Source organism: Cryptomeria japonica, chromosome 11, assembly GCF_030272615.1.
Source record: "Cryptomeria japonica chromosome 11, Sugi_1.0, whole genome shotgun sequence".
NCBI lineage: Eukaryota > Viridiplantae > Streptophyta > Pinopsida > Cupressales > Cupressaceae > Cryptomeria > Cryptomeria japonica.
The window spans coordinates 268,297,097-268,441,275 of NC_081415.1; the positions used below are offsets into that span (position 1 = coordinate 268,297,097).

The 144,179-nt window shown below is 37.5% G+C and overlaps 1 protein-coding gene across 1 annotated transcript; it reads left to right on the plus strand.

Moving 5' to 3' along the window:
* Window positions 1-39,668: 39,668 nt before the first annotated feature.
* Window positions 39,669-100,296, plus strand: LOC131069731 (uncharacterized). Its single transcript, XM_058005264.2, has 8 exons — window positions 39,669-40,073; window positions 44,129-44,221; window positions 44,322-44,466; window positions 44,597-44,707; window positions 44,812-44,894; window positions 45,018-45,075; window positions 95,978-96,059; window positions 100,155-100,296. The coding sequence occupies exons 1-7, from the start codon at window positions 39,915-39,917 to the stop codon at window positions 96,055-96,057; spliced, it is 729 nt and encodes a 242-aa protein (XP_057861247.1). The 5' UTR covers window positions 39,669-39,914; the 3' UTR covers window positions 96,058-96,059; window positions 100,155-100,296.
* The last annotated feature ends 43,883 nt before the right edge of the window (window positions 100,297-144,179 follow it).

Sequence of the window (144,179 nt, forward strand, 5' to 3'; positions counted from 1 at the left end):
TCCAAGTGAACCGGTATGTTGAAATGTGAACTAGTATATGGAATGTCTTGTATCGAGGTTTCATATGGTATGACTACCAGTTGGTAGTCTCAGCTTCAGGTCTTCCGATTGAAGTGTTCCAAGCCTATGTGATTCAACTGATGACATCATGTGATGAGTTAGCATTGTAATGGAGATCAGATCGTGTTGCCATGTTAGCCTTGTGTGCGTGAAGAATCTTGCATGAAGGAGATTGATCCTATCTACCTCAGGAATGTGCGAAGTCTCTGCAAACAGTGGAGAACGTGTGATGGGTTATCGCCTCCAAGAAGTGGTGAAGAACGAACGATGGAGAACATCTTGAGATCTGTTCAAGACCGTTGTATTCAAAGCAAAGTGTTCAATGGTCAGGATTGAACCGACTGAATTGCTCGACCTAAATGTTTAGGGTTTAGGGTTTATGCTACCGACCTATGTGTTTCCTATAAGGTCGATGTTGTGTTTCATGTTGAGGTTGTTGGCAAATGTTGTGTGTATATCTAGCTGTAGAGATATGTGATTCTTGCTAGACCAGATAAGAGAATTGATACATGCAGAGTGTGTGTACAGAAGAAAGGAACTAAAGAAGATCTGTATTGGCATTGAGTGCTATTACCAGATCATTGTAATACTTGTTGATCTCTAACCACTTCAACAGTTGGAAAATCCCTTAATAGGGTAGCTTTAACCAGCTTGTTGTAAATCCTTTAACAGGGTGACTCAAAACCATTGAGCTCATAAAATCCTCTAACAAGGTAACCTTTAACAGGGTTTAACCCTTAACCGGGTATTCTAGCCATCCCTTAACCTGGTGATCCCTAGCAGGATCGGTTCCTAACAGAACCTATTGTAACAGTCTTTAACCAGACTAGGCTCCTAACAGAGCAGACTTCTAAAGAGTTTAAGAACAGCTTATGGGTATTCATCCCCAATGTGGTTTTTCCCAGTTGGGTTTCCACATGAAAAATATGTTTGTCAGGTGTGACGCCTTTTTCATGTGATGCTTTGTTATTTTCTGTTAAGTGGTGAATCATGTTGAACTAGCAATTTATTATACTTCTGATGGTAAAATACATGTTTATGCATAAGGGTAAAGTGGAAATGAGGTATTAGGTTGTGTGGAAAGCAAAGTGTTACCGGTTTATATCTTTCATAGTCTCATTAAGATTAATCGGTAGTAATCTCGTTTAGACCGGTATTAGTGTTTGCCAGTCAAGTGCACTATTCGTAGTCAAACCGATTCAAGAAAAGTTTTATGCCTATACTGATTCACCCCCCCCCCTCTCAATACTGGTTTGGTACTAATTGTTCATCATTGAGTTATCAATTGGTATCAGAGCATCCTCCAGGTCCTCTGTGTTGTAAGCTTAACCGCTTGAGGTAAAGATCCTACTCTAATGATGAAGAGGGAAGGTCCAAAGTTCAACAGAGACAACTTTAAAATATGGAAGGACATAATGAAGATATACATCAGAAGCATGGGTGCTCAACATTGGAGCTATGTTGAGAATGCTTATGTTATCCCTACCAGTACTCTCACCGATGATCAAAAGAGAGAGATTCGGGAGAATGGGCAAGTCATGGAAGCCCTAATTAGCAGTTTATCTGACATTGAGTTTAATGATGTTCACGACAAAGAGAATCCCAAAGAAGTATGGGATGCCCTTGAGAATATATATGGCGGTGATGAGCATGTGAAACAAGCTAAGGAAGAAATCCTTAGGGGAAAGTTCGAAGACATGCAGATGGTTGAAGGAGAGACCATTCAACAATATGGAATAAGAATCAAAACTGTTGTTGGAGATATCAAGAGCGCAGGTGGTAAAATGGAAGATTCCACTGTTGTTAGCAAAGTTTTGAGATCCTTATTATCGGTCTATGCAATAAGGGTTGCTGCTATTCATGAGTTGAGGTCTGTAGACAAGACAAAGGTATCCCTAGACTCCATCATTGCAAAGTTAACAGCTTATGAGCTAAATAATTATGATGGTAGTATTCAGGAGACTGAATCAGCCTTCAGAGCATCTGCTACACCATCTAGAAAAGGAAAAGAAGCAAGCACCAGTGGTAAACCAAGACAGAGCAGAGAAATGGATGATGAGGAGATCCTGATGGAATTTGAAGCTCTTCTTGACAAGAGACTTCCTAAGGGAACCAGTAAATATAGTGGTAAGCTCCCTTTGAAATGCTTTTCTTGTAACCAAATAGGACACATTGCTGTAAATTGTCCCAATGGTGATAACAAGGACAAACCGAAAAGGTTCAAGAAGTTCAAAGGAGGAAACCAAAGAAACTATTTTGTAGCAGTTGATGAAGGTGTCACTGATGAGGAATCAGAAGATGAAGAAAATGAAGATATTGTGTTTTTAGCGGTCAAGAAAGATGTGTTAGACAAGAAGGCTCTTGTCTCTCGCTTTGATAATTCCAATGAGTGCATTATTGACAGTGGTTGTTCTCACCATATGACTGGTGACCGGAGTAAGTTTCTATCTCTGGAAGAGTATGATGGTGGTGTGGTTCATTTTGGTAATGATGCACCATGTATGGTAAAAGACAAAGGGTCCATCTCTCTGAATGGAAGAAGCAATGCTGACAATGTGTATCAGGTAGAAGGTCTCAGGCACAACCTTTTGAGTGTTGCTCAGCTAAATGATAGTGGGGTCACTCTGGAATTCAAAAATAGAGTGTGCAAAATCAAAGGAAAGAATGGTGAACTCATGGCCACCGGTATGCAGACCAAAGGTAACCTATTTCAGTTGAATGCAAATGTCAGTACACGTCTTATGGCCAAGTTTGATGATTGTTGGATATGGCATAGGAGACTCTGCCATGTTAACTTTCATAACATTGTGAAGGCTAGTAAGATCAAGGCAGTTAGAGGATTGCCAGTGCTGAGCAAACCAGAAAATCCTTTGTGCAGAGAGTGTCAACTGGGGAAAATGTCTTCCTCAACCTTCAAAGGTAAATCTTTCACTGCAAACAGTCTACTTGATCTTGTGCATACTGATTTGTGTGGTCCTATGAAAACTAGGAGTGTGTAGGGAGATAGGTATTTTATAATTCTTATAGATGATTGCTCAAGAATGATGTGGGTCACATTCTTGAAGGACAAGTTTGAAGCCTTTGGAAAGTTCAAAGCTTTCAGAGCACTGGTAGAAAAGGAAAGCGGTAGAAGAATCAAATGCCTTAGAGCTGATCAAGGAGGGGAATTCACTTCCGGTGAATTCAATAAATATTGTGAAGAGAATGGCATCAAGAGGCAACTGTCTGCCCCCCGGACTCCACAACAGAATGGCTTAGTAGAGAGGAACAACCAGATTGTGGTTGAAGTGGCTAGAATTATGTTGATCCAAGGAAAGGTTGCTCACACCTTTTGGAGAGAAGTGGCGAGCACTGCAGTCTACACAATGAACCGAGTACTCATCAAGAAAGGTAAGGATAAGACTCCTTATGAGTACTAGACCGATAAGACAATAGTGGTAAGCTACTTCAGAGTGTTTGGTAGTAGATGTTATATCAAGAGGAGTGAACATCAGAGCAAGTTTGATGCTAAATGTGATGAGGGAATATTCCTAGGATATTCCATAAAGAGCAAAGCTCTCAAATGTTTCAATAATAGGACTCAGAGAATTGTTGAAAGCATCAATGTTAGAGTTGATGAAAACTCTGAGAAACCTGAGGAAATCGACAGTGAGCATGTAGGAGATGAACCGGTAGTAACCTTCTGGGAACCGGTTGCAAATCAGCCCAGTACCAGTAATTGTGCTCCTACACCGGTAGATGTTGATGTTGATGAAGATGAGGATGATGAAGAAAAACAAGAGGAATCTGTTAAGAACATACCTAGGTATGTCAAACTCAATCATGATCCAAAGCAGATCATAGGAGACAAGGATGCAGGAATCCTTACAAGAAGAAAGGTCAGAAAAAACTCATGTATGATCTATGAATTTGAGCCTAAATCATTTAAAGAGGCACATAAAGATGAAGACTGGATCAAGGCAATGGAAGAAGAACTTGACCAGATAGAAAAGAATGGTACATGGTCTTTGGTAGCCAGACCAGAGCATAAAAATGTCATTGGAACCAAATGGGTCTTCAAAAATAAACTGAATGAGTATGGTACAGTGGTAAGGAACAAAGCTAGACTAGTGTGCAAAGGATATGCTCAAGAAGAAGGAGAAGACTATGGAGAAACCTTTGCTCCAGTAGCAAGATTGGAAGGAGTTCGTATGCTTCTTGCATATGCAGCTTTTAAAGGATTCAAGGTATACCAAATGGATGTAAAATCTGCATTCCTGAATGGAATACTTGAAGAGGAGGTGTATATAGAGCAACCAGATGGGTTTGCCCTATCAGAAGACAGTGACATGGTGTGTAGGCTACATAAGGCCTTGTATGGACTAAAGCAGGCACCTAGAGCATGGTATGAATGCTTGCACTCCCATCTTGTGAAGATTGGATTTGAGAGAACAAGTGAGGATAGTAATATCTACCTGAAGTCAGAAGGAGATCAGATTCTAATCTGTGAGGTATTTGTTGATGACATAATCTTTGGAGGAGATGACAAGATGAGTCATGATTTTGTAGATGAGATGAAAAAGGAGTTTGAGATGTCACTTATAAGGGAGATTAAGTTCTTCATTGGACTATAGATTCAACAAATGAAAGATGGAATCTTTATCACTCAGTCCAAATATGTCAAAGAGGTGTTGAAGACCTTTGGCATGGAAGACAACAAACTGGTTGGTACACCGATGGTAACTGGCTATAAATTATCCAAAGAGGATGACTTAGGGTTGGTAAATGAGAAGGAATACCAATCAATGATTGGTAAATTTCACTATGTAGTACATAGCAGACCAGACATTACACATGTAGTGGGCATTGTTGCACAGTTCCAAAAAATCCCAAGAGAATCCCACATGGTAGCAGTCAAGCGGATTTTGAGATATCTGAAGGGAACCATTGACTATGGATTATGGTATCCATACAGTAATGATTTCAACCTGAAAGTGTTTACAGATGCTGATTAGGCTGGTAATATGGATGACCGGAAGAGCACAACTGGTGGTGCATTCTTTCTTGGTGGAAGACTAGTCTCATGGATGAGTAAGAAACGGAGTTGTATCTCTCAGTCTACAGTAGAAGCGGAGTATGTTGCAACTTTTATGAACTGCACCCAAACTATCTGGATGAAGCATGTATTGAATGGCTTCAAAGTTCTTGTATCTGAACCGGTAAGCATATTTTGTGACAATACAAGTGCAATTAACATCTCCAAGAATCCGGTTTTACATTCTAGAACCAAGCACTTTGAGCTTAAGTATCATTTCTTAAGGGAAAAGGTTCAAAACAAAGAAGTTGTACTGGAACATGTTTCCAGTAAGGAGTAGCTAGCAGACATATTCACCAAGCCTCTACCGAAGGCTACTTTTACCTATTTGAGAGGTGAATTAGGGGTGCTGCCCCTTCAAGAGGTGAACTAAAGGTGTGTGCTCCACATCAATCAAGACTTACATTGATATATTTTTCTCAGGATTGGTGTGTTGAAGGATGCTACTCCTTTGGGGGAGTAGCATATTAGAACATAGATGTTTATGCCTTCACTTTCGCATTGTTGTCAAAGGGGGAGAAGATGTGAAGCAAAGAAGATATCTGTCGTATTGGGGGAGAAGATGTGAAGCTCAGAGATATATTTGTTTATTGCCATCAATGCCAAAGGGGGAGATTGTTGGCATGTGTGCAGAGTTTGTTGACATGATGATATTGTATGTTGTCATTGATGTCAATATGCTGAAGAGTGAGCTGATATATTGAAGCTAAGCAACTGGCAAAGTGAACCGATATGATGTTGTGAACCGGTATATGTGAAAAAGTGAAGCGGTATGTTTGTCCAAGCGAACCAGTATGTTGAAATGTGAACTGGTATATGGAACGTCTTGTATCAAGGTTTCATATGGTATGACTACCGGTTGGTAGTCTCAGCTTCAGGGTTTCCGGTTGAAGTGTTCCAAGCCTGTGTGATTCAACTGATGACATCATGTGATGAGTTAGCATTGTAATGTAGATCAGATTATGTTGCCACGTCAGCCTTGTGCATGAAGGAGATTGATCCTATCTACCTCGGGAATGTGCGAAGTCTCTGCAACGGTGGAGAATGTGTGATGGGTTATCACCTCCAAGAAGTGGTGAAGAACGAACGATGGAGAACATCTTGAGATTTGTTCAAGATCGTTGTATTCAAAGCAAAGTGTTCAATGGTAAGGATTGAACCGACTGAATTGCTCAACCTAAATGTTTAGGGTTTAGGGTTTATGCTACCGACCTATCTGTTTCCTATAAGGTTGATGTTGTGTTTCATGTTGAGGTTGGTAAATGTTGTGTGCATATCTAAGTGCAAAGATACGTGATTCTTGCCAGACCAGATAAGAGAATTGATACTTGCAGAGTGTGTGTGCAGAAGAAAGGAACTAAAGTGGATCTGCATTGGCATTGAGTGCTATTACCAGATCATTGTAATACTTGTTGAGCTCTAACCACTTCAACAGTTGGAAAATCCCTTAACAAGGTAGCTTTAACCAGCTTGTTGTAAATCCTTTAACAGGGTGACTCAAAACCATTGAGTTTATAAAATCCTCTAACAAGGTAACCTTTAACAGGGTTTAACCCTTAACCGGGTATTCTAGCCATCCCTTAACCGGGTGATCCCTAGCAGGATCGGTTCCTAACAGAACCTGTTGTAACAGTCTTTAACCGGACTAGTCTCCTAATAGAGTGGACTTCTAAAGAGTTCAAGAACAACTTGTGGGTATTCATCCCCACTGTGGTTTTTCCCAGTTGGGTTTCCACATGAAAAATATGTGTGTCATGTGTGATGCCTTTTTCATGTGATGCTTTGTTATTTTCCGTTAAGTGGTGAATCATGTTGAACTAGCAATTTATCATACTTCTGATGGTAAAATACCTGTTTATGCATAAGAGTAAAGTGGAAACGACGTATTAGGTTGTGTGGAAAGCAAAGTGTTACCGATTTATATCTTTCATAGTCTCATTAAGATTAACCGGTAGTAATCTAGTTTAGACCAGTGTTAGTAATCACTAGAAAACATTTGGAGGTCCACTATGATGTATTGATATGACATAAAATTAGGAAAACAATAAGTAATTAGATATGGAAAGGAAATTAGATAATCAAACCTTGAAAGTGCAACCTTAGGGGGGTGTAATATATATTTGATGAACTAATTTAAATAAGAACATAAAACCACACCACATAAATATCTAGGCTAATTAAATATAAATAAATGAACCTATATACATGGTCCTCGTCATAAGCCCTACATATACACATTCATAAATAAGTGATAAAACTGACAAAGAGGATTAAGGCACTTAGTTCTAGGATTTGATGAATATTTTTTTATTGTTCACTCCTCATGTCCGACAATCAAGTCTACATTAGGTGAGTCAACATATTGTGAAATTCACCACTTTTTATTTTGGATTAATAACATTACTATAGATTTAGGCTCACATCTATGGCTTATAATCTTCTCTGTGAGTTTGACCTTTTAGTAAAAAATTAAACTTATTGTATGATAGTTGTAGGAATTATTTGCTTATGATATTTGAACATGATGGTGCTAATAAGCATCATTGATACTTGTTGTCATAAGAGCAGAATATGATTAGCTTCCCACCTTTTGCCTCAATGAAGATCCTAGACCCATTTATTATTTTTTACAAGTTCGCAGACATGCCAAGAATAATGCAAGTGCTTAATCAATGGATATCAATATAAATGTTAATGACATGCTTTTCTAAATACTCTTGTAATTATTACACAATTTTAGATCATGATGCCACTCAGTTGTTTGAAAATGAATTAGTGAACTTGTCCTTTTATACATTACCCTAACAAGTAAATTTGAATATTTTACACTCGAGTTAATAGACAATACTTAGTTGACATTGAATTAACTCAATGATAGGAATAATATTGATTTTAAAAACTGAGGATTAAAACTACACTTATAGTTCTGAATTGGATTATGCACTTATGGTTTCAACTTAGGATAATGAATTCATAATATTAAGATAGAATCCAAATCCTTTATATGTGTATAATTAGATTTAATAAAGATTGGGGATAAATACCAACTTATATAATCAAGCACATCGTATACACACTATACCATTATACTAAAAGCAACTAAGAGAGACGAGTCTATAAAAAAGGTTCAAACATACTAAATACACACTTTTCCCCTTACAATAATAAATAATACCATTAAAAAATAAATAATAGATCATAAAATTAATGTTTTAATAAATTTAAAATCTCACAAATGAAATAAAAAAAACTAAAAGGCAATTAAAAAACTTAGTTCAATTCTTTATAACTAGCAATTGCACTTTGGTGTGCAATGGGTATGCCAAAGTGGTGGGGAAGCCCGATTAGAAAAGGTTTATTATTTGCACAAATTTGCAACAAATTTCTCAATGGAGAAGTGTATACAACCGTGTGTGTGTGTGTGTGTGTGGAGAGAGAGAGAGAGAGAGAGAGAGAGAGAGAGAGAGAGAGAGAGAGAGAGAGAGAGAGAGAGAGAGAGAGAGAGAGAGAGAGAGAGAGTTAGAAATTAAGATAGAGGAGGAGAGGAAGAGATAAAGATAGAGAGATAGGGAGATAGAGAGGGAGAGACATATAGGAAGATATAAAGAGATAAAGAGGAAGGGGGAGATGAAGAGATGGAGAGAAAAATATATGGTGAGATATATTGATTGAGAGATGGAGATATAAGGAAATATATAAAGAGGGGGAGAGGGAGAGGGAGAGGGAGAGGGGGAGAGAGAGAGAGGGGGAGAGAGAGATAAAGAGATAGATAGATAGAGACACAAGCATAGAGACCATAGAGTAGAGATAGTAAAAAAGAGATGAAGAGAGGCGAGATAGAGAGGGATAAATATAGATATATATGAGAAGAGATAGAGATATATTTGAAGAGAAAGGGAGAGAGGCAAAGATAGAGAGATATCTAGAGGGAATAGATAAAAATATATATGTATGTTGTATGGAGAGAGAGAGAGAGAGAGAGAGAGAGAGAGAGAGAGAGAGAGAGAGAGAGACTTTTGATCAACTATTTTGCGATAACAATCAAAAGATGACACATCTACATGGAGATCCCCCTCTCTCTCTCTATGTATATATATATCCCCCTCCCTCAATGTTAATTTCTCTACCAACATTTGCAACCACAATGCCTAACATGTCATTCACTTGATGAGCACTTCTACCAATTCTAAAAGTAAAATATGATCAACTTAGAAAAGAAATATCAGATTATAATATTATATATTATATTATATTTAATATCTATGCATTTATTATTTGATTATGTATATATATATTTTTAAAATTGATGTAGTTATCGATTAGGAGGGACCTCAAAGAGATCAATCCGGATCGGGTAGCAAGACTAAACACAACAGAAACAAGAGGATATGATGGGGGCAATGCAGAATTGAATGAATTAGATCATGGAAATTGACTATAGATAACAAGTAACATGCAAATTGCAAGATTAAGCTCACTAGCCTTCTACATACATGCTCAATTACAAAATTGGTCAACTTCGGACCTCTAAATCTTGTGGTATACCTTCTATGTTCTATCTTGATGCATTATGATGCTAAATTACATTGATTTATATGATCAAGAGGGATTTGATCAGCCCAAGAGGGATCAAATGTCGAAGGACAAGATCAAACGCATAAAAACACCAGGTTGACCTCCACCAAAGAGATTCCTCCGGAAAATTCAAAGGATGAAGTGCAGACCGACAGGAAGGTTGATCACATGCCAAGGAACATTGGAATCGACGAATTGAGGCTCCACAAGCTATGAAAAGGATCCACAAGATTTGTCAATATAAAATAGGTCCAAGCGGTTCCAAATTTCTAAGCCAGAAAACTATCTCGGAATCTAGAAGCGATAACTTGCTAGAAAATGATCCAAATGCTCCGCAGTTTAGGAACAAGGAATATGATCATGTTCATAAGTAAAATCCAACTCCAAAGATCCGGTGAGAAAATGCAGAAAGAAATGTTGAAACTGTAAATCAAAAAACAAATTGAAAAGGAAATGTTTTTGGTTGATGCAAGATTGCCAAGAACCAGAGATGCTCCTTCATAAAAAAATCCATAATATAATAATGAAAGTGTCATTATCATATATATTTAAACTTCATATATATTTAAAGAGAGTATTAAATTAATTGCACATTAAAAGAAAATGTCTCTGCAAGTTGGCAGTGAAAGGCGATTCGGCGCTTGGGCAGATGTTGGATGGGATGATCCGCCACATGTGCCGTAGTGGGTGTTTTCCAAGGGTCGATGGGAAGATAGGGCTCCGTTTCTGGGAAGGCAACGTAGAAGTATTCGTCTAGTATCCAAATATTTTCAGGGCTTTTTCAAAGGGTTCCCGCAACGTCGTTTGGGGAGTTTCAACTGGCAAGGCCTAAATGTTAAAGGGAGAAACACTCACAGAGGTATGAAATCGGCTAATTTTGTCACTGCCAGCCGATCTTTTGCTGACGTGGTAGCCAAGGGAACCCAAGTTGCTCCTGGGGCTTCTGGGTCTGTGGCTGTTGCTGGTTTGGCTGGTCCTAGGGCATTGGGGTCTGTTAAACATGCGGATGTCACTGTTACGGTTGGTAAAGACGCGAGGAGCTCGAGCAGTAATGCTCATTTGGAAAACGGTAACATGGTGCATGTTGTTCCTTCGAAGGAGGTTTGGTTTTCGTGACCTCTTTTTGATTTCTCTAGTTCTTTTGTGGCTGATAGGGCTTCCAAGTTGCATTCTGTGGCTATTTTAGGGGAATTTTGGGGCCCTCCAATTAACTTATCTAAATTACACTCTAAATTACGCAAATGTTGGCTTGCATTGATTTGTTTTCAGCTGTTATCTTCAAATTCCTATGTTTTGGTTTTTGAATCCCCTCGTTGCAAGGATGATGTTCTTGCAAATTCATTTCATTGGTTTGGTAATGTTGTAGTTAGGGTTTCTGCTTGGAAACCTTTTTTTGTCTTGGAATCGGTCAAATCTAAATCTCTTCCGGTTTGGTTTGTGTTGCCACAACTTCCCTTTGAATTCATGGATCCAGAAGTGTTGAAATCCATAGGGGATAACTTTGGTAATTTTTTGACATCTAAATCCGTTTTTGAGGAAGGGAAGGTTCTGGTAAAATTTTGCGTTTTGGTTTCCCCGTCATCAGTATGCCCAATTTTGTGTAATCTTAAATCAAATGATGGCATTTGGAAGCAACCTATTGTCAAGATGAATGATGATTTGTGTCAAAATTTGATTATTGTGGATGCTCCCTTGTTTTTTAATTTTCGTAAAGAAAAAACTGGTAAAAACAGTGAGGTAGTTCAGAATGTGTCTTTCAACCCTGCCCCTGCTAAAGACTCTTCTCAGGTCTTGGTGGGGTCTGTTCATCAATTCAAGGAGGACCTTACTAATGCGGCTCATTTTAATCATAATACTACTGTTAAAGAATCTTCTCAGGGTTTAGTTGGGTCTGTCCGTCAATTTAAGGAGGACCATAACATTTCCGCTCATCTTAATCTTAAATCTGCTACTGTTGTCCTTGAAAGTGAGGCGAACACTTTATCTCAGGTTGTGTTGGAAGTTCCCAGGTCTGTTGGTCATGTTAAAGATGGCATTCCTAATTTAGGTAACCAGTCAGGTCTTCCTCCATTACAAGTTTCCCATGTTAGCCTTGTTCAGAAGGAGGGGCTTGTTGGTAGCTTAGGGGATGAGGTCCTTAATTCTCTAGATCCACCATCTGGTCCTATTACAGACTCCAGGGTAATTGCTCTGGTTGTGCCTACCACCGTTTACCATGATGATGATGCTTTAATTCAACAAGTGAAAGAGTTACTACATAATGAGCCTCTTAGGGAGTGTGATATGCCTGAGTCTCTGCATATTTCTCCAGATGAACACACAACTCAACAAGTTGAGCAGTTGCTTAAATCTAATAAGGATTTTGTGGAAGAGGAGATCTCGGAAAAGGTTTTGTGCTCTATTGGAAATGACCTGGATTTAATTCATAAGAGTTTGTCAAATTCTCCTTCCTTAAAACCATCTGAGGTCCCTATTAATACCTCTCAAGATGACCCAAATTGAGTGGTTCTTCAGGAAGTGGCCCTGTCATCTCCGGTGAAAATGCCCATTAGATCTTCTATTGCCCAGGTTCAGCTGAATTTCCCCAACACTATAGTGTCCCCGGGCAGGGGTAGACCTCCAAAGAATCATAAAACTCAGTTGGAAATTGATGCGGGTGTTCAACAAGTTTTGTCGTCTTCCCCTGGTTTTAAGAAGGCTGCCATATTGTCCTTTGCGAAGGGAAAAGGTAGTGGTTCCTTCAAATCAAAAAAGAATTGTGTTATCAGTCCTCCGATAACTAGATCTGTTGCGGTCAAGCGAAGCTTACATACGAGCTTTGGGGAGAATTGTTCTTCTCCCATTAGTGAAAAGAGGGGAGTGTCAACCTCCCCTCGAGATCAATGAAGATTATCTCTTGGAATGTTAGGGGCTTAAATGCCCCTAACAAGAGACGCTTGATCAAGTCTCAGTTAGACTTGGGTAAGTGGGATCTAGGTTTGCTTCAGGAGACTAAGCTTTCGTTGGAGAACTCTGTTTTTGTATTTTCTTCTTGGAAAAAGTGGAAGCTTTTATCTTGTCCGGCTGTTGGGGCTTCGGGAGGTTTGGCTTTGTTATGAAATGATTTTGTAGTTGATGTGAAATTGGTTGCGTCTGAGCCAAATTGGATGTTGTCATTAGTTTCATTCAGAGCTTCTAGTTTTAAAGTTTGGGTGTTTAATATTTATGCTCCCTCAGGTATCTTGGCTAAATACAATCTTTGGCAAGAGCTCATTAGGGTGTCATCCCCCCTTAGGAATCATTCTTTTGTCATTTTCGTGGGAGATTTTAATGCTATTTTGGATCTTTCTGAAAAATCGGGGGGGATTTATCCAAATAAGAAGTCTATGGATGATTTCAATGCATTCATTTTTGACATGTCTCTTTTTTATTGCAAACCTAATAATGGCCTATTCACATGGATGAACATGAGGAAAAATTTCTCTCAGATTGTGGAAAGATTGGACATATTTTTACTCTCATCTAATTGGTTCGACGCTGACATTGAGTTTTTCTCTTCCATTCTTCCCCTGTCTGGGTCGGATCATTTTCCGGTCTCGCTGACTATTGTAAGGGATAGACCTTCCCACAAACTTCCTTTTAAGTTTGAGCCAATGTGGTTTAGGGATCCCTCTTTTCTTCCCCTGCTGCGAAATTGGTGGGGAGAGGCTCCTTTCTTTAGATGTTCTAGAATGTTCCAGTTGGTCAAGAAGATTAGTTTTAAAAAAAGAGAATATTAGGGAATGGAACTTCCTTCATTTCAAAAATATTTTTGAAGAAAAACAAAGGATTTTAGATATGTTAGAGGTACTGAATAGGCAAGTCTTGCAGCAGGGTTTGGGATCTAAGGTATTGGATGAAATCAAGTCTCTTAGGAGTGAATTAGACAAAATTTTGGCTAGAGAGGAGGTTTATTGGAGACAAAAGTCTTGGGAGTTATGGCTAGCTGAGGGTGATAGAAACACAAAGTTTTTCCATGCTAGTACTAAAATGAAAATGGTCAGGAGTAGGATTTCTTGTATTTAGGATCGTTAGGGAAATATTCTCTCAGAGGATGGGGATATCTCTAAGGAAGCGATTAAGTTTTTTTAAAATCTTCTTTCATTTGAGAATATTGATGATTCTAACAATATCTCATCTTTTATTCCCTCTCTTGTTTCCCCTGAGGATAATAGAATGGTAAGGTCTCCTTTCTCAATAGAGGAGGTTAAGGGGGTTGTTTTTGCTATGAACTCGAATAAGGCTCATGGGCCTGATGGTTTTACTCCTTTGTTTTTTCAGAAATGTTAGGATTTTGTGGGTCAGGATGTCCTTTTGGCTCCAGAGGAAGCTAGGAGAAATAGGTCTATCCTTAAAGAAATGAACACTACCTTAATTGTCATTTTACCTAAGAAGGAGGACCCTAAAACCTTCACAGGATTTCCATCCCATAGCTCTATGTAACACCATTTTTAAGATATTTTCTATAGTAATCGCTTTAAGGTTGGCCATTCTTTTACCAAGAATAATCTCCCTTGAGCAAGGAGGCTTTGTTCCTCAAAGGGAAACTCCTGAAGGGGCTATAGTTGCTCATGAGGTCTTACACTCGATCTCTACCCAGAAATACCCTACCATGATCCTTAAGCTAGAAATGATGAAAGCTTATGATAGGGTTGAATGGAGTGCATTAAAAAATGTCCTGTTTAGGTTGGGTTTCTCCCGGGCTTGGATAAAATGGATTATGGCTTGTATTTCCTCAGTAAGATTTTTGGTTCTTATTAATGGGTCCCCTTGTGGTTTCTTCCACTCTTCAAGGGGTTTAAGGCAAGGGGACCCGCTCTCACCTTTTTTATTTATCTTATTAGTTGAAGCTTTGAGTCGGGCAATTGGCTCAGCTCGGGAGACTGGTGTATGGAAGGGGGTCAAAATTCAAAATTTTGATTAGAGGATTTCCCATTGCCTTTTTGCTGATGACACCCTCTTATTTGGTGGTGCAACCTTGAAGGAGGCTCGTGTTATTGATCAAGTAATCAGGAATTATGCAGCCTTTTCGGGTCAGAAGGTCAACAAGGAAAAATCTAAGATTTTTTTCTTAAACACCCACTCCCTACTCCAGGATAAGCTTCAAAAGTTTTGGGGTTTCCAACTTGGGGATCTTCCTTGCACTTATCTAGGAGTTCCATTTTTTATTAATAAGGTTACGGTTAGCTTTTGGGATAAAGTTGTTTCTGGGGTGTCTAAGAAAATCTTGGCATGGAATCACAAATGGCTTACCATGGTTGGGAAAATTGTGTTGATTAAGTCTGTACTGAATGCGGTGCCAATTTACTTAATGTCAATTCTAAAATCTCCAAAGGCTGTTATTATTAGTTTAAAGGATACTCTGAGAGCTTTCCTTTGGAATAACAATAGGGATAGGAAATGTAGGATCCCTTTGTTAGCTTGGGATAAGGTTTGTCTCCCTAAGGAACTTAGGGGGGTTGGAATTCATGGTTTGGAAAATCAAAATTTGGCTTTGGGGGCCAAGTTAGTATGGAAATTTTATGATAATCCAGTGTCCCTTTGGGCTAGAATCATGTTCACTAAGTATCTTTCTAATGGTTCCAGGGAGTCTGTTTTTAGGGCCTTGACTCTGCCTAAGGGGTCGGCTATTTGGAATTTCATGGGAAAATGTAGAAGTGTCTTACTGCCATATCTTTCTTGGGTTGTGCATAAGGGTACAAAAATTAGATTTTGGGATGATGCTTGGAATGGTTATTGTCCTATGGATTCTATTAGGGATTGGTCTCCCTTGAAATCAATACTTCTGGATAAATGGGGGATCTATTTATCGGACTACTTTAATGTAGTTCATAATGGACATCTGGTGATGGCTCAATGGAAATCAATTGAGTTCCTTCCTATTAGCCCTAGTCTGAAAGCATATTTTTATTTTATTCTTAAAGATAGAATTATCATTTTGTCTAAGAAGGATGATGAGTTGTTGTGGACTAAGAATTCAACTAGAAAATACTCAGTGAAAGATGGATACAACTCTCTTATGTCGATTAAGGACCTCTCTTCTTGGCCTTACAAATTATTCTGGCATCCAGCATGTCTGCCGAAGGTGGGAGCCTTTTCTTGGCTTGTTGTTCAAGACAGGGTTCTTACCGGGATGACGCTGGATAGGATGGGTTTATCAGTTGTTTTCCCTTGTGTTTTGTGTAATTAGAAATTGGAATCGTCATCTCATCTTTTCCTTCATTGTGATTTTGCTCTAGGATGTTGGAATTGGTTTTTTGAGAAACTTGGTTTGTCTTTTGTTACTAGTCAGGATCTTCTCTCTCACTTCAGAGCTTGGCATCTCTTGTTTTCCTCTTCTTTTTATGCCTGCCTTTGGATTATAGCTCCTTCGATTATTGTTTGGAACATATGGCTAGAGAGAAATAATAGGATCTTTAAAAAATCATCCACTTCTCTTTCTAATATCTTAGTCAAGATAGAGGCTTCTATCTCGGAGGTGGTCTTGTCATATATTCATAAGAATTTAGAAAATCTGACATCTTTTTCCCATTGGGATGGCATGATCACAAGGACTTGGAAATCTCTGTCTAGCATACCTTCACATGGGTCAATTGCAAAGGTTATGGCTTTCAAAAATAAGATAATTGCGGCCAGTTGGGCTCCTCCTCCTCTAGGTCATTTCAAACTCCACTTTGATGGTGCTTCTAGGGGGAATCCAAGTATGTCTGGGGTTGGTATGGCCATTTTTTATCACAATGCAGTCCTAATTGCTGCTCAATGTCATGCTCTTGGGCCTCAATCAAACAATTTTGCTGAATGTCAAGCTTTGTCACTTGGGATTGATTTGGCTATTTCCCTTGGGATCAAATACCTTTCCATCCAAGGGGATTCAATGGTTGTTATCCAAAGCGTGGTGAACTGCAAAAGTAATTGTTGGCATTTAAAGTACTTAATTGACCACATTCTGGAGAAATTATCCTTCTTTGATACTTATGTATTGTCTCATTATTTTCGAGAGATAAATAAACTGGTAGATTTTTTGGCCAATTTGGCTATTGACTCGGCAGCTATTCATAAGAATGTAGCAGTTGGCGACATTCCTCATGTTGTCCTCTCCATGTATATGCCACATTCCAAAGTTTAAGTTTATCTATTTTTGAGTTATTATCTTCATTTCTTATGGTAGTATATATATTATCCTCTTCTCAGTTCAGTTTGTATCTGTTCGTCACGTGTTGATAGGAGGCTTTTACTTCTATTTTGGATATGGAGTATTTGTACATTCCTGTTTCTAGGTTAGATGTTAATGTGTGTAGTTCTTGAGGGATGGAGAGGTAATGTTAGGTGCAAAATTTTGAGTTAGTATCTTCATTTCTTACTGAAGTATTCATATTATCCTCTCCTCAATTCAGTTTGTATATGTCCTTTATGTGTTGATAGGAGGTTTTTGTTACTATCTGCATTTGGAGTATTTATACACTACTGCATTCGGGTTAGATGTTAATGTGTGTACTTCTTAAGGATTGGAGTTGAAATTTTCAAGTGGCAGCATATGTAAACAACTTTTTTCATGATTTGGATGCTCACCCACGAATCGGCTTAATTATAAGGGATCGATATTAAAATTGTATAATCGATTTTATTTGCTTGAGATATACATGTCATCCTTCTCTTTACATCACATGTGTAACCCGTCCTATGCTCACATGTGGGGTGCTGGTATTTTTGCTTCGTGCAGAAGGATGGGGTGCATATCCTAGCCGCTATAGTTTAATTGGTTTTTTTGTAGCTTGTGGAAGTTTGCTCTAATGTTTTTCAAATGAATTTCTATTTTCAGGTCAGGGAGAGATTTCCTTAAGTTTTGGTTTTCCGATATTGATTTGAACTTGTGTCTTGTCACTAATACCATCATTTATTATGAGTTTTGGTTGCGGCATGTGTGTTATCTCCAGCCCTTCATTATTTTTTCACATGTTTTCATCTCCTCGATTCATCGGTACGTTTTTCTAAGGTTTTATTTTTTGATGTAAATATCATTGCGTTGGTCGCCTTGTGCTTGTCTGGGACTGTCAGATTTGCCTTACAAATTATTTATTTTTGGATTGATGGTATCCTTACTTGCAGGTAAATCACTTATGGGTTTTAGTGGAAGGCTTTTGCATTCATGCGAATTAATTCAAGCATGCTTGAAATGGTTTCTTTCAACATTTTTATGGGAAATACAGGTCATTTTCTCTTTCAAATACATTTCTCTGTCTTTTTCAAAAATCAGTTCCTTGTTTTATTTCTAGTTTTTCGGTGCTCTTCATTCTGCAAATGCCCTCCTCTCTGCTTGTTGGAGTTTATAGAGTGGTTTTAGAATCTCGTTCTTTGGGGGAAGATGATGCAATTGAGGATAATTCTGTTAAACTTGGAAAAGTTTTCAATATGTTTTCTCCTGCGGTGGACTTTGAGTTTCGCAGGCTTTTGGGATGTCGGTGGTTACAGGTTGGTCGTCAAATTTCTTATGATGAGCTTCTCTCTCATTTTCTTACTATTTGTTATGATGTCCTACTCGATATGGATTTGGTTTGCCTCTTGGTATCTACGTTTGTCTTCTTGTCAGTGTGCAATTGGGAATTGGTCTTTCCTGCATTGGCTAGTTATCAGTTTGATATGGGCTCCTTTTATTATGGGGGTTTTCTTCCTCGCCATGAGCTTTTGGCTAATGGCTAGTTTGGTCATTTGCTTCATCAGTTACGTATGGGATTGATATGCGATTCCTTGGAAAATACTAGAGCCTCTATGGATTTTTTGTTGTACTTGGCTCCTGACCAATATGTGGATAAAGCATGGGTTGTTTTTCAGGCTTTACATTCACTAATCTCTTTGGGAATTTTATGCTCCGCTCTTGCCTGCGTGGTGTTCCCTCTAAGGGTGATTCCACCACCGTTCTCTTCTCATGAGCCACCGGATGAGAGTTCTAGTTCCTGGATTTTGGACAACTAACATTTTTTTCTCTTTTGTATATGGTAACATGGTTTTTTGCAGGAATGAAGGCTGCATGGTTTCTTGTTGGTTCGAAATGGTTAGCTATGGTACAGAGAATTTTTCTCCTATCTATCTGCCTTGTGGTTCTTCTTGTTCATCTCTTATTCGGTTGGAGTAATTATGGTTTGGAGATTGTCCTATGGGACTTTTTGTATATATATATATATATATATATATATATATATATATATATATATATATATATATATATATATATATATATATATATTAGGAGGAGGATGGGGGTTTCATCAATATATATATTGTAAAGGGTACTTATTTGTCTATTAAGTCTTAATTATGGCTACAACCGGAGGTTTTCTTGCGGGTTCTTTCCTACCGGCATGCCATGTCTCAACCTGATGTAAACTCTTTACTTCATTAATATATAGTTCAGTGGATTTTCCACTTTTATTTTTAAAAAAAAGGGTATTAAGTTAATTTTATTATTTTGTTTATTAAAATTAAAATTAAATTTATTCATTATAATTATATTAGATATTTAAAAATAAATTTTTCATAATTTTTTTGTTGTTTGTAAATTAGACATAAGAGAACCATAACTCATATAAAAATTATTAAACAATGAGAGATAAACTATTTATAATTTTATTATCTATTTATCAGAGCAATAAATAAATCAATTCAAAATTAAATTTATTTATTAATTATAATTATTATAAATAATTGCTTGTAAATGGACCTTCATGGGCTAATCCATCTCCAAATTAGATAGAGAAAGTTGAATGACAAAAACCTAAGATGGGGTGGATTAAGATTAATTTTAATGGGGCTTTGAAAGGTAACCCCAAACCCTCGGGAGTAGGATGTGTGGCTAGGGATGAGAAGGCTCAAAAACTACTTTAGGGAACAAAGAATGAAGTAGAGGCCAGTGCGACACTACTAGCAACCAACATGGCCTAAAAAATATTGATCCCACAAGTTCACTTGGAAGGAGACTCACAAATAGTTGCAAATGCCATTGTAAAAGGGGAAAACCAAAATTGGAAACAATAAATTCATTAATATTGGTAGGGAGGAATTAAAATTATTTAAAAATTTAAAATATCTCACATTAAAAAGGAAGGCAATGGAGTGGCGGACTTATTATCGAATTAAGAATGCAAATTAAATGTAGGAAATCATGATTTTTAGTGGTTCAACTTTCAAGACTTGCAAATTGGGGGATTGGATGTACGAGTGGTGATTTAAAATAAGAAGAAGGTACTCAAGATTAAACATGCCAACCAATGCATGTTAGCTGATGCATGTGAGTGGCTTTAAATGTAGGATGATCAATGAATTTTATCATTATGTGCGGTGGTGTTTGCAAAGTTTGGAGGTGGTGTTTACAAAGTTTCGTGGTGAAGATGGAAGCAAATTTTTCATTAAGAACCAATAGCTTGCGTTCATGGGGAAATCACAGAGGATCATTTGAGAAATATTTTCTCATTTGACGATGCCATGTTGTTTCAGACGATTTAGATGGTGTTGGGAGATGAATACATGGTATCTGAATACCACTACCACACCAATGTGGATATTGTTTCACTTTTCATGGTGTGGTATTTGGAATTTGATGACAAAGAGACCACTAGGTGGATCACGTTGGCCTTGGTGAATAGTGAATGACACTAGGGTTTGGAAGGTCTATTGGAAATGGTGGGTCTTGGGGAGGGATTTAATGCCCCATTTGGTGAATGGAGGCATTTCTCAGATTTTGCTCCGCCCAAGAGACCATTTATCATATGGAAGGAGGGAAGTGACAGAGAAGAAAGGAAAGAAGAGGCACACATCAGATGGGAATTTATCAAACAGTACATCAAGTATTAGGAATAGGAATGTGCATTGCAAGTGGAATCTATCTAGGCATTAGTGAGGAAGTGGCTCGGGTTCAAGGAGGAGGACTATTGGGATAGATAGACAAGCAAGAGGGCACAATGGAATTGAAAAGCATCATTTTGTATAAAATTTTATGAATAGTGGCTCGAGTTCAAGGAGGAAGACTATTGGGATAGACAAATAAGCAAGAGGGCACAATGAAATTGAAAAGCCTCATTTTGTATAAAATTTAGTGATTTTTTGTAAAACTTTGTGATTTTTTGTGCATTTTTTGTACGAAGCTGTAAATTTGAACTTTGGATTCTATGTTACAAGTGGAGGTTTTCAACGGGTCTGTTAATATATATGAATGCAAATCCACACTGTATATGTTGTTATTAGCATGACCACTCAGTTTTGGGCTAGATATATTATTAATGGGGTTATTTTGTGTATGAATGCTCGGGTTTGCAAGTCTAGATGGATGGCAAATTGGACATGGATTGTTATAGATTTAGTATGAAATATGATTATCAGAATGTAAGACTATTTTCAATATCAATAAAACTATATCTTTAATTGATAAATAAATAATTATAAATAATTTAAAAATAAATTATTTACAATTTTATTTTTTCATATCAAAATGACAAATTAATCAATTCAAAATTAAATTTGAATTGAACTTATTTTAATCATTATAATTATATTTACGTCGAAGGTGTACCCTATTTGGAGTATTTTAAGTTAGCTTGAAATATCAATGGTGAGGAGTTATGCGGAAACATGCAAGATGATCTAAATAATCTTCATTGTTCGTCGGAATGCATAGCAATCGATTTATAACGACAGCTATAGGTGTGCAAGAGGGGTGAAAACTTGTTGCGTTGAGAGCGCGTTTAAGGGGAGGCGTGGCATGTGAATTGTGGCTAACAGAGAATAGTACCAATGGGTCGAGGACCAACCAAGTGTAGTAGAATAAATGGTTGTTGCCGATGGCACCGTGTCATTTATAAAGGCGTTAAGAAACAATTTACTACTTTTCATTGATGCTATTATAAGTATTTACTACAACATTTATTACCAAACTCCTTAAAATTAGCAAATTTCCAAATGAAGACGATGCAAATAGAATCTAAATAGCTTTGACTACAATCCATAGAGCTTGGGAGTGCGTGTATACTGTGTCGTACAATATTTTATTTATTTATGCTATTTAATTAACATTGTTGTTTTTTTATTTATTATAAATTATAACTAAAGTATATATTACGTTTTATAATTTTTAAAAATTATTCAAAAATATTATATATAAATATTTTATAAACAATTAAAATAATTTTACTTATTTTAAAAAGAAAAGTAATTTAAATTATTTAAAGTGTATATAATATTTGTTATTTAAATTATGTTTTTTTATTACATGAATTTTAGTTTATGTGCATATTTATTTATATGGAATAAAATTTTATAATAAATTTAAACTTTTTTGAAAAATGCCTCTGCGTGTGAAAATGCCTTTGCGAGCGAAAAAGCGATGCAATGCATCGACATCCTTTTTAGAGCATTCTTATCCGCCGCGGGGAAATTACAGAGGCTTTGCAAATTGATTTGTTGTTTTGGCTAAAAACTATGGGATTGAGGATCTTGGTAGGGTCATTTCGCGGACCCGCGATTAGGAGGCCTTCTTTGCAAAAACAAAATAGTCTCTGGTTAATGAGGTTAGGGCTCCCCCTCCTCTTTACAAGGGTTGGGATCAGGACTGGCATTTGGTGAGCCGTAGAAATAAAAGGGCTTTAAGGCAACCAAACGGCCACAAATGGATTTCCAATGATTGTAGGGAGGATGGTTTTGTAAAACCTAACCAGTCAAAGAGATCGCCTGCTTACCATACTATCCCTCCATGAAAATCTCTGGGTAAATTTTCAGAGGATATGGAAACCCCTGGCTGTCACAATTCTAAGGAAGTCGAGCATCCAATAGCGGATCTACCTTCAAATTCCCCAGCTACCCCTAACGGGTTTGTCATTGAAATTCATAATTATACCCAGGCCAGGTATCAAATGCATTGCAGCGACATAATGATCTTTGCTCGGTGGAAAGGTTGGGGGATCCCGTCTGAACAAATTGCCAACTGGGTGTCGTCCTCCTTTAATAACCAAGTAAAAATTGACATCCTTCCTGATAATTTCTTAGCTATTGAATGTGGTAATAAGAGTCTGAGAAATTCATTGCTAAACGGGGATATATTATCATTTAAGGGTCTAGGGTTTGATTGCTGGGATTGGCAACCTCTCTTCCTCCCATCTCAATTCAATTCCTGCATGGTTAATAGAGCAATTTCACTTGATAAATTTCCTGTAGAATTGCGAAATAATGACTTTTTAAGAATAATAGGCAACAAAATAGGTAAATTTGTAGAAGTCAAAAAATCAGCTCTAAGCTTCTTTAACCAGCTCTTAATCGTTAATATGAATATTAACATTAAATCTTTAGAGCCTATAACTCTGAAATGCGATAAATCTTGTTTAACCCTAGAATTGTCCTTTTATAGTGGTCCCTTTGAAGATTCTAAGCCAAGGAAGATCCCCTTTGAGAAACCCTTCCCTAAATCATTGCTTAAGTCTAATGGCGCACCATTTAGATTCGTGGAAGGAGGGGGTTTCACCCTAGAGGGCTATAAGATTGATATTAACCCTAATCGTCTCACCATGGACCGATATCCTCATAGCTCCCCTGTTATGCCCTCTCGTTCCCCTCTTCCTCCACTGCTTACTATAAATTCACCTATAGCTGACTCTCTTCTCAAGGATCGAGATCTGGAAGAAGGTGAAATCAACGAGGTTATCCCTTAGAAAGAGAAGCTCGGTCTGACAAATATGTCATCATCTAGCTCTCTCATCCCTCCAAAAAAGTTGAGTCCCTTGGGGTCTCCCCCTTTAATGAAACTAATTACCTCTAAGCAATCAGTAGTAATGGATAGGATTTCCCCGGATCCACGAATGGTGTCCTTGTAGGATCATCCAATCTCTCTAGCCTCAAGATTGGAGAGCTTTGAGGAGGCAGAGGCTCGCCCTCCACCTTTGAAGGCTATTTCTGATTCAATTGTAGAATCTGAGAGTGATCGAGTGGCTAGGGAAGTTAACACCATTGCCAATTTTGTACGGGAAGAAGTAGTAAACGACCTCATGGATCAACCGGTTACTGCAATTTGTGATGATGAGGAGTTGGAAAGACAAAGGGATCTCTTAATAAAAAATCTAATAGATGTTTCCAGAGTCGACCTAGAAATATAATTATTTATAACATTAGATAACTTAGAAAATGATAACCCAAATACTCTCGGCATTCTCAGCTCTGATAGAAGTAAGGACTCTCTTGACTGTGCTAAACACAGTAAGAGAAGAGGTAGGAGATCCCTTGTTGAACTAAGATCAAAGGATGGAGATGCTAAGGGTCGGTCTAAAATAACTACTCTTTTTAATGCAGGGGAGGGGAAGTTCCTCCCCAACAAGCCATGAAAATTATAACATGGAATGTTAGGGGTCTAAATGCCCCTAACAAACAATGCATCTTAAAGCGCTGCATCTTTGATTCTAAACCAGATATAATGTTAATCCAAGAAACTAGAATGAACTCAGATAGCCCTTTTCAAGAAAAAACTAGGCATTAGACAGCTAAAGCACTCCCCTGCTACAGGGGCCTCTGGGGGCTTAGCCATCATTTGGGACTCTAGATTCATCTCGTTTACACCTTTAGAGATTAAGTTGAATTGGATGGGAGGAGAAGTAGTAAGTTATAAAAATAACCTGAGATTCAAATTGATTAACGTTTACAGTCCTATCCAAAATAGGGATAAGGCTAGGGTGTGGGTGGAATTTGAGTCTTTTCTCATAAGTTTCCCAAATGATGTATGCATCATTGGGGGAGATTTCAATGTTATCACTAAGGTAGCAAACAAAAGAGGAGGTAGCAACAAACTTCCTCCAGCGGCTGCAGATTTCAATCATTGGATCAATAGGAACTCCCTGTTGGAAATCCAAATGGTAGATAATGCCTTCACCTGGAACAACAGAAGGCTTGGTTTCTGTAACATTGCTAAGAAACTAGATAGGTTCTTTATCCATGGAGAGATCTCAGAGCTTAACTTTACCCTGGATGCAGAACCCCTCCCTTTAGCAGGATCTGACCATTTCCCACTCCAACTAATCTTATTATCTGACCACTCCCCTAAAAAATGTCTCTTCAAATTTGAGAGCATGTGGTTCAGAGATGATAACTTTTTAAACTTAATTGAGAACTAGTGGAGAAGCTCTATTTTCTCTGGTTCGAAGATGTTTATTATCACAAGCAAGTTAAAGCTTATCAAAGGAAGCTCTTAGAATGGAACAAGACTAATTTTGGAAACATTTTCAATAAAAAACTCCTAATAGAAAATGATCTTAAGAATGTTAACATTGAGGTTCTTGAGAAGGGGATGGATGAGCATCTCTTCCTCAAAGAAAAGGCTCTACTCTCTGAATATGAAAAGATACTCTCAAATGAAGAGATCTTTTGGAAACAAAAATCGAGGGAGACTTGGTTGAGTGATGGAGACCGAAATACTAAGTTTTTCCACAATAGTACTAAGCAGAGGAGATGGGTCAATCGAATTTCTAAAATTAAGAATTGCCAGGGTTCCATCAAGTCTGAACCGGATGATGTTGCCTCCGAGGCAGCAAGGTTTTTTGATAAAATCTTAAACAATATTGAAGGCTCCAACCTCAGAGGCCAACTCAATATTATCAAGAATCTTCCAAAACTCATTAACAATAACCACAACAAAATCCTATCAAATAAATTCTCTGAGGAGGAGTTTAAATTTGTCCTTATGAAGATGAATCCCGACAAGGCCCCGGGCCCGGATGGCTTCCCGACTAGCTTTTTCCAAAAATGTTGGGGTTTTATGGGGATAGAGATCACAGACGCCTTAGAAGGTATTAGGAACTCTGGTAAGATTCTCAAAGAAATCAACACTACCTTCTTAGCTCTCATCCCAAAAAAACAAAATCCCGAAAGCTTTAATGACTTCATACCAATAGCCCTCTACAACACTCTGTACAAACTCTTAACCAAAACCCTAGCAGCCAGACTCCAAAATCTTCTCCCCGTTATCATTAGTGAAGAACAAACCAGCTTCGTAGTAGATGGATCAATCTATGATGGGGTTATTATAGCCCAAGGCCATTCATTCGGTCCAGCTCAACAGGGCCCCAAGTATGCTAGTCAAATTAGACATAAGCAAAGCTTACAACAAATTTGATTGGCGCTTCCTATGCAAATGCTTGGAGGCCTTTGGATTCTCCAAATCCTGGATCAACCTAATCTTTGAATGTATATCCACCCCCAAATTCTCGGTCTTGGTTAATGGTTCCCCGGAAGGTTTCTTCAGCAGCTCAAGAGGGCTCAGGCAAGGAGATCCTATGTCCCCCTTCCTCTTCATCTCTAAGGCCAAAGAGGAAGGTGGGATCCAAGGAATCCCTATTACCAGCGGCCTCCTTCCCTTTACGCACCAGCAATTTGTCGACGACGTGATGCTTTTTGGGTAGGGAAGTGTAAGGGAAGCAAGCGCCTTCAAAGGCATCCTTAATTCCTATATGCTAGCCTCGGGTCAAGAGGTAAATTTGGCCAAGTTTGCAATTTTTATGTTCAACATAGACCCCTCCTTAGGAAAAGTGATCAGCAGTGTCCTGGAGATTAGTGAAGGAACTCTTCCTTGCAAATACTTAGGCATTCCCCTTAACAAGGGTAGAAGACCCTCAAAATTATGGGACAACTTGGTGGATAAAATCAAGTCCAAGATTAACACTTGGAAAGGAAAATGGCTCTCGTCTGCAGGTAGAGAAACCTTGGTTAGATTGGTCTTGTCAGCTATGCCCGTTTACTAGCTCTCCTGTCAACATTTATCTTCTTCTAAACTTGCAGAGCTCAACAAGCATCTCAGGACTTTCTTTTGGCAAGGTGCTAATGACAATCGTAAAATATCACTCATATCCTAGGACAAGACATGCAAACCTAAAGAAGAAGGAGGATTTGGCATTAAAAACCTTTGTGATTAGGGCAAAGCCTTGGGTGCCAAGCTGGTCTAGAGGATGTTCAGAACCCCCCACTTCAAATGGGCTCACTTGCTGCACCACAAATACCTTAATGGAGGGAATCCTATCAAATCTTCAGAGAAGCCAACCCTCCCAGAGGGTCCTGCCTATGGAATTTTACGTTAGACTGTAGGAGGATTATCTCTGACAGACTTACTTGGAACCTGGGGTCCGAGGATAAAGCTCTTTTCTGGTCGTATTCATGGGGTTGATATAAGGTTATTGATAATACCCATGACTTTGGTGCTACTCGGATCCTTCTTGAATCTCATAGAGGACCCATGTTAAACAACTATATCTCCCCTTCAGAGGATGGGGCTGGTTGGCAGTGGATCGAGAAGGAAGATGAGGATATCTCGGTAAGGGATAAACAAAAACTTATGGCAATTCTTAAATCAAGGAACATTGCCTTAGGTCAAGTTGAGGACAAGCTTTTCTGGGATGGCTCCCTTAGAGGAGAATACAACTCCAAGGATGGGTACTCTCTCATCTCCAAATCATTTATAAGACCCATGACTGAGCTTCCCTTGAAACTTTGCTGGGATGCAGGTATCTTCTTCTAGCTTGCAGTTCAGAACAAGCTCCTAACTGCGGACAAATTTAGAAGAATGGGGTATGAGGGCCCTAGTAGATGTCCTCTTTGTGAGGCTGACGAGGAAGACACCAATCATATCCTCCTTAACTGCCCCTTTGCTCACAAATGTTGGATTTGGTTCACCAACAAACTTGAATGGTCTGCAGCCTTCCCCCACACCATCTTTGGAATGCTTAAGGCATGGCCTCTCCTCAGGCGTGGCTGTCTCTTTGAAGGTTTATGGACAACTCTTCCTTCTTCCATTATGTGGGAACTATGGAAGGAGAGAAATAGACGTCTCTTTAAGAATGAAAAACTAGAGGTTCCCAAAATCATTAACAAGATAGAGTCAACGATCACTGAGCTTATGAACAACCGACTGTCGTCAGGAACATTGAAGAATGCCTCTATCACTTATTGGGATGAAAAGATGATGAAACATTAGGAAGGTTTATCCTTTCCTCCCTTTGTAGGAGATGGTCCTATTGCTAGTCTTCGATCAAGGGAGGCATGCAAATGGCAGCCCCCAGGTGAAGGTTGGATGAAGCTAAACTTTGATGGGGCATCTCGTGGCAACCCAGGGAAAGAAGGGATAGGATGTGTTGTTCATAATTGGGAAGGCAAGGAACTAGCAACCCTTGCCTCTCTGGTTGGCATCAACACCAACAACTGGGCAGAACTTATGGCCCTGGTGGAGGGTCTGCATTTATGCAGGAAACTAGGAGTTATGAACTTGGAAATTGAAGGAGATTCAGCTATAATTGTCAATGCTCTGAGGAAAGGTAGTATGCCTAATTGGAGACTAAATACTCTGCTGTCAAAAGCTCTTGACTTATGCAAAGATCTTGATAGGTTCATAGTCAATCATATTTATAGGGAGGGCAATAAAAGAGCGGATGAGTTGGCCAACTTGGGAGCCAATGGCATCAATCTCCTGTCTGTGCCACCTTAAGGCAACCCCCTCTTTGTTTTTGTGTCCTAAGTGGTCGTTAGCATGTTCCTCCTTTCATCCCCTTATGTTTCTCTTGCCTAGACTTTGTTTTAACCTCCTTATTTATTCCTCTTCCTACCCCCTGTATTTTCGTATACATACTCAGACAAACATTCAATTTAAATATTGGCTTCTCAAGATATAACCGTTAACTAACACTTTTGTTTCGAATATCGCTTCGATCAAGTATTTCCTTCATTCATCGATATACTGTTTTCAGTCGCTAGGGTTGTCTCCTCACCGCTTCCTATCTAATATCCATCGGGTTTTTATGTCAGTGAAACCATGGGCTTCGGTGACCTCCTTTATTTTTCCACCGGAATACTTCTTCCATCGCTATCACTATGGCCCGTCGATGAATGATCTATTGTCTCACTGAAGCCTTTCTTTATCCTCTCTTGTCGTCTTCCACCAATAAAGTTGTATCGGCGAAACAACGCATATCAGAGACATGCCTTTTAGCCTCCTCAAAACCTATCTTCTCATCGATATCTTTTATCGATGTATCTGCCTTTTGTCTGATCGACCTTATTCTTTTGATGAGAACGTTTCTTTCGGTGAGTCCCTTTGCACCGATGGTATTATCTCCTCGAAGACCTTTTCCCGTCGATGAAAACCATCTCCATTTTCCTTGATGTCTTTTATCAATGGAATTCTATCTTTGATGAGTCCTTTCTGAAGTTCATCAGCGTTTCCTTTCTTTCAATACCCTTTTTTCGATGAGACATCGTTGGGTCTCATGTCGAAGAAACCTTGGGATTCGGTAACTTCCTTTATCCTTCCATCGATACACTTTTTCTATCGACATCGCTACACTCCTTCGATGAATGGGTCTATTCTTTCATCGAGGCCATCTTTCTTTTGATGATTTGCTTCCACTATCATCTTTCATCGATGAGCTCATTAGTAATCTTCCTCGATAAAGTTGCATCGGTAAAACCACACACATCGGTAACATGCTTTTTAGCCTCCTTGAAACTCATATTCTTATCGATATCTTTTATCGATGTAGCTTCCTTCTATTTGATTAAGATCATTCTTTCGATAAGAACGCTTCTTTCGGTAAGTTTCCTTCATGTTGCGCCGATGGTATTATTTCCTGGGTAGCCTTTTCCCGTCAATGAAAACCGTCTCTGCTTTCTTCGATATCCTCTTTTGGTGGAATCAATGCTTTCGATGAGTCCCTCTTAGGTTCATCGGTGTTCCGTTTCCTTCGATACCCTTTTTATATCGATGAAACTCTCTTATGTTTTATCGACCTTTTATCTTTCGATGAAATTGTCACTGTCGGCCAATAACTTTAGTATCTCTTCGACACCCTTCTTTTCTCGAATAGTCCTATCCATGAAACCTTCCCTAGTTTCTTTGATCTCATCATTTCGGTAGAACTATCTTCTTCGGTGAATTCATTACATGTCCTACCGATACCGTAGTTTCTTCGATAGCCTTGCTTCATCGACGAAACCTCCTTTGGTTTCTTCGATAGACCTTCTATCGATGAAAAATAACGCTTTTGATAAGTCCCTTATGAAGTTCATTGAGGCCCAAGTCTATTCGATAAATCATCTTATCGATGAAACATTGATAGGTTTCTTCGATTCAACAGGTGTACTATTTCGGTAAAACTAGACATTTCGGTGATAGGTTAGTGTGTACTTCTAATGGCTTTGGTTTGGGCAATAACTTTTAGGATTCTGATGTCGGTGGAAGTTTCAAGGGTTCTATCAAAACTCTTAAGGGCATGCTTGATTTACTTAAAGCTTTCCCATGACACTCAATTAGGGCCTTGAAGGCTCTCGAACCATTTTCTTTAGGATGGTAGCTCCTAGCGATCTCTCTGTTGAAATATTTATGGAATCTACCTCGTTAATATTTATTGAGTTTATGCTCTTCGATGGGTAATCTCTCTCGCATTTTATATCTAGAGATTTTTTGAGACTAATATTTTGAGCTGTGTATCCTAAAAGGGTGACCATCCAAGCAGGTATGATAAATTGTATAAGTTGACCTATTCGATTTTCTTTTTCCTAACATTCTGGTGAAAGATTTTCTCAAGATTTTGTGCAACATAAGGAGTAGAGCATGCTTAACCCTGTGTTTCAGGAATAGCAAGAACTGTCGCCCACAAATGGCAGCATCACCCCAAGAGATGGGCAATCTGCTGCTCAACTTTACACAGAGGATTTCTACATACAATCTTCATTATTTTGGACAAGTTCCCTTTGTGATCTTGTACCTCCATTTTGTATTGCATTCTTAATTTTTCTGATCCTTGAGGGATCTAGGCTAGACCAGAGGTTTTCTTCCCTCCATTCTTTCCTACCGGTGCCCATACCGAATGGAGTTGTAAATGTAAATCTATCTACTTTTTAAATTAATAAAATTATTTGGCCCCGACCTTTTATCGATAAAAATAAATAAATAAATAAATAAACTTTTTTAATATATGTGTATATAAATTGATTTCTTACATGCAATATGAAAATATTCTATTCTCACCACGATGCTGCAATTTTGGTTTTTTGTATCTAGTAACATAAGTGAACCGTGGACACTCAATTACAACCATGCTCATTTAGTCTAACAACACTAGCACTTGAATGATTTGTCTTAATTATATATATTAAAATGAAAGGATTGATGAATATAGAAGTTTTTTCGTCTCTATCTCTCTCCCCCCTCTCTCTCACCTACCAATAATTCTACCTCTCCCCCCTCCCTCTATCTCTCAACATCACTTTCTCCCTCCCTCCCTCTCTCCCTCCCTATCCACACATCTATCTCTCGATCTCTCCCTCTACCTCCCCCGATATGTCTCTCTCCCTCTCTCCATATCTATTTTTCTATCTATATTCCTCTTTATTTATCTATTTCTCTTTCTTTGTCCAACTCCCCCACTCTCTATATATCTCCTTATATCTCTATATCTCTATCACTATCTCAACATGTATTATCTTCATATCCCCCTCTCACTCTATACCTCTCTATCTTTTCCTCCCTATCTCCCTATCTTTCAATCTACCCACATTTGTGATCCCTTAGAAGCCCAAATGGTTGAACGTTGACTAGATATAACTGATGTTACAAGACCAAAGCACTTGAGGCTCATTATCAAACATATTAATCATTAAGATGGGATATTACAATTACAATAGTCTAATTCACTCTATTTATCTTGCTTAATATCTCTATCTCTCTATTTTTCTCTCTATCTCCCTCTTTCCCCTTCTTTCTCCATCTCTTTGTATTCAAATCTCTCTACCTCTATCTCCCAATCTCTCTCCCTATTCATCTCCATCTCTCTATATCTCCCTTTTATCTATATCAATCCATCTCTCCCTCTCCCCCTCCCTTTCCTTCCATCTCTCCTACTTTATATCCACATCTCTCTTTCTCCATATATCTATCTTCCTCTCACTCCTCTCCATCTCTCCACCTCTTTCTGTTGGAATCCAAGAACACTGAGAGGGGGGGTGAATCAATGTTCTATCGGTAAACAAATTTATGAACTTATTTCATATGAACCGGTTAATAATAAATAAAATTAAAGTGCATAAACAAAATAACGCATAAAGAAGCAACACCATAACACCAATATTTATATTTGGAAAAACCTGCAAAGGGAAAAAACATGGTGGGGTTGATACGCACAATATCTATATACTTGATCAAGGTATACGAATATTACATTGAGGGGATTGCACATGCAATCATGCCAACCGCCTAGAGTTCATTGCTCAAACATAAGTCTCACTGACTTACACAACAATATACAATGATTAAAAACAAAAATGAACTTATTGATTACATCTAACCATGCTGGATAAGTTATGGTTAATGTTCTGTCAACCCTCTCTGTGAACTGGTTTACTAATACTCTGTTCTGCCCTGTTCTGCTACCAGTTGAGACTACGCATGTGAAACTACGCACTAAAGCTTCCTTTCGCTGACCAAAATGCATATAATCAATTTATGGCTGATTCACAACCAAAATCGCATTCTCATTAACATGAAATCCATTGCTAAAAGATCTCCTTAAATACCCTTCTAGCTTGTTGAATATGTCGACCTCAATGAAGAATTATAACCTGTCGGTTGCCAGATCACAAGGTATATCATGCATAATCTCGATGTCCATGTGGGCCTACACATGCTATCAAAAATTCCATGAAAGAAATTATCGGGGTCACAAGATATCTTAGTCGGGTCTTATACTTAACCAGGTTCCAAATGCACATTACCGGTACGAAGACTAACCGATTGTTAAGCAAAGTGTATATACCGGTTGTGTGTAGTGTATATTGGTTGATCCAATCAAATAAAAATGATAAGACAATGAATCCCGATAAGAGTTATGAGCACTTGAAGATGAGTTGCCATCAATGACAACCCTAAATGCAATTTGTCTTATCAGATGAGTGTCAATTGCCAACAATCTCCCCCTTTGGCATTGATGGCAAAACTCATGTGAAAAACGATGCCATCCCTAAGTTCTCATCCTGACCTATAGATTCATGTTGCTATAAACATCTGATATACCCCCCCTGAGCTATATATACATTTTTCATTGTATTCCTCCCCCTTTGACATTAGTGACAAAGCGGGGTGACCACAAAGAATTCTGTACAGATATGTGCACATGTCAGTTATATACAAGCTTCAAAATGTCAGCATACATAGTCTTAAAAAATGAGAAGTATGTATCCCAACCTTGCTTAAGAGAATCAAGAATGGAGGTGAATCCATTCAAGAGACTGGTGTAGTATTCAATTGCCTCAGATTCTGTGGGATCCTCCTTCTGCATGTTAGCTTTACACTCAGTCTTATGAAATAATAAGTTATCAAACCGAGGACTATGAAATTCCAGAGCTTAGTTGCTCGCTTTATTATGATGTCCCTTTCCTTCTCTAATTTCAAAATTTGATCCATAACTGCCAAAATTGGACCATCCAAAGAACCGGTTAGGTTCACAACTAGGTTATAAGAATTAGAAATTTGAATCAAATTATCTTTACAGTCTGAAATTTGCTTGCCCATGGAGGTTGTAAGCTTTGAAAAATCTAGACAAGTCTTATAAGCTTTTCCTCCTTCCGCCAATGCTGCATCAATGGATTGTAAGCAAATTTGGAGTTTGTCCTTCTCAGATGCAATCATTTACAAAAATGTTTATTTGTGGGCTTCAACAAATTTATCCTTAGCCTCAGTTATTAAAATCTTAAGAAAAGAATCATAATGCTTAGGAATGAAATTAATGATCTATTGTAATTTATTGGATGAGCTTGCGTTCTCCTATGTCTGGAAATCAAGTACTAACCAGTTCAAAACTTCAAAAGTGTTCTGAATCAATTCTCTGTCTTTGGATTCCTCCTAGACCAATTCCTGAGTAGCTTGTGCCTGGAGTGCTGCAGTGGCCAAAATTTTCTCCGTAAAAGACATTATGTGATAAGGCTTGTCAAAACTGATAGAAAATTGTGACATATTTCCTTTGGCTATGGATGATGTGTCAATTGCCAAGCTGAAAGAAAAGTCTGTCACTGTTTATTTGCCTTTGTTTGTCAGAGATTTATTCACTGTATCCTTTATTTCTTGTCCACTGGTGGCTTCACCACTTGGTGCCTTATCTTGTTCTGGTGCTTCCTCAACAACTCTATTATAAGTATCCTTTTCTTTTTCAATATTAACCTCTGTGTCCTGTACATTTTATGTCGGGGTATCCTCTGTTTCAAAATTGGACTCACTAGTTGATTCAGTAATAACTGGTGGAGTGCTAACCGGTTGATCAATATTTACATTTTGTTCATTTGTCTTTGTCGGTTCCTTGTCCCCTGGTAATTGTATATTTTGTGATTGAAAAAAAGGGGGGCTCAACTCATATCCTAGACTCAAAAGAATTCTTATCCAAATGTCAATTGTCTCTTTCCAGATTTCCTCAAATCTTTCTAACAATAAGTTATTTATTCGATGTTTTGGATTGAATTTTGAGGAACCTTTTTTATTGATTAAATTTTCTATCTCTGGTAGGGTTATTGATGGACAAAGATTGACTAATTTTGTCTCTTTTATTTGCCAGTCCAGAGTTTGAGCATGTAATTTTATAACCTCTAATTTATCATATAGTTCCTTAGGCAAAATTTTATCTAACTCAATCAATGCTCTACTGAAAGAATCAAGGTATAAAAGAATAGCTTCCTCTAACTGCTTCTCATCTTTATCATTAAAGTCATTAAAGAATGTAGAAATATTATCCAAATTACCATCATTAATAATTTGATCAATGATGTCTTGAGCATTTAGTTCTTCTTACCGGTTCTCCTTTTTGCTTACAATGGTTATTTTGGGTGTTTTCCGGGGAGGCCCCTTTGTCAGTTCTTTCTTCTGCTCTTCCTTCTTCTCCCTCACAGCCCTTGCAAAACACCTTTCTTCTTTGGAGCTTCCTTGATTTCTTCTTTTGATTCGGTCTCCTCCGAAGAAATAGTCATATACTGCCTAGCCATCTTCTGTTTTCTTTTCACTGATTATGTCGGCTTAAGACTGACTAACTCACCTGATGGTGCTTTTGGTCTTTTTGAAGTCTTTGTAGAAATCGGGACCACATTTGGAGTGGCCTGAGCTGCCTCTCTAGGTTCCCTTTTTTTCCTTTCTCTTCTGGTTCATCTCTTCCTTTCTTTGGTCTTCAAGAATTTTGACCTTTTGCTCAACTTTATCCTCATCGCAACCTTCACTTATTAAAGTTTTTGCTGCAACCTTGGTCATTTTTCTTCTTATTGATGGTGCAACTTGTTCCCGGTGAACTTTTAAGCCCTTCTCTTGGGTTGTGCCAAATTTTTCTTCCTTTTCATCAACTAGTGCTTGTAGTAGATGTTGTGCATATATATCCAGTGTGGCCTCATCCACCTAATATCCCATCAACATAATCCAGACTATTATAGGCTGGACTGCTTCCATCATATACTCATCTTTATTTACCATAAAAAAATAAGTGTCTTTATATTTTTCTACAATTGATTTAGGAATCCTAGCCCTATTTTTCATTTCTTCTTGAAAAGTTTTGAAAAATGCCCATAAGTTGGCCTTTTGTTGTTTATCTCCTTGGCTATCCAAAATTTGGGCTATCTGAGTGGCTACTAGTCTATCAAAAGCCCACTGTATTTTGCCATAACCGATAACTGTATTCAAAAAGTAGAATGTTAAACATATAACAAAAGATCCATATTGGAAAGTATTTTTCTTGTCCTGTTTTATTTTCTGAAGGTTTGTCATTAACTCCTTCAGCATCACACTACACAGTTCATAGCGTGTGTCCTCCTTCAGCATTTGATGAGAAATAAGAATGTTATTATCGAAGATAGAGTTGAGTCGGTTTGACTAGTAAACTTTGTATCTGATTACCATTGCTGCAAATTTGACATCAATATCCTTTATATCATCAACTCTCATCGATCAACCATCGAAGGTGGCGTCGATGAGTTTGTAGAGTTCAGTGTTGGAGAGTTTATAACTAGGGTCGGGTAGACCTCCAACCTTATGTAGGCAGGTGATGTTCTTGATGACTTCCTTAGTGATCTTGTAGGGCCAGTCCAACCAAATGAACTCTCCATGAATGCGGTTGAGTATATATCGGACCCATTCAACTTCGTCAAATGTCAAAAAGTCCATAAATTGGGTAAAACCCTTCCTCTGCAAATGGGTAAATTCCGGCTTCAACTAGTTGTCAGTAATAAGATTCTCAGTGAATACGCAGGACATTTCATAACCTCCAAGCTCCTCTATATCACAATGGATGTATACCTTAATGTCTTCGGTATGAAGAACACCATGGAAAACACTCAAAAATGCTCCCAACGGATCATCCAAAGGAGACTTAAAAGGGTGCTTCTTAAATTTAATACGAGGGCGGTTCTTGATTTCCACCACCAAAGGAGTATTAACACTTGATGAAGAAGCCATGATTACCAAAGAAGTATTGAACTAGGGTTTCTCCAAATTGTAAATACCTCAAGATTCAGTCAGATGATGAAATCGCCTTCGAGTGTAGATTCTTGTACAAATCGCCTTTGAACTCTTGAAATGCTCTGGAAATCGCTCTTCATAATGCTCAATCGCTGTGTGAAGAAATAACTTAACTTTTTCCCTTTTATCGCCATTAACCCTAATTTTCCACTATCATAAATGCTACCGAGAAAACTGATTGGATCACATAATCTGCATATAAGTTCCGGTAAACACCTGAAATTGCCTGAGTATTTATCCGCAATTAGAATTCTCTGACTACAGATCTAATATGGGGTGTTTGCATGATCTTTAATGATTTGCCTACACCCAAGGCAAAGTGCCTTAGTTACTGGTTGTTCTCGCTTTTGGTACAAGACCTAATGGCTCTACCGATTGTTCTGTCCGTTGTGTGTCTGATCTCCTAACCCATCTCTTCTCATGCTATTTTCTGATATCTTCTACCTTTGCCTTTCCCTTCTCATCTGCATTTCCATTAGTTACCGGTGGGTTCTTACTCCTGCAATATCTAGCAATATGTCCAATCTTGTTGCATGCATAACAGACAATATTGTTTTTCTGAATTGCCTTGGTAAACCCTTGATTTCCTTGATTTCCCTTTGATCTGCATTGGTTAGCCATATGTCCAAATCTACTACATGCATGACATTTTACATTTCCAAGACTAGTGACTGATGCATTGTTCTGATTATTCTTATTCCTGCACTGACTTGCTATATGACCATATTTATTGCAAACAAAGCATGTACCATTGAATTCGTGAACATTGGGCTGTCTTACCGATGATTTTTGGTTCTGGTTGTTGGTATGATTATGCTTCTAACCATATGATTGATCTTGTTGTGTAGTACCAGAGCTTTCTCCTTCTTCATAACCAATACCTCTCTTATCATTAGCATTTCTCCGACTCTTTATTAGTTCATCAAGTTTGGCAGAGCTGGCTTTGAATTTGTCCTTGTACTCATTTGCAGTGACTAAATCATCTCTCATGATTATGATCTGGCTCACAAGTTCCTGTTCATTGTTCTGGGACTGGATCAACTCAAGTTTCAACATGTCATTCTCATGTGTCAATCTGTTGCATTCATCAGATTTGTCCTTCAATGCTTGAGTTAGGTTTTTTTCATTCTTCTTTCTGTCTTCAATCTCCTTGCACATTCTCATGGTTAGGGCTTGCATCTCATTCTTCAAGATAGTGTTCTCCTAAGTGAGTTTTTGACATTGATCCTTCATAGCGTCTTCCTCATCACTACTCTGATTTTGTAGTTGATCACAAGGTTCCTTCCTCTTCGCTTGAACAACTGAAAGCTTTCCTTGTAATGAGATTATGTGTTCTCTGGCTTACATTAGTTCATTCTTTAGTTTACTGTTTTCCATCTGCTCATTATCAAAATCCTCAAGAGCAAGTTGAAGTTGTTGCTGCAGACCGGTTTCCATTGATTCCAAGTTTCGAATCTTCCTCAAGTGGTTAAACTTCTTTCGAGGAACTAAGCTCTGATACCAATTATTGGAATCCAAGAACACTGAGAGGGGGGGGGGGTGAATCAGTGTTCCACCAGTAAACAAATTTATGAACTTATTGCATATGAACCAGTTAATAGTAAATAAAATTAAAGTGCATAAACCAAGTAACACATAAAGAAGCAACACCATAACACCAATATTCATATTTGGAAAACCCTGCAAAGGGAAGAACCACGATGGGGCTGATACCCACAATATCTATATACTTGATCAAGGTATACAAATATTACATTGAGGGGATTGCACATGCAATTAGGCCAACTGCCTAGAGCTCACTGCTCAAACAGAGGTCTCATTGACTTACACAACAATATACAATGATTACAAATAAAAATGATTATTGATTGCATCTAATGATGACGGATAAGTTTTAGTTAATGTTCTGTCGACCCTCTTTGTGAACCAATTTATTGATACTCTATTATGCCTTGTTCTGCTATTGGTTGAGACTGCGCACGTGAAATTGTGCATTGAAGCTTCTTTTCGCTGACCGGAATGCATACAATCAATTTCTGATTGATTCGCAACCAAAATCGAATTCTCATTAACATAAAATCCATCGCTAAAATATCTCCTTAAATACTCTTTCAAATTGTTAATATGTTGACCTCAATGAAGAATTATAATGCGTCGGCTGCCAGATCACAAGGTATATCATGCATGATCCCAATGCCCATGTTGGCCTACACACGCTATCAAAAATTCCATGAAAGAAATTATCGGGCTCACAAGATATCTTAGCCGGGTCCTATACTTAACCGGGTTCCAAATGCATGTTACTGGTACCAAGGCTAACCGGTTATTAAGCAAAGTGTATATACCGGTTGTGTGTAGTGTATACCGACTGACCCAATCAAAGCAAAATGATAAGGCAATGAATCCCGATGAGAATTATCAACACCTGAAGATGAGTTGCCATCAATGATAACCCTAAATACAATTTGCCTTACCGAATGAGTGTCAATTGCCAACACTTTCCCTATCTCTTTGTCCATCCCTTTCTATCTCTCTTGATATCTCTCCCTCTCCCTCTCCCTCTCTCCCCCTACCTTTCTCTCCTTCCCTCTCTTTATCTCTCCTTCTATCTCTCTCACTCCCTCCCTGTCTCCCTCCCTATCCCCCTATCTATCTATCTATCTATCTATCTATCTCTAACACTCTCTCCCTTTCTCTTCTCGTATATCTCTTTCCCTCTCCCTTTATCTGTCCTGCCTCTATATCTCTATCTTGTTGTCTCTCTCCTCTAGAGTCTCTACATCTCCTTATATACCTATCTTTCTATCACTCTATCTCAACATTTATATTTCTCTCTAGCTCTCCCCTCCATATTACTCTATATATCTGTATCACTTCCTCTCCACCTCTACCCCTCCCTCTCTATTTCAACATCTCTCTATCTCCCTCTCTCTAGATCTCTGTATCCATTTGTTTCCCTCTTTCTATCTTTCTCTAACTTCATTTCAACCTCCACATCCCTCTCTCCCCCTCTATCTCTACATATGTCTTCCTCTCTCTATCCATCCATCTCTCTCCCTCTCTCCCTCCCTCTGTCTTCCTAGACCTCTATATCTGTATCTCTTTCCCTCTCTATTTGTATCTCCTCAAATTTATTCTTCAATGTCTCCTTCCATCTCTATCTTATTATATGTCCATCTCTTTGCCCTTATATATCTGTCCAATTGACCTCATATACAACACAAATGTATGCAAAAAATAGACCAAAAAATTCCCTACTTGGCATTCCACACCTCTTTGGCATACCCATTGCACACCAAAATGAGATTGCTAATAAATAATTAATAAAAAAAAAACTATTTGTAATTTTATTTTCCACCAATCAAAGCCATAAATAAATCAATTCAAAAATTCTGAAATAAAAGTGTCGAGGACTTCAAACATAGAACAAAGAGAAAAAAAGAACATACTAAACGATATACCTAAACATCACAGGCAAATAATATTCTGTCAATCTCAATATAGCTAGAGCTACTCTTGAAAGTGAAAACCCCTGCGTTTTACAGAATTTTATTCTTCTAGGGTTTAAGACAGTTTACTGAACCCCTGGGATTTACGCTACTCTGTTAAAATTCCGATACAAGGGCACCATATTTTGTAGAAAGAATGGAAGAATCTTTGAAGCGAAAGAGAGAGGACGACGACGAGGAAGATGAAGTACTGGCGGGTTTGGGAGCCGCCTGTCCTCCAGCTAACAACAATAGCGACGGAGGAGTTGTTTTTGTGCTGCTGAAGGCGTCCCTCGAGGTTGGCAAAGTTGGCAAGGTACCGATTTCATCTTTTCTTTTTCTTTTACGTTTTTTTTCCCCCATTTTAAGTCTGCATTGAATTGTTTTCTGTCCGGAGAGCCCATAAATCTCTTCATTGTAGAGACTTCCTCTTCCCTCCAACCATCATGATTTTTGCCAAAGTGGAGAGATTCCTTGCGACTGGGGCCTGGTGAAAGTCAGAACTCTGGCAAAACTTAGCATATTAAACCTGTAAACAATATTGAAAATCACTAAAAAATGTTCTAAGTCTCTGGAATTGAGCTCTCCGTGCTGCAAATCCACTTTTTTTTTTAAGCTCGGGTATTGCAAAACATAAATCTAGATAATTTTTAATTTTTTGTGGTAATTGACCCATATGCATTTTAGTTCATCTCAAAATAACAGACACTATGTTTTCATAGTTCATTGTAAGGAAATTAGAATGCTTTTGGGAAAAAAACTGTGAGAGAATTTGGAATCATGATAGTAATGTTTTAAGTCATCTCAAAATGACTTCCACAAACACAAACATAATATAAAAAATCTTTTTATTTGCACAGCTTATTCCTTCATAAATTGTACACAAACAGTTTTATTGCATGGTTTGCCGCCTCGGTCAAGAAAAATATAAATTATTAAACAGAGCACCTGCATTTCTATAGTAACTGCCACACATATAGGGTTTGCAACTGCAGTGGTCAATGTCTTATAGCACTCCAAAGAATATATCTACAGAAGAGATCAAATTGGTCTTAGGTTTTCATCAACAAGTTGGAGTTTATAAGCAAATTTGTGTTCTGCCTTGTCCACGGTTAGCATCAGTCCTTAGCAGTGATTACAACAAAAGCTTTTCCAGATGAGACAGGATCAATACCACTCTTATGCAATGAACAGGTGCTTACAAATTCTTAGGAACTGTCAGGATGTTCAGATAGCACCTCATGGTTACAATCATAGTATCTTTCCATTTACACGGCATTGACCCAATGCAACAAAAGTCTAAATAGAATTCAACTACCCAGATTTAAAAAAGGAAAACCTTGGCAAAAAATTGGAAAACCTCCCAAAAAATACACTAAACACTAGAAGGCCAAATTTTCAAACACTAAACTAGAAAAACCAATACTAACAAAAATATTAAGCATTTTGCCCGATTTCTGATTGAATAGCTAGTGTGAGGTGGATATAAGCCTCCATCTTTCTAGTGGGCTCATAACCTCTTTTTGACTTCACCTAGATCTTATTTGTCAAATGCAACATTAATAATTCCAAAAGCATGGTCAATTGAAGTGATAGAATCAATGACCTTGCCTTGACAAGTAGAGTGTGAAACATTGCTAATAGTACTATTTGCAAGTTTTGAGGGGCCAGCTTCCTCTGAGAACACATCTTTAGAATGCATTTTCCAAATTACAATAAACCATTTACCAATTTGCAAGTTCAAGGTATCAATTTCCACTGAGAATGCACCATTTACAATCAAAATTTCAAATTACAATTAACGGCCCTTTGCAATACATAATGGAATTTGAAGCTAGATGCTCAAATTTTGGACCTCTTTGCCAACACACCTGAGGGAATTTGAAGCTTAGGTGCTTGAACCCTAGACCTTTTTGACAACACACTTAAGCGAATTAACTACTATGCAATACACCTAGTTATATGAAGGATGCATAAAATAAAGTAAAGATTTGTTTGGCCAAAACAAAAAAAGGTGAAAACTACAACCGCTACAAAAATATTTCAATCCTTCACCATTTCCTGCTAATTCCTTGGCAGATTAAACTCTTAATTTTTCTGTTGAAGAGAAAGGCAACTATAAATAAAAATGATACATATTTTTTTGGAATAGTGAGCAGCAAAATAGATTTTAACTTTTGAAATCTGCCTTCTTAAGTGTGTGTCTTTCTCTTGTATCATCCAAGAGCGCCTTGCTACAATTGATCTTGTCAAACATGCCACAAAATACTTCCGAATAGCACTGACCATATTATGTCATGCAATGAAATATCTATCATGTATAGAAGCTTGTTTTTGAATTCCAAATCGTGTGAAGACCATAATTATATTAACCAAGGGAGAATAGCTCTAAAAAATAGATTCAGTTTGTGGTAAGGTTGGAAATTGCATGTTTACTCTATCAAATGCAACACTCTTGTGTAAGAATATGCTCTTCAGAGACATTGTGGTCCTATCAATGCAGTTCATTATTCTCCTCATTTTCAGGAGAAAGGTTTTCAACATTGTAAGTGCACTAAATTTTTTGTTTTTCTCCTTTGCCCCAAGATCCTTCTTTGACGGTAAGATCCATGTTTGCGTGCGGAGATTATGATGTTAGCTATTTATCCACTTTCTTTGTTCTCTGTTTTTAAATGTAAGCATTTGGGCTTTGTTCACATCAAGGTACTTTGAAAATAAGGTTCTTTATAGATTTTATATGTTAAAATGCAACTCCATAAAACTGATCAGTTTAACCAAGGAATCAATAGCCAGATTGCATTTCTAGTATGCTGATGCTATTAGCTCCCAGGTATTTAAGCTTGAGAATAATCACCACTTATTGATACATTTACCAGCCACACATGACGAAGGAAATAAGACTGTCATAATAATATATAGAAATGCAAGGAATACTCCTTTTATTCACGATGCACTACAAAGAATTTGAAATCTAGTTTTCACAGAGAACCGAATCCTTTTTCACTTAAGAAATGAGTGCTTTTGTTTGTTTCCCCTCTAGTTGCCTATATGTCACATTCACTTTTAACTAGTGTCTGGATCATTATATTATCCTGTTGATTTAATCTTTTCTATTTTCTGCCAAATTCTGAACACAAGAATTATACTTTATTGTGGAATCCTTTCTACCCACTTCACTCTATGGTTCAGGTCCATGAATAGGACATGGTTAATATTCTGGTTTGAAGCAAGCCTCACTCATATTTGACATTCTTGGTTGAGATCATTATAATTATTTGAACCATGAATCTTTCTAGCATGAAGGCATTAAGTGTGTGAAAAGAAAGATCTAAAAGCTTTAAGTCACAACAAAATATACATCACCTTATTATTTTAGCAATAATATGTAAACAGTCCATGGGATCATTTTTGTTGGTTATATTTTCAATATGGGACTGAGCTGCTTACATAGGAAAAATAGACTGTAACGAAGAATATATTCCTAGCAGTCTATGCAGCTAACAAGGGCATCTCAAATAAATTTAATGAACCTGTTAATTGCTTTTGGGCAAGACACTGCACCTACTGTGGTTCATGTTCACATGCATTAGATGCAGGATTCAAAATAGATTATAGAAGAACTCATCTCTGTAACCATCTGATAAAATGATGATTTGTTTTAAAGGATTGATTAGGAGGCTTAAAAAACCTACCTAAGATATGAAATCCCTTTCTCTCACAGCAATGAAAAAAGCGTCACTTGAAACTTCTCTTAGTCTTCATTACACATTGGCTATGAATAGCCAAGAAGATTGTTGGATTAAATTTGTGGAAGATTCATACAGCTATCATTTCTTATTTCCAAGAAATCTGAAAACAGTCTCAGTTGTTTTTGATAACCCTAATTTTGTATTCTTTACATTTGTGGAAAATCCAATAAGAGCATCATTCTATGCTACAACTAATTTTGTATAGAATACAGAAAAAGTGTACAGGTTTTAAAAATGTAGAAGGCAAAACATAATGTCTTTAGATGGTACAAATGAAGAATAATTTTTGTTCTAGAATGTCAGTTTCTTGCTTTACGAATTAGGGTTTTCTTTTTGTGAAAGTTGAATAACCAACACATTAAGTAATTGAATAGATCTGTGACTATGAAAATAAATAATTCAAAATTGAATTTAAAGATTTTGACATTAGATCTGTCTTCAAAGATTGAGATGGACTTGCTGAAACTTAAAACACAATAAGGCTACTAACAGAAAGCTACAATTTTTATGCTGTATGAATGCCATCAATGCCATCAATGCCATCCAGATATTGTGGTGCTAAGTACTGTTTTGTTTATTGTGAAGAATCTTTCTGATTTAGTTTTATATTTTTTATATACAGATATACCAGCTGTTGAACTGTGATGACCATGTTCATTTTTTGAAAAAGAACAAACAGAACCCAGCAGAATATCGACCTGATATTGTTCACCAGGTTATTTTACCTGTCCTTCAACTGGGAGCAGAGGTTTAAATTTGTGTTCTTGACTGTTCTATTTGAAATTGCTCTCTGATAAACGTCTGAATGCCCTCAGGCACTTTTGGCAATTTTGGATAGTCCTCTCAATAAGGCTGGAAGGCTTAGCGCTGTTTATGTGCAAACTAAGAAGAATATCCTTATCAAAGTAAACCCCCATGTTCGTCTTCCAAGAACCTTCAAGCGTTTTTGTGGATTGATGGGTAGGCTTAAGGACTACTTTATGTTTTCTGTCATAAGTTTTTGATTCATTCTATTTTGTTCCCTTAGATGTGAATGATCTGGATGATATATCTAAGAGCAATGCATTTCTGTGTTGGGTTATGAGTGCAGTGCAACTGCTACAGAAACTGAGCATTCGTGCAACTAATGGTCCAGATAGACTCCTCCGTGTGATCAAGAATCCAGTCACAAAGTATCTGCCAAGTGAAGCTCGTCGGGTTGGTGAGTAGTGGGATTGTTTTTCTTTCTTTATAATATGTGAAACTCCTAAGACAAATACAATCCCCATATATTGACTGGATGAAGGTTGCCATGATGGTACACAGGGCTGTCACACAGTGCATCTAAAGTAGTACAACTTCATGACTATGTTGAAGCTGTCCGTGATAATGTTCCCCTTGTGTTTGTGGTAAGATTAGGGAGTTTTATAGACAGCTGTAATACATGCAATATGTTGTAGTTCTTGCTTTTGTAATTAATTTATAAGCACTAGCTAGCAAAAATTCGTCTCTGAAAGAGGTTTGTGATACAGGTTGGGGCTATGTCTCACGGGAAGATTGATGCAGACTATTTAGACGATTTTATCTCAAGTAAGTTGCACCCATAGTTTGTCTTGCTTGCATGCCAATGAACATTGACCGTTGAAGTTGAAAACACAACATCAAGTTGTGAAAGTGAATAGCTCAATCTGATTGTTATATTGCTCAGTTATTGGCAATGCCCTGACAAGTCAGTCCTTGTACCCGACTGGAATGATTCCGGTGCCAGGTGTGTCCTGGGTCCAGTCCAGGTACATCCTGGGCATGCCAAAGGTGTTGGCTGCCTGGGCAGTACCCAGGGTGAACCTGGGTGTGCCCTAGGAAAACAAAACAAAACTAAAAGTATCTCTAAAGAAGCTCTAATAACTGCTGTACAGGACAGTATACTTGTACTTCAAGCTTGCTGCAATGAATCTACACCTTATGTTGTCTGGATGTTGTTTGAAAATAAATATTCAAGTTACCAGGGTTGGGGAATTTTTTTCTTGGAATTTGGTTTTTGTCCATTCAAGTTTATTGTTCAATATTAAAATAATATAATCATAACATCACATCATAAACTATTCAATAAAATAAGTTATAAATAAAACTGAGAACATTGATATTTATAAAATGAAAATAAAAAATCAAATTGTTAAAATAAAATAAAAAATTATGAACATTCAAAAAATATATTTAAAATTATAATTTGAAGTAACTTCAATATAAATTAAGTTTAACAAAGAGCACCCCTCAAGTTTGGTCATGGGTGATGCTAAAAGCCTAAGGATTAATGGTCGAGGGAAAAGATCGGCTATGATCGTTTCTCTTGTTTGGTGGGATTCAGCAATTCGGTTATTTTCATGATAGTGATGTGGGCAAATCAAATGCACCAGCAGCCTAGTACTATATGCTGCAAGGTTATTCCGGGGCTGGTCTGTTCATTGGATGGATGCAGGGATGAGTGCAGAGCTGCATTGGTGTGCATGGCCAGAAAAGAAGGGCACGGTTTTTCTTTCATTCTCTCTTGCTGTTGTCTGCTGACTCCTCTGTCCCTGCAGATCCTTTGTACGATTCAATGATTTTATTGCAAATATGTAGAAACCCCCCAAAAGTATAAAAAATGCTACTGGTTCTGGCTGAGTACTGGTAGCTTAGTTAAAATTTTAAAAATAAATTATCCCTTAATCGGAATCTGTTCAAACCTATATTGGCCTGCTATTAGGGGAACACTTACTAGATGACTAGAGTCCATATCTAGAAACAATTTATTTAATCCTGCATCTCCAGTATATTTATTATTCTAATAGTAGTATTTATCTAAGTTGCTGAATCGGAATCAGAATTGGGTATGTGGGTACGATGCTTTGGTTTTTCAAAAAAATTTGGGGGCTGGGTACTTCTGCATACGTCTGTACAGGAAATGTATTAAAATCAAATTTTTATATTCAAAATTAAATATATTAATTATGAATTTAATAAATATACATATATTAAAAATAAAGTATATTACTAATATATATTAAATTAAATTTATACATTATATATTAAAATTAAATATATTCATATTTAATAATGTTCAATGTTGTATAAGCATACAAGTTTTTAATTTATAATTATAATTTTAAATCTTTTATTATTTCTAATTCATACTTTTATAATATAATTATTAATATGTATTTTAATAGACAATATATTAAAATTAATATAATAATTTAAATTTAAAACAATTTTTAAATATTAATTATAAAAAATATTTTAAATTATATATTAATATTTAATGAATATATTATATAAAGTGAAACTATTATGGTTGCAGGAGGATTATTTTTAAATGCTGAGGGACGTTTCTTTCATTGGATGCGAGGGATGCAATGCTGGATTTCTTGACCATACCACTCCAATTAGCTGTGCACCTACTAGTTGCTTTAGTAGACTTCCCAAACACAAATGGAGGGTTTTCTGGTGTCATATATTATGATTCCAATTTTTGATTCACAATTTCCGTCTAAAAGAAAACTAGGTTATTTTTAGGGTTTTCTCTTTCACAAGGAAAGAATGTTGGTTAGGTGTTTTTGAGGGCAGAAGTTGGCAAATCTATGGACAAAAATTCCAAATCCCCACAGATTCGGCGTTGATTCCATATAGACTCCAATTCTAGGACATTTCATACCTAGAATCGGCCTAATCTTCCAACGATTTGGTAATATATAACCATGCCAAGAGTCTCATGTCCTAACCGGGAAAATGTAAATAAAAACTAAAACTTAAATTAGAGTCATGCAATTTCCACAGTCCATAGTGCTAGATTTGATAAATTTTTGGATTAAACTGTGTTAATTTTTCATTGTCAATGTTTTAGATCATACTTCATGATCTATCATGAGGACGAAATAGTTAGAGAGCAGAAATCTAACTAAATTTTCTTTTTTTTTTTTTGAATAAAAGGGTAAAAACTTTATTGAAAATCAGAAAAAAGCATTACACAGAAAGGCAGAGCCCCGAGGCCCTAAAGAAACCAACCAACCCAACCACAAATCAACCAGCTTCAAAACCATCCATGTCCTCAGTGAGAATCTTCTACAATTCCTGACAGTAGTCCCCAGAGAGATGCTCCCAACCTTCCACTTTCCAATCACTATTATGATCTGAGGCCCACTTGGCCAAACAGTTTGCCACTCCATTCCATTCGCGAGGAATATGGATGAAGGACACCTGCTCCATTAACGAGCTAATTTGGAGAATCTGTTGAACAATCCTTGCCAATTGCCACTAAATCCCACTCACCTTCTGCTCAGACAACAAGTTAACAACAATTTGTGAATCCGATTCACAAATCACCTTCCTACAACCCAACGCCAAAGCCCGCTCCGGTGCATAAAGAATCGCTAAACCCTCCATAAAATTATTAGACTGCCATCCTTTATGCACCTAATAGAAGAAAACAACCTCCCCCCTGCTGTTCCTGCCAACACCCCCTATTCCAGCAGGGCCTGGGTTACCCCTAGATGAGCCATCAGTGTTAATCTTGATAAACTCATCCTGAGGGGGTATCCACCTTCCCACCCTTTACACCTTCTTAATAGCCCGTCTACCTCTCCTAACACAAGCAGAGGTCGGAGATAGCTCCTGCAATCCAAGCCTACTCACAATATCTGCCTCATCTCTACCCAACGGGAAGTTCACCTCACACTTAGCTTCCACTGTCTCCCGAATCATAACAGTGATCCTACTCCAAACTTGTTGAACAAACAATTTGGCCTCACGAAAAATCCTCCTGTTCCTTTCGAGCCAGATTTGCCACAGAATGAAGATGGGCCCAATATACCAGACAGTCTGGATGAAGGAGGACGGAATAGGAGGTTTGCCCAAATTGCTCCAAAATTCCACCAGAGAATCTGCATGGACACAAGGATGCTTCCACACCCCCCACCAATAGTGCCAGATAAGCATAGAGAATGGGCATCTGAAGAACAAATGAGAGGAATCTTCCTCTCCGTTACCACACAAAACACAGATAGAAGGCCCCAAGAATCCCTGCTTGCGGATATTGTCCCAAGTAAGACATCTATTTCAAGCTAAAGTCGAGGCAAAGCAGTTACACTTCGGCCAAGAAGCATCATTCCACACCTGTTTCCACCAGTTCACTTCTCTTCCCTCAAGTCTTCGGCTCATCAATTCCCAGTAACCACTAGCCATAGAAAAGACGCCCTTAGGATTTGGAGACCAAGCAAGCCCATCCCTACCCTTAAGAGAGCTACAGTGTCTATTCGCCAAAATGCCCTGCAGCTCAGCACATTCTTCCTCCATCCCAACCACCGGCCACTCATTAGGATTCTTCCACTGCTCCAAATCCAGTTGACCGCACCTATAGACAACCTTAAAATCACTCACCCTTGACCATCCCGCGTCCAAAAACCTCTGGCCCAGGTTTCCAAGGTTAGGAAACTAATTAAGGATGGGAGGTTAACCATCCCACGAGTCCTTCCAGAAAAGGACCTCTTCCCCCCTTCTGCAAATCTAAAAAAGCCCTGCCTTAATGAGAGAAGCCCCCCTCTTTAGCGTGTTCCAGATCGATGAGCCCTTTCCTTCAAGCGGATATCTAGGGATTTCCTCCATCGGGATCCTTTGCATATATTTGTTGGCCAAAATCCTGGCCCAACCTCCATCCTGCTCAACACTCCACCTCCAGTACAATTTAGCTGCAAGTGCCTCCCCAAAAAGAATAGACTGCCTTAACCCAAGCCCCCCCGACTGCTTCGGGCTACACACCAGGTCCCAATTGACCAGACTCCACTTGGAAGAGGAGAGATTTCCTGCCCATAAGAACTGCCTAGCCAGAGAGTCCAAACCTTTCAAGAACCACTTAGGTGCCAGCTGAAGCATACATCAATAGGTCGGCAGGGCCTGAACCTCCGACTGAATCAATTGAACCCTCCCCGCAAAGGATAACCATCTATGAGTCCAGTGATCAACCTTCGATCGGAATTTATCCAAGATCCCCTGCCACGACTCCCTAGGAGGGTTGCCGGGAGAGATAGGAATTCCTAAATAGGTCAAGGGCAAGGAGCCAATTTGGAATCTCAGAATAAAAGCAATCCTCCTTTGGATGTCTTCAGGAGTGTTGAAAAAGAGGATAGAAGACTTATCCTCATTAATCAACTGGCCAGACGCCGCAAGATAAACATCCAGGACCTTACGCATATCAGAAGCTTCGTTGATCCGAGCTAGCCCCATAAGGGCTGTATCATCCACAAACTGCAAGTGAGACTGCGGCTGCAATTCATTACCCCAACTCCAACCTTGAATATTACCCAGGCCCACATTATGCTTAATCAGCCTCCCTAGACCCTCAGCAAGAAGAATGAATAAATAAGGGGAGAGGGGATTCCCCTGGCGGAGACCCCTTGAAGTCCCAAACAGCTTAGTATGGTCCCCATTGATAAGCACCGAGAAAGAGGTGGACGTAACACAACTCATAACCCACTGGATCCACTCATCAGCAAAACCAAAAGCCCCGAGGGTCTTCTGAAGGAAGGACCACCGAACTCTATTGTATGCCTTAGCCATATCCAACTTGATAAACATAGCCTTTTCCTTGGAGGTTGCCATAGAGTGAACGGTCTCCGTAGCAATGACCACCCCATCTAGAATTTGGCGGCCTTCCACAAACCCACTCTGCTCCTTCGAAATAACACTCCCCAGGCACTTCTTCAATCTGTCTGCTATCAGTTTAGAGATGATCTTATAAATCACATTGCAGAGAGAGATAGGGCGGAACTGGCCTAACCGGTCGACCCCTTCACACTTGGGGATTAGAGCAACGAAGGTCGCATTCAAAGCCCTAAGCATCTGCTTATTTCTCTGGGACTCCTGGACAACATCCAATAAATCTAGCTTAATAATATCCCAGAACTCTTGAAAGAATTCAACCGGGAACCCATCTGGTCCAGGATGCAAGCCAGAACCAGATTCTCCTCCACTGTTTCCCCCTGAGATTCTTCCCTAAATAGGGACTGGAAAAACTGAAGGGACTCCCTAGACATCTCTTGCAAGGATAAGCACTGCTCACCTCTATCGTTAACCAGAACAGGAATGGAATTTCCGTGTCTCCTTGCTTTCACAGAGTTGAAGAAGAAAGCCGTATTCTTGTCCCCCTCCTTCAGCTAATCAATGTGAGCTCTCTGCTTCCAATAAATTTCTTCCCTAATCTCCCATTCCTCAACCACCTTGACAGCCTTGTCTTCCTCTCTAAGCAATTCGTCCGACAATCCATGCTCTCTGATTTCCCCGATGATCTCATTCAACACAATTTGGGCAGCTTTCTTCTCATGAAAGATGTTCCCAAACCCTTGACGGTTCCACTGTTTAAGCTGGCGCTTAACAAATTGCAGCTGCTTGGCAAAAGAGAACATGGCAGTGCCAAAGGCCGGCCTGCCTTTCCTCCACCACTCCGCAACCAGATCTTGTAAAGAGGGGTCCCAAAGCCACATAAGTTGAAATTTGAATGAAGGTGAGCTTGCAACCCGAGCTGAGGACGAAACCAACTTGATGGGCTAATGATCCGACGCACTCCAGTCAAGAATCTCAGAAGTTGTGGACCACCCCCCGCCAATCCAAAAGCAAGAAACTAGAAAGTGATCCAACCGTTCAGAAATCCAATTCTCACCCACCCTCTTGTTGTTCCAAGTGAACAAGCCATTGCTAGGCTTGATGTCAACCAGTTGCAGCAGGGAGATACTATCCTGGAAAAGGACTAAAGAAGGTTCCAACTGCATTACACCCCCCTTCTTCTCACTCAACTCCAGAATGGCATTGAAGTCTCCTGCCATAATCCAAGGATGAAAAGGGGCCAACCTTCGCATACCAGCAACATGAGACCACAAGTTTTGCTTACCTTGAAGATCAGTGGGAGCATAGATATTTGAAAACAAGATGACTTCCCCAGTCTCGAGACTAGATAGCAACTCGGATAACGAGGATCTGGAGGCAACTCACCAGACAGGGCGGAGCCTTAAAGGGTTCCAAAGACAGGCCACCCCTCCCGAGGACCCAGCTGCCCCAACACACTGACACTCGCCTCCCCCCCACAACTTTGGCACAAGACCCATCATACTCTCCACTGAAAGTTTAGTTTCTTGCAAGAAAAGGACATCAGGTGAATGATTCCTAATCAAATCCCGAACAAATTTTTGTCTAGGGCTGCTGTTCAAGCCCCTTACATTCCATGAGAGTACAATCATTTGGGAGGGTTGGAAAAGTGAGAATCCAAGGTCTTTACTGACCCTGACTCAATCAAATTCTCTCCCATCATTTTGATTTTATCCACATCCTTCTTTCTGCTAGCCTTTGAGATTTTTTTTGAGGCACTTTTCTTAATAGCTTTCTGATGAAGACCCAGGTGAACAAAAGACTTACTAGTCCTAGCTCCAGCCGGTTCCAATTTTAGGGCTAATAGGGACCCCTCCCCCCCACCCAAATTCACCTCCGAACCAGGAATGAGTCCCAACTCGGCCCCTACAGCCTGCTCCATCTCCATTTGTTGGTTTCTAGTCACTACCAAGGCTTGGGAAAAGTCCTCCCTAACTCTTTCCGGTGCCCCCCTTGAAGCCCCCTGATCCAAAGGGGTTAACCTCGGATTCACTTCTTGATGGCTGAGGTCGTCCAATGCTTCAAATCTGTTAAAGGTATCCTCCTCCTGTCTCTCCTGAAGGGACCTCTTCTGGCCTCGATTTCTGTTCCTTGACTTAACTGGAACAAAACCCTCAGCACCCACAACGTCAGTCACCATAGCACTTTTTCCTTTATCAGCCCTATCTTGACTCTGGGCCGGTTGTTGAGGTTGGTGCACCACTGGTTTATATCTAGGGCATTTACGTTGTAAATGACCATACTCATGACACAGCCGACAACGAAAAGGTAAAGTCTCATAGTCTAGCTGTTGAACCCATGAGTAAGAACCCACACACATATCTATAGCATCTGGTAATGGTTTACTAAGATCAATTTCAACACAAATGCGTGCAAAGGTCATTACCTTTCTCCCTAGGGTTTGCGATGAAGATCCCATTGATTTCCCAAGCAGTGCTGCTAGCATTCGTAACACGTCCTCTCGATAGCATTCCACTGGAAGACGTGGTAACCGAACCCATACAGGAACCCTGTTTGGGAGCTCCTCCGAAGGGTTAAACCCCGCATGCCAAGGTTTGATGAACAACCCCACCTGGTTGTAAAAATACGGGCCTCCTTCAAAAACCCTATTTTGGTCCTCCATACAGTTGAAAGTAACCTTGAAATAGTTGTTCGCTAGTAGCATAATCTCCATTTCCCCATCTGGTGCCCAAGATCTCTGCGCCCGGTTTTCCAAGAACTGCAGGGAGACCCTCATTCCCAGAAATTTGCAGTAGAGCGAGTGTTTTGAAAAGTACTCAACGTCTTCCGCTATCATCTCCGGAGGAATAACCAGCTTCGGCCTTTCACTGCATCTCTCCAGACACCCATTAATCTTCGTAAGGCGAGAAATACCAGTACTTCCAGACCCTGGTTCTGAGGAGAAAAGGTTATTGGAAAATGTCTTCATATTCTGAGGTGGGGGTTTAGAACCCACCGCAGCACGGAAGTCCATGGCTGGAGCCACCTGAGAGGCCTCACCACCAAAACCCGACATCGGAGCTCAAAAAGATTTAAAAGGCGACAAAGGGCAACCAAGGACCCCAACCTGAAGAGCCCCTTGAGAAAGCGCCGCCCCTAAGGCTCCCCCCTACCAAGCTCCTCCAAAAGATGCCCCCAAACGGACCCCCCAAACCCACGGAAGCCCCACCGGAAGCCCACTGCCCGCAGCAGTCCGGAGCCCTTCCTCCCTCGCAGCCAACCCTTACTCCCGCGCAGCCAAACCTCCCCTTGACGGCCGGCGCAACAACCCTATCCCCCCAGCCGCTCCCAGCCCGCCGCTCTCCCTTGACACCCTTCACTCCCCTCCCCCTCTGCACCTGCAACAAAAATCTCCCGCGAGCTAGGGCTTCAAAACCCTAGCTTGGCCGCTCGACGACCTCTGCACGCGCGCCATCCGACCCCCCAATTTTTTTCCACAAGATCCTCAACTCACTAAATTTTCTTATTTTAAATAGTCTTTTTTTTTGTTAAATGTATAAGGAATATGTTTTAGTTAGATTTGATAAATTTCTTGATTAAACTGTGTGTAAATTTCTGCTCCCTAACTATTTCATCTTGATGATGGATCATAAAGTGTGATCTGAAACGTTGATGATGAAAAAATGAAAAAAATTACACAGTTTAAACTTTATTCTAAGAATTTATTAAATCTAACTAAAACATGCTCCTTATACTTTAAAAAAAATTAAAACTATAAAATAATTCTTAAGTAAAAATTAAAAATAAAATAAAAATTGTTCTAGTTTTAAAATAATAATTCTTAATTAATTAAAAATTGTTCTTCAAACAATGTAACTAAAATAAGTTAATTCTTGATAGTTTTAAACTAAAATATATATTTATAAAATAAATAAAAATAGCGCTTGAAATAAAAGTGAACTAAATATTGTAAATAAAATGAATTAACTCTTAAATAATTCTAAACAAGTATAGCTAATATGTCAAAATGATAATAATGATTGCATACTAAAGTATTATAATGTGTTAATAAGAATTCATAATTATCTTTTAAGAGGATTGTGGGTCTAATAAATTCACTAAGAATATTTTTTTATATTTTTTGTTGTGTTTACAATAATAATAATGACTAAAATACCTCAAGATTAATACCTTTAAACATTCTTTTAGATCAATGTATTTAAGATATTGAAAATATTATATATATATATAACATGGGAATTTTTTAGTTTGGCTTGAGCCAAGCGAGGTCACAAGCATGGAACCTCGTCTCCATGAGCTTAATGCTACATGAAAGCACACTGGCCTAGTGAGGGCTTGGAGCATGAAGTCATCTTCATGAATGCTAGTAGCTTCAATGCGAGGGTTCAAACCTGTAGGCACAATGGGTCTATGAGGGCACAATGCACACAATCAGAATGGCCCAACAAAGCTTTGAAGTTTGATGGCTACAAGAATACTGCCATGATTTAATCATCACACTATGCCATGAATGACATTATATTATAATATATTAGTTAGGTATTAAAATAACTAACTATACATACCGAGCAAAAAAAAATAACTAACTATATAATTATATCTATATCGATTGATATATATACATATTTTTTAGACTGCAAGAATCGGGTATAGCACCCTCCTATAAACTGCAGTGCGCCGGGTAAACTTTTTAACGTGACCAGTGACGCTGGCGCTGGCGCGAGCGCTGGCGCGACACGTCCTTTGATACCACGTGGGCTAGGGGGAGACTAGACCTCGTGACCTTGTGCTTCACCACTAGAAGCTCTCGCCAATATTGATATGTTGTTACATTAATATTTATTAATATATATATTTTTTGTGCTTGATAATAGGCTGTAGCCGAGATTTTATTAATATTATAAAATGCTATTACATTCATCTGCTTGAGAACAAAATTGGGCCAAGCCAAACCAGATTCTGACCAGAGAGACCAAAAGAAGGATCAAAACGACTCTTAGATCCATGGCCTTACTACCAGACCAAACCATTCTATCATAGTTAACAACTACAAAAGACGAATAAACAAACAACCACCAAGTCTTGGCTATACATAGACTAAGCCTATACTATCTTCCCTTTGGAAATGAAAAGATTTAGAGATATGAAACAAAATTACTGACAAAACCCAAACATATTCATAAAAAAAAACTGCTTGGTGCTCTGAAGCAAGTGAAATATCCGTAACAGCTACCATTGGCTCCTCATCCTTGCTAGAAGAAACTTCGTCATCATCAACCCGCAGACCCATCTGAATTTTGTAGTCCTAAACCCTTGGAGCTTGGACATCCATTCCATCACCAATCGCTGGCACGAGAGAGCCGTCCTCTAAAAAGCTCATCAAACGCTTTAAGAAATCCAGACTCATTCTGATAGCCGACTTTTTAACCTCCCACAGGGCTTGGTTGGCAATGCATAATATGGGAAGCCGAGGAACCAAAATCTTATCTCTTCGTGGTCTTCCAAAGTTAGACGCATGAGGGATAGTTAAATTATGATCAATTTCTTAAATGACCCTCTCCAGGTCCCCAAGGAAGTCGTGTTTGAACACCCTGATGCATAAAACCTGAGCCGCAACCTTTGTTTTCTCCATGTTGAGCACCGTGGCTAAGAAGAAGGTTGGGATATCTGGATTTACCCAATATCCATGGTTGGGAAAACAAAAACTCGATCCCAAGAATTTTTCGCAGATATGAAGAAACGAGTCATGCAAAAAATTTGTGATTTCTCTCAATCTTTTGTCTGTGATGGCACCCAAAAAGGCCATTTGCCTTTTACTAGCCACAAGCCGAATGTTTGAATCCATTTATGACCAGTCATTTGAAGAAATGTGCTAAGCAGAAGCTAGGAATGAGCCGAAAAGCCAACAACCAATCTATTTATAAACTCCTTCACTCAACTTCCCGGGCAAGTTTCCATTATGAAAAATAAATGCTAAATCAGCTACCATCACTTCAAATCTGCTTCTATCTTAACCATGAGCCCAAAAGCATGTGACCGTGCAAAATCATCCGTTGTTAAGGTGGTGAAGCCAACTCTCTGCTGCTGGTGACTTGGGAAGAGGGAATAACCAAATGAATGCGGTCCAAAAACCAACATGTCATGATGACCCATCACATCAATGCAAATGCGTCATGAAAGGATGACACACGACTTATGTGGCATATGAGCTGTCACTCCACATCAGTCACCTAGTAGTACATCGAGCCCCATATATCCACTTGGGCGTGAATTTGAATTTTCGCTAGTTGCCAAACAATTGGATTCCAAGATATTTTATGTCACATTAAGTTCCAGATTAAATGTTAATTAACATTTTAGCCTGGAAAAACTGACTAGACTTCCTTGAGATAAACATCTAAATTCCAACTCATGCCCAACTATTAAGCTCGAGAATCCTCTATCCATTCTCGGTCTGCACCCTTATTGGCTAGCTCATCCGCCACTCTGTTTCCTTCCCTATAGATATGATTGAGTGTTATTGCTTCAAAGGATTCCAGAATGACCATTGCTCTTCCTAGTAGAGCATTTACTTTCCAATTCGGTGTCGACTCTCTTCCCAAAGCATTGATCACTATAGTAGAATCTCCCTCAATTTCCAACCTTTGGATACCTAAATTCTTACATTTCAACAATCCTATTAGTAATGCTTGAAATTCTGCAACATTATTAGTGCCCTAATCTAGAGGTCTAGCCATCCTAACAGTATTAACTCCATCCCATCGATGAATGACACATCCTGCTCCAAAATTTCTAGGATTTCCTCTAGCCGCTCCATCAAAATTCAATTTATGCCACCCCTCACAGGGGGGTAACCAAATGCAATCCATTCTTGCTTGATTACTCTCTTCCCCCCCTTTACCAAAGAATTGTGGGACTTTGAGCCCATTCCATCTGCCTCTTGTTAAGCCATTTTAATGAGTAAATTTAGAATTGTAAGTAATTTCCTCCGTACAATTAATAGCACAAAAATTCATTATTTGGAAATGATATAAAATTCAAGTACGTTAAAATGATGTCTTATCATTATCCATGTATTCATACAAATCCAAGTACTAGTACCTTTACATTAATTATACATTTTACATTCATGTAATGGAATCAATTTTTCCAGTTATGAGTACAAGTACAATAAGTAAATAGTACATGATAGATATCAATGATATATAATGAAGAGTCTTCGATCGCCATTAACCATTTGGTCTTTAGCTGATTGAGGGACGAGAACGTAGTTGAGGCACTTTTCTGCCCAGCCATGAAGCCTTAGCTTCCTCGGAGTTCTTCCTGACATGAATAATCGCCGACCCCGCTTGATGTGCCTAGCAAACTTGAGATAAGTAGCAAGAGGGAACCTCGGTGCAAGCTTGATTTACATGCAACTCCTAACTCGAATGTGCTATGTGAACAATTAGGATGTGGCAGAGGACTTTATTAATTAAGTTTTGCTAGGCAATGTTCATCTATCCCAATGAACCCCTGACTTTGGCCAAAGTACATTTAATATAAATGTGAACCCAAAAAGAGGTTCACATCCTCTGTAAGTCCACATTCGACACCCTATCCTGAAAGATAAGCTTTCCCAAACACACATGCAAGTATATAATACATCATGCATTTCTATTCTTTATTTTATGTAATAATGTTTCAGATGCATTCATTCCTAATAGTTATTCATGTAATATTTCATGCCATGCATATTTCTTCATGTGACAAACTATTTAATTCCACATGCAAATTTTGCATAGAAGTTTGATTCTTTCCCATTAACATTTTTCAATTCTATGCACATCATTACCTTAACATGATTGTTTATGCACTTTTCATTTCAGCACTTATATTTCTTTTAATTTTCCCTAACCGTGTTCATACATGCTTTATATAATAGTAAGATATAGAAATTTCAGACATAGGAAAGAGGGTTACAATCATTTACAAAGACATTATTGGCTTATATTGTTGATTTTTAAAGTGTTAACAATCTTATTTAGTTCATTGCTTGTTAAACTTGAAAGCATTGTATCAGATTTGTGCCTTTAATAAAGTTCAATTTTTGGTGTGGCTGGGTTTTTCACCCTCAGGCGGAGGGTTTTCCCAGGATAAAAGTTTTGTATATCTGTTCTTGTGAGTTTTTAAGTTTTAGATTTCTGAGTTTTTGTCCTTTTGGTTCTAATTTTAACATGGTATCAGAGCGGGTGTAAAGAAAAGATCCAGAACCAGAACGTTTAGCCTTGAAATATTCGTTGCTTAGCTTGTTTATTTCACAATGATGAATGGCCTCAAAGTTGAAGACATGTTGGATGGTGTATCAAATTTTATCTCATGGAAATTCAGAGTCCCTATTGTGCTTGAAGAGAATGATCTTCTCAACTTTGTGAAGACTAATGTAAATGAACCTTTTGATGACACTAAGAAAGCACGATGGAGAAAGAACAATTTCATGGCAAGAAAGATACTGATTGATTCTGTAAAGGATCATTTAGTACCTGTTATATCCAAGTTGAATTCAGCCAAAGAAATGTTCGAGTGCCTTCAAAGCTTGTATGAATCCAACAACACTAGTAGAGCTCTAGCCTTTTTTTAATTTATTTTTAAAATGCTTGGTAAACTTTTTAATGTGACCAGCGATGCTGGCATGACACGCCCTTCGGCTCCACGTGAAACGCTTTTGACTCGGAGCTATGAATCGGGGGACCTCATCCCCACACTTCACTTGTTCAAACCCGCGAGCACAACGGCCCAACGAAGACACAAGGCCTGCGAGCACAATGGCCCAACAGGAGTTTGAACCTTGGTGGCCGCTTCACCAACGAAGTGTTTTAACCGCGACACTACATATCCGAAGACCATAGAGCTCTAGCCTTGAGACATCAACTCCTTCATATTAAAATGGCTAGAGGTGAATCTGTTGTTTCTTTCTTTGTGAATATTACAGAATTGAAGGATTAGCTCAATGCTATTGAAGATTTTATTGAGGATAAAGACTTGGTTATGTTGGCCATGAATGGCCTTCTTCACTCTTGGGAATCTTTCATTCAAGGTATTTGTGGAAGAAATGAACTACCCAAGTTTGATCGGTTGAGAGCTGATTGTATTCAAGAAGAATGCAGATTGGAGGCAAGAGGAATTGGGAGAAAATCTCACCATGAAGAAGATCATGTTCTTGCCGCCCATACTTCTAAAAGAAAAGGAAGGAAAGAAAATTTCAAGAGGAACAAAGATAGGAATTCTGATTCAGCTCCTGAACCTAAGAAGAGGAAGGATCTCTCAAGGGTTCAGTGTTTCAGATGCGACAAGTTTGGTCACTTTGCTAGATAGTGTCCTTCGAGACCCAAGCATCAAGTTGCCACCACAAATGTTGAAAATGCTTCTCCTCATAGAGAATCAAGTGAAAATTCAGAGGGTTTCATATTTATTTCTGCTCTTTCAAGTAATGTTCCCTTTGATAGTAATACTTGGCTAATTGATAGTGGAGCTTCTCACCACATTACAGGATATCATGAACATCTCTCTAATCTGATTGAAAAAGATTCTCATTTGCATGTTATTATTGGTGATGATGCTTGTTATTCTATGAAAGGAGCTGAAACTACATCCTTTCATCTAGATTCAGGAATTCCTCTTCATCTGAGTGATGTGCTATTTGTTCCTAGAATCAAGAGAAATCTGATTTCCATTTCAGCGTTGGAAGATAAAGGATGCCAAGTTGCATTTGCTGAAGGCAAAGTTCTTGCATGGAAAAAGAACACTAGTATTAAGACAGCTCGTGAAATTGGTGTTCGTCATGAGAGTCTATATAGACTTTTAGCTCGTCTTTTTCAAGCTTTAGCGCATGATTCCATGTCTTCTAGTGAGCTATGGCATAAAAGATTTTCTCATCTAAATTTCAGAACTCTTTCCTCCATCGAGAAGATGATCATTGGTCTTCCTAAGATCAATCAAGAACATGATGGTGTCTGCAAAGGTTGTGCTTTAGGTAAGAACATTAAAAGTTCTTTTCACTCTAGTGAAAGTAGAGCAAAAGAAATTCTAGAGCTGATTCATTTTGACTTGTGTGGTCCTATGTTTGTTGCTTCTTTAAGTGGTTTTTGGGTAATATGTTACTTTCATTGATGACTTCTCTCGTAAGACTTGGATTTATTTTCTGAAATCTAAAGAGTTTGTTGAAGTGCTGTCTAGATTTAAAAAGTTCAAAGCTCAAGTAGAAAATTTGTCTGATAAGAGGATCAAAGTTTTAAGATCTGACAATGGGGGTGAATATACTTCTGGTTTGTTTCAAAATTTATGTATTGAAGCTGGGATTAAGAGGGAGTTTTGTGTCCCTTGTAATCCTCAACAAAATGGAATTGCTGAAAGAAAGAACAAGTCTATCGTTGAGGCCGCAAAAACAATGATCCATGATCAAGGTCTTCAAATCTTTCTTTGGGCAGAAGCTTGCAGGATAGTTGTTTATGTTCTGAATTGTAGTTCGCATCAAATTCTAGACAATATGACTACTGAAGAAGCATTCACAAGTATTAAACCTGAATTAGTCATCTCAGAATTTTTGGGTGTCTAGTTTACATTCATGTACCTAAAGATAAAAGGTCTAAGTTAGAACCTAGATAAGAAGGGAATTTTTGTTGGTTACAGTGAGTCTTCAAAAGCGTACAAAGTCTACATTCTGGGTCAAAAGCAAATTGAAATCAGCAGAGATGTTTCATTTGAAGAAGATGTAGCTTGCAAAAGATCTAAAGGGATTTCTATGGAAATTGATAGAAAAGATCATGAGATTTCTCAAGATTTGGATATTGCTGCCCCTGATTCCCCTTCTGATATTTAGAGGGAGACTTCTGAATTAGAAGATCCTATTGATCCCGTTGATCCTATAGATACCTCTGCTGGACCAAGTAATGTTTCATGTGACAAGAAGAGACCTTTGTGGGCCAGGAATACTATGCAAGAGCTTGAAAAATATTCAGCCCCTTGTGGCACTTTCAGAGAAAGTAAGAGACCTCATAACTTTGCAGGATATGTTGCTTTAATGAGTCATCTTATTGAATTAGAACCTTCAAGTTTTGAGGTGGCTTCAAAACAGCAAGTATGGAGAGATGCAATGTTGGAAGAATATCAATCCATCGTCAAGAATGACGTTTGGGATTGTTAAAATTTGAACCAGAATATAGAAAAATTGAGAACATAAAATAAAGAATGAAACACAAATACACAAGCCCTTATCCTGGGAAAACCCTCCACCTGAGGGTGAAAAACCCAGCCCACTCAAAATGAACTTTATTATATCTCAGAAAAAGAATACAACTGATGATAGTCTCAGATTATTATCAATCACAATAAGTTTGATTCTCTACAAATCGATCATAAGAATGAACTCAGATGATACATCTCACATACAATCTAAAAACCTTCATATGACTGAAAACTCTGAATGTAGAAGGAACACATAATATCTTTGATCTGACAGACACAATCACACTAATTTGATGAATGAGAGAAGTCGATCATGAATCTATCGAAATTGCCGAAGAAGAGAGGACGAGACAACGAAGAATGATAAATATAACATATTGGGATTTCCAGTGAAGAGGCACACGAAGGGAGAGGGAAAGGAACAAACAGTTACATCTGCACTGATAGCCTCATATACACCGACAACCACATGAACTGACAACCACATCACCTTCACCGACAGCCGTAGCAACATGAAGAGTCACTGACAACCACCAATGCAAACAAGGCAAGAAAAGAAGAAAAGCTAATGAATTGATACCAGAAGAAATAAATAAGGAACATTGCATTGATGATCTCTATTGCAACTATATCTTCAACACTCCCTCTTAACAAGAGAGAGATCTTCATTATGTCAACATATGACAAATACACATAACTGCAACTCAGAAGATGCCAACAAAAAACCATCACAGATTTTATTCAATAAAGTTGTTATCTTAGTATAACAATATTCATCATAGCTACTCCTAGATGATGAATAAAACCAAAAAATAAAAATCATAGAGTCATACACATGACTTCCACCATAGCTACTCCTAGAGGGTGGATCAAGGGATTTCACCTCGAACTTCTCTCGTAGAGAAGAACTCATTAATCAAGGGATTTCACCTCGAACTTCTCTCGCAGAGAAGAATTCATTAACCAAGGGATTTCACCTTGAACTTCTCTCACGGAGAAGAAATCATTAAACAAGGGATTTCACCTCGAACTTCTCTTGCAGAGAAGAACTCATTAAACACAGGCAATGTATCACTGAAGCTGAGACACTCTCTCAGCAAGAGCATCATTCTCCATCATACCAAGCTTTTTTCGGAAGTAATGAAACTTCACTCTCAGAAGTGGCTTGGTGAGAATGTCTGCAGTTTGCTCCTCTGTAGAAATGTACTTGAGTTCAACTGCTTTTCGCTGAACCATGTCTCTCGAGTAATGATATTTAATTTCCACATGTTTGCTTCTATCATGAAATACTGGATTAACTGAAAGTTTCACACAACTTTGATTATCACATAATCACAATAGGTTCCAAAGGCTGTCCAAACAAGCCTGCAAGTAATTTCTGAAGCCACACAGCTTCTCTTGCAGCCACACAAGCTGCAACATATTCTGCTTCAGTTGTTCTTTGTGCAACACAAGATTGTTTCCCACTACACTAGGAAATCATAGCTGAACCTAGGCTAAAACAACAACTTGAAGTGCTTTTTCTATCAGATACACAGCCTGCCCAATCTGAATCAGAAAACCCCTGCAAGTTCAGCTCTACACACGAAGAAAATTTTAAGCCAAGTCCAATTGTACCACATACATATCTCAATATATGTTTGGCTGCCACAGGTGAATATGCCTTGGTTCACACATGAACTGACTCAAGGTATTAACTGCATAGCATATATCAGGCCTTGTGTTAACCAAGTACATTAAAGAGCCAATTAATTGTCTATACATAGTAGGCTCAACTAAATCTGAAGTAGCTGCATCATCATGTAATTGCTTCAGATTTACTTCCATAGGAGTCACCATAGACTTACACTCTAACATGTCAATTTTTTTCAAAATATCAATTGCATATTTACCTTGACTCAATATGATTTCATTTGGTCTTTGCCATACCTCAAGTCCAAGGAAATAATGTAACAAACCAAGATCTTTCATTTCAAATTCTGAAGCTAAATCATTCTTACATTTGTCAATCATCATTACCAGTGAGGAATAAATCATCAACATATAGTACTAAAATCTGCACCTTATCATCACATACCTTGATATATAAGTTTGGATCAGTGTCATTCTTTAGAAAACCCAAGCTCAAAAGATAGTGGTCTGTCCTTTCGTACCAAGCATGAGGGGCTTGTTTAAGACCATATAAGGCCTTTTTCAGCCTGCATACATGAGAGTTTCTATTGTGAATAATAAAGCCCTCTGGCTGCTCAATGTAAACCTCCTCTTCAATTTTACCATTCAAGAAGGCGGTTTTCACATCAGCAATGATAGTCTTGATAGAAGTGTAACTTGCTACAGGTGCAAAGGTTTCTTTGAAATCTATGCTTTCCTTTTGGGAAAAACCTCTGGCTACAAATCTGGCCTTGTACTTTTCTATACTCCCATCAACTGCATGTTTGATTTTGAACAGCCACTTAGAAGAAACCACTGATTTGTTTTTAGGGTTTGGAACAATGTCCCATACATCATTTTTCATAATAGATTGATATTCCTTTATCATGGCATCCTTCCACACTTGCTGATTTAAAGCCTCTTCAACATCTGAAGGCTTGGATGCTAAGATATGACTCATCAAAGATACATAGCCAGCAAACTTGTGAGGTCTTTTACTTTCTCTGAAAGTACCACGAGTGGCCGCATATTTTTCAGCATCTTCCATAGGGTGTCTAGACATAAAGGTCTTTTCTTATTAGCTGAACTGTTATTGGGACCTGCTGATGTAACTGTAGGGTCAACCGGATCAGCTGAATCAACAGGATCTTTTAAATCTGTAAACTCCCTCTGAATGTCTGAAGATGGATTCGGATCAGCCGTATCTAAATCTTGAGGATGTTCAAAATCTTCTTTATCAGATTCTATGTTAGATTCTTTGAATTTCATGCAAGCTACATCTTCATCAAAAGAAACATCCTTGCTGATCTCAATTTGTTTTTGTCCTGTAATGTAGATTCTATATGCTTTTGAAGATTCACTATAACCAACAAAGATGCCTTTCTTGCCTGAAGGTTATAATTTAGATCTTTTTTCTTTAGGATCATGAATATAAACAGGGCATCCAAAGATTCTGAAATAACCTACATCGGGTTTGACACCTGTAAAAGCTTCTTCTAGAGTCAAGTTGTTTAGAATCTGATGAGGACTACAATTCTGAATGTGAACCGTTGTCTTGCAAGCCTCGGCCCAAAGAAATGTTTGAAGACTTTGGTCATGAATCATAGCCTTTGCTGCTTCAACAATTGCCCTATTCTTTTTTTCAGCCACACTATTTTGTTGAGGTTTAAAGGGACACAAAATTCCCTCTTAATCCCAGCTTCAACACAAAAGTTATGAAAAATACCAGAAATATATTCTCCTCCATTATCAGATCTAAGAATTTTTATTTTCTTGCTAGATAAATTTTCAACTAGAGCTTTGAACTCTTTAAATCTGGACAGCACTTAATCAAACTCTTTAGACTTAAGAAAGTAAATCCAGCACTTTCGTGAATCATCAATAAAGGTGACATAATACCAAAAACCACTAAGAGAAGCAATCGACATAGGTCCACATAAATCAGAATGAATTAATTCTCGAGCATTCTTTGCCCTACTTTCACTACTATGAAAGGTGCTCTTAATGTTCTTACCTAGAGCACACCCCTTGCAAACACCTTCATGTGTTTTGATTCAGCTTAGGAAGACCAATGACAACCTTCTCCATTGAAGACAAAGTTTTGAAATTTAAATGACCAAATCTTTTATGCCACAGCTCACTTGAACTTGAAGAATAATGAGCTAAGACTTGAATAGGATGAGCTGAAAGCTTGTAAAGACTATCATGACGAACACCAATAACACGAGCTGATTGAATACTAGAGTTCTTCTTCCATGCAAGTACTTTTCCATCAGCAAAAGCAACATGATAACCTTTGTCTTCTAATGCAAAAATAGAAATCAGATTCCTCTTAATACCGGGAACAAATAGGACATCACTTAAATGAAGAGGAATACCAGAGCCCAACTGAAAAGAAGTTTAACCAGCACCCTTCACAGAATAGCAAGCATCATCACCAATGATAACTTGAAGATGAGAGTCTTTTTCTTTCAAGTTTGAAAGGTGCTCACGCAAACCAGTGATATGACGAGATGCTCCACTATCTATCAACCATGTATCACTGTTAGTAGGAACATTACTAGAAAGTGCAGAAATAAATAAGAATCCTTCAGAATTTTCACTTGACTCTCTTTGAGGAGAAGGATTCTCAACATTTGCAGCAGCTGCTTGAGGTTTAGATTTTGATACACAATCTCTGACAAAGTGACCAAATGTCACACCTAAAACACTGAATTCTAGAAAGGTCCTTCCACTTTTTCTTGGCAGCAGGGGCTGAGTCAACATTCTTGTCTCTAAATCTTTTGAAGTTACCTTTCTTTCCTTTCCCCTTTAGATGCATGGGCAGCAAGCACATGATCATCTTCATGATGAAATTTACGACCATAACCTCTTGCTTCTTGTCTGCATTCTTCCTGAATGCAATCTGTCCTCAACCTATCAAATTTAGGAAGATCATCTCTTCCACTAATGCTTTGAATGAAGGATTCTAGGAGATGGGAAGTCCATTCATAGCTAACATAACCAAGTCTTTATTAGCAAAAGTATCTCCAATTGCACTGAGCTGATCTTTTAACTTAGAAATCTTCATGAAATAAGAAGTAACAGATTCTCCTCTAGACATTTTCACATGCACCAGTTGACGCCTCAGGGCTAAAACTCTGTTGGTATTGTTGAATTCATAAAGATCCTTTAGAGTCTGAAACATTTCCTTAGTTGAATCCAACTTAGAGATGATATGCACTATATGGTCCTTAACAGAATCAATCATAATTCTCTTTGCCATGGTCTTATTCTTTCTCCATTGAGCTTTCTCTGCATCACCAGAAGGTTCATCTACATCTTTCAAGACATAGTCAATGAGATCATTCTCTTCTAGAGTGATCAGAATTCTAAATTTCCAAGAAGAGAAATTTGACAAACCATCTGGTCTATCTTCTACTTTCAATCTGTTCACCATAATGAATGACTTAGGCAAACAACTGAAAGAAATAAAGAACTTCAAATTTTTGGTTCTGGATAGATTTTCTAGACCCGCTTTGATACCATGTTAAAATTTGAACCAGAATATAGAAAAACTGAGAACATAAAATAAAGAATGAAACACAAATACAGAAGCCCTTATCCTGCGAAAACCCTCCACCCGAGGGTGAAAAACCCAGCCCACTCAAAATGAACTTTATTATATCTCAAAAAAAGAATACAACTGATGATAGTCTCAGATTACTATCAATCCCAATAAGTTTGATTCTCTACAAATCAATCATAAGAATGAACTCAGATGATACATCTCACATACAATCTAAAAACCTTCATATGACTGAAAACTCTGAATGCAGAAGGAACACGTAATATCTTTGATCTGACAGACACAATCACACTAATTTGATGAATGAGCGAAGCCAATCATGAATCTATCGAAACTGCCGAAGAAGAGAGGACGAGACAAGGAAGAATGATAAATATAACATATCGGGATTTCCAGTGAAGAGGCACACGAAGGGAGAGGGAAAGGCACAGATTGTTACATCTGCACCGACAACCTCATATACACCGACAGCCACATGAACTGACAGCCACATCACCTTCACTGACAGTCGTAGCAACATGAAGAGTCACCGACAACCACCAATGCAAACAAGGCAAGAAAAGAACGGAAGCTAATGAACCGATACCGAAAGAAATAAATAAAAAACTTTGCATTGATGATCAATATCGCAGCTATATCTTCAACGGGGATATTGTTCCTAGGCCTTAAGGTAAATCTGTTGTTTCTTCTAAGTGGCTGTTTAAAATTAAACATGCAACTGATGGAAGTGTTGAAAAATATAAAGCTAGATTCATGGCTAGAGGTTTTTCTCAAAAGGAAGGTATAGACTATGAGGAGACCTTTGCTCCTATAGCTCGATACACTTCAATCAGAACTGTCATTGCTATTGTAGCAGTTAACGGATGGAAACTTCATCAGGTGGATGTAAAGACAACATTCTTGAACGTGTAATTGGAGAAGAGGCATTTATTGAGCAGCCAGATGGTTTTGTGATTCATGAGAAAGAATCACATGTATGCAGATTGAAAAAGGCTCTGTATGGCCTTAAGCAAGCTTCACTAGCATGGTATGAAAGAATTGATTGTTATTTATTGAGCTTGGGTTTCCTCAAAATTGATGCAGATCCAAATATCTACTTCAAGGTAATTGATGATAAATCTTTAATTTTAGTTCTTTATGTTGATGATTTATTTCTTGTTGGAGAGGATGATCTTATCTATAAATGTAAGAAAGAGTTAGCTTCTGAATTCGAGATGAAAGATCTTGGTCTTATGCATTACTTCCTTGGTTTAGAAGTGTGGCAAAGATCAAATGAGGTTATCCCAAGTCAAGGGAAATATGCCATTGATATTTTGAAAAGATTTGGTATGTTAGATTGCAAATCTATGTGTTGTGCGTTGCACACGCTCCTTGTCGCTGACAAGCTCCCCTTTCCTCTTTTGTGGTCTTTTCGCCTTCGCCTCGTTGAGCTCTGCGTGGGGGTGTCTCGCATCCTTTTGAGCGTGCCCGTAATCAGTCCATGAGATGATGAAGTTATGAGCAGAAGCCTGTGAATTTGCAAGGTGAGTTGAGCCTTCGGGCATTGAAATTCCAAGAGATCGTTCAGACTTGTAAAATCGCCTGAGATAGGTGTAGAATGATAGAAACTGGCAGGAATCCCCCAAGAAAAGATAAAATGTCTGAAGGTTGCGTGAGGACCCTAAGTGTCGATTTTCGTTAAGGATATAGGAGAGATAAAAGGATGCAAAAGGTTTAAAGTTTCAAAAAACTCCTCCAAATCCTGAAATTCGCACTAAGGAGGAAATTACATGAGGTTTTTAAAAGTTTGCAAAATGGATGAAAATCCTGATTTTCGCCAGTCAAAGGGGAATTGCGAGAGGGAGTAAAGGTTTTCAAATCATCCCTAAACCCCAAAAATCACTATATGGGGCGAAGTTGTCAGGGGTTTTAAAAAGTTTCCAACATGGTCATTTTCGCCAAAGTTTGAAAAGCACACCAAAATGCCGAAGCTGGCAAAATGCTTCAAAATGCCGAAGTTGGCAAAATGCTTCAAATCGCCAAAGTGTGCATTATGGAGGTAAAAGTGCGTAAAAGTTAAAAAGTTTGAAAAGCACACCCAAAAGCCGAAGTTGGCAAAATGCTTCAAAATGCCGAAGTTGGCAAAATGCTTCAAATCGCTGAAGTTTGCATTATGGAGGTAAAGTGCGTAAAAGTTAATTAGTTTGAAAAGTGAATGAAAATGCCGAAAATCGCATTCCAAGCGATAAGTGAAATAGAATGAAAGTTTGCAAAGCACTCTAAAGTGCCGAAGTTGGCAAAAGGCCTCCAAACGCTGAAGTTGGAAAGGCAACCAAAATTGCCGAAGTTTTTAAAAGCTCTCCAAACGCTGAAAATCGCGATCTAAAGGGTAAGTGCCAAAAGTTTATAAAGTTTTCAAACCCTCTCTAAATACTGAAGTTTGTAAAGCACCTTCAAACGCCGAAGTTCGCAAAGTGCGAAAAGTCCAAAACTCTCCAAATCTCCGAAATTCGCCATCCAAGGTAATTCCGTGATTTTTCTTTTGGCAAGTATTAGATATCTTGAGGTTAAAATGCCCATCTTTGACGCAGCAAGAGGAGATCGTGAGCTTTAAAATATGTAAACCCTTCCCCATTCTCCGAAATTCGCCCAAAACCGCATGAATGTTGTGGTGTGAAGTCTGAAAGCCCTTCAAAACTCAAAATCGCGATTTCTTGACATTGCAACCCCTTTTCAAAATCACATTTAACCTAATCACGCCCAAGCCAAAATCACCCGAGGTAAAATCGCGGAAGTAGGTGATTAAGTAATTTGTTGAAAAATCACGCAAGAAGTAAAATCGTCATTCCAACCTAGGTAATAAATTGCTAAGTCTAAGTGTTTAAGACTACATTTCTTCTCCAATCTTAGGTGCGAAAATTTGGAATAGGGGAGTTAGCTGTTAAAATTCGAAATTGCCGAACTCTCCCATTCCAAATTTGCAAGTTGTGAGTCTGTCTTTTTCAAAACGAAGGGCATAAGAGAGACATTTTTCAGAATCCAAAGGAAATCATTCTTGCAAGACAGGTTGTGCGGATTCACGCCATTCACTTCGCTAGGTAAGTCTGCCTCGCCTCTTTTAAAATCACTTAAAAAATATGCAGTCATATAGAGGTATGTGCGAAATGAATTAAATTGATTAAGTCTTAAAACTGCATCTTTTCCCATTCATAAGACGTTAGGCAGCGCAATTGAAATCAGAGTCTATTCCTAGGAATTAACTAGAAATGCATTTTCAGACTTAGGAAAATCTTAACTTCGTCCATTCTGAAAATTGATCCTGAAATGTCTAGGAGTAAATTTAGCAGTCGAAATCGTCTAAACCGTAGCTGAATAAATAAATTTGCAATCGAAAAAGCTTCATAAATATTCATGTCTAAATCAATCAAGCTTTTTAGCTTAAGTATCATGCTATTCTTTAAAATTTGGTTTTCAAATTAATCCTTGTATGTTGGCGTATCCCTTTATCTAACCCGCTTCGTTTCCTTTATATTGTCTCGTAACCCGCGTCCGACTGTGCAGGATAAATGGCTAAATCGGCGGTAGAATCATCAAAGACACCTGCTGCAGCCGAGACATCACGAGCATCCAAGTCAGATATCCCCCACAGAGTCGAAAAGATGAAGTATCAATATCAAAGAGGAGGATCGAGGGAATCAAAAGTTCAGAGTGTATGGGAAAATGTAGGTGATACTGACTCGGGGCATATTGATATTCAAGATTTCAGGGACCGAGTTTTCTCCCCTAATGCCTATGGTAGGCCTAGGCGGATGATGGAAAGTGGCATCGCCCAAGCAACAGGATTTCCCCCGTTAGTGCAAAGCTATGAATTGGTAGTAGAGGCTGCTCGACATTACCAACCAAACTCCACATTGGTGCTCCTCGAGAATATGGTTCTTGTTGACTTCACTCTTGAGGCCATTGGCGACGCATTTAATATTCCCCTCCCAAACAACCCCATAGCAACAACTATAGATGAAGCGCAGTTGGCATATGATATGAACCCCACCAAATGTAGAACATTGATAAATGAGGAGTGATACAAGGAGAGAAGACTTCCAAGCGTTAGGATTGGGAAAAAGACCCCTAGAAGCGACTTTCACAACAAGCATGGAGACATGGTCACATTGCTCAGCAGGATTATGGGACTCCCCCAACCCAACTACTTTGAAGAGTGGATGTTCTACTTCACAGAACGGGTCTTCGCTGGGAAATCCAAGTTCGACTGGGCCTAGATCATAAGTGACAACATTCATACCCAATTGATCGAACTTGAGGCGAAAAAGTACTTCACTATGACATCCTATTTGGTCTACATGTTCTCCAGGAACCAGCCACTGCCAGGTTTAATCATGAAAGGTGAAATTGGGAATGGACCCAATCAGGTGAAGGTATATGATTGTTATCCACAGCCACACTATCAGGACATAACTCAAAGGGAAAAGAATAGCCCTGCCTATGCAGTTGGTCAGTATGAGCGTGTCAATGACGCCTTCACAATGCCCTTGGTCAGGCTGATGCAAGGAGGACTACACACAAGGCTCTCAAAGCAAGCTACTATTCTAGTACAGAGGTATGGTGCTTGGTTCATCCAGTTCCCAAGGTTCTCTTACATCCAGATAGCTGGCTTTGAGGGTGCTCCTTTCCGACTTCCGCGATACCCAACCGACAAAATAGTTCTTTTGGAAGTCGCAAGGCAGTCACGTTCGACGAACAGTTTACTCAGAGACAGGAAGCAGCCCGGATTCGCCTTCCCTATGGTTATAGGTAACCTTGATGTCCATCTGAAGAACCCAACTCATGCAGAGGAATCCCTTGCGGAACTAGCCTCCTACGGCCTACAAGAACATTTCCCAAGGAAATGCTTTGATGACAACAATCTGGCAAAGAGAGCCTATGGTAGGCGATACAGAGCAAAGGAGTCAGTTGAAGATTATTGGAAGAACTACTCTGATGACTATGAAGTCCAAAGGTGCGAATATTCAAGGCTGAGTGTGCAGCAAATGCCACTCTATGAATACCGTCAGGTCCCAGATCAGTTAACAGTTTCAAGAAATTGCCTACAGGTTTGGAAATTCGAGGCGGTAAGACATCTTTTGCCAGGCATCGATTGGTCGCAGTATCCAATCACTGATTTTGAGGCGGTTATGGCAGCCCCAGGAAGATACATTGACTAGTGGTTGCACCAACAAATTGATCGACTGATTCATGAGGGAGTCCAATTCACCTACCGAATGATGGGTAGCCTTGATTCTCAGTCCTCCGAAGATGAGGGAACATCCAGTGCACCAAAGGAAGAGGTTGAAAAGCCTGAAAAAAAGAAGAAGGCTAAAGCCAGCAGAGGAACTCGGACATCTAAAAGAACAAGAAGGGAAAAGATCCCTATTAGGAGACCAGAGGTCACTTCATCATCAAAAGACCCCAGTTCATCTGATGATGTAGTAGAACTAGATTATATACATGTTCCGCCTTCCCAGAGCGATATTGACGCATTCGGAGCTGATGATCCTCCTGAACAAGACAAGCTAGATATCGAGGTAAGAGCCATTGAACCCACCGAACCTGATAATCAAGTGGAGGAAGGAGAGATTCCATCCATTCAGGGGCTGGAGATGCATGTACCCACCCAGCAGATGCTCCATGAATTGCAGCTGCATAGTACTGCCAAGGATGACTCCACTGTTGAAGGAGAGCAAAGGATAGATGAGACCTGCGAGCCTGTAAGGACGAAAGAGCAACCATCACATGAAAATGCTAGACAGTTGTTCAGTGAAGTGGGAGAGAATTCGGCTGCGAGCAAGGAACTTGACACTTCCTCCACTCCTGTAACAGAGGAGTTGCAAATATGCAATGAGCCGGTTGAAAACTTTAAAGAACAGAATGCAAATTTAACCATAGCATTAGGACAGACCGTACCTCAGGATTGGTTAAATGCTCGAGCTTAGCGCAAGGTAGCCACCAAGCCACCCATCGACTTGGAGGACATCTTCTCACGCATAGACCAAGCCAAGGCCAAGGGGAAGAAAAAGCCTAAGGCGTATTCCCGGATAACCCATGATGAGCAAAGGAACCGTACCCTTCATATCGCCACCCCGCCTGTCGACAAGCCAACAGATCAAATTACATTGGCTGATTATATCATCACAACTGTCCCCATCGGACGAGCCACTAAGGAGCAGGAAAGGGAGGAATTCAAAGACTCCGTGCAAAACATGCTCAGACAACTCGAAGAGATAACAACTGAAAAGGACATGTATCGAGTTTGTGCTGAGCAGGCCGAGGGGTACATTGATCAACTCCTGAGACCATTGCATAATGCTTTTGAATCCCACATTCCCCCTACAACATTGGCACAAAGGACCACCACAGAATTTGAGGGAGTATGAGATACCGCCAAGGCCGTCAAGGAATGGATGCGAAGCATTAAAGAGAGGGGAGAACAAATCATTGGAGAGGTAAAGGAAATGGCCCAATATCGAGAGACCATTTTAGTCAAGTTGCTCGAGGTAAAACGGGAATGCCTCAAAGTCCATGAGGTAGCTGCTACCACTCTTCCTCTTGTAAGAGCCCTTTTTTGGACCCAATCGCAGATTCCTACATTGCCCGCCATCCTGGATCCACTACATCAACATTTTTAAAGAATGGTACTGGACCATCACTATGAAGAGGGAAACCAGAGAGACCATTGACAAAGAACAGACGGAATGCGACCAAATTTTGAAGAAAAGGGAGGAACTCGGCAAGATAATCCTCCGATCAATGGTTTTCGGCTGGAAGACTGATCTATCCGATGACATAGTGCAGCCGGACTGGGAGGAAAGATTGAGAACAGACAAGATCGCCTACTCCACTGAGGACTTGAATTTTGCCGGTAAATTACATTCGGATATTGTGCACTTTGAGGTTAATCGTTCCAGCTGGCAGGATGGTTTGAAGCACGTAGATTGTCATCTGGAGGGCATGCAGTATAAAATACGCCATCCCCCTATGCCTCAGTTCACGGTGCTGTTCCATTTGTGAATCAAATTCCAGGAGTATGTCCGTGAGGAATGCGCAGTGGGTCGGGACATTTGGAGGGAGTACTTGCATGGCGAAGATGAATTTTTAGTAAAGGAAAAAATGCTTTCCTAAAAAAAAAGAGGTGCTTTTTTCTTTCAAATTTGAAAAAGTCACTTTTTGGCCAAAGTTCATATTTGACTGCCAAGTCAACTGTAAACTTTAAAACTTTTCTGCATGCACACTTTTTGAATTGTTATGGATAATTTTAATTACCTCTTTTAGGTAGTTATTGCTCCCTTTTGGGTGGTTGCTGATATTTACCCTCCATTTATGGGTATGGGTACCTTTTGTAAAGATGAATTTGGGCCACTTGTTTAGTTTAGATCTTGGCCATTCATTTGGTTTTGGAAACCTATTTAAAGGGGACTGGTTTTCCCTCATTTTTTAAGAAGTTCATGGATTGTTGCTGAAGCTCTGGCGAAATTTACACACGATTTAATGCAAAGTTAAGACTGTTTCTATTTCATTGTGAGTGCATGGTCTCCTTCTTCACCATTTGAATTATTCTGTTATGTTTCTTTCATTTTTTTGTAGCATTTTCAAGATAAACATTTGATAGAATCCTCGCTGTTCATACCATTAGGGATTGACTGACTGTCATTCCTCTTGCATGGTTAATGTGAACCCTCTCACATGCTTAGTTCGGTTATTGAACACTTAGTGAATGTATATAAAATTTCTGAATCTATGTTTAATAACATGAAAATCTTATTTTCCCTTGAAGATCGCACTGGATTCTTACAAACGTTGTGCTTAAATAGCTGATAGTGTTTAATCTGGTTATTTGGAGGTGTCTGTCTGCTTTTCTTGAATATGCTATCTTAGTTAAATAATTAGATTTCCTGTATCTCTTTTCCCTATCCCTCTTTTTCCCCTTTTTTTTACCAAGAAGAATCCGCAGTCCAGCTGAAATAGTATCTAATTGAAACCAATCGATAATGAGACCGTTAGAATTTTAGGGAACTCATCCAGCAATTGTCTATTTCACCGTAAGTCCCCTTGTGCTCCCAGCAAAACACATCAATCACTGAGTAATCCCGCAGTTAAGACCTGACAATCAAAACCTTGAGGTCGTCCCCTTTGATCAAACGAAAAACATTATTAGGGATTTCCTTATCTCAAGAGAGGATAGGATATTCAGCGAGTACATTCTATTCTGCGTTGGCCAGATGGAGTTTGTAGCGATGCGACTTTAGACACGTCAACACTATGTCAACTCCCATGGAAGCAAATTTGAAAAAGTTACATGAGGTTGCAGCCAATTTAGATCTAGTTGATCCCACTATGTATAGGCAATTGATTGGATCATTGATGTATTTAGTCAATACAAGGCCTGATATATGTTATGCTGTTAACATTCTTAGTCAGTTCATGTGTGAGCCTAGACAGATTCATCTTGTTGCAGCCAAGCATATTTTGAGATATGTGCGTGGTATAGTGGGATATGGTCTGAAATATACTTCTTGTGAAGGTCTAAACTTGCAAGGTTTTTCTGTTTCAGATTGGGTTGAGTGTGTTCTTGACAGGAAGAGCACTTTCGGTTGTTTCAGCTTAGGTTCAGCTATGATTTCCTGGTGCAGCAGGAAGCCATCATGTGTGGCTCAAAGTACAACAGAAGCTGAATATGTTGTAGCTTGTGTAGCAGCACGAGAAGCAGTGTGTCTTTGAAAGCTTTTTGCAGGACTGTTTGGGCATCTTTTAGAACCAACTGTGATTCTTTGTGACAACCAAAGTTGTGTGAAGCTTTTAGTTAATCCCGTTTTTCATGATTGAACCAAGCATAAGGAGATCAAGTATCATTATTTAAGAGATATGGTTCAAAGGAAAGCAGTTGAGCTCAAGTACACTTGCACAGATGAGCAGACAACTGACATTCTCACCGAGCCACTTCCTAGAGTGTAAGTTTTCTTATTTTCGAGATAAGCTTGGCATTGTGGAGAATGATGCTCTTGCTAAGAGAGATTCTCAGCTTCAGTGATTCTCATTTTATCTTGTAATGCATTTTTCTCTGTGATGGAGAAATTTGAGGTGAAAGCCCTTGTAATGCATTTTTCTCCGTGATGGAGAAATTTGAGTGAAAACCTTTGTAATGCATTTTTCTCTGTGACGGAGAAATTTGAGGTGAAAGCCCTTGTTGCTCTTTCCACTCGTGGGAGTAGCCATAGTGGATGTTATGTTGAGAGACTCCATGACAACATCATGTTGAGTGACTCCGTGATGAGAGCTTGTGTTATTTCACTCACTCATGGGAGTAGCCATGGTGAACATCATGTTGAGTGAATCCATGATGCTATCACATTGAGAGAATCCGTGATAAAGTTTTGTTTCCTTCTTACACATATGGGTGTAGCCATTGTGTTTGTTATGTTGTGAAAATTCATCTAATGATATCTTCTTTGCTAAGAGGGAGTGTTAATGTTTTGTAGCAGCAACAGACTTCATTATTCCTGCGCTGGTTGAGAAATCGTCTTGCTGATGTTTTCATTTATCATGTCTCAACTCTTCTCAATTCGTCTATGCTGTTCGACGATATTGGATTGTGCATTTATGAGTTCTTTCATAAGCTGGGAGAGTTTCGGATTCCCTGTTACCTGTCACTGCCCTTCGTATCTTGCTTGCACCTTCATGAGAGTCTCGTCCTTGCTGGCGTGACTTCTTTCTTTATTGTTTTTCATCTGTTAGTGATGCAGTCGTGACATCTTATTCAGCTCCTGTCGGTGGCGGAGTATGGATCGGCATACTATGACACTACTTCTATGCATATTGTGGGTGGACTTTTCATCTACCTCCGTCTTAGAGATATTTTCGAGCCTTGTCTTTTCTATATAGCAGCGTTTGTAGTTTATCTTGTGGGCAGGTGAAATTCTTAAGGAAGACGATTTATATATATGCGCTAGTGATCATCCTAGTAGAGCTTTTTTTTTTTTTAATGATATCTTCTTCAGTGACTTTGCATCTTCATCAGTCGTTCTACATCTTCTCTTTGTATACGATTGGTGTATGATCACTTCATATTGCTGAAAGGTTATGTGCCGGATGGATGGTAGAAGTCTTCATTTCTGCATTTTCTAAGATGTTATTGGCTTATACTGTTGATTGTTAAAGTGTTAACAATCTTATTTAGTTCATTGCTTGTTAAACTTGAAAGCATTGTATCAGATTTGTGCCTTTAATAAAATTCAATTTTTGGTGTGGCTAGGTTTTTCACCCTTAGGTGGAGGGTTGGAGGGTTTTCCCTGGATAACATTTTTGTCCATCTGTTCTTGTGAGTTTTTTTAAGTTTCAGATTTCTGAGTTTTTTGTCTTTCTGGTTCTAATTTTAACACCGCCTAGATGAGTAATATTTTTCCTAAAGTCCGCTTTAGTTGAGGAACACTTATGTCAAAGTCTGCCTTGCAATGAGCAAAGAAACTCTCCAACTCCGCCCATGGAAAGAAAGAAAATCTCAAAGTCCGATCTTGAGAGGGAAAGGCTTTTTTAAAGTCCGACACAGCTAAGATAAAAAAATATTCTGTTAAAAGAGGGAAACAATTCAAAATACTTGTCATGAGGAAAAGATTTTACAAAGTCTGATTTTTGACTAAGATAGAAAGTTTTGAAGTTTGGAAAACAAAGATTTCATCAAGATTGATTTTAGAAAGTTTTCAAAATTTAGAGAAAAGGAAAGATAGAGTTCGATTCATGAACTCAAATTGAAATTGGACACTTTCTCTGAAGGAACTAAGCGTGAACTCAAAATGAAATCAGAACTTTCTCAAATGACTGAGTTCAACTGAAATTCGAAATTAGAAACTTTCTTAAGAGACTCAAATTGATATCATTTACTGAACGTCTAAGTTCGATGTATGGGATGAAAATGGAAACAAGATAGGTTCGATTTGGGAAGGATGAACTGTGTTTCTAATTGCAGAAATCGAACTCTTTATGAGTTTGCACTTATAATGAATCATTCATTCATCTCATTCATTTCAATAGTTCGAGTTTTGGAGAATAAAACACTTGAGGAGAGGAAGATTTCAGGATTTCTAAGGCATTTGCTTCAAGAACAGTTCAAAGGATTTCTAAGGCATTTACAAGAGGAAGAAGTGAAGATTTTCAGATCAAGCATTCTTTCAACCCCTTTCTTATCTAAATTCTGAAGGTGACAGGGGTATCCAATGCAGATTTGTTAAATTTTCAATCTGGTTTTCAAGTTTTGATCAAGTTTTTATGGAAAATGGATTTGGTTTTCACAACTTAGTTTATTTTTCAGTCATTTTCCAATATCCAAATCTGATTTTGACATTCATTTCACGAATTTTGGGACTGAGTTATTCATTCTCAGACCAAATTCAGTCCTAAAAACCTTTGAATCGGATTGAGTTTCTCAGGGTTTTTCTAATTTTTCCAGATTTCTAAGTGTTTGCAGCTTGTTGAAAGCTAAAAGTGTTGAGGAATTGGAAAATCAGAACCTACTTAGTCATCAAAACTACGAAATTCACTCTCAAAATGAGGATTCTAACTTATTTTCTTTGATTTTTGCAGGTTTTGGATGACAACGGAGGTTGGATCATCAAAAAGGATGCAAATGAAATTTCAAGTAGACGAGGATTCTCCACCAGAATCCAAAATGAACTCAAAATGGAAAAAGGTTGGTGATACCAACCTTGGGCATATTAATCTCAGGGAATTCAAAAAGAGGATGCACGGACAAGATAACTACCTACTCCAATTGCATGTAGGATGATGAGAAATGGAACAGTGCAAGCAGCTGGATTTCTTCTAGCAGTTCAATGCAGTGAGCTAGTTGTCGAATGCTCCAAACATTATAACTCCTTGGAAAGAGAAATTATAGCTCCGGATGGAAGGGTGCTCGCAAACTTAGGAGAAGTTGCCATAAGGGAGGCTTTTGGTATCCCTGAATACCATGGAGCTGTTTATAAAACCAAAGAGGAGACAACTAAAATGTATGAAGACAACAACGAGGAGTATGAAGCAAATATCAACCATTCGTGGTTGGAAAAACCAAGGCAGCATGTGGGAAAGATACCTAAGAGGCTCGTCAGGCCATATTTCAAAGAGGATTATGGAGACCTCATTGTGTTATTGAATAGAGTGATGGGCAGCCAGCAAGGTGCACTTTTTGAACCCCGGATATATTATTTCATCCATGAGATCACCGCTGGTGTTAAAATGATTAATTGGGCTAGAATTATCAGCAACAACCTTGATGATCAGCTTAGGAATTTGGAGAAGACAAGGATATTTTACATGAGCTCTTACCTTATTTATTCACTAGCAAGAACCCACAGATACAAGGGCTTGGTGTGTAGAGGAATGGTGGGAAACAAAGAGAACCAATTCAGCGTGTATGATTGCTACCCACAATTACACTTGGAGGAGAAATATCATTTCAAAAGGGTCAATGACGCCTTCCTCATGTACATTACCAGGACCCTGCAGGGAGGCACACACCAAAGATTATTTCAGGAATCCAAGGAGCTGATCCGTAGATTTGGATATTGGTATATCCAATATCCTAGATTTACATATTTATGAATCCAAGGATTTGCTGGTTGTCCCTATAGACTCCCTATGTATCCCACAAATAGGATGGTTTTGCTAGAGGAGTTGAGGCAACTTGATACTTTCATGAGTGTGCAGGGAGTTTAATAGAAGATAGGGGCTTCCTTTCCTCTCAGTGTTGGGAAAATGTTAGAATCTTGCCCATCTACTCAGGCTGCAGCACATGCTGATAAAGAGATTCAGTGGTACCCATTTATCCAATTTCAGTCGAGGGCCTACTTTGATCCTTTCCATCATATGGGATTAGTGAATGGAATAAAATATGAACACATGCATGATCTTGAGGACTATTGGGCCAATGCTGGGGACACTTTTGAAGTATGGAAAAGGGTATGGTCCAGGATTCCACTTAGTTTGATTCGGTCATTTGAAGTTGTCCCGGTAGCTGATCAGATTGAGGAAGATGATGAATACGAGCAGCCACATTATGCAAATTTAAGGGATGAGCCTCTTCCTCCGATTGATTGGTCAAATTCTAAAAGGGCCAACTTAGGTGATTTGATGAGGTCACGGATTGAATATTCAAAGTGGTGGGCTGCCCAAAGAACCAATGAGCTCAACGCAAGGAATGTATCCCTCACATATGATTTGATGGGAGCTGATGAATCTTTTTCTTCAAATCATAGTGAGATGTCCAATAATCCTAAGGGTCCTGAAAGTGTGGGATCGAGAAAAAGAAAAGAAACAACAAGTTCAGTGAAAGCAAGGGGGAAGAAGGTTGTTGAAGAAGAGACTGTAAACAATCGACAAAAGCCAAATCAGACTCAGTCCGCCATTGGTGCTTCATCCACAACTCCAAACAAGCCTTCGATAGATGATTGTGAACCAGAGAATGAGATAGGAATTCTTTCTCGTCTTTGAGGAACAACATTTGGAGCCCACTCGCCTTGAGGTTGTAGAGTTTTTGGATGGCATAATTTCAATGCTCGAAGGACTAGAGGATGACCTTGATGATGATGGTATGGAGCAATCAACCATTCTTGATTGGTTGAAAGACAAAATGAAATCCAAGGCACCCATAGAGGTACACCAAAAAGAATATACAGTAGATTTTTTGGCTAAATTGAACAGGACAAGAAAAGAAACCAGCTAAGAAATTTTCCTTAATTCAGAGAAATAATGCAGGATTCAGGACCATTCAGGTGGTAGTTCCAAAGGTTGACAAGGTATAGGAGGATATCACTCTTGAAGAATATGAAGTAATTACCATTTATTTGGGCCGAACTACTAAAATACAAGAAGTTCAGGAATTTGATGATTTAGTCAAAACCATCAAGGAGAGGCTGAATAAGGAGATTGAGAAGAAGAAAAAGTTGAAAGCTGAAAATGAACAGTGGAGGAGGTACGTCCAGCACTCGATGAATCCCATTGCTCAAGAGGAGGTAGCAGTTGCTCCACCCTTAGCCCTTCCATAGGAGTTTGTAAAAGACTATGAAGATATGAAAATTATTTTCAGAGAAGTTAAGGGATGGATTTTAGACACAACAGAGCAGGCTACCATTCTTATTGAGAACTTGATGTTAGCATATGAATCCACATCTTCTTTTCTATGTGGAATCTAGAACATGTTCGTGGCTTGGGAGGATCTTTAGAATATCCAAAATAGATTAATTCCATGCTTGAAGGTGATGAGGGGGCTTCCCAAGTAGGATTTGGTTGATGGAGGAGTAATTAAAGCTGGTGATGTTTATGACTTCAATACTTGGTATTTCGTCCTGACCACCAGAGTTGAATCCCTAAAGAAGATAGAGGCCAAGTGCATTGAAGTAGGAGGGGTCATCTGAGGAATTCAAGATAAAATCTTCCTCGTAGCAGTTGAGGTGCTTAAGCAAGATGAGGTGCGAGAGAAAGATAAGCATGCAGAGAATCTGAAGGTCAAAATCTAGGAGATTTCCTTCAATTCCATAGGACCGATTCTCAGGCAAAGTTTGGCCAATGTTTCAAACTTCTTTTTTATTGATGATAATTTTCTAACACAAGCTACTGATTGGGAAAGCGCTTTGGCCACATATGTTGATGAGTTGGATATGGAAGACTACAAAATTCGCAACTTGCCACATGTCACCATGGAAGAGGTCCATCCTCTTGCGTCTAGATTCATCGACTTTGCTGCCTTAGAAAAGGAAAGTGGGTGCATCCTCCTTGAAAGTAGCATCCAGTGACACTTGTCTTGTTTCTATTTGCTCAAGCTAGTTAGGTTTTGGAAACCCTAATTAGGGTTTTGATACTTTAATCTGGGCCCTTGATCATTGTTTGATCTTGGTCGTTCATTCATGTTTGGGTGCCTATATAAGACTTCCTCCTCCCATTTGGAGAGTGTGAGGTTTTTGATAAATTGTTGCAAGAGATTGCTTTGATAATAGAGTTTCTCATGTGCTTATAGACTTTGGAACATATATTGTCTAAGTGATTGGCATGGTTTACATTTTCTTCAACAAGTAGAGTAGAATTTGTTTTAAGTTGTTAGATGAAATACAAGATAAACTTGTTTGCTCATACTTTTGATAAGTGGATGATTTCTATTTATCATGCAAAGCTAGTCTAAGCTTGTTTCTGTGGATGCTTAACTTCAATCTGAGTAGATATTATTCAAATTGATGGTATTTACCTTGGACATGAAAATTACAAGCACAAACCTTTGAAGATTGCACCTACTTTGTTGAGTTGTTTAATTTGGCAAACCAAAGTATTGTCTATTTTGTCTTGGTCAACACTGTCTCTCAGATTTCTTAGGAGTAGCATAGAGCTTCTAAACCCTTCTCCTTTTTTAGTTTCTTTAAGGTCCGAAATTGAAAATCCAAAAAAAAAGAGAGCATTTATTGTCAAATTCGTCTAAGTCCCAGCTTGTGAATGATACTAGTTGAGTGCAAGTCCCTCTTGTATTTCAGCAAACATCACCAAGGAAGCTATCCAACAAAAAGACGCTAGTTCGCACATATAAACCTTGGAGTCCGTGTGTGGTATTTCTTTGCAATCTTGGCAGATGTAGTGATTTTGTTCAAGAGCGGGTAGAGTGTCCTTGACATTTTATTCTAATGTTCGGTGAATGGTAAAACGTACACCAACACATCCAAGGGTGGAGAAAGAAAAAGAAGACTCTTGATTTTTCAACATTGATATCTTGCTTTGACGACTTAGTATACTTTTCTAATATGCGTTTGAAGTTTGTGGCCTCCTGCAAAGACCCATCTCCGAGTAGCGTTGTGTCTTCAACAAACTGTTGATGAGAGACTGCAGGGACATTGTTGGTTATACTGATGCCTTTGATGTTTCCATCAATTTGGGCTTTCCTAATGTTTCTACCCAAGGCCTCAGCCATGTCAATGAACAAGAAAGGGGATAATGGGTCTCCTTGTCTTAATCCCCTAGATGCTTCAAAAAATCGTTCTAGAGAGCCATTAATAATGACTGAATATTTTAGAGTAGATTTACAGTAAAAAATCAAATATATCCATTGTTTGTTGAATCCAAAATCTTCTAGACATTTACATAAGAATCTCTAGTCTACTTTGTCATAAGTTTTTTTAATGTCTAGTATGATCAACATATTTGGTTGCCTATTACTTTGAATAGAATGAATGGCCTCCTAAGCTATTATAACTCGATCTAGAATAGATCTACCCAACTCAAATCTTGATTGCTCTTATGTGGCAATACTATTTTAAGACGGTTTTCCAATGCTTTCACCAAAACCTTGTATATTGTATTGCACAAGGAAATCGGTTTGTAATCCTCTAGTCCACTTGTGATCTCTTTTTTGGGGATCAATACTAAAAATGTATTATTAATTTCCTTTAGAAATCTCCTCCCATTTCTAGCCGCCTCAAGAGCTTCCACCATTTCCTGCCCTAAGATATGCCAACATTTTTGGAAGAAACCATTAGGGAATCCATTCGACCCAGGGGTTTTGTTTGGATGTAATTGAAATAAGGCTGTGTGAATCTCTGACACTGCAAACTTATCTATTAGCTTACGATTCTGAGCCGTTGAGATCTTATTAGGGCTACTATTTGGCAATTCTATCAGATCCACCAAGTTGGAGCCCTTCCAATTATTAAAGATTTCTTTGAAGTAAAAAACCCCTTCTTTAGCTAACTCCTTTGGCTTATCTACAACTGAATCATCCTCTTTTCTGATACTAAGGATTCTATTTATTCCCCCCCTCACTTTGGTGCTGGCATGGAAATTTTTTGAGTTTCTGTCTCCCTCTTCTAGCCAGGTTTCTTTGGATTTCTGTTTCCAAAGGATTTCCTCTTTGGCCGACAGATCTTGATATTTAGAAAGCAACATCCTTTCTTTCTCGTAATGGTCTAAATCCGTTCCTACCTTGATAACTTATTCATTTATTGCTGTCAATTCATCCTCAATCTCTTTTTTCTTTGCAAAAATATTTTTGAAATGTTCTCTATTCCACTTCAATAGTTTTTGTTTCAGAGTCTTAATTTTGGAGACAAAACAAAAGAGTTTCGACCCTTCAAAGCTTTCTTCCTTCCACCATTTTTCAATTAGGTCAAAAAACTCGCTATCCTTCATCCACATATTCTCAAATTTGAAGGGGCTGTTAGTGGGTCTTTGTTCTTCAGCAATGGCCAATAGAACTGGATAATGGTCAAAACTTGCTTGTGCCACTACTGAGGAGTTTGTTTCTCCCTGAAAGGATGCTTGATCTCCTCTAAAGAAGAACCTATCCAACTTCTCTGAAATATAACTAGAACCTTTTCGGCGGTTGTTCCATGTATAAATGCCATTCTCACACCTAACTTCCAATAGGCTGTTCCTATTCACCCAGTCTCTAAAAGCAATTTGGGGCCGCAACTATCTCTGAACTCCACCCTTCTTCTCAGAAGGATGCAAAATGTCATTAAAGTCTCCTCCTATAATCGTATGTAGGAAATCATTATTGTTGGCATACTCATCAATTTCACTCCATAGTTCCCTCTTTTTATTTGTCGGAGTAGGTCCATAGACATTAATCAATCTTAATCTAACACCACTGTTGATGCTCTTTATATATCCTGCCATCCAATTACTCCTGTCTAGCAGCATTTCAAAATCCACTTTCCTTGGATTCCAAAGAATAGCAATTCTCCCTGAAGCTCCCTCTGCTTGAACTGCCTTTACCTCTCGAAGCCCTAAACCCTTCCTAAAACCATCCATCTCCTCCTTGTTTAGTTTCCTATAATAAAACTACCTCTACTTGGATCCTTTTAACACCGCACTTTATTAAGCGCCTCTTGTTAGGGGCATTAAGGCCCCTAACATTCCACATCAGCAGCTTCATGATTCCTTGGGAAGGTTCTTCCCCTTCCCTGCATTCAACATTGTAGTTATCTTAGTTTGGTCAACAACAAACCCATCCTTCAACCTGATTTCAGCTAGGGTTTTCCTTCCTCTTCGTTTCCCTGATATTTTTCCACAGTCCAGTTTGCCCCTCTGAGGGCAGCAAGGACATAACCCCGAACACTCTTCCTCACCATCTTCTTTCTCCATTATAACAGGGTTCTCTACACCTAGAGGGATGTCACGTTCCATTTCTTCAATCCCTTCATTTTCCAATGCACTTTGGATCATTTTGAAATTTGCTTCTCTCAACTCCCCCGAATCCATGTTTGCTGAAGGAGATAAGCCTAAAAATTCACATACCGCTTCTAACTCTGTAGGTTTGTTTTCAAATCCCGATTCCTCTATAATTTTCCCAAATTCTCGCTCTTTGTCTACATTCTTTGTTTGGAGATATCCTAATGTCTCTCTAGACTTATGTCTCCCACCCAACTCATTTCGTGGATCCTTTAAAGACACCAGATTCCCATGATTTATAAATCCCGCCCTCTCTAGAATTTAGAATGCTGACTTTGATGCTAATTGGTACAATGACCACATGTGGGTCAAATGAACAACTGCCGAATTGGGCACAAATCACACAAGATAAATTAGGCAGGATAAAAGAGATTGAACAAAAAAGAGATTTAATTGTAGAGAAAATGAATAATTACAATGGGTCACATGGGGTATGCTATTCAACCCCTTAGAGAAATATGTAGAGACTCTCTACACTTCCAACTAGTCTCAACTATAAATGTATGTCAATTTGCAATTCAAGGTGCAAGTTATATTCAAGGTTATTTTTCCTTCAAGTATATGTTATTTCTCAATATAATGAATCTGATTTTGTTTATTGCAGGTGGAGAGAACATTTTTTTTTTCTATCTATGTTTTCTCCACAACATATCATTGGGTATGTATATCATGGAGGGAACCGATCAAGTGGTACCTTGATTGATCATGTCCCTTGGACATGACCGACCAAGATACCCCTTGGTCGTGTCCCTGCTTAACCGATTGCTTAATCGATGTTTATCACATATACACAAGCACCGAAGTCACTTCGGTTCTTCATATATTTAATCCGATGATAATCGGTGGCAATATCAACCGGTGGCAATATCAATCCGTAGTAATATCAGTCAGTGGCAATATCAATCGGTGGCAATATCAATCCGTAGTAATATCAGTCAGTGGCAATATCAATCGGTGGTAATATCAGTCGGTGGCAATATCAATCGGTGTCAATATTAATCAGTGGTTACTATTAATTGGTTTAAACCCGATAACATAAGTTAGTCAGTTTATCAATTTATCCCAATAACATTAGTTATTCGGTGAAATGCATTAAGCCCAATGGTTATAAAGTTGGTGGCTATTAAGGTGATAACCCGATAATGAATTGGGAGGGTTACAATAAGACCCGATCATTATCGGTTTATCAGTCTTAATAGTTTGCAATCGATTAGTTTGCATGAGTAACGTAATTGATTGCAATAGAATAAGGAGAGCAATTATAGATAAAGGAATAATCATTTGAGATTTGGATTTATCTATCGATGAGATAGATGATTGAATGGGAGACTTCATTTATATCCCATTCAATCATTTATCTTACCGAAGCTATTAAGTATCAACACTCCCTCTTAGCTTGGGAAGATGAATAACAGACAAAGTGTCTAGCATCACATTTCTCTTGATGACGAATATTCCTTATATAGTTTATAATCTCATTCTCCAAGGATTCATATCATTTGAATACATGACATGAAGTATCATCAGAACATATGATACAAGTAACTATATCACCTAAACACGTGACATGGAGTATCACCTAAACACGTGATACAAGAAATTCATCACCTTGTGATGATATGATATCACCTGAGCACGTGATATCAGTATTGGAAAACAAGCAATACTAAGGATTAACATATGAGAATAATTTAAATTCTCAACTGATCCACATTGTGGTATGTGCACTAACATCTTTCCAAATGTTTTACCACAATCATAATCATGGCACATCCATGACATGTCAGAAATCACACATGATAACTAGTTTGATCATTATAAGATCGTCACCTTATAATGTCTATATACAAGTGTTCGTTATCTGAGAGACTGTCACCTCTTAGAAATGAACACTGGGGGTTGAACCCATAAAAGTTCTAACATGACAAAGAAGTTTACACATTAAACATCTTATTGATATGTAAGTACAGATTACACAACAAATTACCTTTCTATCATACCCAAGCCTTTTTTGAAATGTTCAACCTTTACTCTGGAAAGTGGTTTGGTAAGAATATCTGCTGTTTGATCTCTTGTACAAATATATTCCAATTGAATCACATTCCTGCCTACCATATCTCGCACATAATGGTATGGAATCTCAATATGCTTGGATCTGTCATGGAACACCAGATTTACTGAAAGTTTTATGCAGCTCTGGTTGTCACAATGGATAACAGTAGGTTTCATTGGTTCACTGAATAATCCTACAAGCGACTTCCTGAGCCATACCGCTTCTTGGGCAGCCATGGAAGCTGCAATGTATTCGGCCTCAGTGGAACTCTATGCTACTGAAGACTGCTTTCTGCTGATCTAAGATATCATGGCTGAACCTAAACTAAAACAACATCCTGAGGTGCTTTTCTTGTCAGTCACACTTCCAGCCCAATTTGAATATGTGAATCCATGTAGATCTAGATCAACTCTCTCATATTTGAGACCAAGATTTAGAGTACCTTGTAGATATCTCATAATGGGTTTTACTGCTATTAGGTGTATCTCCTTTGGCTCACACATAAACTGACTCAAAGCATTAACTGCATAGCAGATACCTGGTCTTGTATTTACCAGATACATCAGAGACCCAATTATTTGCTTGTAGTAAGTAGGATCAATGGGTTGCGACTCTGCTGAAGCTTCCTTAAGTTTATGAAGATTTGTTTCCATTGGAGAGGTCATGGGCCTGCAGTTTATTATTCCAAATCTTTTCAATATGTCCAAGGTATACTTTCCTTGGTTTAGTATAATGCTATCAGAATTTTGCCATACTTCCAAGCCTAGGAAGTAATGAAGGAGTCCCAAGTCCTTCATGTCAAATTCTTTAGAAATATTTTTCTTGCATTGATCTATAAGGTGATCTTCTCCTGTGATTAATAAATCATCAACATATAAAATCAATATTAGCATATCACCTTTGTTTTGCTTATAGTAGAGATTAGGATCTGCATCATTCTTAGAGAAGCCTAGTTTAGAGAGATAAGTATCAATTCTTTCATACCAGGCCCTGGGAGCCTTTTTAAGCCCATAGAGGGCTTTCTTGAGTCTACACACATAAGACTCTGCATCATGAATCTCAAACCTTTCAGGTTGTTCTAGGTATACTTCTTCGGAGATCTCACCATTAAGGAATGCTGTCTTAACATCCATTTGATGAACTCTCCATCCCTTTGCTGCTACAATGGCTAAGACGGCTCTTACTGAGGTGTATCTAGCTACAGGTGCAAATGTTTCTTCATAATCAATTCCTTCCTTTTGAGAGAACCCTCTGGTTACAAATTTGGCCTTGTGTTTTTCAATGCTGCCATCTGCAGCATGTTTTTATCTTAAAAAGCCATTTGGAAGAAACAACAGATTTTCTAGTTGGCCTAGAAACAATTTCCCAAACATCATTCTTCATTATAGATTGATATTCCTCAGACATGGCATCCTTCCATATTTGATGTTTAAGTGCATCTGATACACTGTTAGGTTCAGCTTTTGAAAGATCATTCATAAGGGCAACATATCTAATGAATTTGTTAGGCCTTTTTCTTTCTCTGAAGGTTCTTGAAGGAGCAACATATTTTTGAGCTTCTTCTACAGTTTTGGTGGCCCATAGTGGTCTTTTCTTGAAATTTTCTCTAGGTGGGTTTTGAGTTTCACCTTCATTTTCCTCAAGACTCTCCCTCTGAAGCTCAGGAGCAGAGTCTTCATCTATGCTAGGGGTAGGGATATAGGCTTCAGGTTCTATTGAGCTTTGGGCTCTTTTGAAGGCTAAGTCTTCTTCAAAGATTACATCCCTACTTAGTTTAATATTCTTCTGACTAGGTATATAGATTCTGTAGGCCTTGGAGGTTTCACTATATCCTACAAGCATTCCCCTTTTTCCAGAAGGCTCTAATTTTAATCTTTTCTCCTTAGGTACATGAATATAGACATGGCATCCAAATATCCTAAGGTGGCTGATATCTGGCCTTGTTTTAGTAAAGACTTCCTCAGGGGTTTTATCTTCAAGATGGGAGTGAAAACATCTCTTTTGTATATATACAGCAGTGCTGGTTGTTTCTGCCCAAAGATTGATATTTTGATTCTGATCAAGAATCATGGCTTTGGCAGCTTCTACAATTGTCCTATTTTTCCTCTCAACTACCCCATTTTGTTGAGGATTACAAGGTATAGTAAGCTCCCTTTTAATCCCAACATTTTTACAAAAATCTTTAAACAAGTTTGAGGTGTATTCCCCCCCATTGTCAGTTCTTAAGGTTTTAATTTTATTTCCCGAGTAGTTTTCTGTTAGTGATTTAAATTCCTTAAACCTATTAAGGATCTCTTCTGATTCTTTACATTTCATAAAGTAGATCCAAGTTTTCCTAAAGTAGTCATCAACAAATATAGGACATAGGTCCACATACATCAGAATGAACTAACTCTAGAACTTTGTTTGTTTTCCTAGTACTATTTTGAAAAACACCCTTAGTATTTTTACCTAGGGCACATCCCTTGCATGCCCCTGAATGATATTGCTTTAACTTAGGTAGACATGTGACAAGGTTTCCCATTTATGATAAAACTAAAAAATTCAGGTGACCTAGTCTTCTATGCCAAACTTCATTAGCATTTGTAGCTTCATGGATTAAGGCTAGGTTGGGCTCTATGCATAGCTCATATAAGTAGCCTTGTCTTTGACCAATGGTTTTAGCTTTCTTGATGGATGAATTTCTTGGCCAAGCCAACACTTTGTTGTCCATGAAGGTCACTCTGTAGCCATTATCCTCTAGTGCTGATATAGAGACTAGATTTCTCTTGATGCCTGGGACATATAGTACTCCTTTAAGTTGCAATGATATGCCTGACTTTAGTTTGATGGTGCAGGTTCCAACTTCTCTGACTGGATGTGTGGAGTCATCTTTGATAGTCACTTCCTCATCATTCTCCTCTATCATGGAGTCTAGTACTTCTCTAAACCCTGTAATGTGTCTGGATGAGCCACTGTCAATCACCCAGGAGTTAACCTTGTTTGATGCTTGGTTTGTAAGTGCTGAGTAGAGTACATACTTCTCGGAGTCGTCTTTCTTTTTAGATTTTCCTGCTTTGGCAAATGTGGCTCGTTGTTAGGTTCTTTCTAGACATTTTGCAACATAGTGTCCGAATTTGTCACACCTGTAGCATTGAATATATGAAAGATCCTTTTTGAAGGTGTTCTTGCCATGACGTCCTTTCCTCTTCCTAAATTGTTTCTGCTTGCTTTTCTTATTGGAGTTTGTATTTAGAACTTGAAGATCTTCATCTATGTTCTTTTGTTTGATTCCTTTCGTATTTAACCTTGATTCTTCTTGGAGACAGTCTGCCTTTAGCCTTTCAAACTTTGGAAATTTAGCCCTTGCACTGATGCCTTGGACGAATGTTTCCCATATACTAGGCAACCCATCTAGAGCAATGAGTGTTAATTCTTTGCTTTGGATCTCATATCCAAGGGTTGCTAGCTCATCCCTTAGCGCTGATATCCGCATGAAGTAGGCATTGACTGACTCCCCTTTGATCATTGCTATATGATTTATTTCTCTTTTTAAAGCCAAGGTTCTACTTGCATTGGATATCTCAAATGCATCTTCAAGTGCTTTGAACTTGTTTTAGGCTGTTTCATGTTTCCTTATGATGGGCATAATATTATTCCTCACCCCATCAACTATGATTTTGATGACCTTTTCATTTCCCTCTATCCAAGTTGCTTTGTCAGGTTCAGTCTCAGGTTCTGTAGTTTCAGTTTTTACAAATGATTCAACTTTATTTTCTCTTAAAATCATCTTAATTTTGAACTTCCATGCTGAGAAGTCATCGCCTCCTCCGAGTCTATCTTCGAATCTGATAGTGCTAGCCATTTGGAGAAATGTGATGTTGAATATATGCTTGTCTTGAATTTGACGCAAAATTGAATAGCCTCAGGTTCGATTTTAACGTGGCTTTGATACCATGTAAATGTATGTCAATTTGCAATTCAAGGTGCAAGTTATATTCAAGGTTATTTTTCCTTCAAGTATATGTTATTTCTCAATATAATGAATCTGATTTTGTTTATTACAGGTGGAGAGAGAACATTTTTTTTGCTATCTATGTTGTCTCCACAACATATCATTGGGTATGTATATCATGGAGGGAACCGATCAAGTGGTACCTTGATCGATCATGTCCCTTGGACATGACCGACCAAGATACCCCTTGGTTGTGTCCCTCCTTAACCGATTGCTTAATCGATGTTTATCACATATACACAAGCACCAAAGTCACTTCGGTTATTCATATATTTAATCCGATGATAGTCGATGGCAATATCAACCGGTGGCAATATCAATCGGTGGTAATATCAGTCGGTTGCAATATCAATCGGTGTCAATATTAATCAGTGGTTACTATTAATCGGTTTAAACCCGATAACATAAGTTAGTCGGTTTATCAATTTATCCCAATAACATTAGTTATTTGGTGAAATGCATTAAGCCCGATGGTTATAAACTCGGCGGCTATTAAGGTGATAACCCGATAATGAATTGGGAGGGTTAGAATAAGACCCGATCATTATCGGTTTATCAGTCTTAATAGTTTGCACTCGATCAGTTTGCATGAGTAACGTTATTGACTGTAATAGAATAAGGAGAGCAATTATAGATAAAGGAATAATCATTTGAGATCTGGATTTATCTATCGATGAGATAGATGATTGAATGGGAGACTTCATTTATCTCCCATTCAATCATTTATCTTACCGAGGCTATTAAGTATCAACATCAACTCTACCCAAAACCTTGAGATATTCCAATCTTGGCCAAATCTGAGCAAAATCAAAATCTGCAAACAAGCAAGGCACCTTAATAAACATAGTGCCAACAATTTGCACTGCCATGTAGGATCAATGTAATTGTCATAAATATACGCTCAATAGGAAATCCTATCAGCAAGGCATCGTTTGTAACAAGAACAATCAATCATTCCTCGGTAAATTTGAATATGACATTTTTTTGACCTTCCAAAACTGACAAGCCATTAGAAAATCTAATTGTTGTGGTTTGACAGAAGTCAACTAATCTCTCCGAAGGGCATGCTAAGAACAAGTTGCACGGGTGACACACATAACGTACGGGGCTTCACTTGGGTAGAGATGTATAGATGAAAGGCTGTTGTACCAAAGAGCACAGAGTGCATGGGACACCAGAATCGCCCAATACACCACCAACATGGGTGCACAAGTTAAACCTATGTGCAAACAAACTATCATAGCATGAGGTTGGACACAAGATGAGCTTTCATCTGGGGAACTACAAACACATATTTGTCTCATACAAGATTGCTCTTACCCAGCAATGCTCTTGCATCACTTTGCTATGCAACTAGAGGAAACTACTTTTGTTCTCCCTTACAGAGTGCATGGGACACCAGAATCGCCCAATACACCACCAACATGGGTGCACAAGTTAAACCTATGTGCAAACAAACTATCATAGCATGAGGTTGCACACAAGATGAGCTTTCATCTGGGGAACTACAAACACATATTTGTCTCATACAAGATTGCTCTTACCCAGCAATGCTCTTGCATCACTTTGCTATGCAACTAGAGGGAACTACTTTTGTTCTCCCTTACTGTGCTTGGAAAAAAGGCACACAATCTTTTACAGTTACTGGAAAATCTTTAAAGGTGCCTGTAGAATATAGAACCAATAAATCAGTATTACTTGAAGGACCGATGGCATATGAGTTAGACATCTTGCATCAGTAAGCTGTTTATCTTTCCTCTGTCAATCAAGTTTTTTCACATTTTCTCTCTTAGCCACATGTTACTTACCCTTTGTCCTTGAGCAAAGATATCCCAAGGTGAGAAAGAACACAGCTTTCTCAAGTCCCAATATTTTTGCAAACTATAGCCTTTCATTGACTTTGAAAGTCAAGAAAAAGGTTTTGCATTTCCTCCTATTATCATCTATGAAACCTAATTGTACTTTTGTAGAACCTCTTTGATAAAATTTCACTCGTTCAATGTTAGTTTTACTGAAAGCTTTATGTCATTTACGATTTAATGTGAGTGATTGCATCTCCATGTGCTGATGTCTTAAGATATTCTTTTATTGTCATTCAAAGTGTTAAATTTTAGGATCAGACATATAACAGTATACAGAAAATTAAACAATGAACACTCTGATCCTAAAATTTAACACTTTGAATGAACAGCCCATAGAACAGACTTATATGATTGATTCTCAATCTGATGTAGACAAAATGCTTGATCTGAAGGTGATACACAGCATATAGAGCAAGTTTGCTGCCCTAGGAGCAGTTCACTGGCCTTGAGGATGAATTCGCCAGCCCTAGAGAGGTTCGCTGATCTTAGTCTTGAAGTCACTGCCCTAAATGAAGCCCTGAACAAATTCGCTGCTGTTTGAAGTGCAGATTTGCAGAGATGACTTTGCTGATCATAAGCAGATGATTCACTAATTGTGTGTTGAATGATTACAAATGACTTGGTTTATATATGTGGCAAGCTTTGCTAATAACCCTTGGGTCGGCCCTTCCAACTTGGCGCCAAAAATAGGATCAACCCTATTTAATTTACAAGTTACATGTAGAGGGCCAGACCTAATACATGAACAAGTTACGATTGAATTTACAAGTTACATTAGGGCCCAAATGAAGCCGCCTACTTACGGCCAGATTGAATGATTAATACATTAAATTTTGCCAATCTTGTGGCTAAGGCCAACAGGCCACTTAGCCATCAAGCGTGCTAGGTTGGCCCTAGAAGGATCCGACCTAGCTACACATCAACACAAAGTCCTCCAGTGTGTTTTTGCGAAGATGATGTAGGGATGTGGAGTAGTCAATACCTTTGTGTAAACTTGTGGAACATTGAAAACTCCATGGGGCAGTAATCGACAAGAACTTAGAGTGTAGAAGTTGCATAGTATTCCTTCACTTAATTTTTGCAGTCCTCTAGAGAAATTGAACTGCTCAAGTCTTACCTAAAACGTTGTAGCTAACCATATGATATGCCTTAGAGATGCCCACTTTTGACAACATTTCCTACCTGCCATTGCTATTGAAGATAATCACATGAACAATAGTTATATCATTCAAGATCAGCCTCCCCTTCACAAAAGGCCTCTGTTGATCAGAGATGATGAAGGCTAGAAAAGGCCTTAACTTGTTAGCCTAACTTTCAATCTAATTTTGAATATTTTGTTAGAGATATGCCTGAGGATATTTGTTTTTCTTGTATCCATTTTTTTCAATAAGGGTGATCAATGTTGTGTTCAAGGCTTAAGTATCTTCCGTGACTTTCTAGGTTTGCCTACAGCAGCTTTTGCACCTTCTTAATTGGATACGACAAATGATAAAAGGAAAGAGCCAGAAGCCCTCTGATCATTGGGCTCTATTCGTAATTTTGGTTCTGATTATGAGAGATGAGATTAGGTGATATGTTTACGAATAGTCTGGCCTCCTTGCCCTCTGATAGAAAATCTTCATAATACCAATCACATACAGCTATCTTGTTTCTCCACCACCACAATGGTAGTAGTCTTTAATCCGAGGATTTTATTCCAGCTAGTAAATATTGTTTAGGAAGAAAGGATAAACATCTTCGTAATTCCAGAGGAGTTCAAGCACTATCTTCTTGTTTTGTCACCGCCGCAATGGCAGTAGTCTTCAATCTAAGGATTTTATTCCAATTAGTAAATATTGTTTAGGGAGAAAAGCTGTGTTTTTTGACCTTTTTATCTGCTGATAGCAAATCTTTTAATACCAGAGAAGACTTCCAGCTCTATCTTCTTGTTTCTCCTCCACCATAATGCTAGCAGTCTTGGATCTAAGGATTTTATTCCAATTAATAAATGCTGTTTAAGAAGAAAGGCTCTGTTTTGAACTTTTCTGTTTGTCCTCCCTGTCCTCTGATAGCAAATCTTCATATTATGAGACAACTTCCAGCACTATCTTCTTGTTTCTACACCATTACAATGGTAACAATCTTTAATCAAAAGATTTTATTCCAATCGGTAAGCTCTGTTTATAACCTTTTTGTCTGGTCTCCTTGTCCTTTGATAGCATTTCTTCATACCAGATGACTTCAGCACTATCTTCTTATTTCTCCACCACCACAACAGTAGCAGTCTTTAATTTAAGTATTTTATTCCATGTTTGTTCCATGAATTGATTGATGGATAAATATTGTATTCAAGTACCCTTCTTGCTGTGAATGGATCCTTGATCTTGTTTGCAAAAGGTCCCCTTTTGATTGGTGTCATCCAAATGCTTCATGGCCTTTTCCTTCTGCTCAATTTACTGAACCCATGAAAGTCTGTGTATCACTGAGTATCTTGAACCCTGTTTTCTAGGTTGGTTGTAAGAACAAAAATATTCTTGAAAACATCCTTATTCCAGACCTTAAGATTAGTCTTGTAAAGCTTTAGATTTTCTTCAAGCATAGATATTTTAGATCTGTGCCTGATGGGGATTGCCACCACTCTTGAACAAGTTCAACGGCCAGGAGTCTCTAGCCATATTTTCTCAAAACATGAATGAACTTTATTATTTTAGTAATGACTGAAGTTGCAACTCCTTATTTTAGTAATGATTGAAGTTGGAACTCCTATGCATTGAAATATATTGAGGCATAAACAATTCATTTTCTATTTAATATCTTTCCTTTTTGCCCTAAGCAAATTTGCATCTATAGGTTTTGGGCATGAGTATACCAATAAGTATAGATAATAAATTTTTTGTCATAATTTTCCATCAATCATCTTGCACTGTAAGTTGTATTCAGTAGCTTGTTCTATTTGCATAAAAAACTAGACTAGCTCTATGTTGACATTTTACTAAATAAATATTGTGTAGGTGCGAATGATCCAAGATCTTATATTTCATTTTTCCGACTCTCTTTTTTCCCAATTTCCTTCATTTTTCTGCCATCAGTCTTTCTATTTTTTATCTGTAAAACAATGAACATTAAATCTACTGTATTGAGAATATACTATTTACATTAAAATGGATCTTTTTTCTAGTATTTATAACCTGTCTTGGAGCTGAGATTTAAGCTCAAGTTCATTCCATAATAATATAGTATAGGTTGTTTATAAACAATACCGGTTATCCTCATTAAATACAATAACTTTTTTTCTTTCATCCTCGGCTTTGCAGTTTCACAATATCCACTCAGTGCTGCATGTTGCATAGGCCGCATTTGCAATGCAATTGAACGGAAGTGGAAAATACTGTGAGGGTGAGCAAGTCACTTATACAATCATCAATGGCAAATTCATCTGTAGACATTTTACATTCTTTCTGGTGATCAGTTATGTTGATTAACAGGTCATCATGTTTTCTATGCTCAAAATGGGCCATATACATATATTCCATTGTTACTTGCATTTCCATAAATGTAATTCTCTCGGTGAAAATGATTGTTTAAATATTCTCCTCTACCTGAAGTGTGTCTTTTTGTTTTTTAATCTCGATTCAACGATAAGTTTTGTTTCCCTAAGTTATTTTTAAGGTCCACACATACATGGGACATGCAAAGCCATAGTTTAGCTTATTAGTAGTTCCAGAAGTACTCCAATTTGGTTTCTGCAATTTGTTTATAATATAATATAATGTAATATATATTCTAGCAGAATTTTATTTCTTTGACCTCACTTTTTTTCATCCATGTTTGCAAACCTGGAGTTGGTGGAAACAAAATTTTATTTCTCTTTCCTCTCTCTAAATGTAAGCATATTCTATTTTTCTTTGCACTTTTATTAATATCTGCACATTATCAATGTGCCCTTATTGCTTGAAATAATTGTAGTAACAACTTGTAACACCCTCTAGGCCAGATTGGCATGCAGGACCGAACAAAGTGTGTACGCAATTAGAGGTTCGCGTCTCTGATTGTGTGGTACGACTTGAGCTGGTCTAATCGTAAAGGCATGCATGTATATTCTAAACGGGAGTTCATTTGTTTGAAATGGGGTTGTAATATAGTGGGACACAAGTGCATAGTTCTCTTTTGGCACACATTGATAACTCTGCACTTTTGCCATGACTCTTTAACACTCTCTAGGGTAGATTTCACCAAGAATTTTAATAGGATCGTCATTGAGAGGCGAGAAATTGAATTTTACTTTCATTATTTGATAGTGAGCTGTTATCTAACCACAAAGGTATTGCTACCTCCGAATATTGTCCACACTCCTTATCTATCATGTTATTATGCTGGCTTTCTTGTTTAGTTAGTATTGTTTGATGGTGATTAACTATGGATGAATTATAGTGAGTTGGACAAGACTTGTTATACGATGAAAATTCTTGATAGGAGGTAAGATGCATTTAAAAAATAAAATGGTAATAATAATCCATGAAGGGATTTTGAATAAAATATTTTTATTTTATTGGGATTAATAAAATATTCAATGAATTAGTTATCCTTTAATATTTGAAATAAAGACTTGTTTTTTATTATAAAAGCAACAAAACAAGGGTGCTGACCTTGTACAAAGACAGGCCAAAGATGCCCCTCACAACTAGTCAAGAATAGACCATTGACAACAAAGGCCAAACAAATCACTTACATCACTCTAGTAGAACAACTAGTAAACCACATCAAGGGGGTAGGGAGAAGTTTCACATACAACTTGGGGAAGAGTTTGGCAGGAGGAAGAACGTTTTGTCCTTTTATGAATAACAGTTTAGACAATACTATTAGTTGGAAGACCATCACAAGGGGGATCAAGAGGGGAAATCTTCTTAGTGAGATTGTTAGGGCACAAGGAGCAAATTGTTGGCTAGGCAATACATCAATCACCAAAGGTTGGAGTAGAATAGGAGCAATAGGTGGAGAATGGTCCTCGGGGCCAGAGGGGGCCACCCCAGTAGCAAGAGGCAGAGAAAGATCCATAGGGCTTGAGGAGGCCAAACCAACATGAGGCAAAACATCATCCTAGAAGAAATCATCATCAGCATGTGAAGAGTTATCAGAGGAAGAATCAAAAGCTAGGACAGTCAGGTGATCACCATTAGCATCCTTATAATACCAAGTGGTAGCACCTTTACGATGTGAGAGAACAATTTGTCGCCTAGTGACCAGTAGAGAAATAACGACGACATTGAAAGGGGAGGCCCTCATAATCCAATGAGTGAGTGCATAGCCTATTCCCAACCATGAGAACCTCATTTCTAGGAAGGGGTATGGAGGTGTCAATATCGATCAAAATGTGTGCAAATGTAGAAAGACCCATGAAGGCAGTGGTATCATTGTATCCAAGCAAGTTGCTTCTCTTGAATATCCTTCATGATTGGAAAGGTTCATGTCACTAGGCCCACGTCTTGGAGTATTTGGTCCCAACTGGATCGGGCGGGAAACATCAAATGTAGGCTGTTCTACCATCGAGATTGGCCATCCATATATTGCATCTGTACTGAATTAGTGAGGTTGTGGAACTCCGATTGCATATGCCCTATATATAGATAGTAGTGGGCACAACCTTCAAGAAGTGGCCAATGGCCTCAAAGCAATAATTTTTCCGAAAATGAAGGGGAAGATTGGGAAGACGAACCCACACTAGACACACATTGAGTGGTTCAGTAAGAGGGTTAAAGGAGGCTGTCTAGGGTTTGACTAAGAGAGAGAGAGAGTGAGCACCCCCAAACTTGTTAAGAGGTAAGCTCACATAATAATTTTCTTTTAGTAGATTGGTCTAAATATTTTCGGTGAAGGAAAGTTCAGAATAAGAATAAATATTAAATGAACATGGTTTTGCATAAATGGTTGTTTGGAGGTAAGTTTAAGTGGTTTAAGCTCACCTAGTATTTTCCTTTTAATAGATTGGTATAAATGTTCATTTTAATAAAGGATACTTGGAATAAAAACTAATATTAAACAAACTTGGTTTTGCTTGAGAAGTTTCTAGAAGATAGGTTTAAGTAGTATAAATGACTTATATATAGCTTGTTTAGTGTAAACATATGTTTTTTGAGATTTACTCAATTCCCTTTTGGAATTAAGAGAAGTTATAAACACAATGAATTTGGTAGAACTCTTACCCATGTGCAGGTTTTGAGAGGAAAGAAAAGGAATTAGAGATGTCAAGAAAGGGATTTTTACTTTAAGAACTAAGCTACCTTGACAATTAATGAAAGTCCGTTGAGTGTCAATTAATAGTGTAGTGGTAGTTGCCATTTAGTTACTAAATAAGAACTTGGTTCAATTGTTGAAACATGTATATATATATATATATATATATATATATATATATATATATATATATATATATATATATATATATATATATATATATATATATATATATTTTAAATTATGAAAACGAATAGTATGAGTTTTCCAATAGTTTTGTGAGAGTATAGGATGATAGTGTTGGTGCCACGTGTCATCAATTTGAATATTGTATTTGATCCAAAATCATTGCACACATATAGTAAAGATAGTGTCATTTTACTCTGAGTGTGTAGCTAAATATCAAATGAAGACAAACAATTACATATTAAGTATTCTAATCAATTAGAAAACTCCATATGAAAAAAACAACTTAGTATTAGTATTAAAGTAGAATCATTATTCTAATCACCTAGAAAACTCCATATAAAAAAACTTAGTATTAATTTTAAAGTATAGGGATTTTGTATATTCTTACATCATGTAAACTTTACATAGGAAAAAATGGTTAATTAATATTATAGAAAAGTTAGGTCAAAATTAATGTCCAATATGTTTACATGACTTTTATGATTATGTTTGTGGTATTATTGTTCGTTTCACATGGAGAGTGGAGGTCTATTAACATTTTTCAGGTGAGATTGTAGACTTGGATGCCAATATTGTAATAACCCTGACCAATTGTTTTTCACAAACTTGCATATACTTTAGTTCAAATTCATAGACATAATGTCAAGCAGTTTGGAAATCTTAAAATCAAGCATAAGAAATTTGGTTAATCAACCCTTTTTTGCCTCATACATTGTTAAGTGAATTGCTTTGGTTTGAGTGATTGACTGGGGGTATTTCAGGTTTGATATATGCAAGGATGTCTAAACCTTGATTGATCTATCTTTATAAAGGGTCAACACCCTTGTTTTTTGTTGCTTTTTTTACTGAAAAACGTACGATTTTCTTTATATCTAATTGTGTCGACTTGAATTTCATCATCAAAATACTACCTGCAACATGTAAGTTTCACAAAGTACAAAGGAAATGCTACAGGAAATCCAAATTCAACCAATGAAACTACATGAAAATGAATATTTAAAATAAAAACATTATTTTTACTTTCATGATTTAAGTCTCATTGTGTCCTAACTCCACTGTTTTTGGTTGCAGATGATTTGCTCTCAGACAAACACTGATATTTTCCAAGATGGCTTATGAAGAATGGACTGATAACTGATAGTTAACTGATACTATGATATGTAATGCAAAATGATTATGCTAAATTGCTTATGCTAAATGATTATTCTAGTTGCTTCAAGATTAAAACTCACAGATGCATAAGTTTTCACAAATGGTTAACTTGAAAACTCACTTGAAGACTAACTTCCACATTTATAGGCTTTGAGAGAATAAGATGATGTGGCCTGGATCAACGGTCATGATTAGATCTGCAGATTTGGATGGTTGTCACAAGGGTGAAGGTTGAGAGAAAGGGAGAAAGAGAAGACAAGTGTCACTCATCTCACCTTGACTGGGTTGCTGACTGAGGGAATCTAGGGATGGTTGGAGAAGATTTAGGCATGAGAGGACAAGTGGATTTAAGTCCTTCCTAAGATGTAAGGACGTTGGAGAGAATATAGAAGAAGGTTAAGAAATATGTGTACGTACACAATATTTCATTTATTTTGGAGGTTGGAGATAAGTGATGAATTAATATTTAAGAAATATTAATATCTTTAGCCACATGATTGATGAGTTGACAAAGGAAAGATGAAGTGGAGATGGAAGGATGAGTTGGAAAATGAAATTAAATAATTTAAGAAATCATTTAATAATTGAGACTATATGATAGAAGAATAATCATTAAATATTAGATATTTAATTGATTGAAGGAGTAATTAAATATTAGATATTTAATTAATTGATTAGAAGAAAATGATGAATGAATGAATTAATAAAATGTTTCAATTAAATTAATTAATAGAAAGACATGAAATGAATTAAATAAATTAATCTTTTTCAAATTAACTATTTAATAGAATAATAATTATTAAATATTTATTTAATCGCCCATAGCCATTTTTATGTGTATATATTTTGCCCCTCTTTGAAATGATGTCGAGACAACATTGTTTCAAAGATTAAATCGTCTCGATAATGTGTCTGATGGAGATTGAAAATCTTGATTGTGTGCCCCCTCGGGAGATTGATCGTGAAATTGTTAATTTTTTTGGATAAACGATTAATCTCACGATTATTGAAAAGGTCCTTCAATTAAATTCATTTATGAAAAATAAATAAAATTGCCCCATTTTAATAGCCTTAATTACCCTTCCAAATGGTAAATATAAAAGTAACCAAAAGTAATTTTAATTTCATTTGCATCCTTGTTAGCTTGTGAAGAAAATTGTCTTTGGTGAGGTGGCGAAATGGTGATCCCGTTCGAGAACCATCGATTTGAGCGCGTTCGACGATATCAACGACCTCCTGACTATGCGTATTTGGTATGTACCTCATCCCAAGCTGTTTTGCAACTTGTTCTACAATTTTCCATGTTTTTCGGCACGTGAGGTTATTTTGAATTTTTTCAATTTTTCGGCATTGTGTTTTAACGCTTTCGTTTCTCATGTTAGTGCTTTTGCATTGGATGTCAACGCTTTTGTGAGTTTTAGCGCATGTGTTTGTTTTGTTCACGCTTTTAAGATGTATGTTAGTGCATTTGTTATGTCAGCGCTTATGCTTTGAGTGTTTGCGTATATGATGAATAGGGTAGCGCTTATGATTGTTTCACGTTTTTGTTTCAAGGTTTAGCGCTTTTGTGAAAAAGGTTCACACATATGTGTGTTTTAGCGCCCGTGTTCAATAGAATAACATGTTTGTTAAAAAGTTTAGCGTTTATGATTTAGATGAATTTGTTTGATGTTGTTCATGTTAAAATTCACTTTGATGATTAGATTTAGGCATTTTGATGCGTAATTGTGATTGATATGTACTTGATTAATGTCTTGATTGATAAAGTGTTGATAATGTTGATTGATAAAATAAATGATTGATTGATTGTATTTGATTGGATAGATTAGCTCTAAGAAACCGATGCAGTTTTTGATGAAGAGCATGACAAAGTTTGATTGAACTCATTGATTGATAGAAAACCATGATTAATAGTTTTATATTGATTTGATAGTCTGATTTGCTTCATTTTGAAAAGATGTACCATTTGTTGATGTGATAGATTAGCTATCTCTTTGATAGATAGATAAATGATTGATAATTGATCAAATTCTCTTGGTAAACAGGAGAAACTTGATGTTCTCCAGTGTCGGGAGAAATTTTCGGCTATGCGCCACTTAGTGCTAGAACTTACATAGGCTGAGGCGAGACATATAGATGCCTGCGGATTACGCCACTTTTTATACATGCCTGATATTACCCATAATAGGGGATTGTTGACTGCTTTAGTAGAGAGATGGCATAGCAAACATAACACTTTCCACCTACCCACTAGTGAGATTAGTGTGACGCTTGAAGATGTCTACATGATTCTCTACATCCCTGTGATCGGTGAGTTAATCTAGTACGATTTTCAAGATTGTGGAGGGACAGAGGCTTGCAGAGTCATATTCGGTGATGAGAGCATTTCTAGAGGAGAGATCCGATGGGAGGATATGATCATGTATTACGAGACTCTACCTGTGATTCTTGCAGGTTTGATTGGGGGATTCATCTATCCAAACAAGAGATCTTGAGGTTTTGCTGTTGGTTGGGGTGAGATTCTTCAGAGCATGATGCAACATCAAAATTGATATGCGTGGGGTGTTTGTATGCTCGCTCATTTGTATCATGATCTTCATTAAGTTGTTTTCTATGAGAGTGCTAGTCTATCAATAGGATGCACACTTTTACAGATCTGGTGCTGGGAGCACATTGCTATTACTTGGCCTATTCATCATAGAGTTCGTGGTGAGAGGCAGCCATATGTCTATTTGTATGCAAGTATCCTTACTCAACATAAGTAGGGTAAGATGGAGTATTGACGTTGGGTTCTTGATTCATTGGATAGTGTTATTTGGAGACCTTATATCGATTGTGAGCCATGGATGGATGATGCACGTACATTACCATTTATTATGCAGAGTAGATATCTCATTGGTCGGACTCCATACATTGTTGAGCGACAGTTGATTAGTCGCATCTGACACAGTTTGGTATCATTCAACCCATGCCTACTGGTGTCACGATATATGCATGACGATACAGAGATAGGCGAGATTGGGGACCTTCTTTGTCTTTTGAGATAGCACGTGTAGAGTTTCTTGCTACTCCTAGGGTGGCTTATGATTTGAGATTGCACATTCTAGATCTTGGGGATACTGCAGATTATGCTCAGTACATGCATTCACACCCATTTCCTCGTATCACCGATCCAACAGACTCTCCTAGCTTAGGAGATGAGGATGACGATTCAAATGATCCCATTATTAGGAGACAAAGACAGAGACGAGAGCTGAAAGTTGTGCAGGAGGCCGAAGGTGATAGAGATGAGGGAGGAGATGGAGGAGGAGGCGGTAGGAGACCCAGACGAAGAGGAGGTCGATTGAGAGTCCATGGAGGACCTTTTGGACTGGTTGGCAGGATTGGGAGACCACTTCCTATGGGTGGGAGAGAGGTAGGACAGATTGGGAGGGATACTGATAGGGCAGGGATGAGATCAATGAGAGGGTTACCCTCTACAGTAGGAGGCATGATTACTGGACTGGATGGGGGTTGCGGGAGAGGCATTGATTTTGGTCAGATTCAATCAGACCCTAGGGTTATTGCAACTCATGGTGGAGAGTATGAGGATCCAGAGGATCATGTTCCACTTATTAGATGATGGGTTTTGAGAGCTACTCGAATTGAGATTCCAGTAGGTGGACATAGAGGTGGAGACGAGGGAATTGAGGGTCATGTCCCTCAGCAGGATGTGCCAGAGCAGAAGACCTTGGATAGTCTCAGAGCACAGATAGACCAGCTTAGAGAACATGTACAAACACTCATGATAAAGAGGGACAGGGCTGTTAGGAGACAACAAGATACTCAGGGTCTCCTTGATCATATTCAACAGGTTGGATCAGACACTCTCTTAGCTGATATTGTTAGAGCACTATTTCGGGCCGAGAAGGAGACATCACATTGATGACGATTATATGAGGATTTAGTCGCAGAGAGCCGGAGTGCAGGTAGCTATCATACCATTGTGAGGATGGATACTAGCAACGGTGGAGTCATGGGACCTCCTCAGAGGAGTGGTGATCGTGTGAGATAGACATCTGGAGGATATTCTCGCCCACAGCCACAGAGATGGACAAAGTCAGGTGGTAGTGGCACATGACAACCTTGACTTGATTTATATTGATGAGGCACTTGTATTTTTGATTTGATATCATTGTATACTTGGAATTTTTATTGTTTTATGATGATCTATATGCAGACATGGACTCTATATGATGAGCTATTATTATGCATGTTATTCTATATGATGACGATCTATATGCATTGATTACATGGATGATGATCTTTTCTTTTCTTTTTTATGATGATGATGCTCTATATGATGCAATGATGAATGCTTTTGATTTTTGATTTTGATGACCTTGGATGCAAATGAAAATGATTATTAACTTAAATGATGTGAATGAAATGATATATATGGGAATGCAAATGAATGATTGATTTTATTTTTAATGCGTAGGATGATGTAAATGCAAATGATATACATGAAATGTTTTTGATTTTTATATGTAATGCTTACAATGATTATGAATCTAAGTGCAAAGATGCAACTAAATGATCTTAATGATTTTCAATGATCTTAATGAACTTCAATGATCCTAATGCAAATAATGATGATGATACACTACATGATTTAATGAAATGCACTTAATGGAAGGCAAACTAATGCAAAGATTGAATGCAACTAAATGAAATGGATGATGATTATTTAAATGATTCTAAAAATGAATGCACCTACAATGATCAACTGCAAATTGTTTTTGATTGTCCAAGTATACTCAATCTTTATTTATGACCGTTGATTTATGAATGAAATGAAATGCTTATAATGCAACCGACAATGAATGCTTATAATGTAGATGAATAATGAGCTAATAAAAAATGATCTAACTGAAAATGATACTGCCATTCTTCATATGCTTGTCTTCTAAAAGTGCTTGATTTCATCATCGAGCTTTAAAATCTTGAAAGAAAATACAAACAACTTGACATAATGATTCAAGCTGACCTGAGTATTTCTTACATGGATTTTGATATAGCAAGTTTATACAAGCAACTTGATATAAGTAACCAAGCCGACCTGAGTATTTCTTGCAGAAAAGACAAGGATTATCCCCTTTCATGCATGACTCAGAACGTCTTCCGTGATCTTTTGCCAATCATATCCTCAGACAAGTACACACCTTAATAAGAGATAAATCACAGGCAACAATCAAAAGAAAATAATCATGCCCCATCATAACTTCTCTAGTCATGGACATCCTTGAGTCACATAGAGTACACGATTAGGAATAAAATCAAGATATAAACACTGAATCTTGTATGTCATTCACATGTTCTCATGATCATTAACTGACATAATCATCATGATGAATGATCATTGATAATCCTTTGTTACTTGCTAGTTTAATTCTTTATTTTCTGAGTTTCACGATTCAGTGGTAAAAAAAAGGCCTTGATTTTCGTTACTTTGTTGTTTGTTATCTGTTTCAAAATCCTAGACGTTTTTAGTTTTTTCTAAGTTTTTTTCGAATGTTTTGGATTTTCAAAGATTCAAAAGATGAAATGGATAAGCTAGGATAGATGGAAGTGATATATGCGATAGGATGGAGTAGATATGTGCGCAAAGCAATCTCATAGATGGAAGAACTCACTTTTTTAGATAGCACCTGTTTACCAGGTTTTCACTATCTAAATTTATTGCATTTTTTCATATTTTGATTTTTTTTTTTCTTTTCTGTTTTTGCTGTTTTATACTTTTTAGGGATTTTCTGCTCTTCTGATTTTTACTTATTTCTTCAGGACTTTATATGCTTTTTATTGATTTTTCCAAGACTGTATATCTCAAGCATATAATTTCTTGAGATGGATAGAATTGATAGGTTCATCAAACCAATCACCTTCAGGGGTAGATAACTTGTATGCTCCTGAGCCATATGCTGCTACTATGACAAAAAGACCTAACCAATTTGGTTCAAATTTACCCTTCTTTTCTCAGTCTTGCCGATTTCTTGGATTCTCCCTTAGAACTATATCTCCGATCTGAAAAATGCGTGGCTTGACTCTATGATTATAACTTCTTGCCATTCTCTGTTGATACACCTTCAAATGATCTGCTGGATTTTGGCGACGTTCCTGGATCAACTCAAGTTCTTAAAGTCTAGAGACTCGTTCTTCTTCTTCTGGTATAAGACCTTTCAAGGAAACTGGTAGAGAAGGTATCTCTACTTCTATTGGTAATATGGCTTTTGATCCATAAACTAAGCAATATGGAGTTTCCCCCATTGGTGTGCGGATGTTGGTTCGGTATGCCCAAAGAGCAGGATTTAGCTGAATGTGCCAGTCTTTTCCAGCTTCATTGATTGTTTTCTTCAAGATTTTCAGGATAGTCTTGTTTGATGCTTCGGCTTGATCATTTCCTTGTGGATAATATAGAGTAGAAAACCTATGTTGGATATGGAATTGCTCACATAGTTCCTTCACATCTTGATTTTTAAATGGTCGTCCATTATCAGTGACAATGGTCACAGGAACTCCATAACGACAGATTATATAATTCAAGATGAATGATGATATTTATTTTCCTGTCACTTTTCTTTAAGAAACTGCTTCAATCCATTTAGTGAAATATTCAGTAGCAGTCAGAATGAACTTATGTCCATTAGAGGATGAAGGATTTATCTTACTTACCAAATCAAGGCCCCATTGAGAAAATGACCATGATCCTGCCATAGGATACAATTCTTGTGCTGGTGCGTGAATGAGATTCCCATGGATCTGGCATTGTTTGCATTTCTTGGCATATGTGAATGAATCTCTCTCCGTAGTAGGCCAATAGTAACCCATATGAAGAAGTTTCTTAGCCAGTGTTAATCCACTTGAGTGTGTGCCACAAATACCTGCGTGAACTTCGTTAAGAACTTTCTCAGATTCTTGTTGTTCGAGACATTTCAATAAAGTGCTATCTAGACCTCGCCTAGATAAGGTATCAACAATAATAGTATAGTGGGATGACTGACAGATAAAATTTCTTCTTTGATTGTGGGATAGATCAGGAGGAAGGATATTCTCTTTTAAGTACTGATAAGTTTGGCCGTATAAGGATTGATTGGTTCCCGATATATGACAAATCATGTAGGTATGCTAGGATTGAATGGTAGGGGTTAAGATATCTTCCACCAGGAATTTGTAACGTTGTTGATTCTTCCGATTCTGCAAGAGAGATGCTATTGTAGCCATTGCTTCTATTGCTTTATTCTCATTTCTTGGGATTTGAGTGAATGATACTTCTTCAAAGTGTTCTTTAAACTCTTCTACCAATTGTTTGTAGGGCATGAGATTTTCATCCTTAGTTTGATAATCATCATTTATTTGGTTGATGATAAGTTGTGAATCACGATAGGCATGTAATTCTTTGATATTCCATTCAATAGCCATTTTGAGCCCAATAGTTAATGCTTCATATTTTGTAGTTTTGTTTGTGCATGGAAACCACAACCTATATGATTTTGGAATTGTGTGTCCCTGAGGTGTGATGAACAAAATTCGTGCACCTGATCCATATTGTGTATAAGAACCATCAAAGTACAACTCCCAAAGTTTTGTACTTATTGTCAGAATGTTTGTATCAGGAAATTCAATGTGCAATGGTATGTCATCTTGTAAGGGTGTTTCAACTAATTGATCAGCAATGAACTGTCCTTTGATAGCTTTGCGATCAACATATTCTATATCAAACTCACTTAGTACCATAACCCACTTTGCTAGTCTGCCTGTCAAAGTTGACTTGTTCAACAAACACTTTAGTGGATCTATCTTTGTTATCAGTTTCATAGAATGAGTCAATATATAATGTCGTAGCTTCTGAAGTTGAAAATACAACTGCCAGGCATGGCTTCTCTATTGATGTATAATCAAATTCATAGACAACAAGTGTTCTACTGATGTAATACACTGCTCTTTCTTTTCCTTCTTCATCATGTTGTGCTAGGAGAGCGCCTAATGATACATTTGTCGCTGAGATATAGAGTAACAATGGTTTCCCTTTGATTGGTGATACAAATACTGGAGGATTCATGAGATATTCTTTGATTTGCATAAAAGCCTCTTCACATTTGTGATCCCATTTGAATGGAACATTTTTATGTAAAAGATGAGTGGATGGATGACATCTATCTGTTAATTGAGAGACAAATCTTCTGATTGATTGCAATCTTCCTTGTAAAGAACGCAATTGACTTATGTTCCTAGGTGACTCCATTTCCATGATAGCTTTGACCTTTTCTGGATCTACTTCAATTCCACGAGTTGATATAATGTACCCAAGAGGTTTTCCAGAAGTTACTCCAAATGCACATTTCTTTGGGTTTAATCTTAACTGATATCTTTCAAGCCTATCAAAGATCTTGCCCAAGATATTAAAATATTCTTGTCTTGTATGGGATTTTGTATGTATATCATCTACATAGTCTTCCATAAATGTATGCATCATATCATGGAAGATTGTTGTCATAGCTCTTTGATAAGTTGCTCTTGCATTGTTAAGCTCAGATGGCATAACATTCTAGCAGTAAGTACCCCATGCACAGGTGAATGTTGTCTTTTCTTGATCTTCAGGGGTGATTCTTATTTGATTGTATCCTAAGAATCCATCCATTAATGAAAACATCTCATGTCCTGCTGATAAGTCCACAATTATATCAATGTTGGGTAGTGGGAAATCATCTTTGGGCCATGCTTTGTTCAAATCTTTGAAATCGGTGCAAACTCTTATGCTTTTATTTGTCTTTGACACTGATACAATGATTGAAACCCATTCTAGATAGGAAACAGGTCTTATGAAACCCACATCTAATAGTTTCTTTAGCTCAACTTTTATAAGAAGAGCGACGTGTGGATGCATCTTCCTTAGTTTTTTGTTTTACTGGTTTTTCTTTTAGATCCACATTGAGATGATGCATGATAAGATCTGGATTAAGTCCTAACATGTCTGCATAGGACCAAACAAAATTTATCTATCTTTGTTTGAAGAATTATATTCTTTCCTCTCTTTATCTGATAATGAGGCAACTGAATGAAGTATCTTGGGATCCTTTGGTGTGCCAATGTTTATTGCTTCTGTTGGTTCCATTAGAATAGTGGATCTCTCTTGAAAATATGCAGGGAGGTTAAACTTTCCATCTTCTGCGCCTCAAAGAGGTTTTCACCGTTAGATACATTCTTTGTTTTTCTTTTTGATTGATTTAGTGTTGCCATGAAATGGTTTTCAGCACTAGGTCTCTTTCCTTGTTTTATTTCAATTTTGCGATTGGAAAGTTTGGCATTCTCCTGACTGCAAGAAATGTTACTTGATTCCGTGATGGAAGATATCTTAGGTTTTATGGGTTCAACAACATTAAGATACACAACTAAGTCATGGTCATTGGAAAAGACATCCAATTTAGGGTTTTGTAGGTTATGCCAATCAATTAGTTCTGGGTGAAGAAGGGGCAAGTCATAGTCATCGTCATTGTTAGGTGCTTCAAGGTTCATGACATAATAGTCATAATTTGGCGTAGTAGGTAATGTCATAGATAGAATGATCTTGAGGATAGTCTCTCCCAACTGTTCTCCAATCAATTCTAACAAAATCAGTATTGGTATTTTGTAGTTCACACTTAAGTGGCTCTTCATCTAACATTTGACACTTAAACAAATGGATTATATCAACACACACGTCTTTAGTACTGCAAGTTCCTTCTTGATTAATTTCAATAGATTCATTTGTATTTTGAAGTTGACATACTTGTGTACATGATATAGATGATTCTTTTGCTAGCTTTTGTCTTCTTTCGAACTCAACTTCTTTTGGACTAATAGTCAATTCTACTTGACTATCTCTTAGTTCTTCTATGGTTCTACCATACCTTGGTACATCTTGCTCCTCATTTGATAGAAATCTGATATTTCCTGATGCTTGATCTATATCTGTTTGTGCTTCTTGTGGGATTACTTCTTGGCCTTTTTCATTCTCTTTCTTTTGTTGTCTTGTATATGTCTCTTTTCTTTGGATTCTGAGTTCTTCTTGTCTTCTTTCTAACTCTATCTTTTGTTTTGTAAAAGACAAGTTTTCATTTGTGATAGCTGCTTGCTCTTCATTCTTTTCTTCACTTGATATACTAGATGATACTTCTGGACCCAATTCATATTCATTTGAATCTGTCTCTAAACCATTGTCTAGGATTACACCATTGTACCATACATGAATGTTGCAGGGTGCAAATAGTTCTTTGATTTTAGTCATCTCTACTTTTACCGCTATTGGAATATCTTGTTCAGATTTTGCATTTGCTCGTATTCCTTGAACTTGTTTACAAGATTCTTCTTCTTTTTTGATTGCAAGGTCTTCTTCCTGTTTCTCATGTTCTTCTTGTTTCTTCTTATTGGCTACTATTTCTGGTGCTTGATGTAGCTTTTCTTGCCATTGTTCTTCTTTAGAGACTGATTTCTTTCTCCAATTTGGCTGTTGATAATTATGGTGCTTTTGATTTGGTTTTGAATATCCAAGTCCTGATTTATCTTCTTTAGATTGCGAGTGAGGACAAATAGGTTTTGAAATACCTTGATGTCGCTTACCAATTGGTCATTTTCCTTCATATTCCATTTTTTGCATGATCTTATAACCATTGCCATACTGTTATATGGGAATATTGACTTTTGCAGCTATTGCTATAGTTTCATTTTCATCTTTGTACAACCAACCAAGAATGTTCTTGTCTTCAGTTTCTTTTGCAAGTGTTCCAACTCTAACAAATGCTCCATTAAACATTTCTTTTGATTTTTCAGAGATCTGTGGTTGGATATTTGTAGGTTTTCCATATGATTTAGGTGAAAGTGGAAAATTATGAAAAGAATATTTTCCCATTCCTTCATCATTTAATTTGAGCTTTTTCTCGAAGGTTTCCCATAACTTTTCTTGAATTTCTTTGGTAGGATATACTGATTCTCTATTATGTGGAACTCTTGTATCTTGTGTTGGCTTAAGATTATTGCAATATTGACTTAAGTATGCAATTATAGTGACCTCTTGTCCCTCACGAGGAAACTTTACACATTGGTGATATGTAGAAGGAATTACTTGCATGTTGTGAATCTATGGCCTTCCTAGAAGAATGTTATAAGAGAGATTCAAATCTAGAACCTGACATAATGTATTCCTTTCCACAGGTCCTATTTTGATTAGTAACACCACAGTTCCTTTAGAAGAACGCTCCTCTTCATCATAAGCCTTAATGGTTATTTTCTTCTTTGGATCTATTGCATTTTCTAAATATCCCAAAGCCTTTATTAAACTTAATGCACAAATGTTTAAGCCACCTCCACTATCTATGAGCATGCGTTTGACACGAGTTTTATTAATGGCGACTTCAACATGTAAGGGAGCATTGTGAGGATGTTGCAAGGATGTGTCATCATTTTCAGAAAATGATAAGCAATGAGGGGCTATAAGGTGTCCCACCATGTTTGGGAACTGATCTACATCCAAGTCTTTTGAAACTGTTGTTTCCATTAGAGATTTTTCCATATTTTCCTTATGCATAGGTGAAACTTTGAGAAGTTCCAAAATTGATATTTGAGCATGTATTCTTTGTAATTGCTCCACTAAGTTATATTATCGTGAAGTGGAGGTTGATTCATTTGTTATACTTGGAAATGTGACCTTCGCTTTGCTTCTCATAATGACATTGATTGGTTCTAAATGTGTGTTATCCTTAACGATAATGACATTTACCACATCATCATATGTATAAGTGTAGTTTACTTTGGCTTTTTCTTTGTCATCTTTTAATTTGGATTGTTCACCTTTTTCATAGTTTGGAAGCCGAGTTTTGAAGGCTAGGTGTGATTCGTTTGTCTTATGGCTATCCACTGTGATAGTAACATTATCGATTAAATCTTAGATAAGGTGTTTCAATATCTAACAATCATTAGTTTGGTGTCCTTTATTCTAATGGTAATTGCAAAAATGATTGTCGCTCCACCAATTTGGTTTGACTTGTGGTTTATAACTTCTTGCTTCTGGTAAAATAATCAGTTTGTTCGCAAGAAGAGTTTTCAAAGCTGATTCCAAGGGTTCTCTAATGTTTGTGAATTTCCTGTGAGGATTGGAGAAGAAATAATTGGATTTATTGTTTTCTTGATTGTTATTGTTTGGGATCTGATTCGATAGATTAAAGATTGGTTGCTATTTCGTAGCATTATTGTTGTCATTTCCTCCATTGATGACATTCCTATTCTTTGACCAGAACTTGGGTTTGCCATTTTTGTTGTTGTTGTTGTAAGAATTATTGTAAAGTTTTAGCTCTCCTTTCTTTACCATCACGTCCTCTATTTTTAGACCATTCTCAATCATCTTGGCAAAAGAGGGAGGACATTGCATTTTTAGTCGATAACTCATTTCACTGACAAGATTATCAATGAATATGTCTATCTTTTCTTGATCAGGTACATCTCTTGGATACCTATTAAACATTCGTTTCCATCGCTGCAAGAAGATCATAAAAGATTCACCATTCTTTTGTTTAACATTGCATAAATCCAACATTGTTATCTCATTCCTTACATTGTAGGAGTATTGTGAAATAAATCTATTCACAATTTCTTCAAAAGATTTGATTCCAGATGGTACTATTGAAAACCATTCCATTGATTGTCTATTTAAACTCCTAGGGAAAACACGCATTAGGTAAGTTTTGTCGTGCACAAATTTCATACTCATAGTACAAAAATCCCTAATGTGATCCCGAGGATCATATTTTCCATCGTATTTATCATATTTAGGGATCTCACAATGTTGTGGAAATGGTATCATATTCAAACTTTTATCAAAAGGATACAGGAAGATATCTTCTAATGAATACTTCTTGGAGCTTGTTCCATTCTGCATATCTTGTATCTGTTGTTGTAGAGTTTGCATTTGCTGAGTGAGATTTAACAATGGATTATCCATACAGTTTCTCCTTGTCTCTTCGTAAGTTCTTCTATCACTACTCTCTCTTCTTATGTCATCATGTTCTTTTCTCATCTCTTCATGGCTTTCTTTGTTTATATCTTCGTTATTTGGATCATCTATGTTTTGAGTATTACTTGTCTCCGCATCTTGTTTCAAGCCTTCTATGTTAAAGTCTTGTGGCAATTTAGCTCCTGATTTTGCCAACATCAAAAGATATTTTTCTTTTTTCTTTGCTAATAGTTTTTTCATTAGTCTATCAAATTTGAAATCTTTCTCAAGGTCTCTAATGGTGTTATTAACCGCTTCTTCATCAACAACCTTATACCCAAAAGTGTGGAACGTTGAATTATCTTCTTCTTCCATTTGTTTTTGTTGTTTTCCGAGTTGTTCGTATTGAGCTCTAGTCTAAACTGGCATGCGATTGTTTGAAATTTTTTGAAGTTTCATAAAGACAACTCAATAGGTAATTATTGGTTTAGGAATGAATGCTTTGTTGATTTTACCACTATTGTTTGTTCATTGTGATAAAGTGTCTCTTTGTTGAAAAGCACATCCTTGCAAAATTTCTCCATCAAAATCTGTCCCGCAGCCATGAAAATAGTGATGAAAACGGTGTAAGAATGTCCTATATTTTAATAAGATCTTGCGATTGATATACAAGAATCTTATCTTTTTTTTGAGTAGGTTTATAACTGGGTTTTCTTTTCTTAAGGAGATACTTAAAAGTCATATAAGGATATGATAGTTTACAAGTTTGTTTGATTCCAATGTGGGTGCAATTTTGATTTTGATATAACCTAGGTTCAAAATAGGAAAGATATATCCAAGGTAATGAACACAAGGTGGATTGATCAAGTTTCGTGATAGAGGATTTTATATATCTTGATGAGAAAGTGACAATGATGTTGATTTTTTCACTTAAGATGTTTGGATCAATAGCTTGTTGAATCTTTTATGCTTATGGAAAGCTTTTGGAAATAGCCTATTGGATTGGTGACCCAGTTATCGAACTAGTTTGAAAATGTGTGATAGTTTAAAGATAAATCTACTCAAGAAGTGTTTTGATACTGACTTTGAAATTTTGGTTTGAAATGCTTTGTTTCAAATGTGAAAAAGCCTTTGTGCTAACTTTTGTGGTAAAAAGTGCTAACTTATGGGATAAAAGCACTATTTTGTTGCTTGAAAGCGCTATTCTGACTATGTTTCAATAATTTTTTTCAAAATTTTCAGCAAGTTGTTGGATTTTTGCTCATTTTTAGATGATGACTTTCTTCAATTTTTGACCATTTTGAGAATGTTCTAGACATAGAAGACACAATGTTTGAAAAACAAAATGCACAAGCAAGTACAAATCTTATGGCAGGATGAGACAATAACAGTTGAATCTCACATGGGGTTTCCTCCGAGGCTACGCTATTCAAAGTGTATATTTAGATGCTTGACCCCACTGGCTCCACCCTCGACACTCCCTTCTTCGGGGAAACCAAGCACCAGTTTCCATGAAAACTCCCCATTGCAAATTTTATATCTCTACTAAGAACCGTATGTGTGTGAGGTGCTTCACAGGTCTGACCTCCTACGCCAACAATTAGAAGGATTTTGACAACTAGTACAAGTGGTTTTTAGTAAAGGCTTCCGGTCATGTGGCCATACATGCGACACTTTCAACTCTGTAAATACAAAAGGTTCCCAGCCTATAGAGGTTACGCTCCATAGGGTTTATGGGGAAACATAGTGTCAGTATGAACTTATCAACACATGTTGCTTGTGACTGTTAGGTCCCAGAGACAACTGAGAGGGGGGGGGGGGTGAATCAATTGTCAAATAAATTTAAACCAAAAATAATTTAACCAACTTAATGCTTAATACTGGTAAACCAGTTAAGTATGCCGGTAGACAGTTATAACAGTTAATTACTATATCGATAAGTATTAGTGCATGAAACATAAACACAAAGTTATCCACAACACAGAACACCAATATTTGTATGTGGAAACCCTGTAAGGGGAAAAACCATGGTGGGAAACCTTACCCACAATTAGATAATACTAATGCAGATAGTAAGTGTACATAAATGGGGTTTGCACATGCAGAAAGGCCAATAGCCTAGAGCTCACTGCTCAATCACAAAATGGGAGTCACACTGACTACAGTTGGATGGTTAAATCCAATAAGAATGTACTGCACAAAATAACATCTTCATATGCTGGATTCAGTACCGGTGTAATGCTGATATGCTTCCACAAAAACCTAGCTTCACCTTCAAATGATGTCTTCATGTATAGCTCTGCTTAATCTTGCATATACCTTCACACAATCCTTTTTCGCATTCCACATTTGATCTTACAAATAAGATCTTACATTTATACCATAACCTAAGACCAATTTTAGTAGGTCGGCTCTACAAGATATTACAATAAAAACATTTTACAAACAATATAATATCCGATGCAATAACCGATTGAAAATGTCGGCTTAATGCATTTACAACAATAATTAATCATCTCCATAGCATGCCATGTTGATCTGGAAAAGATAAACCTGCCGGTGTAACCCTAGACCTATTTGCCGGTAACATCCAATATGCAACTATGAATATACCAATGAACAAAACTCTAGGACAAGATGTCCAAACGATGTCTTCGACATAACCATGTGTCTTCCATGCCATTCCAAGTGCCAATGATCATTATATCTTGCCGGTGTACCAGATACCAGTAATTGTGCAATAGTTACTTGCTTGCCGGTGAATGTTGCTTGATCTCCAAAGTGCTAGTGTTTTAGTAGGTGTTGACATCAATGACAAAACCATACCAAAATACCAACAATCTCCCCCTTTGGCATTGATGGCAACACAAGATGTAAAAACCATCAAAGTGCCAAAATAGAAATGCCAAGTACCAAAAACCAATAATCTCCAAAAAGATTATAACCAGAAAGTAATAATCTCTCCTAAACAACAATCTCTCCCCCAGGGAGCAACATGTGTTTTCCAAAGTTTTTCCATACCAATCTCTCCCCAAAAGATAATAAACATAATGTGTTTTTCCATAGATATCTCTCCCCCTTTGACATCAAATGCCAAAGTTACAATAAAACCAAGTTCATATACAAAATACCAATCAATTCAGTATACCAACTACTCCCCCTGAGAAGTAGCTTCCCATCAAAGACCAGAATAAAGATTTCTCTGTTAATTCTGCCGGTTGATGACAATCATCAACTATCTAAGTCTCTACCGGTGGTGGTATGACTCCAAGCTGATCTTTGAGATATTCAAAAATCTCCTTAGGCAAAGGTTTAGTGAAAATATCTGCAATCTGTTCTTTAGTATTCACATAAACCAGTTTTATCTCCTTTGCTTCAACTTTTTCCCTTGGAAAATTTAGTTTGATAGAAACATGTTTTGTTTTAGAATGTAATACCGGATTCTTAGATATATTAATTGCTGCAGGGTTATCACAATAGATAGTAATAGGTTCCTTACATTTTACCTTTATGTCTTTCAACATTTGCTTAAGCCATAGTACCTGTGTATAGTTAGTTGTTGCTGCAACATATTCTGATTCTGCTATTGATAAAGATGTACAACTTTGTTTCTTACTCAACCAAGAAACTAGTTTGTTTCCAAGAAGGAATGCTCCGCCGGTGGTGCTTTTTCTATCATCCACATCTCCTGCCCAATTTGCATCTGTGTATGCACATAATTCAAAGTTTTCATCTCTAGGATATCATAATCCAAGATTTATAGTGCCTTGTAAGTACCGGAAAATCCTTTTAACTGTTGATTCATTATTTTCTCTAGGATTACTTTGAAATCTTGAAACAATACATACTGCATTCATAATATCAGGTCTGATTTATGTCAAATATAGTAAACCTCCTATCATAGATTTATATCTAGTTGGATTAACAAGTGTAGATTCATCCATTTGTGATAATTTGTCATTTGTTGTCATAGGTGTGCTTTTGAAACTAGCTCTAGCTTGTTTTCCAAATTGACATTCCTTATATACTGTATTCTGAGGTTTGACAATTTTTGGTAAATCTCTAATTGCCTTAGTAGTAATGATCTTTACCATGCAATCAAAGTTTACATGACAGAGTCTCTTATGCCATAACCAACTTTCATCTATATGTGCAATTAAGCATGTCTTTTCATTGTTATTCAAATGAAATATATTACCTCTAGTCTGATTACCAGTTGCAATTTCCAAACCAGTTCTATTCATGATTTTGCATTTTCCATTTTTAAATTGTAACTGAAATCCTTTCTCAACTAATTGACCAACACTCAAAAGATTATGCTTTAATCTTTCAACATAGTAGACATTGTTAGTGTTATGCTTACCATCAAGAGATATTGTACCCTTACCTTTGATTGAACAAGCTTTGTCATCTCCAAATCTCACTAAGCCTCCATTGTATTCTTGAAAGTTCAAGAATTTACATTTGTCTCCTGTCATATGATGTGAGCATCCCGAATCAATGATCTATTCATCCTTTACTTCAACTTTAGTTGCTAGGGCCTGTACTACCGGTTGAGCAGTAGGCGCCGGTTGATCTTCTATTATGGCAACAAAAACCCATCCATTGTCTACCGGATCCTCATCAGAATCATCAATCACACCTTCATCAGCAATGTAACAATATTTGTCTTTATTCTTCTTAAATCTGTATCTTTGATATTCAAGGTTAGGCTTGTATGTTCTTCTAGCTTCTTCTCTTAGTCTAGCATGTCTATCAGGGCATCTTGAAGCCATATGACCAATCTTATTGCAGTTAAAACATGTAAAGGGTGTTTTACTTTCATACTTACTTCCAACTAGACTTTTAGGCATTTTCTTTGCAAATAGTGCTTCAAGTTCTTCAAGTTCTTCATTTTCTTTCCTACTTTCTTCAAGTTCTCTTGCATAAAAGGCTTTCCAATCAGATTTGTCAAATGATGGAGCAGATGATGTTGATGCTTTAAAGGCCAAATCTGTCTTTATAGTAGCAACAAAACCAAATTCTTCAATTTTAAAAGCTAAGAATTTTCCCAATCAATGTATCCCTAGTAATTGATGTATTAGGCATTGTTCTTAACTCATTTATAGCAGTGACTTTCATTTTATATGCCGGTGGCAATCCTCTTAAAACTTTTGAAACAATTTCATCCTCACTTAAGGTTCCTCCACAACATTTGATACCCAAAACAATTTCATTAACTCTTTCCATAAAAGCAAAAATCTTTTCATCTTCTTCCATTTTCAGATGTTCATACCTGACTCGAAAGCTTTCAAGTTTTGCAATTTTGACTGTGGAATCTCCTTCATTCAACGTTTCCAAATGATCCCAAATAGCTTTAGCAGTAGACCTATCTGATAGTCCCATGATTTGTTGATTTGATAATGCGCTCAAAAGTGCTTCTCTTGCTTTGCAATCATTTTCCTCATCTTTTGTCAAGTTAGCTGGACTGGACTGACCTTGTACAACAACAGTATAACCATTCTTTGTAACTTCCCAAATGTCTTTTCCAATGCAATTTAGATGTGTCTCCATTCTGATCTTCCATATGCCATAGTTGGTTCCATCAAGTTTAGGACTGTCCTTCCTGAAATAATTAGTAGACATTGGATCTTCTCAAGCTGTTAAACTTCTGCAAAAGAGGACTAAGCTTTGATACCAATTGTTAGGTCCCGGAGACAAATGAGAGGGGGGGGGGGGGGGGGGTGAATCAGTTGTCAAATAAATTTAAACCAAAAACAATTTAACCAGCTTAATGCTTAATATCGGTAAACCAGTTAAGTATGCCGGTAGATAGTTATAACAGTTAATTGCTATACCGGTAAGTATTAGTGCATGAAACATAAACACAAAGTTATCCACAACACATAACACCAATATTTGTACGTGGAAACCCTGTAAGGGGAAAAACCATGGTGGGAAACCTTACCCACAATTAGATGATACTACTGCAGATAGTAAGTGTACATAAATGGGGTCTGCACATGCAGAAAGACCAACAACCTAGAGCTCACTGCTCAATCAAAAAATGGGAGTCACACTGACTACAGTTGGATGGTTAAATCCAATAAGAATGTACTGCACAAAATAGCATCTTCATATGCTGGATTCAGTATATGAAGATGCTATTTTGTGCATCTTCACCTTAAGATGCTTCCACAAAAACCTAGCTTCACCTTAAAATGATGTCTTCGTGTATAGCTCTACTTAATCTCGCATATACCTTCACATAATCCTTTTTTGCATTCTTTGATCTTACAAATAAGATCTTACATTTATACCATAACCCAAGACCAATTTTAGTAGGTCGGCTCTACAAGATATTACAATAAAAACATTATAAAAACAATATAATATCCGATGCAATAACCGATTGAACATTTGGCTTAATGCATTTACAACAATAATTAATCATCTCTATAGCGTGCCATGTTGATCTGGAAAAGATAAACCTGTCGGTGTGACTCTAGACCTATTTGCCAGTAACAACAAATATGCAACTATGAATATACCAATGAACAAAAATCCAGGACAAGATGTCCAAACGATGTCTTCGACATAACCATGTGTCTTCCATGCCATTCCAAGTGCCGATGATCATTATATCTTGCCGGTGTACCAAATACCAGTAACTGTGCAATAGTTACTTGTTTGCCGGTGAATGTTGCTGGATCTCCAAAGTGCTAGTGTTTTAGTAGGTGTTGACATCAATGACAAAACCATACCAAAATACCAACAATGACTTTTGTCACAAACACGATTTATTTGGAGTGGATTGGAAGGACTCGGTATTACCCCGTTTCCACTTTGGGTCATTCCCCTCTCACTGCCCCCCTCAAGGTAGCTCGAGAAGGTAGACCCTCTAAAGGTTACACATAAAAGAAAGTAGGTCTAGTTTTCTCATCACCCTATGAGGGTGAGAGCATACTTACCTACTACTTCATCAAGCACGGAAAATACAAGTTTATTTTAGCCTTCTAAATCTATGTGCAACTACTTTTAAGAAGTCACTCAAAATGCAAGTTGCATGCTGTCAATTTTTCCTCTTAGTTAAGCTAAATAAGCAAGATATGATGTGTTACTTTCCAAAATAGAACTCTTAATTAACTAGGTGAGGAAATGCATGAAATTTTCTTAAAAACAATCCTGCACATAGACAATGTCAGTAGTTTGAAAATTTTAGTTCTTGGACATTCGGACCTACAGGAAAATTTTGTCTGTAGCAAATAAAAGCGCTATCCTAACAAGTACACTATCTTTCACCTTAAAAGCGCTAACCTAAAGGACAAAAGCGCTAACCTGGGATACAAAAGCGTTGCTCTGTGGACTAAGAAGAGAAAAATCATTGACAAAAGCGCTAACCAAAATGACACATGCATTAACTTGCAGGACAAAAGTGCTAACCTAAATGACAAATGCGCTAACCTATTAAATAAAAGATCTGTTAGAACTCACACAGGCATGAATCTGGATTACAAATGTGTTAAATTTGTTTATGCAAGAACTAAGTAGGATATTAGAAAGATATATGCGAGGCTCCAACCCCACGGTGGGCGCCAAAATGTGTCGACTTGAATTTCATCATTAGAATACTACCTGCAACATGTTAGTTTCACAAAATACAAAGGAAATGCTACAGGAAATCCAAATTCAACCAATGAAACTACATGAAATGAATATTTAAATTAAAAACATTATTTTTACCTTTATGATTTAAGTCTTATTGTGTCCTAACTCCACTGTTCTTGGTTGCAAATGATTTTCACTCAGGCAAGCACTGATAGCTTCCAAGATGGCATATGAAGAATGGACTGATAACTGATAGTTAACAGATACTATGATATGTAATGCAAAATGATTATGCTAAATGAGAAATGCTAAATTTCTTATGCTAAATGATTATGCAAATTGCTTCAAGATTAAAACTCATGGATGCATTAGTTTTCACAAATGGTTAACTTGAAAAATCACTTGAAGACTAACTCTTTCTCAACTCAAACTCCCACATTTATAGGCTTTGAGAGGATAAGATGATGTGGCCTGGATCAACAATCATGATTAGATCTGCAGATTTGGATGGCTGCGAGCAAAGGTGAAGGTTGAGAGAAAGGGGGAAGGAGAAGACAAGTGTCACTAATCTCACCTTGACTGGGTTGCTGACTGAGGGAATCTAGGGATGGTTGGAGAAGATTTAGGCATGAGAGGACAAGTGGACTCAAGTCCTTCCTAAGATGTAGGGATGTTGGAGAGAATATAGAAGAAGGCTAATAAATATGTGTACGTACACAATATTTCATTTATTTTGGAGGTTGGAGATAAGTGATGAATTAATATTTAAGAAATATTTAAATCTTTAGCCACATGATTGATAAGTTGGCAAAGGAAAGATGAAATGGAGATGGAAGGATGCGTTAGAAAATGAAATTAAATAATTTAAGAAATAATTTAATAATTGAGACTATATGATAGAAGAATAATCATTAAATATTAGATTTTTAATTGATTGAAGGAGTAATTAAATATTAGATATTTAATAAATTGATTAGAAGAAAAGGATGAATGAGTTAATTAATAAAATGTTTCAATTAAATTAATTAATAGAAAGACATGAAATGAATTAAATAAATTAATCTTTTCAAATTAACTATTTAATAAAAGAATAATTATTAAATAAAAATTAAATATTTATTTAATCACTCACAACCATTTTTACGTGTATACACTAATTATGTTGAATACTCATAATAAAAAGTGTCCAAAATTTACGATTTTCTTACACTAATCAACACCCTTCACAACACTTCATAAATTTCAATACCACCTCTATATAAGTCGTTCTTGGCTATAATACCCACCACTCACATAATATTTAATGGAACACTTCATCACTTATGATTTCATCATTCAGATAATGACAAACATTGAAAGCATAGAAAATTAAAATAGAATGATTAACATAATAAAATTATTTTTTCCTTACAAATTTATTTTATTTGCTAACACCAATAAATTTGTAAATTGCAAACTTGAAAAAATATCAAAACCTAAAACAACTATAAAGTATAATTGCACAAACGTTTATTACTATTGTGAATTCCACATGAATCCACTCGATCAACTGGGTAGGTTTTTGTCTATGAAACTAATGGTCAAAAGAATTTTCATCCTTTGGCGAAAGAAAGAATCTAGTTTAATCTTCCAAATAATGAAGAATTCAAAAAAAATATTTGGAAGGGGTTCTCTCGCAAAACCTCCTTTTATAAGCTTTTTTTGGAATAATAAAATATTATTGTGTCGTCTCATTTTCCTGCCAAAGAGTTATTTTTGATTCCTTAAAAAAAAATTGTTGTCTTTTATTTTTTACTTTTTTCAACTCCTTAACATTTAACTATTTAATTATTTTTCTTGCATCCACCAAAATCATAAAAATATTAAAAATAGATGAAATATGAAATTTAATGATGTCAAAATGTTTTTTAAGCTCTCCAAATATCAAAATTTATAAAAATTGGTGCTTTCCAAAATCATAAACTTTTCTTAGAAGTTTGGAGAGCTCGTAGAATGTGGAAATTGCATTAAAAAAGTACCATTGGACTCATGTTGATTTCTTGAACTCTCTACTATTGACAAAATTCCTTTTCAATAAAATTGGCATTCTACAAGAATCTTGGAACTTTACAAAAAGTTGGAATGAATTGAAAGTGACATTACAGTCATCCCTTCCCAAAATTATTTGTTTTCAAGCAATGCCAACTCAATCGCTAATTGAGTTTGGATAAAACCCAATGTAATTCCATGTTCTCAAATCAATTTAGGAGGGTTGTCTGCCTTCTTGATTGATGTATTGTGTTGCAATACATCTCCAAATAAAACATCTTGCACTCTTCTTGCTAGAAAACAATAATCTTTTGCAAGAATTTATCAAGCCTCTTGAAAAACTACTTTTCTCTACCATGTTTTTATTGTACCACTCGAATATGAATTGAAAATTTTGTGTGGTCACTATTTTCATTCAAAGAGTCTCTGAATAATGGTCATATCCATGTGACAATTTTTGTCTTGAATTAGCTCCAAGGATATCCTATTAAAATCCACAACACATTCCTTTGCAAAATAATCCTTGTTAATGATGTTGAAGGTTGTTCCTTCCAAAAAAGGACATAAATCAACTTGGGTACAAGCTAGATATAATTTATGACATCTACAAATCACCCTTATTTTTAACCCAAATAAGAATTGTGTTGGCTGGAGTATCCATTCTCTTTAATTGATAGCATTTACCGACATTTTCTCATAATTGCATGACCACAAGGGGATTAATCTTGTCGTTGTTCAAGTACGAAATTAACAACTTTTGATCCAATTTTATCAAATTTTACATCTTGAAAATAGAACAATGATTGCAAAAAAATAAATCTCCTTGCATTAACAAAAAATATGAGCATTCTAATAGTTGAAAAAACTAATGTTAAGGCTGAAAATATTTTCTCAAAACTCACCAATTGAAAATCAGTCCATTCTTGAATTAAAAATACTTACCAAGCCACCTATATGTATGCAAATGAAGCATGTGATATGTATGCAAATGAAACCATGTGATGGCTGATTGGAATGTGATAGTTGTACCATTTTGAAATCTTGGTCCATAATCTTCCATGGCACATTCTTTTTGCTGCCACAAAGCTTCAATAGGCTCGGTTGGTGAACTCTTGTATATATACTCAACATTAAAGTTCCTCCATCATGCTTATGTTATGATAATTTGGTATTCAGGTGAGCGTCATATGAAGGTATTTTGATTATACTTGAGATTACCTCACTAGAAAGAACGCTTCTTGCATACCCTATCTTTACTCTTGATGATTTTCACCATCTAAAGATCTTTTGATTGTACTTGAGATCTCCTCACTAGGTTGAACGATTCTTGCACACATTTATGACATGATGATTTCCACTATTTTGTGGTGATCTTGAAAATGTAAAACCCCACCATCTTGTCATTTTGATTCAAAGTATTAGACATAATATCATGATAAAATTGCTCCTCTAGCCCCATGAGATTTCACTCGATGTACTTCAAAAATACTATCAATATGCCGACTCTCTATGACACTAGTAATACCAATATCCTTGCACAATCTTTCATCCTCCTTGAATTCTTCTTCATGTACCTTATGGTAACTTGACTCCAAATTATAGTTCTTTTAGAGCTCATTAGTTCCTTCACTTAATTATTTTATTTGCATAGATCTAGTGTCATCTTCCTGCCCCTTTAGAATGGCTTAAATAGAGGATGAACTTTCAGCTTTGTAGAGTGAAAAGTGAGCTAAACCTAGTGTATACGGTGAAAATGGATACAACAATAATAATAGTGAAAGACTAAATGAATTCAACCACAAAACCCTGATGAATACTAATAGGGGGGGGGGGTGAATTAGTATGCCAAAAATATTTGTACTTAGACACTTAAACAGTCTGAAGATAAACCGGTAAAACAGTTTAACAGACAGACTAGTTATCACACATGCAAACCAAAATGCAACTAAAGCATTCATCCACAAAAACAATACAACCATAACACAAGAAATTTGACGTGGAAACCCAAATGGGAAAAACCACGGTGAGATGGAACTCACAAGTCACTATCTGTAGAATAGAAACCAGACCGGTTAAGGTCTTACAATGTTCTTCACCAGAACAGATCTTGTTAGGAATCTCAATCTCTGTTAGGAGATAAGTCTGATTAAAGACTACCTTGTTAGAGGATTTTAGATTCACAGAAGTGAACCACCTTGTTAGAGGATTTTACAATAGGCTTTTGGGCCTACCCGGTTAAGGGCTATAGACTTGTCAAAGATGTGAGTAATCAACAAGTGTTTGATCTATCTAATAGCACAAACTGCTTGGTTAGATCCAGTATAGCTCACCGCTAATGCATTCCAGCATTACTTCAGTCTTCTCTATCTCTCTCTCAGTTACAACTTGATCTTCTTAGATAAGATCGCTCTTACAACAACTCAACAACCACCTTAAACCCTAGTCACAACATAAACCCTTTCAGCAACTAATTAAAACCCTATACATGATGTCCTTTTAAAGGAATCTGATTTCATGTCAGTCTAATAGGATTACATTACAATTTCCTAGGTTCAATGAATCTAGACATACTCAATAACACGACACAAAAAAAGCACCGTCACTGTGTCGACACCGTTAATCAATCGGTGGATTGGTAACTCATCACAAAATGCTGGTTGGTAACTCATCATAGAGTATTACCGGTTCATACAAAATACCAGTTTCTGATTTGACAAAAATGAAGACTGGTAAGAATGTGTTATGCCGCTTTGCTCCCTCGTATCGCTTGAGATCTACGAGCCGCTTGGGGTCAACATGTCGCTTCAAATCGGGAAACACATTCTGCAAAATCACCAATAGTCTAGAGACTAGAATACAACATACCGGTTGAAACAAATACTGGTTGAGCTCTAACTCATACATATAAAGGGGATCTCAATACAAGTGTGTGTCCATCAATGACAATCACAACATAAACATAAAAAATGCCAACAATCTCCCCCTTTGGCATTGATGGCAACACTTAGGAAAATAAAATTTTGACATCTAAGTGTTTTACAACAAAAACATGCCATTAACAAAATTGCTCCCTCTAAGCATATACACTATCCCTTAATCAACACAATGTATAACAATTTTGCATATAGAGCATAAACATTGAGATATCAAAGCATAAAGCATATATCAAAATTTTAAAACCAGATACTTCTCCCTATTCTTCTCCAAAATAGATAGAGTACTTCTCCCCCTTTGCCAACAATGACAAAGTACCGCTAAACAACCCTGTTTCCATTTGATATTGAAATAATAAAAGTTTATGACAACAATGAATAATACTTTTCAAAAACCGATTTATAGTCCTGTAAAAATTATTTCATGGATAGAGACTAGGACTCAAGTAGGGAGGTGGCCACTTCTTTCTCTGTTTGCATCTGGGATACCTGTTCCTCCATGGCATCAACTGTGCTCATCTCCTGCGCAACTGTCAAGGTATCTAGGTTCAGATAACACTTCTGAAGAATTTGCAGTCGTGGAAGTAAAACCAGTTGTAGCTCCTGCAAATCTCTAGATCGTGTACTGATCTCTTGCTCCATTTTGGCTAATTGGATCTGGAACCGGTGAACGGTTTGCCAATAAGTTGCAAAGGAATCATAGGGTGGCTTAAATGTGCTCAAGTAGGACTGTAAGTCCATTTGAAGCTTTTGCTTCTGAGTTAGCACATCATCGCAAAATAGATGGGGTTGATAGATTTTGCTTAGTAGCAAGTTTCCCTCATCCAAAGCGTCCCTTATATCCTTTTGGTCTTTCAAAAGTTCAGACCAGAGCTCATTCAACTTTTTCACCAGAGCAATGTTAAGAGCCTTTTGATGCTCTTTCTTGACATTTGCCTTAGCTGCTTCTTCCAGGCTCTACACCTGATCATCCACTATAGTACATAGTAGTTTGAGCTATGCTAGTGATGATTCAGTGTTAGGAAGATTGGTACCGGGGATCAAACCGGTAAGGGTGTCTACAGCCGCTTGAATTATGTCTTGCTCCTTTTTCCTGCGAATGATTTCAAGGCACTCTTGAGCAACCTTGATGCTCTGCATAAGCTACGACTCACTTGCAGACTGGAGATCGATAGGACTGGAGATATCAGCCGGTTTGGCTTGACTCCCGGTTGCCTTCAGAGTCTCCATCTGTGTGCTCTTCACCGCTTCCGTTGCCTTGTCTGCTTCTTCCTTCTTCCTTTTCTCTGCTTCTTTCTTCTGTTCTTGTTCCTTGTCTTCCTCTTCTTTCTTTTTCCTCTCTACTTCCTTCCTCTTCTCCTCTTCTTTCTCTTCCTCTTCCTTCTTCTTCTTTTCTTCCTCTTCCTTCTTCTTCTTTTCTTCCTTATCCTCTTCTTCTTTCTTTTTCCTCTTATCTTCCTCTTTGCACTTTTTCTCATCTTCATCTTTTCTTTTCTCCTCTTCCTCTTTTCTCTTCTGTTCCTCTTTCTTCTTTTTCTCATCTTCATCCCTCTTCTTCTTCTCTGCCTGTTCCTCAGCCGTTTCCTGTGTGTCCTTGGCTTGCTCACTGCCCTGTTCGGCTTGTTGCCCTTGTTCTATTCCCTCAGAAGGTATGTCCTGAGTGACATCTTCTACGTCCAGGGCATCAACATCAATAGTGTCGATTAGTTCTTCAATTGGGTTTCCTTCTTCATCAAAAACTACATCCGGTTTGGATATGACCGGTTCTTTTTCTGCTTGCAGGTTGACCATTTGTGCTTTGTGAGCTTGAATAGCATGATTCATATGCTGATGAGTATCTTTTTCAACATCATCAACTCTTCCCTCCAACAACCAGAGTCTTCTTCTCCTTGTGAAGAAGAGTCCTTTATTTTGGTCCAAAACATCAAATAATTCTTAATTTGAGAGGTTGGGAAAGTATTGTGCAAAGACTTTCTCCCTAATCTCTTGTTCTTTTTCAATGGCAATGCACCATTTATTATCTAATGCTTTATATAAAGAATCCGGTGTCTGAAATTTAATCTCTGATGGGGACCAATCATTTTTACACAAATAAATAATGATTTCCTGTAATGCTTCTTCTTTCTCCTCATCACTAAAATCATCATAACAATCTACTAAATCATGTAGTAATTTTCTCCTAATGTTCTTAATTGTCCTTTGAAAATGTGTCAAAGGTTTGTATGAGAAGATATCAGTATTTACTGGTGCGGATGCTGCCGGTTCATTCTTCTTCATCTTCTTTGTTTGTTTGGCCTTCTTTGGCTTTTCATTAGACTCAATCTCTTCAGAGTCTGGTTCATTTGACTTAGTCTTCCTTTTTCTTTCAAAGACTTTTGCCAGTGTCACTTCCAGTTTCTTCTTTGCAGGTGACCGCTTGGTCACTCTTGGAGTTGCAGTAGTAGCCAGTGCTGATGCTGTAGGCACTGCCTTTGCTTTCTTTGCAGCCGGTTCTTTTCCTTTCTTAACAGAGGGTTCCTCGACCGGTGCAATCCTCTCCAAATAGGTTCCGGTCCTATTAGCCTTAGGATCAAGAGGTGAGGCAATAAGGGTTGAGGCATACCCTTCCAGCATATCATACATCACTTCATAGCCCATTGGCTCCACTTCTTCCATTCTAGGCTCAACAACCTCCATTAAGCATTTGTCCACCTGGATGGTGAAACATATGTCATCTTCATATTTCTTAACGATGTCACCTGAGATCCTTACCCTTTGACTCATCTTCCTTCTGAACTCATCAAAATATTGTTCAGCACATCAGGGTAATCGGTTCCAATGGCTTGTATGCTTTCCTTGATCTGCTTGGTCAGGAGACCACTAGACATCTCCTACTCCAAGAAAGTAGCCTTGGAAATAGAAAAACAACCCAGCTAGTAGTTGTCCGAACTTGAATCTCAGTGCATTATCTTGTTTAATTGACTTCAGATTAGATAGGAGTTGCCTCTGCATACCGGTGCATAGGTCAAATGATGCGTCCTCTTTAATCATCTGGTAAGCGGCATTTACCACTGCAGTAGATACAGAATTAATCCTGCTGGCTGAGAATGTTCTGTAGCCTATCACCATGTAGCCATATTTCACGAGAACATCCTTGATAGGATTAACTATCATACCCCATGAGTCGCTTGTTGAACCGGTGAGCTTGGCCATTTCTGTTTTGCTCACCGTTCTTAGGGCTGGCACTTCCCCTGTGTTACAGAAACTGGTGACTGCATGAATTGCCTGTGGTGTGATATCATGCGTCTTCTCCAGGTACATCTTGTCACCATGGACTCTACTCAAAATGATCCTGATATGATCCTCTGTAAAGTCTTCCAGAAAGTATACTGCATTATGGAGTTTCTTCTTCTTTAGGATACTAAACTCCGGTTTGATTTTCTTGTCCTTGCCGCAAAGTAAACCTAACTAGGTGTGAATAGCTAAAGACCTTAGGTCTTCTAATTTGCAATCAATATAATCAAAAATTCCCTCGTCAACTATGACTCCAGTTGGAACTTGTGATAGGGCATTATATTTGGACTTCCTTTGAATGAAACTTTCCGACTCAATGGATGTACTAGAACTGGTATGAGATGCAGAAGCCATTGTAAAGTATTTCAAAAACACGAAAAGTACCTTTACAATGTGAATTTAGGGCTTCCTGATTCTGCTTCACTCCACTCTTCGTCAGTTGCCAAATCACCGCTTTGTGTTCTCCACGACCATTTGCAAACTGAGTTTGAATCTCCTTCAAGACTTGTCAATTTCTTGAAATCTTGGCTCAAATCGCCTTTTCTTCACTCTGCACTTTGAAATTTTTTTCTTCGCTCGAAAATAGATAGTGAGAAATGATTTGAAATATGCTTTTATACATGTCTCTCACCTACCACCATTAATGCTCCTTTGTTAGGGTGTAAACCCTAATTTGCCTCTTTTACCATTTTTGGTCTTTTGCCAAGTGACAGGTATTACATACCAGTTAAGGTCTTTTACCGGTGTAACCGGGGGGTTCACAATCATTTCGCTGTTTGCTCCCCCTAAGCCTCTTTGGAGCTTAGTTTGCTGGTTCTGATATTTCCACACTAAGTACAGAAACTGGTTCCTCTTCCAACATTGTTGGTTTCTTCCTCCAGGTTTTGTTCATGTCCACTTGAACTGTTTCAACATCAATTTCTCCTTTTTGAGTGACCAGTATATCATCATATATACTCTTTCTGATTCTACAAAATCTTGCAATGTGACCCGGTTTGTTGCAGTGATAGCAAACCAATCCAGGTGCTCTCCAAGGTCCATTGTTCATGTTTCCATTCTTCCTTCTGCATGTAGCAACAGTGTGACCATGACCATGACAAATCCAACAGTTTGCTCTCCATCCTATTGCCGGTTGATAACCATTATTACCTGACTGATAATTGTAAGCACTAAACCGGTTAGGGTTCCAGTTCACAAAGGATTCCGGATCAGCTCCTTGGGTTCTCTGAGGATATCTTCCAGTATTGTTCATGACAAACCTGCATTCAGATGCTCTATGCCCAAACTTGTTGCATGCATAACAATGACCATTGAACTTATTGGATCTAGGTAAATTGTTAATAAAGTAAGGAAAATTATTGTATGCTTTTCTCCTACATACATTTGCAGTGTGTCCTTCTTTAAGACAGTTAAAGCAAACAGGTTTGAATTTTTGCTTACCTTTTCCTTTGAGTGCCGGTTGCTTCTTTGATGCTTCAACATTTCTTCCTGAGGATTCTCCTTCCTCATGTCCAGAGAAACCAAGTCCATTGGTATTGTTTACCGGTCTAGATGACTCAAGCTTTTTCTCTAGCTTGATAGTACTTTTGCTGAACTTAGCAAGTATTTCCTTTGACTCAGAGAGTTCTTTGGAAATAGTAGTATTTGACTCCATTAGGCTTGCACTTTTAGAGATGGCTATGTTCAGTTCATCTTGTACTCCTTCTTTTTCCATTATGCTTTCATGAAGGTGAGCAGTTAGTGCACTAATCTCTTGTTTCAACTTGGAGATCTCATGATCTCTGTCCTTTACCAGATCTTCAACTTTCCTCCGGTTCTCAAGCTCTTGACTAAACCGGATAGTCAGTCCTTCCAACTCCTTTCTCAGATTGGAGTTTGAATCATTCAACTTATTTACTTCTGCAATCATGGCTTCCATATTTGCTTCATCTTCAGAACTATTTTCAGATAGCTCCATCATTCTCTCCTTTTTGCTTGAGATGCCTTGTATTTGACCATAAGATCATCATAGGCTTGCTCAGACTAAGTGAATCGTTGAGTAAGTTCCCTCAAGATGTATTCCCCCATTTCTCTTTCTAAGTGGTCAAACTTATAGAAAGGTTGGCTTTGATACCAATTGATGAATACTAAGAGGGGGGGTGAATTAGTATGCCAAAAATCTTTGTACTTAGACACTTAAACAGTCTGAAGATAAACCGGTAAAACAGTTTAACAGATAGACCGGTTATCACACATGCAAACCAAAATGCAAATAAAGCATTCACCCAAAAAAGCAATACAACCATAACACAAGATATTTGACGTGGAAACCCAAATGGGAAAAAACACGGTGAGATGGAACTCACAAGTCACTATCTGTAGAATAGAAACCAGACCGGTTAAGGTCTTACAATGTTCTTCACTAGAATAGATCCTGTTAGGAATCTCAATCTCTGTTAGGAGATAAGTCCGATTAAAGACTACCTTGTTAGAGGATTTTAGATTTACAGAAGTGAACCACCTTGTTAGAGGATTTTACAATAGGCTTTTGGGCCTACCCGGTTAAGGGCTACAGACTTGTCAAAGATGTGAGTAATCAACAAGTGTTTGATCTATCTAATAGCACAAATTGCTTGGTTAGATCCAGTATAGCTCACTGCTAATGCATTCCGGCATTACTTCAGTCTTCTCTATCTCTCTCTCAGTTACAACTTGATCTTCTCAAATAAGATCGCTCTTACAAGAACTCAACAACCACCTTAAACCCTAGTCACAACATAAACCCTTTCAACAACTACCTAAAACCCTAGACATGATGTCCTTTTAAAGGAATCTGATTTCATGTCGGTCCAATAGGATTACATTACAATTTCCTAGGTTCAATGAATCTAGACATACTTAGTAACACGACACAAAAAAAGCACCGTCAGTGTGTCGGCACCGTCAATCAATCGGTGGATTGGTAACTCATCACAAAATGCCGGTTGGTAACTCATCACAGAGTATTACCGGTTCATACAAAATACCGGTTGCCGGTTTGACAAAAATGAAGACTGGTAAGAATGTGTTATGCCACTTTGCTCCCTCGTACCGCTTGAGATCTACGAGCCGCTTGGGGTCGACATGCTGCTTCAGACCGAGAAACACATTCTGCAAAATCACCAATAGTCTAAAGACTAGAATACAACATACCGGTTGAAACAAATATAGGTTGAGCTCTAGCTCATACATATAAAGGGGATCTCAATACAAGTGTGTGTCCATTAATGACAATCACAATATAAACATAAAAAATGCCAACAAACCATAGCCTAACAACAACAAAGATCCACCATAACATATGAAGATTACCTAAGACAATGCAAATCAAATGAAATCACAAAGATTATACCATCACATGTCCAATAGGGTTTGGATCTCCATTCTTCCTATCTCCGTTGATCTTGCTTGATATATTTGCTCTCAGATTTTATGTGTGCACAAGAGCTCAACAAAGAATGGAAATGTGGTTGTAAGTAGGATTGAATATGGAAGATCGAATGCTAGGATACTTGATTAGAATGTATATGTCCAGGGGTTGGTAATGAAGGAAGCATCTCCTTATATAGAAGACACTATAAGAAATGGAGGGATAAGATTGAGAGGTGTAAAAGATAAATGGTCGGCTATGATTAAAGGGTAGGTAGAGCAAATAAGAAAATAATAAAAGGGTAGGTAGTTTAGGAATTAAGAGATGAATGACATGTGTCATGGGTAGAAAAGGTTAATGAATTAATTAAATAAATAAAGATTCATTTAATTAATAGAGGAAGTGGGATAATTAAATAAATAAAAGTATTTATTTAATTTAGGAAAAGGGGAGTTTAAATAAATAAATGTATTTATTTAAATGAGAAATAAGGCTAGAAGAGGATAAATGAATTAATTAAATAAATAAAGATTTATTTAATTAATAGAAGAATTAGGCTAAAGTAATTAAATAAATAAATCTATTTATTTAATTAGACTGGACAATTTTAGGTGTCTACACCTAGCTCTAGACTAAGCTCATCAACTCTTCCTCTTTTTCTTTAAATGCACTAAAGGTCTCTTTTGCAAACTTGACAATATGATCCTTGTCCATAAGCAAATGTAGGTAATATGACTTCATTATTTCCAATGCATCTTTAACCATTTGCAAATTTACAAAAATGGTTTCGCCTTCAATGCCTTTTTGTCTCTATTCAATTTGAGCTTTCCAAATGAGGGTTTCAATGAAATTGTGTGTTATCAATTTTTTAAAAGAATATCGCACCACTTTCTATTCTATGACCAAAACCTAGTTCTTCAATAATAGCAACTCTTTAGGTCTTTGCTCTATTTTTGCCAAGTGACATTGTTCACCACACCAATTTTTTTTGAATTGTCTTCATTTATAGGAATAATATGACTTTCAAAATTAATTGCTCCTCTAATTGTTGCCTCACAAAAGTACTTGAATAGATGACATGACAACAATATGCTCAAACAATGAATCATCAAGAACCTTATACCTTTAATTTTGGAACCATAATTATTCTAAAATTGTTTGTCAATAGTTGTTGATTTAACAAACTTCAAATAAGCATACCCATCTATCTTAGCACTTTCGATAGGATAGTCTTGTAATGCACTTTAATAGGCTTTTGGCATCTCCCACTCCTTTCTTTAATTGGCCTCATTAGATTGATCTAAGCTCTCAAAGTTTTTTGTTACACTAGAATTTTTAGCAAACCCAATATCATCAAGTAGAAGTAGAAACTACAACTAGTCTAGTAACTTCAAAAAAACTATCATTTGCATATCTTTCATTTGAATCATTTTGGAGCCCAATTCCATTTCTCTCATAAATTCATTTTTTTTTGATGTATTTTGTTCTTTGTTCTCATTATCAATCTATTGGAATAAACATGTAATATAAGTCACTAATTCATACTCTTTGTTTATCTCACATGTGTGACTAGGTGTCCAAGTTTTTTGGCATGTAAGACAATGTTGTTTTCACTTTAATTGATTCTTACTCATTTTATGAGGACTTGTAATTTGTAGATCAAAAGAAAGAAATTCATCTTCCATAAAATAATTTTTCAAAAAATTTAATATTCTATTTAACCAATCGCTTTGATAAATCATGTGTCACTAGTGAAACATCCAAATCCTTCTTCCAAACATGTAACAAGTTTGTAGTGCCCCACCATGATTCATCTTGCCTTTTTGTAAATCAACAGACCACATTGATATAGCTTAGTCTATTTTATGATTATTTGATGGTATCATACTATGTACTAACCCTATTTCATAATTATATTGGACATGATGATTGTTATGATAGTGCTTGGTTGTTGTGACTATCTTCTACTGCATTTGTGATAGGGACAATGTCATACCACTCATTCATGAGCATGATATGACATTGTGATTTCCCTTCACTTTCTTGCCTATTTCATGATATATGTTATGGTATATGTTGTTGTACGTGTATTGGTGGTGACAGGTTTGCAGGTACTAGACATCGAATCCACTTGGCTTCACAGGTCTAAGTGTGTCTTCATCCCAATGGCAAGTTGATTGGAGATGACATGAAATCCCAATCTACACTGTGGGTTTAAGTTGGTACCCTGTTAGTATTAGTATCTTGTTTAGAGTTGTTTAGTGGAATTTTATGTTATCCTATGTCGGGTTGTCTTGAGGAATTGTGATTATGGATTAATTAAATTATAAATAAATTAATTGGTGAAGCAGTCACTGGTGAGGAGGGACCTCAAAGAGATCAATCCAGACCGGTCAGCAAGAGTAAACACAATGAAAACACATCGATATGATGGAGACAATGCATAAACGATTGTTTTATTCCAGGAAAATTGATTACATCCAACTGATAGCAAGCATATTACAGTATACTGACTCATAGGCTTGACAAAACATACAAAATAGGTCACAACTGGGACCTTGAATCGTGAGATCTATCTTCTACGCACAATCTAGATACTTGGTTCTTCTATTGATTACATTATAATGTGCAATTACAATTATATATCGATCCAAAGGATCCGGTCAGACCAAAAGGGATCAAAACCCAAAGAACAAGACCTAATGTGTAAAATAAACAAGGTCGGCCTCTGCCAAGAGATTCCTCCAGAAAATCCAAAGGATGAAATGTAGGTCACGGGAAAAGGTCGGCCACATGCCAAGAAACATCGAAATCAACATCAAAGGCTCCTCAAGCTTTGGAAGGGGTTCTGGTAGATCACCAAAATAGGTCTAGGCAACTGGTAACAAGAACTGTCAACTGGTAATAGGAAACTGCCAAGGAAACTGATAGCGATATCTTGTCGGAAAATGATCCAAATGCGATGCGGTCTAGAAAAAATAAAGGTGATCAAGTATTGAAGTAGAATCCAACTCCACATGATCTGGTGAGCCAAAACTAGGACACACATAAATAAAAGATGAAATAAAGAAAAATAGAAAAAAATGTTTTTGGTTGATACAAGATTGCTATGAACTGAGGATGCTCCTGTATCAGACATCTGGGGTTATTGAAAAAGTGAGCCTCTCACTTTGCTAGGATCTGAGGAAAACCAAGGCGGTCTACCTCTGCCTAAGAAATCCAAGATGAATCTTCAACTGGTCTGTCCTCCCACTTCACAAGATACTCCTTATACTGACTGCTTTGGGTACTATGCCTAATCCTACTGTCCAAAATGTCTTCAATCTGATCCGGTTCCTTCCGGAGCAACTATTTATCCAAGTCTGCAATGTTATCCTCACTGAATTCTAGTTCATGATACTCATGAAGATCTGCAAAGTTAAACACAGGTGAAATACTTAGACTATCTAGTAACTCTACTTCATATGCTTTTCCAGAACTGAACTTCCTCAAAATCCTGCAAGGTCCAAACTTCTTCATCTACAACTTGTTATAAGTTCCAACCAGGAATCTCTCTTTTCTTAGATATACCATCACTTCATCACCAACTTCAAATTCTTTATGTCTCCTCTTCTCATCTTCCTTCTCCTTATACTTGCTATTCATGTCTTTCAAATGCTGCTTAATCTGAATATGCAAGGCTGCCATGTGATCTGCAAAGTCTTCTACTTCTGAACTTCTCCAATCCTCACTACTAATATCCCTCAATTCTGATATACCTCTAGGATGCACTCCAGTAACAATATCAAAAGGTGTCCTTCCGATACTCCTATTCATTGAATTTTTGTAGGTGAACTCTGTTTGTGCAAGGATCAAATCCCAACTTCTGATTTTATCTTCTACTAAACATCTCAACAAATTTCCCAAACTCTGGTTAACAACTTCTATGTGTCCATCAGTCTGTGGATGAAAAGTATAAGTGAACTTCAAATCTATATTTATCTTCTTCCAAAGCGTTCTCCAAAAATAGCCAACAAACTTAGTGTCTTTGTCTGAAACTATGCTCTTAGGAAATCCATGCAATCTCACCACTTCCTTGAAAATCAGGTTTTCTACATGCAATGCATCTGATGTCTTCTTACAAGGTATGAAATGAGCCATCTTCGAGAATCTATCCACTACCACAAATATAGAATCATTCCCTTTCAGTGTATGAGGCAATCCAAGTACAAAATCCATGCTTATATCCTCCCAAGGTCTTACTGGTACTGCCAAAGGTTTATACAATCCCATATTCTGACTACTACCCTTTGCAACTTGACAAACTCTACAAATCTACACATATCTCTTAACATCCTTATGAATCTGGAGCCAAAAGTACTGCTCACTCACCAATGCTACTGTTTTGTCAATGCCAAAATGTCCAGCTAGTCCTCCACTATGTTTCTCCTTTATCAAATTCTCTCTCATAGAAATCTTAGGTATGCACAACTGAACTCCTTTGAATAACAACCCATCCTGAATGAAGTAATCCAATCACTTGCTTCTATCTACCATAACCGATTCTCTACATGCTTTCCAAGGTTTTGCGAAAATCCTAATACCGTCACTCTCATCTTTGTCAGCAAATTCCTTCTCCTACTCAACGCATCAATAAATTTGTTAGATTTCCCACTTCTATGCTTGAACACAAAGGTATAACTCTACAATAATTCTACTCATCTCATATGTCTCTGATTCAACTTACTCTAACTGTTCAAATATTGCAAAGCTTGATGATCTGCATACAACACAAACTCTTTAGGCAACAAATAATGTCTCCACTTCTTCAAGGCTTGAACTATGGAATAAAAATCCTGATCATACACTGAATATCTCCTTTGGGCATCATTTAATTTCTTATTAAAATAAGCTACTTCTCTCCCTTCCTGACTCAAGACTGCTCCTATTGCTGTTCCACTTGCATCACAATCCACTTGAAATACTTTATTGAAATCCGGTAAAGCCAACACAAGCTGCTTAGTCACTTTCTGCTTCAACAATTGAAAAATTTTATTTGCTTTGGTGGTCCACTTGAATTCCTTCCGATCTCCCCTCATGGTCTTAGTCAAAGGGTTACAAACTGAACTAAAATTTCTAATAAACTTTCGGTATATACTAGCCAATCCATGAAATGATCTTACCTCTCCAATGCTTTCCGGTGTAGGCCATTCAACAATTGCTTTCACTTTCTCAGGGTCCATCTTAAAACCATCCTTAGATATCACAAATCCCAAATATACCAAGTCATCCTTCATGAAAGTACACTTCTTAATATTGATCAACAATCTCTCTTCTCTCAATCTCTGCAAATTTTGTCTAAACTGCAACAAATGTTCCTCTTTTGTCTTATTGAAAATCAGAATGTCATCCAAATACACAATAACAAATTTACCCAAGAATTTCTTCAATACCTCATTCATCAGCCTCATGAAAGTACTCGGTGCATTAGTCAATCCAAAAGACATCACCAACCATTCATATAGTCCTTTATTTGTCTTAAATGCCGTCTTCCACTCATCATCTTCTCTGATCCTAATTTGATGATATCCACTCTTCTAATATATCTTTGTAAAGTATTTTACTCCACTCAAACAGTCCATTATGTCATCCATCCTAGGCAAAGGAAACCGGTATTTCACTATGATCTTGTTTATTACTCTGGAATCGGTTTACATTCTCCACTCTCCATTCTTTTTAGGTGCTAATACTACTGGTACTGTATAGGGGCTCAGACTCTCCCTGATCAAACCTTTCTTCAACAACTCCTGCACATGTCTATCCAGTTCTTCATTCTCTGTCGGTGTTAACCGGTGTGCAGCTTTGTTAGGAAAACTAGCTATAGGAACCAAGTCCATGCAATGACTAATACTTCTTACAGGTGGCAATCCATCAGGGACATTATCTAAAATGATGTCTTCACATTTTGTCAACAAATCTTTTATCTCTTCCAGGTGTTCTTCTTCCGGTTCCGATTTCTCAGTATTCTTAGGAATTAAGGCAAAACACACATTCTCATGTCTCAATCCATCCATGAATTTCCTTCCATCTACCAAACAGATTCTAATATTAGTACAAACTTCATTCTTCAAAGGTTCCTCCAAGGGTAACAAGGTTTGCTTCATCCCATTGACCAGAATAGTGTATGTATTCTTCCTTCCATCACGTAGTACCTATCTATCAAACTACCAAGGTCTACCCAACAAAAGATGACAAATATCCATAGGCATAATATCACACAAGACTTCATCATGATAATTCCCAATTTTCAATTTCACCAAACATTTCTCACTTACTAACAACTTATGCTCATCCTAAATCCATGCTATCTGATAAAGCTTAGGGTGTTTCAATCTCTCCAATTTCAACTTATTCACCATTTCTTCTGAAACAAGATTATCTGAACTACCACTAGTAATAACAAATTTACAACACTTACCAGATACGTTACATCTGGTCTTGAACATATTCTTCCTCTACAAAGGCGCTTCATCTCCTTCGGTATGACACAAAGCTCTCCTCATCACCAACAATTCTCTATCTTTGGGTTTGTTGTTTGATCCGACGGGATTTTCTTCCACCACTGCTTCTCTTCCGGTATTTTCTGTCTTCTTACACTCGACTGCACGATGTCCTTCTCCTCCACACTTAAAGTAGGTTCCTCTAAATGTTCTCTTGTCTTGTCTTCCAAAATTCTCATTCCAGTAACCATCTGGTTCTCTCCTTTGGTAGAAATTTCTAACATCCTTCCGATATGAATTACCTTCTTTGTTCACTTCCTTGTCCTTGTTCTGATATGTACAGGTTCCTCTATCTCTAGTATATCCTCCTCCTCCTTGAAATATTTCTCTCGTAAAACTTCCACCTTTGCCTCTCTACCTCTGCTCATGTCTTTTGTTTAACTTCTTTTCTACCTTTAGGGCATACTGGTAAGCTTCTTCAACACTTTTTTATTTGATCAAACATATTTCATCTTGTATAGACATCTGCAATCCATTAAAATACCTTGCAACTTGTTCAACTTCATCATCAACATGTTCGAATCTAATATTCAACTTGTGAAATGCTTCGGTGTATTCCTTCACACTGGATTCCTTCTATCTCAAATTCTGCAACTTCCAAAACAAATTCACTTGATAATCAGCTGACATAAACTTTGACTTCAACTTAGCAATCATTCGATTGCATGTCTTAATCTTCTCTGTACGTCTTCTCTATCTATCAACTTGCAAATGCTCTCACCAAAGAGATGCATGACCTTTGAACCGGGTACAAGCATACTTCACCTTCCTCCCTTCTGCAGTGTTTTCAAAATCGAAATACTTCTCCATCTCCGAGATCCAATTCATCAATTCATTTGAATCTAACTTCCCATCATATTCCAGTGGGGTAAAATGAGGTTTAGTATTCTCCCTACTCAAAACCCTCAAAAACCTCTCCTCATCCGGATCAACTGCCGGTGGGTTTGCTTGTTCTGTCGGGGCTTCTTCTCCTTCATCTTCACTTACATCTTCAATATGCTGGCCTCTATTTTGGGCTATCTCCATGGCTTCTATACCTTGCAACATCTCCATCACAATAGGGTCTGCATTCCCACGCACTCCACCATTCCTAGCTCATCTTTGCGCTATCGTTCACACCAGTCCTTTGCAGCTATAGGTCGGATCCACAATCCGCCACCCTACAGCAAAAAATTCCAGGACACGCAACCTCTAGAATGAAATAGTCACCAGTGAGGAGGGACCTCAAAGAGATCGATTCGGACTGGTCAACAAGAGTAACACAATGAAAACACAAAGATATAATGGAGGCAATGCATAGCATATTATTTTATTCCATGAAAATTAATTACATCCAACTGGTAGCAACCAGATTACAACATATTGACTCAAAGGCCTGACAAAACATACAAAATAGGTCACAATCAGAACCTTGAATCGTGAGATCTATCTTCTACACATAGTCTAGCTACTTGATTCTTCTATTGATTACATTATAATGTGCAATTATAATTATATATATTGATCCAAAGGATCGAGTTCACCCAAAAGGGATCAAAACCCGAAGAACAAGACCTAACGTGTAAAATAAACAAGGTCAGCCTCTGCCAAGAGATTCCTTCGGAAAATCCAAAGGATGAAACGTAGATCTTGGGAAAAGGTTGGCCGCACGCCAAGGAACATCATAATCAATGCCCAAGGCTCCAAAAGCTTCGGAAGTGGTTTCGGTAGATCACCAAAATAGATCCAGGCAACTGGTAACAAGAACTGTCAACCGGTAATAGGAAACTGCCAAGGAAACCGATAGCGATATCTTGCCGGAAAATGATCCAAATGCGATGCGGTCTAGAAACAAGAAAGGTGATCAAGTCTTCAAGTAGAATCCAACTCCATAGGATCCGGTGAGCCAAAACTGAGACACGCAGAAAGAAAAGCTGAAACTGCAAACATAAAGAAAAACAAAAAAAAATTGGTTTTGGTTGATGCAAGAATTCTATGAACCGGGGGTGCTCCTGCATCAATTGGTTAATATAGTTTATAATAATAAATTAAATTAATGGTTGGTATTAATATTTAATATTAATGAGAAATCATTATTTGGGATTTACTAATGATTATCCTTTGGATTTATATTTAATTAATGATTTAGCATTATTGTTATTTATTATGGATTATTTATTATTTATTTATATAATTGTGGCTTTAATATTTGTTTGGGCCTTTCTATTTTATTGTGCATTGGTTTATTTAATTAATTGGTTGATTATTTTACTATTTCCCTTTTTATCCCTTTGGTTATTAAATTAATTATTTATCCTACCTACCCTATTTTACTATTGGTTGAGAATATTGGGGTAAGTTAATTAAATATTATTTTATAATCTTACCTTGATTTTTGGAGAGAGTTGGAATGAAATATCATATTATCTAATTATTTTCCTTTGGCCGACTTATTCTATGGTTTTGGGAGTGAAATATATTTATATGGTTTTTTGTTCATTCTCGAGGGGTTGGCTTGTAGTGGATTTTCTGGAAAACTATTGTTGATTTTTGCAAATTTGGATTGTAGAGTTCTTGGCTTGGCTTGGATTTTGGTTGTTGGATAATTGCTCATCATTAGATTTATTCTTTCTCTTCATTTTTCCTGGTTGGAGATCTTGGTCCATCTTTATATTTGATTTTGAAAGTTTGTCTGCTCTATGTCTGGATAAGATTGTCTTCATGCTGGGATATTGAAATTGAAATAAAAATTTATTATATAGGTTTGATAAATATTTCATGTAGGGACTATAGTGCTTCTGTGAGTAATATCTATGCATTTCCATGTATGGCTCTCTGTGTTTGTATCTATGTTTGTCGTCGGGTGTTTACCGTTGAGTGTTTATTGTTAGGTGATTGTCGTTGGGTGTTTGGTCATCGGGTGATTACTTGTCGGGTGTTTTCCGTCAGACGATTGCCATCGGGTGTTTGTTGTCAGGTGATTGCCACTGAGTATTTTTCATCGAGTGTTTAGCTGTCTGGTGATTGTCGTTGGGTGATTGGTTTATATGTTCCTAAAGCTATCCCAGGATCAGTTTAGTGACTTTAATGGATTATGTATATTTTGGTTTCAAGCAAGATGTTGATACCTTGCTGTTACTTCTCGTGCTCATGTTTTATATGTTGTCATTGAGATTTTTGAATGTTTTGCGATTCTTGGCTGCCTATGTGAGGTTGTGATCATGATATATGTTATTCATGTCTCTCGATTATCATTGTTGATTAACCTCGGTTATCCGGTTATGGTGTATTGAGAGTCTTTGCTTTAGTGTTGTGCATATTGTTACCCTAAGGTCTAGGTGCATGCTAGGGGGAGTGGGCTTCCATATGAGTGATTGGAGTCGTGAGTATTAGATTGCCAAGTTACCTAGGGTCTAGACTACCATGATAGCTCATTGGGGGTTTTCCTTGTAATCAAGTGATAACATAAATAAATTAACCTTAGATGGGTAGGGTAGAAGTAAAACACATAATTAAGATAATAAATGGATGTGTGGTGTCTCAACGCATGTCCCTGGGGTAATAGTATAGATCCAAGAATGGTTGAATAGACCTTGGTGATCTAGGTAAGCCGAACTCCCTTGATATCCTCAAAGGTTGAGGTGGCTCTACATGAGTATCATGGATGTCAGGATAGGTTCCTAGGTTCCCATTAATTGCTTATTTGTGATAGCATGCAATGACACTCCTTCCCTACATGTATGTCCTAGCACCTTAAGCCTTGTTTGTGGGAAGCCTATGGAGGTCTTATGTTTTATATTGAGCTAGCCATGTGATGTGTGGAGTATTACCATTTGGTTTTAGGGTGTCAACCTAGATCTAGAGTGTGTGTGGGATCTTGTGTCATCTCCTAGAACAGAGGGGGGGAGGGTGCGGGTGGCTCCTTATGATTCCACGTAGTTGGGTGGTTTGGCGCCTTCTTCCATTGGGATGCTCTTCATTGGAAGTTCATGCATGGATATGGATTCTATAGCTCTTCAGTTCGTGATTGGTTTCTTGGAGCTGATTATTGTACTCCATGAGTTATGTGAGCCATTGTTGTATCTTGTAACTTGAGATTGTATACTTGTAGATTGGAAACCATGTATATATTTATGTGAAAACAATATTGCATTCATTGGTATTGGAATTGAGTAGAGGTTATGGTTATTAATCACATTGTAAATGTGTTGAAACCCATGTTGGATATGTGATGTATATTGTATGATTATAATTCACATTGTAGGAAGTTGAGTTCATGATGGATAAGTGGTGGATATAGCAATGTGTGCATATTATGACTTGTAATGAGGATAAAGGATTAAAGATGTATGGATATAAGTAAAGAAAGGATTATGCTCTAGGAATGTTACCTTGTTTATTGGATACCCTTGATTGGTTGGGATTAAGTATTAGGAATATTTGGAATTAATGCTTAAAAATGAACCTAGCGTTAGGCTAAATGGGGATGTGTTCAATATGCATTAAGGCAATGTAATGAACATCTTTCTATGTTTTAAATGAAATGATTATAGAATAAATGTAGATTAGTTACAATGTGGTTATGTATATGATGTTGATACTTGGTTTAAGTAATGATGTTAAAGATACCCTAGGGAAAGATAATTGTTGAGTTGTATTTAATTTCACTTACGTAATATATGTTCTTAAGATTATGCTTAGTTGATTACATGCATGCTAGTGTATGGATGTTTAAAGAATCGAGTATTTAGTTATATGTGATGCATTAGATGATGTTTAATTTTTTTATTTTTTATCTCTATCTGTATATTTGGTGGTTAATTTTCTCTATGGTATTTTGGCAGGCATTACAAAGTTAGCTAACAAAATTTCAGAGATATCATCATCTTCTCTCTAAATCAAAGACATAATAAATTGCATGGAATTTAATGACATTCTCTGTATGAGTCTTATTAACAACAATCCAAAATATTTGAAATATTACAAAAATTATCTTGTTCACAACCAATATCTAACATGACATATTACAAAATTTTATTTTTGCAAAAAGTTTCTAGCATTTTTACCCTCTTAGAAAATGAAGGATGTTTGGTATGATCTAAACCTTGGAAGCTTTCCACAATTAGTTGGAAATATATCCTTCATGATGTTATGTATGCATGGAATCTTAGAAGCTCTTATCCTTGCGATTTAATTAAGGCAAGAAGTAACTATAAG

Bases quoted from the DNA above. Each gene is read 5' to 3' on its own strand.
- LOC131069731 (XM_058005264.2), top strand. From the start codon at position 39,915: ATGGAAGAATCTTTGAAGCGAAAGAGAGAGGACGACGACGAGGAAGAT. The intron at 44,222-44,321 runs GTTATTTTACCT...GAATGCCCTCAG, and splicing joins GACCTGATATTGTTCACCAG to GCACTTTTGGCAATTTTGGA. The intron at 44,895-45,017 runs GTAAGATTAGGG...TTTGTGATACAG, and splicing joins ATGTTCCCCTTGTGTTTGTG to GTTGGGGCTATGTCTCACGG.